The sequence below is a fragment of the Phoxinus phoxinus genome, assembly GCF_949152265.1.
Source record: "Phoxinus phoxinus genome assembly, chromosome: 20".
Classification (NCBI taxonomy): Eukaryota; Metazoa; Chordata; class Actinopteri; order Cypriniformes; family Leuciscidae; genus Phoxinus; species Phoxinus phoxinus.
Window position 1 is genome coordinate 9,387,389 of NC_136895.1, and position 144,179 is coordinate 9,531,567.

Sequence of the window (144,179 nt, forward strand, 5' to 3'; positions counted from 1 at the left end):
TCCTCTCACAATATCGCAACTTTTCGACAAATAAATGATCTGATCTGTTTTTACAATTTAATTCAGGGCGATTTAGCCTAGACTACATTTAATTACAGCGAGATTTTCACCCTTGTCCGTTCATCATTGGGAAGCGCTCACATAATAGCTAGTTTGAGTAGATAATCTGCACCTCTCGGTTTCATACGGATCACTTAAAGGGCACCTATTATGGAATTTTGAAATCTACCTTTCATGTAGTGTGTAACATAGATCTAAGTGAACAAAAACATCCTGCAAAGTTTGAAATATGAAAGTGCACCGTATATAAAGTTGTCTTTCAAAAGTAAGAGTCGACTCGGAGTCATTTTTATGAATCGTTAGAAGACCGAAGCTTTTTCTCTGACTAGATGACGTCAACTTGTCAAGTTATTTGAATACGATACGCCCACTTATTGCGCTCCAAGGCCAGGGAAAATATCATGGCGACGAGACGCTGTGTTCTGAAGTGCGACTCAAAAGCCAACTTTTTTCATCTGCCCAAGGAGGAGCATTTGAAGACTAAGTGGCTACAATTCATATATATAACTGTGGCAAAGCGGTGTTCGCTCAGGCAGTTCTAATTTACCTACTTTCGACTACGCCACCTGGGGAATTTCACCCCAGGAATCTAACGGTAACTCGAATGTTAAAGGCACGCACAGGTCCTAATCACGTTGAGTCAGAGACACAGATAAATTGCAAAAATAGATGTACGTTTATTTCATTCAGCATTAAAAGACATTTGTCATTAAAAAGGTGTTGACCAGCAATCACTTCAATTTACTAAATCCTAATGTTGGCTGTGGAGGGACCTGGACACATCCAGGGGGCAGTCTCAGGATATCACCTTTTTGGTAATTACTCTACTCAGTGCACGCACACCAGCACAGCACACTCAACGACTCATGTACAGATGGTACTCAACCAGAATGCCTATTACCGCCGCGACAGGCACCGCGGCAAAACTACCGCGGTAAAAATAATCCAGTCGCATTTCAAAGTCATTCCGAAATGACCGCCAGGTGGCGCAGAGGGACATTGTGCAAAACAGCAGCTATTGCCGTATTTTGAAATGTAAGCGGGGTTAATGTCAATTAACAGATGAAATAGGCTACTATAGAACATTGTTTAGGACAGAAAAATAGAATCATAATTTAAAAATAGAGACGAGAACAATATAGCCTTTATTTCATTTTGTAGCCTAGACGTCGGTGGGCGACATAAGCCTATTGCCTGTTGGGAGCAGCGTGATAAAATAATAATAATAACAAAAATAACGAACAAAAATAAATTAGGTGCAAAGAAGCTGATTATTTGTTTACTAGCTAGGCTACTCTATTGAGGAATAAGACGAATGATGAGCGCTTCTGTGGAACAGATTGGATAAACCGGGCTTTTCTAAATGAGTAGGCCTACATTCATGGCCGAGTGATAGAACTGACGTATCGGTCATTTGGATGACTCGGGTTCGAATCCCGAACAAACATAGACTATTGTACATTTTAGACTATTAATGCATGTCATAGCCTGTTATTAATGCAGACAATCAAACAAACAAAACATTTTTTTATACAGGATTGCCTTTTTTTTTTGGTTTCTATAAAGAGTTTGTAAAACATGGTTTTAAGCAAGGTGCGATTTGCCAGCGGGGACGGGGATTTCCTTCTGGTCTAAACATCCCTGCTTCTGCTGAATTATTTTAATCCCCCTCCCTCCACAGTAACCAATGCTATAAATTACTTCACCAATAGACCATTTAAAATATATAATGTAAAGATATGCAACAGGCACGTTTAAACGACTAACAATAAAATCAGAACCAGTTTCAGTTCATGGTTCCAGTGCCTTAATGCATGCACGGCTTTCAAAATGTCACAAAGCTTTTTGAGATTGTTTTGAATGAAATATTGAAGTTTATAATTAAGTATTTTGGCACACCACGCCGAGTGGCGCTATCCATTGTTCTAAAGTCGGGTTTTATTCTGGCATGTTGAATTAGTGTTCGGCAGACGCGGCTGCGCGTTCATTTGGATTTATTTTTCTCATAACAGACATCTATAATAACTTAGGCCCTTTAGGCTACTCCGTAGTTTTTTAGTCATACAGATCAGATTAGAGTAGCCTACATCGTTCAAAACTGTAAACTTTTATTCATATTCAAACTTTTATTCAAAAGTTTATCTGTCGTCTCTGGAACTGCGCGTCACAAAAATGAACCGAAAGCCACTTTCTTCCGCTCAGTCACGATAAGAAATCGGCTATGTCTAAAGCCTTTAAATGTCTAAATATTTAATAAATGTTATCTGATTAGGTAATCCGTATGAAACCGAGAGGTGCAGAAGATCTACTCAAACTAGCTGTGAGCGCTTCCCAATGATGAACGGACAAGGGTGAAAATCTCGCTATAATTAAATGTAGTCTCTAGGCTAAATCACCCTGAATTAAATTGTAAAAATAGATCAGATAATTTATTTGTCGAAATGTTGCGATATTGTTTCATTTAAGTTCATAATTATTATATAAATGTTATTTAGTTTAGCAGCAGCAAGCACTGTGGTAGGCTAAATATAGCCTATAAAAAAAATAATAATAGCTAATTCACAAATCGCGCACCCTGGTTGTAAGGATCCAAAGATCCCCGCGGAATTTAACATTGAGTTGAACATTGTATTCATGACAACAAATGAACATGCGTTTGTATTTAGGTTTGCTTGGAAAAAGCTGGCCCAAACCGAGGTAGTGTTTTATTTCTTCAATTATTGAAATAATTAAATGTTTATTAATAAACTTTTATGACAGAAACATTAGCCTACATAGCCTAAATAATTTAATAATTTCATTATCAACACTTTACTAGCCTAATGCTAATGTCTAGTGTGAATTCCGACTTCTCTTTGTTTTAAGTCGGTCTCAGACTCAGATCGCCTGGGTTGGGGGTTCAGGAGGTGTTAAATGTTCCGTCTTTCATATGCAGAGTGAGTCTGATGACCAGGCAAAGGCAAAATACTTTTAAAGATAAATCTCTCGATGTGTCCAAATGTAGGCCCTTAAATTATAAATATTGTAGTTTTATGTATTGTATTTAAAGAGGTTTCACACACACTTTCAGTTGAAGTGTTCAACCCATTTGTTTCAACTGGTTTTGTAGAATTTTAACACGTTTGAGTAGTGTGTTTGTCAACAATCTGGCATTATCTAAACATGAACTATCGACGAAACGCGTTCTTGCCAACTAAACGAATGCAAGTGAGCAGCAGATGCAGAGCGCTTTTATTCTCGATCCACCTCGTTTTATTGTACGGTGAATTCAACCAGGCATTCTGTTTGAAGCAAGACTTAATCATTTGTTACAGTTTTTTTTTTTTCGTGATTTGTATGGATGACACACAGCGACATCAGTAGCCTATTATCAGCTGTATAATGGAGTTTTACCCTGAAATCTTGTTTAATGTCGAGAGAGACCCGGCGCGCGCAGTGCAGGGAGACTAAATCAACTAAAATAAAAAAGTTCCAGCGCGAGAGAGAAGCAAAGAAAATCTTAATTTATGTTGCTTTGAACTATTTTCGTTTTGTAGACTAGCTTACTGTTTTAATTGTTTATTTAGTTGCAATTTATTTGGCAATACAGATTTAAAATGTCGCAAGAATAAGATTCTGTTTCTTACTTAATAAACTCTAACTCGATGCAACCCTGTTTTAAATAAATAAACTGCCCCCGACACTTTATTTAAACCTTGAAATGTCCAGGATCTGTTTTTAAAAATTTCTTCCTTTGCTATGGCGGGTATTAATTGTCAGTCATCTCAATTTCGTGGATGATTCACAAAACAATAATTTAGCAGATTAAAGATAGCTTCGTCATTTTCATTTTCTGACGCGATCGGCTGACAATCTTCCTTCATCAGTTTTGTCGTCTGTGCAGCGGCTCCACTGGAATCTAACAAATATATGTTGTAATGTGCCATTGATAATTAAACAAAACGCTTGACTTCAATAAACAGTTACCTATCTAAGCATCAAGAATGGTAAAACATTTAACGCTGTCAGCCAAAGCTAGTGAGATTCGATCTCGCATCGCTTGAAGCTCCGTGAAGCTCGTGCTGTTGCGTTGTCCACTGCGCTACCGTCGGTCCACTGATAAGACGTTGCTCTTGCAAAGCGTCATTGATGTAGCCTAATATTTTTCTATTGCAATGTTTTGTGTTGAAATGTTTTTATTATTTATTCAATGTATTAGGCCTACATTTAATTTCAGTCTTGTGATTATATGAATTCATTTAACTAAATGTTTAACTTGAATTGATCTGTTTTACCACATTTCAAACACTCTCAATGAGCCGCGGTGCGGCGGCAGATTACGCAATAGAGAGAATAAACTGACACTTTTCAAAGTCTGCGATTGTAGCGCCTCTTAGCGGTCAAAGGCAGCAAATACACCCCCGCAATTTTACCGCCGCGGGAACGGCGGCGGTAAAAGTCTCATTCTGGTTGAGTACCATCTGTAAGAGAAGACCACGACACACAGTGAGGACACCACCACCCAATTCGGCCACTCGTCTGCCCCCTGTGCGCCCAGGACCTGCCAACAAACAAAAGGAAAAAAATACATTAACCAGTGATATACAACCAAAATAACATGTAAGCAAAAATGATATATATAAACAAAAATTATATTGTTTACAATTTCAAGAGGGGACCAACTCCTTGGTCCCGATCTGGTCGTCACAAAAATAAGAAAACTCTATAAACAAAATCACAATTTCAGCAGCATATGTCAACCAAAAATAATATATAAATTTACCAACACAGCAATTGCGTAGGAAACAAATACAAATTCAGAAAACACTCGCTCCTTAACATAAATCAAAGTAATAAACAAAAAGACAAAATAAACTCAAAACATACCACGGTTACAAGTCACCGTCAGTGGAACTGGTTCATGGAAACGATTCACCTGATGCGGCTCACCAAAACAGTTCACCTACAATGAATCACTTAGAATGGGTTACTTGAAGGGTTTCTCACAAAACAGTTCGCTCGGATGATTCACTGGAAATGATTCACTCAGAATGGGTTACTTGAAAGGTTTCTCACAAAACAGTTCGCTCGGTGATTCACTGGAATGGATTACTTGAAGGGTTTCTCACAAAACAGTTCACTCGGATGATTCACTGGAAACGATTCACTTAGAATGGATTACTTGAAGGGTTTCTCACAAAACAGTTCGCTCGGATGATTCACTGGAAATGATTCACTCAGAATGGGTTACTTGAAGGGTTTCTCACAAAACAGTTCGCTCGGATGATTCACTGGAAACGATTCACTTAGAATGGATTACTTGAAGGGTTTCTCACAAAACAATTCACTCGGATGATTCACTGGAAACGTTTCACTAGAACCATTCACTTGGTGTGAAACCGCGCCAAACAGAACAAAAACAGAACAGCACATAAGCAGAACAGCACATAAGCAGAACAGCACATAAGCAGAACAGCACATAAGCAGAACAGCACATAAGCAGAACAGCAGCTGGTAAGGCACAGCGCAAACAGGCTCCACAATGAAGCACCAGGCAGATAACTCTCGTTCAGAATGGCGATATTGTCCTTGTCGCGTGCAACGGAGCACGCTGTCCCGGGATCAATATGAGAGGAATACGGCCGAATGCCTCCGACAACACCCACCAGCGCAGACGAATCTACACTGTCTCAAATGTCCACATACAACTCCCAACAGCACCCAGACCGGCCTACAGCACTGCCAGAGGCCAGCAACTTCGGTGAGCTTTTACGAACCGCAACACAGTTTGCCGTGCACTCGATTAACCCGCAGCAGGGCACATGGATGACGTCATGGCCCCGGACGATGACGCATGCCAAAACAGCAGGTAGGCTGTGCTCTTATTCACACTGGGTGCTGGGCCATTGGCCACACATTAAACAATTACGAGTGGGAGGGGCGATAGACCGTCCTGCTACATAACTATACCACAGAAGTATAGTCCGAGCCTTGTGCTTTGTTCGCGCCATTTTGAAGACGATTGCTTTTTAAATGCAATCAAACTTGGATTCGCGAGCCGGCTGATATTGAAGGAAGGTTCATTTAGTGTAATTGCATCAGCTTCCTCCTCCGTATCACAACCTGTAAGTGTTATTAATAATTGTTGCTTTTATGTTTTATGTAGCATGGTTAATTATTATTTTGTTTGTTGTGTAAGCACCGTTTAGCTTCTAGGTCTTCAATGGCAATTGTATTGAGATATGTGAAGTGTTTGTCGTTGTTTTCGGAGTTGTATTTAGTGGCAGTCTTTAAAGATAGGCTGCTGGATGTTCTATGAACTTTTCTTGCTTGTCTGTACACCTGCTGTTTACACCGGTCGGACCGCACCCTAACGTTCTGAAGCTGACTGACTGAGTACGTGGACCTTCTGCTGGGCGGGAGCCGCTGTTTCTCTTTTGTGAATTGCTGTATCGTACCTGCAATTGGGACGTGTCAAGGATTCTACTGGATTTGCGATATGCTGTTTTCATTCATAGTGATTACCCTGGTCTGCAAAATCGGATTCACCGAAATACAGGAATTTAAACTGTGGGACACCAATATGAAAAGGTACTCTTTCTCTGAACTTCTATCACTGGATCTTCAAGTGCCTCTTAGTGACTATACTCAAAATGCCCTGAGAGCATCTCAACTGTTGTGCCGGCCAAAATATGCTCATCGCGGCTCTCGCATGGGCTTATATAACCCGCCAGTGCCTGGTGGTATAAATATTCTGTGCACTTATTCCCGGAGATTTGAATATCGAAAGTCCCGTGGCATTTGTATGTCCAACCTATCTTTTCCACCGCCACGTATGTCTCCAGAGAATAAGTGCGGTACGAATGCAACTTCTAAAATTAGACTCGCGCAATTAAATGTGCGTTCTATAAATAAGAAAGCAGCATCGCTTTATGAAGTAATTCTGGATGGAAAACTTGACTTTCTTTGTCTCAGCGAGACATGGCATCAACCAAATGACTGTTACAACTTAAACCTGGCTTTGCCACCTGGATATACATATGTTGACAAACCTAGACTTACCGGTAAAGGTGGTGGTCTTGCAATTTTATACAAATCAGAACTGACTGTTGCTCTAATCACTACACCTGTAATGTCTTCATTTGAGTGCTTGGTTGTGAAAATTAATGGGAACTCTCCGATGCTTATCACCCTTATTTATCGTCCTCCTAAGGTAAATCCTGTCTTCTTTTCTGAACTCGCTGAATTACTGACTCTGCTGAGTTCAATTTGTTCATATATTTTAATAATAGGGGACATAAATATCCATGTTGATAACCCAGTCTGTTCTCAAACAGCCAATTTTATGCACATATTGGACTGTTTTAATTTTTATCAGCATGTTGACTTCCCCACTCACAAATCTGGCCACACACTGGACTTGATCTGCACAGCTGGTATAGATATTGACCAACTTCGAAATGACGAGTTACACTTCAGTGATCACAATTTATTAACTTGTGAATTAGCCTCCCTGCCTCTTTAAAAACTTCTAAAGAGCATGTTATAACATTCAGGAATATCAAGAACATTGACCCTCAGTTGCTATTTAGCTCTACTGCTGAGCTTCCTGTGACTGATTCTGTGGACAGTTACAACTCTGCCCTATCGTCTATTCTTGATATTGTAGCACCACTGAAACAACGAGTCGTATCTTTCACTAGATCATCCCCCTGGTTTACTGATGAATTGCGGGCACTTAAAACCCAGCAAAGAAAAATTGAGCGCTTGCATAAAAAAACTGGTCTCACTGTCCACAAATTAATGTTTGAGGAACAGCAAATGAAATATCATCTTGCTCTTAAATTCACCAGAGAGGAATATTACTCACACATGATTAATGAAGGTGCTGGCAATCCAAGATTGATGTTTAAAACAATTAACAAACTGCTTAAACCTCAAAATCAAAACATCTGTTCCTCTATTGAGATGTGTAACAAATTCCAAAAATATTTCACTGAGAAAGTTCAAGATATCTATAGTTCCATGGCCACTGATCACTCTCATTTACCAAATGAGCCCTGTCCTATGAATTTGTCTGCTACTTTCACTAATTTTGTCACTGTTACCACTGATGACATTTCAAAACTGGTCATGTCTATGAATTCATCTACTTGCTCTCTTGACCCTATACCTACTGTGCTTTTAAAAAAGTGCTTAACACTTTTATGCCCCTCTATCACTGGTATCATTAATCACTCTTTATCAACTGGTCAGGTTCCTTCGGCACTTAAACTAGCTTCCATCACACCAGTCCCGAAAAAGACTGGTTGTGATGTAGAGGATTTGTCTAACTACAGGCCTATTGCCCATCTACCTTTTTTAGCTAAGGTCTTGGAACGAGTTGTAGTTGGCCAGCTACAGCAATACCTGACCATCAACAATCTCCTTGAACCATTTCAGTCTGGATTTAGATCGGGCCATAGTACTGAGACTGCTCTCGTCCGGGTTACGAATGATCTTCTCATTGCTGCTGATATGGATGCCTGTAGTGTTCTGGTATTGTTAGACATCACTGCTGCATTTGACACCATTTCTCACGCTGTCCTACTTGAAAGACTGTCTGCATGGCTAGGAATATCTGGTACTGTGTTTGAATGGTTTACATCCTATCTCACAAATCGATTCCAGTTTGTGTCTCTGGGGGAAAACAAATCTTCTCCAACATTAGTTCAGCAGGGTGTCCCACAGGGGTCAGTGCTTGGTCCCATTCTGTTCAGCATCTATATGTTGCCTCTGGGTGACATAATTCGTAAGTTTGGGTTGGGGTTTCATTGTTATGCTGACGATACGCAGATCTACATCAGCATGCACCCCAATCCAAACCTTGCGGTCACAGCACTTAAAAATTGCTTGGATGAGATAAAAGCCTGGATGCATGACAATTTTCTTAAGCTCAACCAGGCAAAAACAGAACTTCTTTTTGTCGGTTCACCAACATCCTTACTGAAATTAAATATTTCAGAGCTGATTACTGCAAATGACTTTGTCACCCCGTCTCTTCAAGTACGCAATCTTGGTGTCATTTTCGACCCTGAACTTATGTTTGACACCCATATCAAAAAGGTCTCAAAAACTGCTTTTTTCCATCTTGGAAATATTGCTAGATTGCGGCCATTTCTATCGCAGCCAGATGCAGAAAGGCTCATTCACGCCTTTATTACGTCGAGGCTTGATTACTGCAATGCGCTCTATTTTGGCCTTCCAAATCGGTCCATAAAAAAACTACAATACATACAAAATTCAGCTGCCCGATTATTGACACACACAAACACCCGTCAGCATATTTCTCCGGTACTCTCTGATTTACATTGGCTGCCGATACAAGCACGTATTGAATTCAAAACATTAGTTTTAACATATAAAGCCATTCATGGGGCGGCCCCTGCCTATCTTTGCAGTTTGGTCACCGCTCATACTCCGGCTCGCTCTCTGCGCTCCTCCAGGTCATGCATCCTCCAGCAGCCTCGGCATAAATTAAAGTCTATGGGTGGTCGAGCATTCTCGGTCTCAGCACCACGTCTTTGGAACGCTCTACCACCTGAAATTAGAGACTCTCCAACATTAGAAGGTTTTAAGAAGTCTTTAAAGACACACCTTTTTAGAGCTGCTTACTGTAACTAATGTGACTATTTTACTGCATTCTATTGTTTTTACTATATTCTATTGTATTCAACTCTCTTGTATGTTGTTTGTAGCGCTTTGAGTTTCAAGAAAAGCACATTATAAATAAAATGTTTTTATTATTATTATTATTATATTTAAATATATATATACTACAGGGCCGTTGAATGCTTGTATCTGATAACCGTGAAGCTCTTGTAATTATTACTTTACCCAACCTCTCCATGTCGAGTGATGCAGTAAACATCAGACAGCGCACGTGAACCGATCATCTCTACTATAGTAAAAAAAACACGAACACTGTTGAAAGATACAGTAGGCTACACATGACCTGTTCGCACCACAAATTGTTCTCCGTCCTTAGCGACCGAGTCATTGAATGTGAAACAGCCGGCTGCTGTCGTCAGCGAGCAGCAATATTCAGACAACGAGGGCGCGCGCGCCACGCTGATACCTCCGTTTCAGTTTCTCGAACCCGCGCAGTGCGGCGCTCAGAACACGGAGACCATTCTGTTCCTAGCTATGCGTGCGAAAGCATGGGGAGCGATCCCGGGCGTGTCAGAATGGGTGCTGAACGTTGTAAAACAGGGCTATGCGCTGCAGTTCGCTCGCCGTCCCCCGCGCTTTCGAGCCCAGACCGTGACGAGCGGTCCTTTTCTTATCTGATTTGATTTGTGCTTCAGATCGCGGTGGTTGTAGGGGTCTCTTGCCAAAGGCTTCAGCCATCCTTCCACTCTCTTCCCTGAATTGAAATGAAGTAGTGGGCTGTACTTTCCACACGATAGACATCAGGTTCAAGTACGCCCACAAGCCGTGCGAGTTATTCGTGTATTGCAGGTTGGCTGGTGGTTATGTTGCCCGCATACCGCCTCCCATGGCCGAAACTGGTATTACGACACCTGTCGGGCCGTAGCTAGTAATGCTAATGCTAATTAAGGTTGATATCTCTGCAGCACTATAACTTGACATTTTTTTAATGACATCATCATTGCCCTTATTTCTTCTCATTCTTTTGATGCGTGTAGCTCATTTTTTTGGATATTTTTACCTCAATTTTTACACATGGCACCTTTAAAGGAAGAGTTTATGTAATGGTTAAAGTGTACATTTGATGAAATTGTTTTAATGTTATTTGCATACTGATTTAGTTTTTAAGATCTTAAAGGAAGTCTGTTGAAGTCTTAAAGGAAGAGTTTACATTTGATGAAATTGTTTTAATGTTATTTGGACTGAACAGCACACTTCTGTTTTATGCCTGACGACCTTTTGTGAAAAAAGTATATATTTTTTCAATAAATACTGTTAATAATTGCATCCTTTGCTTTCATCATTGCAATGTTTTCCCCTTGTCTTAATTTTACTTTATTAATTTGAGTTTAATAAACTTAAATCATTTACGGCAATCGGTTTCCTAAAACCATTTGAGTAGCTATAGTTGTTTAGAGTTGATTGGATTTATTAAATTAACTCAAACCAGTTAGTTTAAATTAATGGAATGAACTTAAAATCTTTAAGTTACCTCTCAAAATGATTGACTAAACCAACACTAAATTATGAGTGAATGTGACTCAATATATATAAGTTTACAATACTTATATGTATTTATTTTTAAACTTAAATGGTTTGCCGCAATCAGTTTCCTCAATCGGTTTGAGTTGAGTTAACTTATTGGGTTTTACAGTGTACCGGTAACTCCCAAAGAGTTTGCCACAGTTATGGATGCTATTCCATCTAGCATACTCATGCTTTTCAAAAATAATACTCTCTCTTTGGGTTCATTATCTTCTCCTGAACCTGTCAACACTCCTATTGGTGAGATATGCTTCACTGAAAAAAAGGAAGAAATTATAAAGTAAGAGTTCAATTCCTTGAGAACATTATTTCTGCCCCTCCTACAATCTCATATTGGAATGGACTTTTTGATAATTTAAATTGGAAAAATATATGGTCCATACAACAAAAGGTTTTTCCTCACAAACAAAGTAAAATAAATATATTTTATTTAATAATAATTAAATATAATTAATTCATAATATTTACCCAGTCTAAAATGTCTTTAATTTTTTTTTTTTTTTTGATTTTGACACTAATTGCTCTTTCTGAATGACAGTGAAACTCTTTTTCACTTGTTGTTTTGTCGAGTTACTCTGCAACTTTGGAAAGATGTTAGTTGGTTTATCTCAAGCAATATCTTGCAAAATTTCTCTATGAATCCCAAAACTTTTTTGGAAGCGGATTCAAATGTCTGCTTTATAATGAATCTAATTATTTTCCTATGTTTTAAATTCACAAATGTAAGTTTTCAAAATGTAAACCAATTCTTTTGGTATTCTTAGGAGATAAAACATTACTTGATTACAATCTCATCCCCTTATCCCCCAAAAGCACTCAGAACATGTACAATTTGCAAGACCTACAAACTTTTTATCTTAATAAATGTTTAGGTTTCTTTTAATTGATGCCCTCTTTCTTTCTTTTTTTGCCATTCTTGTTTATATCACTGTCTAACTGTTTTTTTGTTCTGTGCTATGATGTTGTTGAAGTGTTTTCTTTCACTATTCTTTATATTTTTGTTATTCTTAATAATTATTGCTGTGTTCTAATTCTGTTGTTTCACTCTGTAAACTGAACTGAATGTTCAAATTAAGCATAAAAATAAAATAAAAGATTCAAGGACGATGGTGAAGCAAGTGTGTGAGGGGACGACGCTGCTGAGATTATTCACCATTTGGAGAGTGTTTATACTAATATTGTGTGCGCCACTGCTGAAGTGTTTCTGTCTTAGGCCACATTTACACATAGCCGGGTATTAAGAGAAACGAATATTTCTCCCCCTCCGTTTTCAATAATAACATCGTGCACACAACCCGCATAAATACGCCGTCGAGCGCCTTTATAACTATGCTAAACCTATGGGCGGCAGTGTAGGGAGAAGGATAAAGCCATGCAAGCCAATCAGAATCCTCAGAACAAGAGAGAACCTAAAACCCCGTTTCTCCCAGTTGACACGACAACATATAACCGGCGTTTTCAGAAATCTCCACTTTGGCCGGAGTTTTTAGAAATGATCGTTTTCTGGGATAAAAACGGCGTTTCCGTGTAAATGACAGGCCAAAACGCAGAGAAATAGCTGCGTTTTCCCATCATGTAAACGGGGCCTTAATCTGCTATTTAATGTTTAAGATAATTGTGTTTGTGTGTTATATTTGATATTTATAATGTCTGACTGACGCGATGCTGGAGTTATGTGCTAATCACCTCGTTTATTGTCATTACTCTCCATGTATATTTACGTAGTGCATATTATTTATCTATATTGTGGATTATATCGTTTGATACTTTGAATCCTCTAAGTAGTTATATTCAATATAATCTGTTACACGTGTATTATTGCCACTCACGTTTCTGTACACGTGACACCACCTAGCGGCAGATCGAATGCATCTAAAGGCCTGTTCACACCAAGGACGATAACTATAAAGATAACGATAAAGATAAAGATATAATTCTAAAAATCGTTCTCCATATTAAAGAATGACAGAGTTCACACCACAACTATAACGATAAAGATATGAGGAACGATATCGTTGGGATCACTTTCAGAACGATTTTTTTTCCAGCTGTCCAACGATAAAACACTGACAGCCAATCAGAATCCATTCTAATTTAAAGGTCTCGCGCATTTAAAATGGCAGATGACATCACGTGCTTAGAATAAAAAGACCGTTATCGGTCGTTGGTGTGGACGCATATATAGTTTATCTTTATCTTTATAGTTATCATCCTTGGTGTGAACGGCCCTTAACTGTTAATAGTTATTGCATCGCTTATTGTATGTATGTTGTTGTTCCAGCAATAGTGAAGATCTAAAATTTCATCTTTTAATATAATTTCAGTATTAGATAGTGTGTATCTGTATTATTATTCTTTATTGGTATTCATGATCAGTTGTATTATCTTATGGAGTTTAAATGCATGTGTTTGAATGCATGAAGAGACTATAGATAGCATGATGTGAGGATCACATGTCAGACAGAGGGAAGCTATATTTTGCTGAGGGTGTGTAACAGTGTACAACAGTTTCCACTGATGCAAGCATATCACCAATGTAAACAACAAGGATAGTTCTTAATATGGAAGTGGAGTGTGACATGTTGAAGATGACATATAGGCTACGTTCCAATTTTAAGAAGCTCAAAGCAACATGTTTGTTACCTTAAATGGAAGCTGTAAGTCTGTCTGTGATGTATATAAGCTGAATTTCACTGTACCACTTCAGAGAAACACGGAAACGCATAGACCTGGCGTGAATACAACATCTTCTCAAAAGTTTCTCTCCTGACATATAAGAATAAAAGATTTTTCTTGGCAAGATAACTGGTGTCTCGTCCCGTGAATCAATACCGGGGAAAAGAGAAATAATTCTGAATCTACATTTTGGCGTCACGAACAGGATGCTGATCGGGCATTTGTCTCATCATTTCAGGTAAGACTTTATTTTATTCTAAATAATTATAAGTCTGCCTGGTGATTAGACATTGACTGAAACTGCTTAAAAGAACTGTGTGATTCAAAGTACCAGTTGTGTTGCCAATGAATATATATGTGTCAGAAAAAAGGAAAATAATTAAATAATTTGAATTTGATGTGACTCATTTGAGTTGCTCTGGTCAGTAAACCTCTGAAATATTGAATGAAGCTGGGGAAGTCTTTTTAATTTTTGAAAAGACTTTAGAAAATGGACCTTTGTTAGAAAAAGGCCATTTGTCAAATTTGTAGAATTAGCTGTAAGGCGATTTAGCAATTAGCTTGTTATGACTGGGAGGTGGTTGAATATGATGAGACTGTAAAAACCGAGGGCAGATTTTTCTCTACATATTTCAACACACCGAAGAATCGTTTCAGAAGGGGACGAGGATAGTGTGACAAGCGGTGATTTATAGCGGTTTAAAGTGGCGGGTCTGTGCTCCGGGTTAGCTCAGTGCAGTATATAGAGATACAAAGAAACCCTAAAACGTTTAAATACGCAGAGGATTGAACCCTTAGAAGAAGGGAATCAATGTAAAAGGAGCTAGAATCGCATGCATTCTAATTTTTGACAATGAAGCTGTTCAGTGTTTGAGGAGGTTGACTGATCTGAGAGCAACTTTTAAAAATAAAATAAAATTATATGTAGGAAAAACAAATCAATCAATTGATCTGAGACAAGCAAACAAAGAAAACATAAATTATTAGAGTTAACCTTTTTGTTTCTGTTTTTTGTTTCCTTTTTCCCTTTTTTGTTCTTGAGTAAAAGACGCCAGGTGGAAAGGGAGAAAAGCAGAGGGAGAAAAGCAGAGGGAGAGCAGCAGAGGGCCTCCCCTGGAATTCACACACACACACACACACACATACATACATACACACACACACACACACACACACCCACGCACACAAAAATAGCCCTGCTGTTTTGAGCATACAAGACACAGAGTGACACAGAGTGACAAATACTCTGCAATGGCAAGTGCCTATAATAGCAGAACAATATCTGCTTGGTACCTGGAAAGGAAAAATAAAAAGCAAGCTAAGTTTTTGAAGAAAGGATTGGACATTAACGCATCTATAGATGTGCAGTTAAGCTGGTTTGAGTCCCAGAAAGACTCCATCAAGTCAAAAGTGTTTCCAATCCTTGCCGCACATTGGATTTTAAAACAAGGTGGAATTTGTTGCGGTATTGATGGGTGCCCAACTCCACTTGTCGAAGCCATGAAACCTCAAATTGAAGCATATAACAAATTGAACAAAATTATGTCCATTAAATGTTCAGATGGAGAAAATACAACCAGTAATGATTCATTTGATCCAGATTGGACAAATATAATAACTGAAGCTGAAAAGAAATATTCTCAAGCACCAGTGAAATCTGCAACAACTGTAACGCCGCCCCCTTACAACCCAATTTATCCAGTTTTGCCTGAACAATATATAGATTCATCTAAACCTCTGATACAGCCTCAAGCTTCGAGATCAAATGGAGGTCCAGTTGACAAAATGTATATTGCATCTGCACAAGCCGCTCCAATAATAATGAGATCTAAATCAGTTCAGCCAAACAGAGACATGTTGCGAGGTACACCAGCTCGTAATTATGGATCGGACTGGGGTGAGGAGACGAGAGATGACGACATGATCACTGTTGACAAAATTGGACCTGAATTTTCTTCACCTGCTGTTAAAAGGGAAGGATCTGAACTGATGACAGAAGAGAGACCATTCACACCAGGAGAACGTCAAGCCATTCTCACAGCCCTGCCTCCTCTGAAGAGACAAGATCCAAACACAGAGTTTTGGCGAGAATTAGACTCATTAGTCGAAGCTCATCAAATGACATTAAAAGACATACACACCATTGTAAAGGCAAAAATCCCAAGAGACAGATGGGAACGCTTGCCAGCATCGATCACAACAGCCCAATGGATAGACTTGTGGGTTGATGGCCAGGGACGACCACTGGGTCTTTGGCAAGCATTAGATGAGTTCCGAAAAGAAATCCAAGAAATCTTGGGCAGCGGTAAAATTCCTTTCACATTAGTGACATTGATTAAGCAAAAGGATGATGAATCTCCAGATGAATATGCTCTACGTAAGTGGAATTCTTATGAGAGATGGGCTCTCTGTGCCAAGAAACAACCTGACAGAGATGATGTACAGTTCACTGACACACTTGTGGATGGACTTAGCGCAAAATACCAACAAGCCTTATCACTTGGAGTCAATCCAGGTGAGACATTTGATCAAATTATGCAATGGGCTGGCCGCTTAGAAATGGCTATGAGATCAAACAAAGAAGAAGGAAACAACCCATATCGAAGAGGAGTGGCAACAGCTCAATACAACATGGATACAAGGAAAAAGATGATTGTTTGCCTCCATTGTGGAAAGCCTGGACACGTCAGAAGAGATTGCTGGGCTAAAGGAGGTGGAGCAGAAGGTCAAGGTCAATCATTTAAACAGGCCAGTGTAAAAAACCATGATGAAACCTCTCAAGGGAAGACGTGGACTGAAGCACAAGTCCGTCAGCTCATTGAGGGGATTATGCGTCCGCAATAGGAATCAGCGGCCCCCTGTTTTGGTAAGAAAAGAGACAATCGCCTTTTCATCAATGCATTAATAGGGGGCCACCCATGTGACATTTTGGTTGACACAGGAGCAGCAATTTCAATAACAGATTTGAACTTACCTACAACAGATGAAACAATGGAAGTTGAAGGAGTTGGAGGAGGTATCACAAAATTTCACAAAAGTATTCAAGTTCCTCTGCAAATACATGAAGATGAAGTCTTATGGACATCTTTCTGGGTGGGGCCAAATTCACAAGGAAGCCTTATTGGCATGGACATTCTTCCATTGTTAAACATGATCATATTCACAGACAGTCGTCAGATCGCTACAACAGCTGGGATAATACCACACGAAGATCGCACATGTAACCTAAGGTCTGTTGGTACAGCAAAACCAATTATCAGAGACTGGGGAAAAGACGGTGTGTGGGGTCTTCTGTGCAGTGTATATCCGGATGTCTGGGCTAAACACAAATTGGATTGTGGCAAAGCCAACATTGATCCCATTGTTATTGAAGGACCGATACATGCCCCTCATAAACAATACCCCATCCGACCTGAAGCAAGACAAGCCGTGGAGGAGATAGTGGCAGACTTGGAAGCTGAAGGAATCATCAGACAAACTTCATCTACCACTAATAGTCCTGTCTGGCCTGTCAGGAAATCCGATAACTCATGGCGACTAACTATTGATTACACAAGACTTAACAGTGTAACACCAAAACCGCATCCTATTGTGGCCAATCCTGCCACCATTTTGAATGATATTCCAGGTAATGCTAAAATATTTACGGTACTAGATGTACTGTCGGCTTTCTGGTCTATACCTATTGACGAAAGATCTCAAGAGAAATTGGCCTTTACAGTGGGCGCAAAACAGTATGTTTGGAATAGACTCCCACAAGGTCTTAATCTTTCTCCTGTTGTATTTCATAGAGCTTTGAACCAGTTCCTAACGGAGCACAAAGCTGAAATTGAGAGTTCCGGAAGTGTTTGTCTCCAATATGTCGATGATTTATTAATTGCAAGCCCAGATGAAAACAGCCATGTATTTGCTCTGAATGTTGTCCTACAAGCCCTTAGGAAAGGGGGATTCAAAGTTAACCCCGACAAGGCACAGCTGGCAAAAACCAAGGTGATCTACTTGGGCCAGGAAATATCTATCGAGGGAAGGAGAATGACAACAGAGCGTGTAGAGGCATTACGTCAACTTCCAAAACCTCTAACAGTTACAGGAATGAGGAAGGTGATGGGACTTTTCAACTATTGTCGTCAGTATATACCTGATTTTGCTAGCATCACTAGCCCTCTCATCGATTTGTACAAGGGGGGAAAGCCTGGAGTGGAACAGATAAACTGGACACCGGAAGCTGAGGAAGCATTTACATCTATGAAAGAGAAACTGACTTCAGCCCCAGCCTTGGGACTTCCTGATGGACGGTTGCAGTTTCACTTGTGGACCAGGGTAGGAGATGAGACGTATTCAGCAGTACTGAGTCAAAAACCAGGTGATCGATACAGACCAGTTGGATACTTTTCCACAAAGATTCCTGTCACTATGATTGGGCAACCACGATGTATACAAGCCCTCGACGGTGCCACATGGGCAGTGGATGCTGTGGAAAATCTGATAGGAGCACAAACTATCATATTGCACACTCCACACAGTATAGTGACACTGTTGAACAACACAAACATCAAAACCATAACTGACGCAAGAAGAGCAAAATGGGAAGCAACCTTGTTGAACAAAGATTTAAGAGTGGAAATCATCAGGGACACGTCTCTTAACCCTGCAACAATGATGCTGGAACCACATGAGGGAATACCACATGAGTGTGAAAAACAGGTAGAAGAAGATAGTCTTGGTCCAGTTAATCCAATCCCTCTTGAAAACCCAGACAAAGAGTTATGGGTCGATGGATCCAGTTACTATGTCGATGGAAAACGACATACTGGATGGGCTGTAGTGAAAGTTGATGGAACTGTTGTAAAGAAAGGAGCTCTTTCTGGGAAATTGTCAGCACAAGTAGCTGAGCTTATAGCACTTACGGAAGCTTTTGAACTATCGGAAGGAGATCGAGTCAACATCTATACAGATAGTCGTTATGCTTTTGGCGTGGTCCATGACTACCTTGCCCTGTGGAAAAGACGTGGACTTATTACTAGCAGTGGGAGCGAAATACAACATGCTTCCATAATTCGTCGCTTAATTGCAGCATGCCACTTACCTAGAGAAGCAGCCGTGATCAAAGTAAAATCACACCAATCTGACAAGTCCAAAGAAAGTCAAGGGAACACGGTAGCAGATGCAGCAGCTAGAGAAGCAGCTCTGCTTCCTCTTACTCCTGTTACCTTGGTAAAGGAAAACACCAAAGATAATCCTGAGCTCCATCTTCTGTCATATCAACTGGAGACAGATGAAGAAAAAGAACAATGGATAAAGACAGGTGCAAAAGAGGATGATCAAGGTATCTGGAGAATTCCAACAGGACAAGTGGTGATGCCTATCGGAACAAGAAGAGAACTAATGCAGCTGTATCATGGAAAAGTACATGCTGGAGCAAAAGCAATGAAAGCTCAAATCAGTGAGACTTGGTGGTGGCCACGAATGATGAGAGACATTGATGATTACTGTAGGAGATGCTTGATCTGCCTGAAGGCAAATGTGGGAAAATCTGTAAAGGTGCGAATGTCACATGCACCCAGACCAACAGGTCCATGGACGCATCTCCAAATTGATTTCACAGGACCTTTATCACCCAGTGGAGGGTATCAATACATTCTTGTAATCATGGACAGATTTACCAGGTGGGTGGAAGCATTCCCGACAAAAACTTGCACTGCTGAAGCGACAGCACGAGTAATGGTGGAAGAAGTTTTTCCTCGCTGGGGTCTTCCATATGAACTTGATTCTGACAATGGAACTCATTTCACTGGGAAATTGATGAAGGAAGCAATGAAGTTGATGGGGATTAAACAGAAATTCCACATCCCCTACAGGCCGGAGAGTTCGGGGCTGGTCGAGAGAATGAACCGATCGTTGAAAACCGCTCTTACCAAAGCCATTCTGCAAACTGGCCAAGGGTGGCATAAGTTATTACCTGCTATTCTGTGGAACTTGAGAGCAACTCCAAACAGAGTTACAGGACTAACCCCTTTTGAACTAATGACCGGAAGAGCAATGGTTCTACCTCATGATGCTCCGCCACCTGCGGGAACAGGAGGGGACTCTACTTTGTTCCAAGAAAAGTTACGACGCTATCTCGCAATGCTGGATAAAGCTACTAAAGACAATAATAAGAAAGTGCGAGAAGCTCAACAGCAATGGGATGAAAAACACACCACTACTGATATTCCACACATTCCAGAGTTAGGCAGTTTTGTTATGATCAAACGAATTTTTAGGAAAGGTTTAGAGCCTCGATGGGAGGGACCATATGAGATACTCTTAACTACTGATACAAGTGTTTGCCTTAAAGGAAAGGGTGTAGGGACAGATAGATGGTATCATTGGTCACAAGTTAAACCTTGCCTAGTGAATGAACAAAATGATAATGATAGCTTATGGCCTGAAATTGAACAATGTTCATCCATTAGTTTTAAAGACTGGGAATAAAGAAGTGATGTTAATTATTTCTCTGCTTCCATTTCAGGAATCAATTCCATTGACATTGATTAGGGATGGTTGCAAGTTATTCTCGATACCCAACGACAATGGTATGCTTATTTTTAATTTTACTTGGCATTTATCAAGAAAGCCAAGCTTTATGGACTCCTCGAGTTCAAGGAATCACTCGGAATGCAACTCTGAAATCTGGTCAACATTTTACTCTACCCTTTATTTCCAGATGGGGATTATGGGATTGGGTGCCACATAATGATAAAGACCTTGCTAAATATCGTAAGGACATCTTTGGAGGATGTAACTTTTACCATCAATGTTACAAAAGCAGAGTAATTTGGCCGGTAAAAGACGGGGGGTATATTGGTAGTGCTCAAAGACGAGATATTTGTTCAAAAGAAAAATGCGAAGTTGTGGGGTTAGACCTCATAACGTCTACTAATGTGGAAATTAATTTCGTTTTGAATCGTACTCACATGCTTACAATATGGGACTCATTGGCCCAAGGGTGTATTTATCCCATAGTGGTACCATGTGAAGGGTTTCTGTGGGATACTTCCTCAAGAACAACAAGATTCAAGGGAAATTATGCACGAGTATGGCATTCAGAAGATGAGAATGAATATTGTGAGACTGAGCTAGAAACTGGGGAAATTGGAAGGTGTTTTTATCTGTCTGCGGAAAAGACAAACAAAGCTACAACATGCCCAAATACAACTATTGCACCAGCTCATGGTATTTTGTTGGCAAAAGAAACAAAAACCTTGATAAATGAAGCCCATATGGTGCGACAACGCATTAATTATAATTTGCAATCCCTTCTTACTGTTTTTGATCAGTCTTATTGTGGTAATTTTACACAAATAAGGAGTTGGTTGGAAAAAGAAATTAAGTATTATACCTCTAAAAATCCTCTGAGTAGTAAATATCGTAAACCTAGAAGTATATGGGGAGACATAGCGGGGGTATTTGGTTCTGTCAATTCAATTAGTAATACTGCTCAACTTAATCAACTAAGCGAGTATACTCAGTGGGTGGGAACAATGACTGGGAAAGGACTCACTGAGGCTCTTCAAGGTTCTCTGCATATTATAGCAGCGGGTCAGCATCTTAATAACGCAGCGAAGGAATTGGCAGATGCATTAACAAAATCATCTAATTTTGAGACACATCGTGCGGCGTGTTTATTTTTAGCCCAGAATCTAAAGGATCAGATGGTAGAGGATATTCAAGTTATTCGAATGGGACAAATTCCTGAGCGAATAACAGAATCTTTGCTAGTGGTTTTCGGTAATCAACTTAATTTAACGTCTGCTAAACATATTCCATTAGTTAAAATCGCTATTAATGAAAATTCGTTGTCAGGTTCTGGGATGTTACCTTTGATTATGATATGGCCTCAATATGGGAAACGTAATATTATGACAGTCAGGCAATTCCAATCAATGGGGGTTAGACAAGGAAATTCCGTAATTAGATTAGGTAGGAATGGATATTGGGCTGAAGGTGACACACCAATGATTTCTACCACAGATTGTTGTGTTGAGGAACATGAGTGGGTAATTTGCTCATGTTCTACAATGTTTAGTCTATCTCTTAATGGTTCTGCAGTTTGGGAAGTAGTTCCGTTAGATCAAGCCACAGGTGCATGGCAGGTGTCAGAAGCACAGTGGTGTATATTACATGATGGAATAAGTGAAAATATGATATACGGAGGGAAGTTGTGTCCAATTCCTCCTGATCCATTTTGCCTTGAGATTCTCTATCCTCTTCACTTGGGTGGAATTCATGTTCCACATGTGCAACTGTTGCAGTTGGAGCCACAATGGTGGAATAATGATTTAGTAGAAGAACGGAATTATGAACTCTTTGAAATGATTAGAATAGTTAAAAAGAGTGTAAAAGCAGCTCAAGAGGAGGGAATTCAAGCAATGGGTCATGTTATCGTAGCAAATGGAGTAGCTAAATTAATGTCTGAGAGGAAACTAACACGAATCCTAGGGAATTTATCATGGTCGGATTGGATAGTTTTGACTATGGTAGGAGTTCTTGTGTTCATGTTAGCAATACAATTCATGATATGTGTTACTGGAAGGAAAAGTACCAAACCTGTCAAATTGATTATTTCTAACCAAATGGATAGAACCAAGAATGGGACATACAGTGTAAAATAGGAGATTTTACATACTACATTACTTACAAAACACAACCTCACAAACAATGAACACCCGCTTACTGATTTTCAACCCCGAGGGATAGGATCCTTTAACATCAACGTTTATTTTAGTTTATTATTTTGGAGCCGGGAACTTGAAGTAGTTAAGTACTTACTTAACGAGTCAAGGCATCGGTGAAGACTTATTAATTTTTCTTTTCTTAGTTGTTTGGGGTCATTTTAAATGCGTACACATAGACGTTAAATGACACATAGTATGCGGGAACATAACCTGGGAAGGGGTCTTTGTTGTTTTTGTTGTGTTTGTTGTTGTTTTTTCTTTTCTGTTTCTATTCTTCTGTCCTTTCTATCTTTTTCTTGGTCTGCTATTTCTTCTCCTCACTATCACTTCTATAGGTTGGCCACCTGGGATTGATGGTGTGGAACTTACGGCCGTAGTTCCAGTGGAGGGAAATGAAGATCTAAAATTTCATCTTTTAATATAATTTCAGTATTAGATAGTGTGTATCTGTATTATTATTCTTTATTGGTATTCATGATCAGTTGTATTATCTTATGGAGTTTAAATGCATGTGTTTGAATGCATGAAGAGACTATAGATAGCATGATGTGAGGATCACATGTCAGACAGAGGGAAGCTATATTTTGCTGAGGGTGTGTAACAGTGTACAACAGTTTCCACTGATGCAAGCATATCACCAATGTAAACAACAAGGATAGTTCTTAATATGGAAGTGGAGTGTGACATGTTGAAGATGACATATAGGCTACGTTCCAATTTTAAGAAGCTCAAAGCAACATGTTTGTTACCTTAAATGGAAGCTGTAAGTCTGTCTGTGATGTATATAAGCTGAATTTCACTGTACCACTTCAGAGAAACACGGAAACGCATAGACCTGGCGTGAATACAACATCTTCTCAAAAGTTTCTCTCCTGACATATAAGAATAAAAGATTTTTCTTGGCAAGATAACTGGTGTCTCGTCCCGTGAATCAATACCGGGGAAAAGAGAAATAATTCTGAATCTACAAATAGAAATAGAATACAGTCCTTCTAAGTCTCCCCAACAGGTTATTTTCAGGTTTTATTTTATAACCGTTCAAACTAATTAAAACGTTGCAGATTATACCAATAGGCTGCAGAGAGTATTCTAATGCTGAAATGTGTAATTTTTTGATAAACTATATAATGCTCGGACACACTCAGTCTCTCTAGTGCAATGTTGCGCTCTCTCGGACACACTCGGGCCCAATTTTATTGTTCTAAGCGCATGGTCTAAAGCGCATGGATTAAGTACAGTTAGGTCGTGTCCGAATCCACTTTTGTTAGTTTAACGAGGGGAAAAATGGTCGACGTGCCCGGCGCATGGTCTAAAAGGGTTGTCCATATTCTCTTAATGAGTATTGTGTGTCTTCTGGGCGTAATGTGAAATAAACCAACCAGAGTCTCATCTCCCATTCCCTTTAAAAGCCAGTTGCACTCTGCACGCCATGGCGGATTCGCTATTTATATGACGGAATTTGCAAGCACAAAGACTGAACGCTTTCTCCAGAGCACAAACGGATCTGCTCGTGCATGAGGTTAAAGCGCAAGCAGACCATCTACGCAGTAGCAGTTTTAACATTAAGTGACATGGCATCTGACGCACAGAAGCCAATGGCACATGTCACTATGCATATTGGCACATCCGGTGGCACATCCGGTCTTCATTGGCATGTGCCAGTGGATAGTGGCATGTGTCACTGACATTATTGGCATGTGCCACTGACATCGCAACACACTGACACTGACATGACACCTGACCGACACCGAGTCGCGGAACATGTCACCGTGTTGCGACACCTCCAGTATAGTGACTGACAGATTAATCGAACATCTATACTGACGTAATTGTGGCACAAAATCCTAAATAAACAGCCTAATTTTGTGATATTTAAAATATCAATTAAACGAAAAAGTGCATTAATATTTTTTCAAACGTGTTATTCATGTCACGTCTGTATTTGATTGGTATGTGCCACTGAATGTTTTGTATAATACCAGTGCTACTTTATGTTGTTTATCTCGCAAAGTCACAAACTGGCCATTCTAGGAAAGACACAAAATAAATCTATTATGGGTCACTAAAAATAACGTATTAACAGTCGCGTCCGTTACTGTAAACCTTTATTTTTGCGTGATGCTGCACAGACGCACGCCAGTAGGTGTCCGTATAAGTGAGTGTAACTGGCCAGCGCAAGATTCTCATCTGTGGCTTTAATATTTCAAAAATAATTTTATCGGATTATGTATGTTGTAAGCTAAACATTAACTCAGCGATGTTATAAATCATATTTTTGACAGCATAAAGCAAATTGTTATGCAAGTGGCATATGACGCAAGGGAGGTATTGTATTAAAGCTAGTATGTTCCTAGACACCCAACTGACTTACTACAGGTGAAATTTTAACAATACCTCCCTTACTGTACGTACAGTACACAAATATTAATATGAAAATATTACTGTAATTCACCTAAAGTGTTTTTTCATGTTTCAAATGTTGTAGTAATTCCCTAGTGACCAGTGCTGACAGCTGCCAGATCCTGGTTTAACATTGAAATACATGTAAGTGAAGATAACATTGATGATGCCTCTTGGGAGTGTGCTGGTGATGTTACAAAACCGTTGCTACAAGAGGATGAAACTGATAGAACAAACATCAAAAAGACTCAATCTTGTGATGATGTTCAGGAAACTGTTGGGACTACTGTTAATGTAAGTGAAATTCCAGAAGAACACGCGTGAGAGTGGCATATGTAATACTCCAAGCCGATTGAGTGAAACAGCGACAGATCTTACAAAGGAAAGGACGGATACTGAACATGAGTCACTAACAGTTAAAGATGCTTTGGACTCCTTGGTTACAGCTACAGAAAATGTTAAAGAGGACATTCAACCACAGAGAAAGCCAAAGAAGGTTCAAAAGGTTCTATTCCGAAAACCTTCACTTGACAAAAAGAAATGGAGAGCAATAAAACCAACAATAGCTTCAGTGAGATTAAGGAAACCATGGACTCATGTGATATACAACGAATTCAACAAAGTGAAGCCTAACTGTGAACTTGCCTTCAAGTACCAAAATGCCAGACTGATGCATAGCAGGGAAATAAATTGTGTCTTTTTAAACATCCGTGCAGTTTGCACATTTCCAACGTGCAAATCTCAGTACATCTTTCTGATGAAGAGAAAACCCACAATCATGCAGAGAACAGTTTTCCACACTGTGTATCGCCATGGACAAATCTGCCATTTAAATAAACGCACTCGAAAGCACCAGGCATCCAATGTCTGTAGGGGAAAAATGCAAAAGTCGTCCATAAAGGAGTGAGCCGAGTGTACTAAGCTCAGGAGGACTCCTGTGGAAGAAATAATGGCTGGAAATTTAACAAGGTCTCTTAACAGAGACATCCTAAAAGTAATTTACTCTGAGGTAAAAAAGGCTGCATCACTACATGACAATGTCTTGTTATGCATTTAACACAGCGAATTATGAAGGAATGTGACACCAATTAACAACATTTGCCAGGTTACATTCAGAACTTCCAGGTGGGTCCTTTCAGCTGTCACATGAACACTGAGAAGGGAATTTCAATCCTAGTGACACAATTTTTTTGTTCGCAAGGTTACAAAATAGCCAGACTCTAGATCAGGGGTGGGGAACGTCGGTCCTGGAGAGCCACAGCCCTGCAGAGTTTAGCTCCAACCCTGAAAAAAACTCACCTGATTGTAGCCTTAATGATCCTAAAGACATTGATTAGCTGGTTCAGGTGTGTTTGATTAGAGCTGTGGCTCTCCAGGATCAACGTTCCCCACCCCTGCTCTAGATGAAGCAATTCAGATCGTTCAGGCTCTCTGCATTATCCTACATACAAGGACAAAGACTGCTTCAGTAGAAGACAGTGTAAAGGCTCTTCAAAGACTCATTCAGTGCTTCACCCTGGACAAAGACATGACTGAAAACAGAGTCCAGATGAATACTTCAGATGATAAGGATGAGCAGTCCAGAACAATTGTAGGAAGGTCTCGCTTCTCAACTTTGTTCAGAAGTGTTTTTGATAAGGCAACCACAGCAGTCGCTGAAGAGGCAGAGTCTTCAGAAGTAAACTTGTACTTCTGTCCAAGCATCATTCAAATGCTTTTTAAAACATACATTGCCATCTTTCCAATGTGGAGTGGAGTAATGTTGGGTGATCTCCAAAGACATGCAGCTGACAAACACATGATAGTAATGGAAGATGGAGGACAAAAATAAGACATCAAGACACGAGAAACGAATTGCCATGTAGAAGGATGGTTTGCCATTGTTAAGCAACACATAATAATGAAGGCACGAAGACTGCGACCAGGCAACTTTGTCCAAAAAAATGTATACTTCTCTGCAAGGAAGGTACATTGAACACATGATGCAGCATGGCCTTTCACAAAAACTCCTCAAAAAACCTCTGAATTTAAAAGACATCAAATTCTCTGAGGAATCATGGGCCAAAAAGGAGGAACGGACTGGTTCGAAACTGGGACTCTGTCCCTGAATCAATACCAGGTCCTAAAAAGAAGCAGTCAATGAAGTTCAAAAGTCACGGCACGACTGCAGTGAATCAAGCAAGTGAAAAGATATTCAAAGACTCAAGGACTGAGATGAAAGACATCTCCACAACGACTGTTCCAAACACTACTAAACAGGAACCTACTTCAAAGCTTGGAGAGGCTTCATCTGCTCCCAAAAAGACACAGACTAGGAAGCCAAAAAGGCATGTTGATACTAAAAATCACAGTGAAACCAATCCAAAACTTTCAGCATTGAGAAGGTAGACTTGTCCACACTGACCACCACATGGGCTGCTGGACTTGATACTTACACTGATAAAAGCAATGATATTTCAGCTACTTTGGTGACAACTCCAATAAATGTACAGGAAGTATGTCCAATTCAAAGTACAATATAATTTTTACATTACTTTGATATAGTACACTACAGTATTTTTAAGAATCACTGCTTGTTTTGCCTTTGTAGTTACAGGCAGAATAACTATGGGAAAATAAACGTTGTGAGGTGATTATTGCTATCCAAAAATCAGCAACATGACCTGGAGGATGTCTCTTAGACACAAGGAATTTATTACATTGAAGCCTCACAATCTTTTGATGGGAAAGGTTAGTACAACTTTTCTGTACTTCCATGATAAGTGATTTTAAACTAAATGGAATTTCAATACTGGACATAGAATTATTTTCCTTTTTAGTGTTTTCCAGACAATAGAGTACTATATTCATGCCACTATAGGAATACAGGAAATTTCTCGACAAAGCTTGAAGAAAGTACATTTCCATGATCCATACAGGTTGAATTACAATAGATGATATTGAAATAGAGTCACTGGTCTGACACAATACTAACACATCATAACAGCGTCTAGAAATATGTGTTAATAATAGTATTACACAGGACGAAGCTCAAATAGTTGCAACTTTTAATTCATACTTTGTAGAATCAGTATCAACACTGACACATAACCTATCCGTTAATTCACTAACTATGATGCCAGTAAATTACAATAAACCTGTATTTGAGATCCAGGAAATATCAGAAGATAAAGTGAGAATGATAATAAGTTCCCTAAAGAATTCCAAAGCTAAAGATGTGTACGGACTGGACACAATGTTCCTAAAAATGTTTAACGAGAGTTTATCTAGTCCATTAACACATATTATTAATAGATCTATCACTGAAGGAATTTATTCAAAAGCATGGAAGACTGCTATAATAACACCGATCCACAAAACAGGTGATACATCAAAGGTCTATAACTACAGGCCAATCAGCATAGTACCTATCGTGTCAAAGGTAATTGAAAAATATGTAGTAGAACAACTAACTAGTCATCTCAACAACAGCCCCTTCAGATTGCATCCTATGCAGTTTGGTTTTAGATCTAATCATTTAACGGAAACAGCAAATTGCTTTTTCCTGGAGAATGTGAAATCTAAATTAGATAAAGGAGGAGTTGTTGGGGCCATATTTTTAGACCTAAAGAAAGCTTTTGACACGGTGGATCATGGTGTCTTACTCAAAAAGCTCTCAAGGTTTAATGTCGCCCCAAATGTTATTAAATGGATGCAGTCTTATCTGGAAAACCGATATCAAAGGGTCAGGATAAATTATGAGGTGTCGTCGGCCATCGGTTGTGATATTGGTGTACCTCAGGGATCAATTTTAGGGCCCCTGTTGTTTGGTCTGTACATAAATGATCTTCCCACTGTATGCAATGAGTCTGAGATTCAGATGTATGCAGACGATACTGTCATATATGTGCATGCACTGACCAAGCAGCAAGCATCATCAAAGCTCACGGCAATGATGGACGATGTCATGCAATGGCTTAATAATTCCGGTCTTCATTTAAATATAAAAAAAAAACGCTTGTATGTTTTTTAACTCATTTGTGCTTTGGGGTCTATATGACCCCAATCGACTTTTCTTTCGTTAAAAAAAATGGTTCCCTTTATCTCAGTGGAATAAAATCTTGTGACTTTTTCTAAATTATTTATCCATACACACACAAAAAAACTGGGCTTGATTCGGTTGTTCTAAAGGTGTGTAAAAAAAAAAGTCACACTCATGACCTTTGGGGTCAATATGACCCCACATTGAAATGAATGGGAAAATCGAAAAAAAATCTTCTTTTTTTTTTCATTTGTCAAAAAAAATCTATAAATCCAGAATAAATATGAAAATTTTCATACCACAATGAAGTCCTGGTACTAGAGCACAAATGCAATGTGGAACGAACATGATCACTTGCACACACACATGCTCGCGCACACAAACACACACACAGGTGTGACTCCAATTGAAAGCATTTTTTTTAGAAATTGACGAATAAAATCAGTAATTCCAGCATAAATCTGAAAATTTCAACACAGAAATGAAGGCCTGGTACTAGAGCAAAAATGCAATGTAGAAAAGACATGCTTACTCAAACACACACACACATACACACACACACAAACAGGTATGACTGCCAAAGCAGCCAAATAAAATCAGCCACAAATGCAGAACAAAGATAAAAGGGGTGAGACCTAATTGCACACACAGACACAGACACACACACACACACACACACACACACACACACACACACACACACACACACACACGTGTGACTATCATAGAGAGCATCTGTATGGAATCTAAATGAAATCAGCCACAAATGTAGAGCACTGAGTGAATCAGTGAGACCTAATGCATGCATGCATGCACACACACACACACACACATACATGCAGAGAGAGCAAGGGAGAGATGAAAGACAACTGACTTGTTCAACTTTGAGAAAGTTTACTCTGAGATCTAAGAGCTGCAACTTTGTTTTGAAAATAAAGAAATTGTTTCCACACGGAAGGTATACAAAGAGGGTCTTTTGTGTCCTGCACACAGTTCATTCTGTGCTAATTTCTTCTAAATTCTTCTAAAAAATTCTTCTAAATTCTAAAGTTAATTATTTTTTTCACATTAATGTGTTCATTAAAATAAATAATATGCAACTTCAATCTGATTCTAAGTATTGTCTTTTAGGTGTTTCTTATGTGGCAATTTATGTGGTATTTTGTAAAAATAGACATTTCAAAACGCATCAAAAACCACAAAAATTCTACTATTTGAAATAATATTTATTTTTAATGTCTTGTAAAATGTTTATACAAATATAAATTCACAAAATGTATCACAAAAGTTATGATATGAGCAGTTGGCCACATCCAGTAAAATGAATGGATCTCTATTGCCCTCTATGGGCAAAACAATGTATTTCTTAAATTGTAATTCATTCATGTTTTTCTTTGACCAACAGATGGCAGAATTATACAGCTAACACCTAGAGCAATATCCAGAAACAACTTATATTTAATTTAGATGATCATTTAAGTATTTTTTTCATAAAAATGTCATATTTCACATGCAAGCTAATGGTATAGTTGAGGAATTGTGTGGTAAATAGGTACAAAAGTGCTTTGTATATCCAAAAACACAGCATTTCTGTATAGATGAGAAGTAAACAAAAAAAATAATATATTATATGTATTATTAAAAATGTTCATTTTTTTTACAATCAGTCGATAAATATTGGGGTCATATAGACCCCAAAATGCACTGAGTGTAACCAGGATTCAAAAGGCATATTAGGGTTAAGAAGAGGTCAACAGATAATTCCACACCCAATATTTATATTGCAGGGGAACAGTTGTTAACTGTATCTGTTTTTAAATATTTAGGTATAATAATTGACTCTAATATAACATTTAAAAAACAAATTAAAAAAGTTATAAATACAGTAAAATTTAATTTGTCAAATTTTCGTCATATTAGAAATTGTCTAACTACAAAGGCAGCCACAATATATTTTAATGCCATGATCATGCCACATCTGTTATACTGTTTGACTAGCTGGGCACAAGCGGCCAGTACAACACTTAAACCTGTGCAGCTACTTTATTATCAAGCTTGTAAGGTACTGGATAGAAAGCCAAATACCTATCACCACTGTTACTCCCTAAAAAAAAACATAATTTAATGACCTGGGACAATCTTATCATTTTTTCAGATGTTTGTCTTGTCTATAAAATTTTACATGGTTTGGCTCCGCCCCCACTTAATGCTTTTATAAAACAAAAAACAACTGTGGCTAGACACACCAGGTCTGTGGCAAGAGGTGATTGTGTCATACAAATGAGGAAAACTGCCTTTGGTCAGTCAGCTTTTTCATGGAATAGTTTACCTACGTCTATCAGAGACTGTGACTCATATCGGTCATTCAAAATTAACTTAAAATCATGGCTAAAAGACAATCAAGTGTGTGCCCATTCTTTATAGCTCCTCAAATCACCTGAAACGTGCCTTGTCCTGTCGTATGTTTTTTATTTATTTTTTGTACTTGTTTTAATGTAACTGTGTTTTTTGATGAAATGTGTTTTAATGTATGTTAAGTATTGTTGAATGTTTTTATGTATTTTACTTGACATCACACCTGCACAGGGACTACAGTTGAAAATTAGTCAAGTAGACTAAACTGGCACATTTACATTTTCATAAATGTTATTAATGTGCACTGTCCCTGTAAATTTAAACTTTTTAAATAAAAAAAAATAAAAACATGAAGGAATCATTATAATTTACTTTATGTCCACTTTAAAGTGATTATGGTTAGCGTTATGGTTTGTTAGGTTGAAGTATTTAAAGTATGATAAGAATACTCTGCACATTAGCCTGATAATCTGCAACTAAACACTTTGTATTATATTCAGTCTAGCAGTTTAAATTACTTTACAGAAAAACTTTGAAAATGATGATGGTGCAGTGGATTTGTAAATGTAAACGACAATCACTGGAAGTTTGTGGTAAGCAAAACATTTGATGAATTGAAAATATAATGCATTCCACAGTTTTACAGTAGTAATGTTAATCCAATGCAAACTGTAATCCTATATAAACAAGGGTGAATAATGAATTATTTAGGTTGGATTATGTGATTACATATACATTTGATTAGGAAAAAAAATAATCACATTATCTTTATCTTTTACCTTCTCTAATGGAACCAACCTGGGAAATTAATTTGTAGACTGGGTAAACATAAGATGGAAACCCAGCACCATTGCCCACACAGTGCAGGAGGTTGCAACGAATTGTGGGGTGTTTGTTATGCAGGTAATTTTAATTGTATTTTAATTGTAAGCAAACATAGTCATGACAACATGTAATTGTTTTCAAGCAGATAATATAAACATTTTTTTACAACCGTTACAAGGTATATTTAAAATTGTAAGAGAGGTGATCGAGAAATTTCCAGCAATCCCTGATCCATTCATCATTGTTCCCACTCCAATTAACATTGTTCAACTGAGAAGAGAAATGGCGAAGGAGATTCTTCATTCTTCAGGTAATATAGCAAGCATCAAGTAACTTGGTAACACTTTACAATAAGGTTCATTATTTAGAATGAGTTAATGTAACTAACATGAACTAACAACGAGCAACACATTTGTTACTATATTAGTTCATCTTTGTTACCGTTAGTTAATAAAAATCCAGCTGTTCATTGTTTGTTCATGTTAGTTCAAAGTGCATTAAAGGCACACTATGTAGAAATTGTACCTTAATATAACAGCTTCAAAGTAATTTCGGTGGTAAACCAACTCATAGTAGGGTGAATCATCCTGGTAGTAAAGCTTGGGGGGGATGCCGCTGGAAAAACCAGCAATGTTTGAGAGGAGCGCCCCCGACAAATCTCGCGAGAATCACGATTAGCTTGGTTGCCAACCGCCAATAAACACCAAAGAAGAAGAAGAAGACACTTGCACGTATTTCAGACGTGATACCTATGCGTGATACTAGACGATGGAAAAAGAAAAGAAAACTTGGTCGGAAGAGACTAGGAAAAGGAAAAGAGAATCTGACCGCATGAGGAACCGGAGAAGAGTCACTCGGTCAGGCTTTCACTCGTTGGCGCGAGTTAAAAAGCAGCACTGGATGCAACAGTGATGCTGACCTGGCGATCTCGTTGATGGACTAGTAAATAAATCTCTTATTTGTAAACTTGTTTGCATTCTATGTTGTATGTTGTTGCGTTTGCTTGTAGCATGTAACTTTTTTACGATGCTGTTCATTCATTAGACGACGCTGTTGACGTTGATTCCTGCGATTATCATGAGAACAGTTTTCAATATATCACATAATTATCAGGACATAAATAAGCCTAGAGGTTGTAAATAGTGTAAACGAGCACAATTTGCAAACTATTATATCTAATGACATCATACCGGCCAATGTTATGAAATAATGCGACGTACATTTAACTTTATTGATGTCATCTGGCATTTTGTAATGTTTACATTACAATCAAAAAACACAAATTAAATTATACAGTAGGCCTAGACGATAGGCTGTTTGCTTGTGATTTAGCTGCAATCATGTAAAAACGTTATTGGCCAGCAAACGCGGTAGGCTACTTTATTATTGGTATTTACGACAGTGCAAGTATTCCACAGCGACTCTAGGGGTCGCTGTTTGACAAAAACACAATTTCTACATAGTGTAACTTTAACTAATGTTAACAAATACAACCTTTGATTTTAATAATGTATTAGTATATGTTGAAATTAACATTAACTAAGATTAACAAATGCTCTAGAAGTATTGTTCATTCTTAGTTCATGTTAACTAAGGTATTTAACTAATGTTAACTAATGAACCTTATTGTAAAGTGTTACCAGTAACTAGGAATACTCTATAGGATTTAATGTACAGTATCAGTCTAAGAATAAGAAGTTTAAATAGTATGTTTAGCATAAGGATGATACATACTGAAGCTTATGTTTTATAAATAAATAAAGACATGCATAGATACATACTTAATAAATCAATATTTTGATGTAGAATCAAATGAGGATTACTGTTCACACTGTGGATGTAAGGAACTTAAGTCCAAAATCAAAATCCAATTGTTTGGGTAAGTAAGAATACCATAGCAATACAATAATTCATGTGTTTACTTTTTTAATGGTGCATTTATCTTTACTTTTGAAGATACAATGTGAACAGTGCCAAAGATGGTACCACGCACGCTGCCTTGGACTATCACCAGTCCTGGGAAAGATGCACAATGGTTGTGTTCACTGTGTACCTAGTTTAACAGTTGAATCACACACCATTTTTAAAAGTGTAGGCTACTTGTGTCTTAAGAATAGTTGTAGTTGGCTTAACCTTTTTTTAAATTAAAGAATATCTGCAGAAATTTCTCATTTATTCTCCTTGTTGCAATATAGATTACCACTGTATATCTCTATTTTAGGGACTTTATAACAAAAATTTAACTTGAATCTTTACTATAAGGGTGTTGCTTATTTATAACGTTGAAAGCATGATAAAGCTACCAGGAACAGCAGTTCTAATACCTACTTTTACCTAATACATTTATCAAAATTAATTGAGTTGAGTTGTCACTAGGAACGTACTACAACCTGTACGTACAGTAAGGGAGGTATTGTGAAAATTTCACCTGTAGTAAGTCAGTCAGGTTTCTAGGGAATTACTACAACCTTTGAAACATGAAAAAATATTTTAAATTAATTACTTTCATTTGATTCTAAAAATATTTCTGTACTGTACATACAGTGAGCCAGGTATTGGCAAAATCTCATATGTAGTAAGCCAGAGTCGTCACTTGGAACAACTACAACCTTTGAACACGAAAAACCATTAATTATTGGACTTGGGTTTGCACTGTGAGCTGAATTTGCAGACGGTCCCTAAAGCAGCTTATGTGAATATACAGCGAATATCGAACCTAAAACTAACTTTACCCCGCTTTCTGGATTCACTTCCTACCAGTTTATAGTTTCTGTATTTCCTGACAGAAGTGTTGTCGTGTATGTGTCTGTGTGTGTGTCTGTGTCTGTGTGTTTGTGTGTGGTATATAAATACAAACATCCTCAGGATATATTGACATTAAGTTTATACCAAGTAAGTAATTCCCATAGTATATATATGTATTCAAATTATTTATGATGATTTTATGTTCGCTGTGTCATGAGGAGCATATCTGTGGCTGCAAACAGGACCCTATTATTTCTGGTAAATCTTTAAAGATTACATTTGTTATGAGCATACATAAGACTAAGAGTAGGACTGACAGTAGCAATGTTCACAATTATCAATATAAGAAAACCACACAATATACTTAAATTAAACTAAATTATGAGACAAAATTGCATTATGAAAATGTGGACACTCCACACATGTTTGTTTTTCCTCTAAACATCTGAACAAACAGCCGGTCAGACATGCACATTTATGGCTTTGGTTTCATCTGTTCATCAATATATTGTCGGATGTTTTTCTTTAAGCTTAAGCCTTTGCAATGGCATTTTAGTCGAATGTAAATATGTCACCTGGAGCTGGTAGCAAAAAAATAAATAAATACAATTTGATATGGTTACATAAAAGTTACATGTTATTTAAACTAAGAATGATGATGATCTCAGATAAGCCCAGCTCTGACTTCCTCTTGTCTGTGTGGTCGAGGTTTGTGTTTCCGCTCTCAGTACGAGATGTTTGAATGATCGCAGTATAGCAGATATTATTCTTCTGATCAGATCATGAAGATCATACATGAAGATATATACATGAAGATATATAATCCAAGATGGCGGAATCCAAGATGGCGGCGCCAGTGTTTACACGTTTGTCTGCGTAGTTTCCTTGTGTTTGTATCAGTGTTTTTGTTCTCTTTTGTTTTTTTGTTAAAACGGGGTTACCTGATTTGGAATAACTTTCATCGCGTGTCTCAGAACTGTGTTTACAAACTTTATCGTAAAGAGTAAACAATAATATAGCCCACTTCTCCAACGAAAACAAGCTGGTCTGGCTGCAACAACAATATGAGGCTACCAGTTTACCTGTTGCTCGCAGTGCTCGCTTGTGTGCTGAGCTCACGGACTGTAAATACTCTGGGATCATCTGGCGATGGATTGTTTGCTTCTTCCCGGATTGTTCTCCCAAATTCTGTGACTATGCTGTTTCCCAGGTAACAATTTATGGTTCCCAGAACGTTCTGGGAACGTTCGTTTTTGGTTGCGGGAACGTTCGTTTTTGGTTGCGGAACGTTCCCTTAAGGTTAGGTTTTGGTTCCCATGGAAAGTTTTCTTAACGTTCCGGGAACGTTCGTTTTTGGTTACATTGCAACCTTTAGGGAACGTTCCTAGAACGTTCCCCTAACATTGCAACCTTTAGGTAACGTTCCTAGAACGTTCCCCTAAGGTTATTTTTTACATTCCACTAACCTTTAAAAATCTAACAATGGTACCAATTTTATTATTACTTTAAACTGTCTGTGCATAAGCAGGAATTAATTATTATACAAGCAGAAATTAATTTATATGTTAGCAGGAATGAATGAACAGGCAAACTTGATGGGATTTAAAACTTTAATATAGACAATATAAAATTACAAAATACCAAAAATATAAAAGGCCTAAAAAAAATACAAGAATAGAATCAGTTTTACAACTATACAAATAAAACAGAAATTTAAGTACAAAGAGTGTGATGAAGAGTGCAAATGTAGTGTGCAAGATGCATATTGGAATGATAATGTAATGTGCATTTGTTGTTGTGCATATGTTGTTGTGTGTATGTATATATGTTGTGTATAAATGCAGCTTTGAGTCCAAGACAAATTTCACATTGAAAAGGGACAATAAAGTAAATGGCCAAAGTGGCAAAAATACAATTGTTTAATAAAAAATAAATAAAAAAAGAGCTCCATTGTCTTGACCGATCAGCCCTTCTCAGTCCTTCTCAGCTGGCCTAAAAAATAAACAAAAGTTTGATATGTCATACTGAGAATGAACACGTTGACAAACGCAAGACAAATTGCCTTACTAACAACCCTGTTTTTTTTATTATGACAAATATTGATAGTTTTCCCATTCCTTTGATAATTATGAACATCACATAGAAGTATTCTAATTTACCGTCTGTGTGGGGCAAACTTCAGCACTTGCCCAATCAAGTCCTCCGTCTCTGCTGCAGTCACCGCCGGGAAGTTTTTCTGGAAGGCCGCTAGAGTAAAGTCAAAATGAAGTAAAGTTACAAGTCAAATTAAAACCTCCAAGCTAAGCATAATACTGATGTGAACAATAAAATAACACCTGCCTGTTATAACCCTGCAGATTGTCAGGTCCTGGAAGGCCTTCTTTGCCTTTCTGCCCCGCAGACTAAACTGTTTGATGGACGTCAATAGTTGCCACTCGCCGTAGCATGCGACGGATGGCAGTACCTCTGGTCGAACCTCCAAGAGTTGTCAGGAAAAGTTGCTGTAAAACATAGAAATACAAATTATACATGTAGAACAAAGTGGAGAGCTTGTACAATCTCATTTTGTAAGAGCCGTCAGTTCAGTTATAATGATATAAGTTATGCAATTATATAGTGTTAATCTTAGGGCAGGACTATGGCAACTTAATTACCATTTTTTCCCCTCCTCTCCTGTCAAACTCCTCCAGCTCTGTGACTGTCGAGCAGGGCGACAGCAACATATCATCGACAGGAGCAGAGGGATGTGACTGGGACTGGGAGCTCCTTAAGAGCATGAGCACCTCATCCAGCCTCTGCTCCATCTTTTCCATTCGCTGTGCCATACGGGTAATGGATGTCCACATGGCTATGGAAAAATTAATTATGTTAGTTTTAGTTGTTATACATTACTTGAATATGTGAACAACTTAAGGAACACGCTGACTTTTTGGGACTTTAGCTTATTCACTGTATCCCCCAGAGTTAGATAAGTCTATATTCTCAGAAGGCGAAGCACTGCTACTTCTGGGGCGTGATTTGCTTGTAGCCCCTGAGAAGCCCCGTGGTGAGGAGCAGAGAGTTCGCTCAGAGTTGGAGTAAATCACTCCGCAGAAGTAGCAGTGCTTCGGCCTTCTGAGAATATAGTTCAGAGTATGTATATGATTAGAAGATGGCTGTCTCACATGTGACCTTGTTATTTGTACACGCTGTGACTATACAAATCACAACATGTAAATAGGAAAATGTTGCCATTATTTGTCACTTATAGGGAGCAGTATGCTAGCTGGAACTATTTACATCCAGTATTTGTGCTAAGCTAGGCTAGTGGTGGGTGCGTCAGACAGAGTTACGGCACGCACAGAGATGAAGAGGGTATGTATGGACTTATCTAACTCTGGGGGATACTGTGAATAAGCTAAAGTCCCAAAAAGTCGGTGTGTTCCTTTAAGTGAGTCTTCTTACCTCTCATTTCCGTCTCCATGGCTGAGCCACCTCCCTCTGTGTGATGTCTCACCTCCCTCTGTGTGATGAGTTCTGCTGTTTACAACAACAAAAAAGTCAAGTTACTCTCAAGTTCCTTGTCATGAAATAGTATTTAATTGGAAATGGAAAATGCAAAGCCACTGTACCCTCAGCTTACGTCATAATAGACCCATCCAATTCTGGGCTACCGGCTGGTTTTCTGTGTGGTGTTGACTCATCTAAAAAGAAAGTAGATATGAATATTGGTCACTTCATTTATGGTAGGTTTCTTGCAAATGGAGGAGGAAGAAAAAAAAACTTACATGCAGGTGGTGGAGGCAGCTGCGGACCTGGAAACAGGCAGGAAGAGACAAACACATCAGAATAGTCACATGATATGCACTAGGTTGAATGTCAGTAGTTCCATGGTAGGAAATATGACTCAGGTTTCTTAAATGTTAACTTACGGACAGGGCTTCCAGACACACACTCCGTTCTCACACTCTCTCATTTGTGGAACAGATTCATCTGAAATAAAAGACCAAAAAATTTGTACAGATTGCTAAAAGAAAATGTTAATTTTGTAAATAATGTCTGTACTTAAGGTTTTACCATCACTTGAAGAATCCGTCATGAACCTCCTTGGGCGTTTACACTGCCTTTTGTGGACACTCGCATCGTCTTCCGTCTCAATGCTGGAAGTGTCCATCAGTCGCCGACATTTTTTCATGGCTTTGTCATAGGAATCTACATTAAGAGAACAAAGTTTTTGTGAGACAGTAGCCGAACAAAGCAGTATTTCCATACAGAGAAAACGTATTTATTTATATATAGTATAGCACCAATAAGTCACCTGTACACAGCCAGATTTTCTAGACGGCTTAAAGTTAAACCCCAAACCCTTGCATTACAACCATGAAACTGTAACGTATTTCACTTACTTTTTGAGAATGTGAAGCTCAATGGTTGCTGTTGTTGGTCGTTGTTGGTTGTTTTTCCAAGACTTCCTGATAGTGAACGGTCTACTGAGTTCTACGTAGACTTATCCATTTCCTCCAGCCAATCAGGAACGTTCGTGTTGCGTCACATGCCTTGACGTCAGCAAACCTGGCCAATCAGCATTTTAGAGGGTAATTTTAAACTAAAATGGAGTGTTGCTATCCCCGACCACGAATATGTTATTTCTTTCTTAAACATTAGATATGGAGTTTGTTTTTTTAATGCACTGTTTAAACGTAAAAGTATAATGCTACAGTGTGTGACATTACACATCCGTATGTGCTCGAGTAAGCAGACAGATACTGCATCATGGTTCGAGCATTACATCCACTATACAGATTATTTTATAATATATACACACAAATTGTGCTACGTTTAGTTGTACAAACATGGTTCAGGCAAACATACGTAAAAACATACACGTACCACAATGATGCTCTAGTCTACATGCATAGAAACACAGAAATGCGAACGGACGGATCCACACATTTCCCAAAATGCGCTTTCTGATGGCGTCGTACGTCGTTGTTTGGTGTGAGAAAAGGTGGAAAAAAGGAGAAAATGATATTACTCAAGATTAGCATGTAGTGAAATGGCTTTTTTAATTTCACTGTAGGATTATGTAGACTATAGCTGTTATTGTCTGACCAGTTTCTAAAACTGATAGAGGAGCGATCAGACACACAATGCTATAACGTTAGCACATTTAACACGGCATTGGAATGTTTGAAAATTACTGGATAGAGACGCATTGACGCCATTGCCACCTAATCAGAGGCCTTGCTTTGCATACATGCAAATAAGTGAGTGTAAAATGCCAACGGTACAGGAATAAATTAAACATGTTCTGAATGTATTCTAACAGTGATAGCAGAAAAGTATTCTAAAAATATTTTACCGAACTATTATTATTCTACGTGAAAATCACAAACAGTGGGTGCAACGTGTGTATTTCTAAAGAGACGAAAAAACGAACTAGCACTATAACGTTAAGGGCTCCATACCTGTGCTCAAACAATTTATCTTGAGCGTCCATTTACACGAAACCACTGAAAGAAGACGGATTCCCATGCAAGTTGTGTATCCAGAAGGACTTTGGTGTAAATCGCAGAACACGGAAGTCAGGACACAGGACATGATTTCAATCGGTCACCTGAAAACAGAGGCACTTGCCCCTACTGGCGTGGGGGTGTAACGGTTGAATTTGTACACTGAAAAAAAAAAACCTACTTTGTTGGAAGTGAATTTTCTTATTTGTGAAAATCGTTCGATTGATAGATTCTTGTTTTAAGTATTTTCAACTAATACAGTTAAAAAAACGAAATCAGGCACAAAAGTATTGTTTGCTAAATTGATCAGTCTAAAATTAAATATATTCTTTTGATAATCTGTTTATTTTACTTGGATTTCATAAGACCAATCATTTTTGAGTGAATTAAATCAACTGACTGCAAACCTTTTATATGCTACGTCAAAAACTTAAATGGAGCTTGTTTAAATAAACATTACCAAAAACAACCAAAAACAACCAAACGGGAACGTTGTGTGGAGGTACAGTGCAACCACAGGAGAACGTTTTAGTTAGTTGGTTCCCTTAACGTTTAGGGAACGTTATAACCCTGAGGGAACGTTCCCTAAACGTTCGTTTTTGGTTTGGTTCAAACTAACCTTTAGAGAACCATAAACTAACGTTCCCTAACGTTCCCTAAACGTTCTGTGTTAGTGGGGTTGATGCCAATGACTTTACATCAGTCCTTATGGCTTCATCGGTCTGCACCCTGCATGGGTATGGACTTTTCAATTGGGCAGAAGTACGGCGGTTCCAGTTTAACTCCTGCAGGCGCAATCATCGAGTCGGCAACAGCCGCCCGGCAAGAGCAGTTTGGATTATTCTACTCCTGTTCCTTTCAGGTAATGTCCATCCAAACCCAGGCCCAAAACTGATTGAGCTTCTGAGCCCTGACGATTTAAAAGATAGCAGTGGCTTGCGTTTTATTCATGTCAACGTGCGCAGCCTGATTAATAAAATCGATGCTATTCGTCTGTGGGCTAAACTGACAGAAAGTGACATAATCGTCTTGTCAGAAACATGGCTCAAACCATCAATCACGAGCAATATGATTCACATCGAAGGGTATAATCTCTTTAGGACGGATCGTATGGGTAAAGGAGGGGGAGTAGCTATCTATGTTAAGGCATCGTTGGAATGTTGTTCCATTGAATCAATAACAAAGCCAAAATTCTTCGAACTATGTGCCATTAAATTAAATCTCCCCAATGGCGCTTTTCTGACTGTGGTAGGATGTTACCGCCCACCTTCGGCTGCAGCTGGAGCAACTTCTTTACTGTCTGACTTTTTGCATAAACTGTCCAATGAGTATATTCTCCTAGGAGATCTGAACTGGGACTGGCTATCACCTTCATCAACGTTAAGAGACATATGTGATGCTTTACATTTGACGCAACTAGTACAGTCACCTACACGTCTAAATCAGAAAAGAATGGACAAATCGACATTAATTGACGTAATTCTGTCTAATGCTCCACATAAGTATTCGGCTACTGGAGTGTTCTGTAATGATATCAGTGATCACTGTATGGTTGTGTGTGTTAGAAACTGCAAATTGACTAAAACTAAGCCACGGTACATTTTTAAACGAAATTATAAATGTTTTAATGAGCAAGCTTTTCTTCATGAAATCTATCAGAGTGATTTAAACATAGTTTGTGATATGGATGATGTTGAGCTGGCCTGGAATTATTTTAAAAAGACCTTTTTAGCCATAGTTGAAAAACATGCTCCTATTAGAAGATACAGAGTGAGGGGTAGAGACAATCCTTGGTTTAATGACTCTATTGCAACAGCTATTAGAGAACGGAACAAAGCATGGATTAAAGCAAAAGTAAATAATAATGATAAATGCTGGGTAAATTATAGGGTATTAAGAAACAAATGCACCAGACTAATAAAAAGTACAAAAAGTGAATATTATCTGAATTTATTAAATGAAAACCTCAATGACCCCAAACATTTTTGGAAAGTAATTAAATCTTCTTCGGGAGACGTACCCCCTCCAACTATCCCAGAAGTTATGATAGCCAGTCAGGGTGAAGTAAGGGGTAAACAAAATATAGTAGATATATTCAACAAGCATTTTATTAATGCAGGAATAGATACTCAGTCAACACTCCCAACCAACCCCACAGATAGTGTAATTTCTATCAGAGACTTGTCTAATGTAAATGTAAATGTGAATAATTTTAACTTTACTTCAATATCTGTCTCTGAAGTGCAAAAGGCTCTGTTGGACCTGGACTGTAAAAAGTCTGCTGGGCCAGACCAGATTGAGCCATTTTTTCTTAAAACTGCTGCAAATTTGATTGCTAAACCCATCTCTTCCATTTTTAATCTTAGTTTATACAGTGGTTCTATTCCCAAATCATGGAAATCTGCATTTGTCCTCCCACTATTAAAAAGTGGAGACCCATCGGCCTTAGATAATTATCGGCCAATTTCCAGATTATCTGTTTTGTCTAAACTATTCGAGTCTCTTATAAATGAGCAACTAAAACATTTTTTAGCTGATAACTGTATTTTAAGTTCCACTCAGTCTGGGTTCCGGAAAGGACACAGTACAATTACGGCTGTAACCTCTGTTACAAATGATATTGTTAATGCTTTAGATGTCAAAAAGTCTTGTGCTGCTATATTCATTGACTTATCTAAAGCATTTGACACTGTTGACCATAATCTTCTTCTGCAAAGATTGCAAACCATAGGCTTTAGTAGCACTGTGTTAAACTGGTTTTCTGATTACCTGAGTGGTAGAACACAGTGTGTGACATTAGATAAATGTACCTCATCATTGCTAGAAGTAAAAATGGGTGTCCCCCAAGGATCAGTTTTGGGTCCTATTTTATTTTCTATTTATATAAATAATTTAGGTGTAGATCTGAATCAAACAAAGGCTCATTTTTACGCAGATGACACTATTTTGTACACCTCTGCTACATCATTGAAGGAAGCAATTTATCATTTACAGTCTGCCTTTAGTCAGGTACAAAAATCTCTGATAGGATTAAAGTTGGTATTAAATGCTAAAAAAACTAAATGAATGGTCTTTACACGTTCACATTCTCCTGTGGATTTCACTATTTTAACACAAAGTGGTACTCCAATAGAGAGAGTGACTTCTTATAAATACCTAGGTATTTGGATTGATGATAAATTGTCTTTTGGGGTCCATATTGAGAACCTTTTAAAAAAACTCAGACCTAAGTTAGGTTTTTATTTTAGATTAAAGAGGTGTTTTCCTTATTCAGCAAGGAAAAGGTTAGTGGAGAGTTCATTCTTAACAGTTTTGGATTATGGTGATTTAATTTATATGCACTCTACCTCAGTTGTTTTAAAAAAATTAGATGTATTATATCATTCTGCCTTACGTTTCATTACCGATGCAACAGCTAGAACTCACCACTGCACTCTGTATGAAACTGTAAAATGGCCCTCCCTTTCTCTCAGAAGAAAATTCCATCTATTGATTTTTATTGCCAAAGCATTAATGGGGAAATTACCCATTTACATTTCAAATTTACTTACTTACCAAAACAGTGTTTACAGAACAAGGTCGTCAAAAAAATTATTATTAATTATTCCATCAACAAAAACAGAATTTGGTAAAAAAGCTTTTTCATCATATGCACCAAATCTCTGGAATGAACTCCAAAACACCTTAAATTTAGAATCACTTCCATCTATTCATATTTTTAGAAACCTTTTAAAGTCAACTTTGACTGAACGATGTAATTGTTTTTAAACTAGGTACCCTTTGTAAATTATATGTTTGTATTTACTTAAGTTAAACAAAATGTTTTGTTTGTATATGTATAGTCTATATATAGATATTTGTTGTGTAGTATGACATGTTTTGTCCTGTTTCTTTTTTTATTTTGCAACTTTTTTTGGCCGCCTATCTTGGCCAGGACTCCCTGGGAGAAGAGTTATTGTAACTCAATGGGACTTTTTCCTGGTTAAATAAAGGTTAAATAAAAAATAAATAAAAAAATACAGCTGCAGATCTGTGAGTTTCTCATGTCACATTTGATTGAGTCAGTTTTCTTTTGATTTTATATCTTAATAAATGTGTTTTTCTTTCTGTCATAGATCTGTTCATGTTGTATCAAGCCACAGAGAGTCTAACAAACACACCAGTAACTTTAGGATCTGATGTGATTATAACCTGTGATCTTGATATAAAGGAGATTTACTGGTTCAAACAGAAATTACCAGATCCTCCAGTGTTGATCTTACGCACTTACAGCAACACAGCAGAACGAGGTAAATATGAAAATAACATCTTTGAACACAAATACTCAGTGAAAACTAACAGTCGTCTGTCCATCAAAAATATCACCATTGATGAATTAGGAGTTTATTATTGTGTGAAAACTAGTGAACCACTAAAATTCAGCAACGGCACCAAAATCTACATCAGCGGTAAGTTATTTTATCATTTCATGTCTTTATAAACCACATGATGGATTCCATATTTAATATACTGTATGAATATCTAATAATAGTTGTATTGTTCTGTTAAAGACTGAAACTGAATAAAGATTGAACTACAAACCTTTGACAGATTTTGTCCATAAGAATATCACAGACTCCGTCCACAGGAATCAGACAGATGACGCTCCACAACACCAGATATGGAGAAATATGACCATCATCATATTCATCCTGCTGACTGTGCTTCTGACCATTGCATTAATAGGTTTGTACTTGTTTTACTGCAAAAAGTGTCAGTGAACTACAAGAAGACAAACTCTAGATCTACAAAATGTAGCTGGTTCACACAGAATGTGTTTTTCTATTCCACTACGCTACTTTGCATTGTTTTTTAACAAACGCTTACTTTTTCAGAGTCTCGTGCAAGATTTGGCATTCTAAAAATGCCTTAAAAAGTAAAAAAAAAAAAAAAAAAAAAAAAAAAAAACTTCCCTGAATCTCACATTTTTCACAATAAAACACATTCTCTGTGAATCAGCTCTTGGACTGTTACAATGTGTGAATGCAGTGATGTTTCATATTCAGTGTTGTTTCAGGGATGGTGAAGATCTTCATTGATGCAACTGGAAAATCTGCTGCTCAAAACTCAAATAATCCACAGGTAAAATCTTCAATATTAATATATGTTATATTTTTGTGTCCTCTATTACTGGTGATTCTTACAGTGCAACTTCAAGCTGCATGCACAAGATTCATTAAATCTGAAATGTTTATGACCAGCTGACTGTACATTATGTCTTGAATACTGTATATGTCCATTGATATATAATATGGTCCTCTTCCAGTGTGCTGAAGTTGATTTCTCCGTGTGCTCAAGTAACACCAGGAGTCAGGAGCAGAGCACTACTGTCTACAGCCAATGCATGATGTGATACACATTATTAATATAAAGTGTACCTAAATAAAATGTATTGTTATTATGTTTTATATGTGTGATTTTTAATTCCCATTTATAATTTACATATATACTTTCCGTTTGCTGCTTTGTTTGTAAATATGCAGTGTGTATGATAGTAACATGTTTTGCTGATACTGTTTTAAGTGGCAACCCTAATACTGCTTATATTAGGTTAAGGACCAACGTAATAGCACTGCTTATATGTTGGCATGTAATGTAATTGCGATTTGCAAAATAGTTTCATCAGAACGTATTTCATGTGATACAGGGTTATTAAGTGGAGATCTTGCTTATATATAGTAATATAATAGTTTTCTTCTCTCTCTATTTTAAGTGCGCTGACATGCTCAGTAAAAGTTGTAAACCACAAATGAGCTTTCTTGGGGCTGAAGCAGCTTTTTTTATCTCTGCAACAATTCTTACAGAGATTTGACAAAGCTTTAAGTCAGGAAAACAAACGTCAATAAATCTAAAAATGTTTTTGGCATGCATATTAATTGTTTTTAATATTTTTGCACATATTTAAAAACATGTAACTTTTGCACAGTTTTCTTTTTTTGTGGTTAACACAAGCATGGTTTCGTGCAAATGAAGTGTTCCACTGGTTTGGTCACTTGATAAACAACACGATCACACACACTCGCATGCTTTAAACTTTAACCAAGTGAACGTCATAAAACATCATGATAACACTTTACAATGATGTTCCATTTGTTAACACAAGTTAACTTCACTAGTTAACATGAACTAACAACGAACAAATACTTCTAGAGCATTTATTAATATTAGTTAACTGGGCTTTTCTCAGTGTCTTGGGTCATTTTGCTGCCAGTGAATTAGAGCTAAAAAAAAAGAAAAAAAAAAAAAGAAAGAAAGACAAGAGATTATATATAGGTCAATGGTTGAGTTTTGAACAAATAGACCGACAAATAAAATAAAATAAAAACGAGTGTGGCCAGAGCAAACCTGCCTTTAACTTCCTCTTAACTGTGTTTTAAACCAGCCTGTGCGTTTGAAAGCTCTGAGGTAAAGTTTAATCTACAGTCATGTGAAAGAAACAAGTGTTTTAACATCATGAAGATTGTCCATCTTCACTATTCTGCCCTCGTGAAAGAGTTCCCCTTCTCCAACTCGGCAGACAGATAACTCCTTCCACAAGAAAGTTGAACTGAAGCATGGATTTATTAGCACCACCACTTCAAATACAAGTGGAACAGAGTAAAGTACAGAAAAAGGGAACTTACGCCGCGCCTACGCTGGACAAGCTGCGTCGGCATTGCACACGATGGCGGTGTTACAGATCTTCCAGGCCAACCTTCTCCGTGAGCTCGACGAGGAAGGCCCGGAAGCGATCTGCGTGCCGGATTTACGAAGCGCCACGGACCTCGCTCTCCGCGCCACTAAAATCCGGTGCACATGCCATCAGGCGTGAGACACTTTCTGCCCAAGCCCTACAGCTCTGCGACAGGTCGCCCTAAACAGCCGCCTGCCCGCACTCAGCAAAGGTCTGCGTCCGCCGACGCGCCTCAGCAGCGTCAGGCCCGAGACCCGAGACCGCGCTCTCGCTCAGCTGAACGCCGCCCTCCGCCGCGTGGGCCTCGGCCAAAGATTGCGATTCCCCCCTAGGAAGTCCCGCTGCGGCTGGATTTCCACCCAAACTTTTCACTCGCACAGTTCAAACACACGCGACCGTGCCAGTGTATTCTGCAGTCAACAAACCTGCATCACGGCCCGTTTGCCTGCACACAAACGCCGTTTCTATGACGACACATATAAATCTGATAAAGAGTGTATTTTCTGGTGTCCCGGCCTCGGCCGATGGTGTTATGTGTGAAAACTGTAATGCCCACAACTCAGTGCCCATTCGTACACACAAGCACAGCCCTACACAATACAGGGCTTGCACACATAAAATCGACTCATGTCGATTGTGCATCACATGTAGTGAACGTGCCCGCTATTCAGTGCCCACAAACACTACACACTGTATGTCCCACGGTTTCTGTAAAAACGAAACCAATGCACGGTCAGTCAGTTCTGATAGACAGTACTCTCAGTGCTATAAATGTGCCCGCTGTCACGCACCCACATTTATTCCCAGACATGCCGAGCCCTACGGGGCTAGCCCTGCGCGCTCTCTCTCAGCTGAGAGAGTTGAGCGCGCTCGGGCTGCCCGCTCGATTAAGCGCGCCCCCCGCCTCAAACGCTGCAAACACAGCGTCCATGTTACAGCACACGGTTGCTCTCGCGTCGCCGCCATTTCGTGACCAGGGCCCAGATTTCATTCTACCCCTAGTTACTCATGCGAATGCATGGGAAAAACTTCCCGGGGTTTCAGAGTGGGTGCTGAACATTATAAAAAGAGGCTATTCGCTACAGTTCTCGCGACGCCCCCACCGTTACACGGCGCGGGTTGAAACTACGGTGAAAACAGAAGTAGCACATCTACTTCGAGCCGAAAAAGCGAAACTGTTAAGCAAAGGGGCCATAGAGCCTTTATCTCAGGCTCAGAGCGAAGGGGGTTTATACAGCAGATATTTCCTGGTGCCAAAAAAAGATGGGGGTTTCAGACCCATTTTAGATCTGTGCTTGTGAAGCGCAAGTTCAGAATGCTCACGACCAGAAAAATCCTCACGCAGATTTGCCGAGGGGACTGGTTTATGTCAATAGATCTGATAGACGCGTATTTCCAAGTACAAATTGCGTCACGTCACAGGCGGTACTTAAGATTCACCTTCGAGGGCCAGGCATATCAGTACACAGTCCTCCCGTTCGGCATGTCTCTAGCACCTCGTACATTTACAGTGTGCATGGACGCGGTGCTGGCACCCCTGAGACTCCAAGGCGTACGAATTCTGAATTCGCCTTTGGCTAAGCCACGCCCTAGAATGTAGATTGACCAATCACAGCGCAGCCAAGAACAAGCTCCCACAGAGGCTCCGACACTTTTTCACGGCGCTCCATTGACTTCAACGCAGGCGGCTCATATTTTTGGTCTCGGCAGGCTATTACCGTCGTAGTTTTATAAAAAATATGGTTAAACGTTGTGCCTGGGGCATTTGTAACACAGATACGCGTTTCCCAGAGAGGTTAGAGGGGGGTGTCCGTTTTTTCCCCTTCCCAAAACCGAAGTTAAATACTGACAAGTGTCGTCTTTGGATTACACTGTGTGGACGTCCTCAGTCAGCGAAACCCCTCAAGATCAATAACACACTTTGCTCTAAGATACATTTAGCTTTTAACCTTACTGTGAAGTTATACTAGTTAGACAGTTTTATGCTGGTTTAGGTCATGATTTCGGTTCTCTACCCTAATTGTTGATACGCTAGCACACGCTGCTAATAAATACAACTTTATACTCGCGTAGTCCGTTTGCTTTGTAAATAATAACGATTATAGAAGTGAATAGAGACCTACCCAGCTTTGCATGACAGTGTTTCTCCTGATATTGTGAGTCCCAGCCTCCGTCTCCATTAGGATATGCTGTGGTTCATTGTTTGACTGTGACCGTTATGCTTTTGCCTCTATTTGGATGCCTTGTTGTTGCTTGCGTTTCACCGTTTGTCTTGAATAAAGCCTTCAAACGCACACTGCAGACACTTTTGCCTACTTCTATCGGACACTTTATTTGCTGCTTTATAAAAGTTTGATACAATTTCAGCAGGAAGAGCGTCACAGCATAAGCCATGTTGATACCAAACCAGAGCCCAGATTAAGTTGTCGGAGGTAGCAACAGTAACTAAGGGGGGCGGGGCTTAGCCAAAGGTCAATTACTTGGACTATTGGCTGATTCTAGCCCAATCACGATCGGAGCTTGTACAGCACAGGACCACATTACTCGAACACCTCAAAGTTTTAGTCAACTGGGCGAAAAGTTCACTGTCTCCCAGTCAGAAAATATATTTTCTGGGCACAGAACTGGACTCGGTGTCCATGACAGCACAGCTGTCACCACAGCGCAGACTGGGTATTCTGCACATGATAAAAACTTTCCGCGGTGGCTCCATAGTTCCGCTCAGGAAGTTTTAGAGGATGATGGGTCTCATGGCTTCAGCATCATCAGTATTACAGCTGGGCCTGCTTCGCATGCGCCCGCTGCAGTTCTGGCTAGAAGCGCAAGTGCTGCGCCGAGCATGGGTTTCCGGTCTTTGTCGCCTCAAGGTCGATCAGGAATGCTTGTCAGCTCTGAAACCATGGAGTGCGACAGACTGGTACCAGTCAGGTGTAATCCTGGGGACTTCCTCGAGCGTGAAGGTGGTATCTACGGACGCATCCACCTCAGGCTGGGGAGCGTTGCTCGAGGGCAGACCGTTCTTCGGCCAGTGGTCAGAATGGGAAAAGCTCCCACACATAAGCTGCCTGGAGATGTTGGCAGTGGACTACGCGTTGAGGCGCTTTTGTCCCAGGATAAAAGGACATCACGTCCTGGTCCGTTTGGACAACATGTCAGTGGTGGCCTACATAAATCGCCAGGGCGGTGTCAGATCCCGATACCTTTACAGGTTAACGGAACGCCTCCTGGTTTGGGCCCAGCACAATCTGCGCTCGCTGAGAGCTGCACACGTGCCAGGGCACCTGAATATCGGCCCAGACAGACTCTCACGGAACAATGTTCCTACAGGAGAGTGGTCTCTACACCCACAGACAGTACAACTGCTGTGGAAGACATTCGGCAGAGCGAAAATAGACCTGTTTGCATCTCAGGAAAACGCTCACTGTCCAACATTTTTCTCCAAGAGCAAGGACGCGCTGGCCCACGTCTGGCCCCGCTGCCCGCTCTATGCTTTCCCCCCGTCTCGCTTCTACCTCAGGTGTTGGAGCGAATCAGGGAAAGCGGATGCTCAGTGCTACTTGTGGCTCCGTTCTGGACAAACCAAGCTTGGTTTCCAGTACTGATGCAGCTGACAGGCACTGCTCCATGGCAGATACCAGTGAGAAGGGACCTCCTCTCTCAGGCCAGGGGCTCGATTTTGCATCCTCGCCCGGAGCTCTGGTCCCTACATGTGTGGACCATCAACGGGTACCCCCTAACCTCCCAAAGGAAGTATTAGACACGATCGAGCAGGCTAGAGCCCCATCTACTAGGCGGCTCTATTCCTCTAAATGGTCTGTGTTCTCTGGCTGGTGCTCAGCCCAGGGTGTATCACCCCTGCAGTGCGGGGAAACGGAGGTTCTCTCCTTCCTACAGGAGCTGCTGGATAAGGGTAGGACCCCATCCACGCTCAAAGTTTACGTGGCGGCTATAGCAGCGTTTGTCAATCCAACGCTTGGCCGATCACTTGGTAGGAACGACCTGGTTGTTCGTTTCCTTAAAGGAGCTAGGAGATTGAATCCTCCCAGACCTCCTTCAGTCCCCGTCTGGGACCTTTCTATGGTATTGGATGCCATGAAGGGTGTCCCGTTTGAGCCTGTGCACTCAGTTGACATGAAGCACTTGTCTTTCAAGACAGTGTTTCTTCTGGCTCTCGCTTCAGTGAAGTGTGTGGGGGATTTACAAGCGCTCTCGGTGAGAGCGTCGTGTATGGAGTTCGGGCCTAATGACTCTAAAGTCGTACTAAAGCCGAAACACGGGTGTGTGCCTAAGTCCCTCAACACACCGTTCAGGGCTCAGGTTATCTCCCTGTCGGCTCTGGCGGCCTCCGAGGAAAAGGACGACGCTAGCTTCCTTTGTCCGGTCAGGGCGTTAAGAGCGTACGTGTCCTGCTCCGCTGCTTTTAGACAGATGTAGCAGCTCTTTGTTTCGTTTAGCGGACGTTCCAAGGGACTAGCTGCGTCAAAACAGAGCCTGTCCAGATGGGTAGTGGATGCCATAGCGCTAGCCTACGCATCAAATGGACTGCCGTGCCCTTTGGGCATCAGAGCACATTCTACGATGGGCATGGCCTCCTCGTGGGCTTGGTCTAGTGGAATCTCATTGCAAGATATCTGTATGGCGGCAGGCTGGGCCTCCCCGTCTTCATTTATAAGGTTCTATAACCTAGAGGTTCCCGCCTTGCAGGCCAGGCTGCTCTCGGTCTAAACAGACACATATGGCGTTTCTGCCCCGTTTTTGTTACGGCAAGCTGTTTTAAGCATCACTCAATGGCAGTTATGTCTTATGAGCAATGTATTGATCCACCATATATATTTATATACATATATATGCTGAAAATGCCCCTCGGGGCACTACTTATAAAGGAATGATGCTATTCTAGCCCCTCTTTCCTAGAACTCTGTGTGAGTTTTTTCTGGTGATCATACACTATGTGTGCCCCGGGCGTGCGCGCCCTTGGGTCTCTGGTGTCGGGTCTCAGCATGCACAGCGTTTTACACGGGGTTCCCGTAGCGTCTTCGACGCAGTACGAGATAACTCTCGTAAGAGAACATACTCTGTTACTAATGTAACCTCGGTTCTCTCTAGAAGAGGAACGTGTACTGCGTCTCTGTGCCGTGCCTGCATCATGCTCTGGGTCGGGTCGCTTCGGCGATGAAAATCAGCGAATGACAGCCGTGCTCGGGCATTTATAGGCCTAGGCCACGCCCATTCTGGCGGGACGTGACGCAGACGTGACTGACGTGACTCATTGGGTCAAGTGTCATGAGAGGCCTTGCATAGGCTGCTGCTTTTGTTGCAGAGCAGCCAATAGGCGCGCAAGCTGTTCCGCCTAAGGCTGTATGCTGTTGCAAAGCGTTTTACATTATTACAAAATTAAGGATTAATTTTTGGCTTCAATATTTCGAGAAAGAATCTTTCCCGTAGCTTCTTCGACGCTGTACTCGTTCCTCTTCAAGAGAGAACCAACCCAGATAGCATGTATAATCGGCCCGAGCTCGGCTGCCCCGCGGCGCCTGCGGCTCAGACTCGGCATCGGCGTGTGTTAACCGGGCCGATTGTGGCCCGCAGCTCACTCTGGCACATGCATTTTTGTTACGGCTGTACAGCACTGGGCCGATTCATGCTCGCCGCATCTGGCTGTAGAGATCTGGGCCACTTCTGGAAATGACTCGGCTTACGTTCAATCAATGGATTTAATGAAGCAATAATTAACATAAAAATGATTTTAAAATTGACATAAATTCCTGAACGCATCTGATAATATCTACTCGTCGAATGTCGTGAACTTGTCCAAAACAAAATATCTGCGGTAAAACTTTATATTAAACTATAGCTACTAATAATAGTGTCGTTTTGCACAGCATTCTTTAATATTTAAAACCATGCAAAACTATTTTTTTTGTAATGAAGCATGCAGATCATTATTTACCCATGTTATTTACATACCAATTTTGTATTTAATTTTTATTTACATGTACTATTTTAAACGTATGCGCGATCAGGTGACATCATCATCCCTCGCACAGCAGTGGGAGGGGTCTCATTGTAGCCTAGTGGTGATCACAAGTTTTTGCAGTTTGGACAACAAAAAAAAAAACAATGGATACAAAATTGGCAAGACATACGAAATTGGGATCATCTAAGAAAAAAATGGGTAAATTGGGCTTTTATTTTCTATTATTTTATGTAACGTTAGCAGACGCTCTGAAAGGGAAGTTAACACCACGCGTGAGACTACATAACCCACATAACGTTACAGCTGCTAGCGCAACTTACTGGCATAGAAATCCTCCTACCACCTAAATCGCCTAAGTGATAGCAGATGTGCTCATTAATACCATACAAACAGTACAGTTCTTTTAAAATTGTTCCAATCCAATGGCCATTTGCAGATAATGTTGTCATTCATTGGGTTTTAAACGCGGTTTCAAAGTAACTGGGTAATAATCTAGCCAATAGCATTTAGCTAAGCTCGAACAATGCACGGCAAATTTCAAATCTTGCATAATGAATGATGTATTTCCGTAGCCTATACTGATTGGACGACGGTCATTGAATGGACGATAAAGGTGTAACGTTACACACGCCATAGACTGGTACACCGGTAAGAGATTCAGTTGCACAAAAGTTTGACAACATTTCAACGTTGGAGTTCGATCACAAAGGTAAGGTTTTATTTTAATACTTGATATGCTGTTGGACTCGGACTCTTGTTATTTTAAAACATTCACAATGTCAAATTGTAACAGTGATTAGTGGGCTATAACTTTAATTTAGATCCAGTTATTTTAAGAAACTGAACTAATTACATATGAATTCAAAATTGACCATTTACTTCATTAGCGTAAAATGTCCAAAATTGAAGAGACACTTAAATGTCATGCTTCCTTTTCAAAACAAGTTTGCCTGTCTACCTTTACTGCATTTAAATTGACATCAACAGCAATTCAAATGTATGGATTTAGGATTTTATTGTAGTGTAGATTTATTTAAACATAATACACCTAAATCCCACATTCAGGAAGTGTTTTGTGGGGTGTAACATAACAGTATTTATGAAAATAAAATGGTTGAAATTGTAAATGTGAAAAATGCAACAAATTGCTCTTTTCTTTTTTTTAAGATTTCTTTTTTGAAAATGTTCCATATTGTGGAATTCACCGAATCATCTGAAGTAGAAGTTGTGCCATCTTCATGGGTGCAGAATGGTACCTGTGCTTGGCCGACTTACAAATCTGTGTCTAAGATCCAGAAGGCTGTAACACAGCAAGAATCTCCAAATCATACTTGGTCTGCCTTCAGGGTGCGAATTATTCACACAACAGGTAGTATAATATATTATGAAAACACTATTTAATTTCATTTTTGGGGATGTTAACAATGTAATATTTTATAGACCCCTATCAGGAAGCTCGGCTCAAACTTCCACAGGCAACTCTGATGTCTGACTTGCAGACAGATGATGATGATGATGATCGTCCAGCATACACAAAAAGAAAGAACAGGTTTGTTTGTATTTTTTACCACAGTTGTTTTTCATATTACTGGTGTAGGGCAGTTCCAACGTTATGGACGTGACATTTGCGATCAAAAATTTAAAGGGATACCCCACTTTAAAATGAAAATTCTGTCGTCATATATTCACCCTCATGTTGTTTCAAACCTGTATAAATTTCTTTCTTCTTGTGAACAGAAAGGAAGATATTTAGAAGAATGTCACTAACCAGACAGTTTCTGGTACCATTGACTTCCATAGTAGGAAAAAAGATATACTATGGGAGTCAATGGTACCAGAAACTGTCTGGTTACTGACATTCTTCTAAATATCTTCCTTTCTGTTCACAAGAAGAAAGAAATTTATACAGGTTTGAAACAACATGAGGGTGAGTATATGACGACAGAATTTTCACTTTAAAGTGGGGTATCCCTTTAAATATAAATTCTCAGTAAATGCATTTAATACCAGCCACTCCGTGAATTATACAGACCTAACTGGACAACTTAAAAAGAGTATGGTTTTTTTCAATGGTAAAGATGACCTTTGCATGGATTTGCCCTGTGGTTAACCCCAAAATTAAAAGTCTGCAACAACTTCATGAGGGAATAGATTATAGAACTTTCATTTTGGGTGAACTATGTCTTGTGTATGTAAATTATACATCTATTGCATTCATCTATTATAATCTGCATGTTTTGTTATGGCACTATTTTAATTTTTTCCCACATTTATCTGTTCAGGGGGAATAAAAGAAACCACTCAGGTGAGAGTGATGAAGATCATTTCTTTGCCAGCAAGAGACTGGAAAAAACAGCCAGAATTCAGGATCATTCAGAAGTTGTTGCAGCGCCACAAATACCGTCACCACCACTGACTATGGTAGATGCCCTGAGAACTCCATCCAGACAGGCATATGGCATTACAAGTCCCAACACCTCTAGGAATAATTTAAGTCCATGTACCAGTGCAGTTGGAGATGGAGACAGCACATGTTGCAGTTCTTCATGTGTTTGTAAGTATACACAACTTACTCTTTACTTTTTAGTTGAATTAGGCCTTTAAAAATATTAACTAAACAATTTTAACAAAACTAAAAAGATTTCTGGTAAACTTAAACCCACTGTCAAGTTGTTTTATTTTAATTGTTTTTCTTTGGATGGTTGTCCAGTGGGTAAATATTATATAAATGTAAATATTTACTGACTCTTTATCCTACCAAACCCTATATGAAAAAAGCAAGCTTCAAGTTCATTTATGCTCTATTATTTTTGTATTTTGCAGCCCTGCTGACTGAAGTTTTTAAAGCACAAGAGGTCATCAAGCATCAGCTTGTCATGGTTCTTAAAAATCAGCAAAAACAGAACAGTGCTCAGTCGCAGAGTGATGAATGTCCAGACATCAGTTCATTCAACCTTCCTTTGTCAGATTTATCTGATCTGGAAAGGCTTGAAAATCAAATAAAGGATCAGCCAGAACAAATCAAGAAGTTGGTAAGTTCAAGCACTTGCATTTTTCACTCAATTTGTCTTGTGTATTATATATTTTTTTGTATACTCAGTTATTTGTGTTTGTTTTAAATAGGTAACCTATTTTGGAATTATTGGTGGGTTTTCCACTAAAGAAGCTGTGTGGCGTATCCTCGGAAAGCTTTTGTTGAACTCCTTGGCTAAAAAAATTAACTGGAGTGGTGCAAACCAAAAACTGGCATTTCGTGGATTGGCCCTCAGGACTGTTGTAGTCAGTAAGTTATACTCCAGCACATTGAGGCTGCTATACTGTCTGTCGTGTCAGACAACTTTCACATGAATATGTATTTTATTTTTATAAGGATTTAAGTAACATTTTCTGATCTGTAGTTAGAGGGGGAAAAGTCCATCTTATTTAGGTTGCACTTGTTTGGTAACAATCATGTTATTTATTTTTATCAACACTGTTGCACGACAAAGTATAACTATCTATTTTTGACTTGTTTTCTATATACAGATGCAGTAAGGACAAATGCCCATACCAAGATGTCCACTGATAAAGGTGGAAAAATATATAACAAGATGGCTACAACTTGCTCCTGACAGGGATGGAGGAAGGAAAGAGCTAAAGCTAACAACTGAGCAGGCTTCAAGAAGGCTTTTAAGAGGTTTCCTCAAACTTGTGTGCTTTACACAGGCACTTTTTTTTATATTAAAGTTTATTTAAAATCTGGTGTTTTTAGGATATTTCTTAACTTGTGCAATGTTGTTACTTATGTTCAAATTTATTTAAGTCTTTTAATTTTCTTTTTCTTTTTAATTTTGCTTTTTTTTTTTTCTTTTTTTTTTTTTGATGCAAGTATATTTCTTTATACTAGTGTAATTCCCTAAATGACTTGTGTGTTTTTAAGTTGTTTCTTGAGACATGACAGATATTTTCTGGCCTTGGTTTATATCATTTGCAACAATTATGGGATAAATATTAAAATGTTTTAATTTTGTTTGCATTTTATTCAAAAGTTAGTAGGCTATACATATGGATTGACTTTAGCATTTTCTTTCATTTCAACACAAAAGTAATTACATGGGTTATTCAAGAAACATCAACAGCCTAAAGGTAGTCATAATAACATGGCACGATTGATTCGCGCCAGCTCCGGCGTGCAGTGCGCATTAGTGAAGGCCCGATTCCGGTTTTATTGCGGCAGGGTCGGCAAGTTAACGGCTGCCGCATCTGGGCCGATTGATTCGGACCGGAATCGGCCAGTGAGTAAACAGGCATCCGGCACGAGTGCGGCAGACGGAAGCGGGCCGACGGGTAAGTCTCCGGCAGGTGAGAATCTAACCGGATCTGGCCCGAGTGTATTTTGCTATCTGGGAAGGTTACGTTACTCTCTATGGGTGTTTTCACATAGTTCATTTTAAAAGAACCAAACCCAGTTCACTTAAAGTGAACCAGCCGGAAATTGACCTCAGTCCTTTTGGTGTTCACAATATAGTGGAATTAAAATAGCCCCACATTATCACATACCCTTCACCATACCTAGAGATTGGCATGGTTTTATTTCAGTTTGCCTAATAGCTGGTTTGATTGGCATTGAGAGATGATCTTATGGAAAGTACCACATGCCGATCTCTAGGTATGGTGAAGGGTGTATGATGATTTGGGGATATTTTAATTCCAAAGGCCAAGGGAACTTTATCAGGATGCATAGTTTCCTGGGTCCATGAAATAACTGGCCTTTAAAAAAAAAATCTGCATGCAGTTAGGGAAAGTTAGGCTTTTTTTACCATGTGTTCCTATAGGTGTCTAGTAACATCTCCCAATTTATCCACGGCCAAATCCTCGGGGAAACGCCTGGAGAGGCAATCAAAGTTGGGGTGCCCAGAGGGCCTGGGTAAAAATAATATATATAAAAAAAATAATAAAATATTTTAACCAATATTAGCTGTTGAGATGTCTAACTATGGGTTTTTAGGGGTGCTGAATCTATCCCAATCATTAGTTTTGAGTAAAAATTACTCCAAGTCCATACAAAATCCATACAAAATATTGAACAATTTATTTATTGAACAATTACAAAACAAAACTTCCTAAATCAGTTTAAAATTTACCAAACCTCATCCAACTCCCCTGCATGTCCCTCACTCCAGTTATCATATGGCTGGTTGATGTTCTGGCAAGAGTTACCATGACGGTTCCCACAAACAGAAATACACTTAACTCCTTGCCGCACCTGTGAGTGTCACAGTCCTCTGCGCAGTACCAGCTGACAAACTTCAGAAGGTAGTCCGGTGCAATGGGATCTGTTGTGGGGACTGTTGCATAACCTTGTTCTCCTTATTTCCATCCACACTCAAAGACATCCAGTGATGGAATTTGTCAAGTCAAATTTATTTATATAGCGCTTTTTACAATACAGATTGTATCAAAGCAGCTTCAGAGTGATAATATGAAAATAATACAACAAAGTTTGTTTCTAGAAGAAAATTCCCGTCATCATCCACCTTACCACTAACTATATCTTCTAATTACTTGTTGATTTAAACACTAAGAATGATGATGTTCTCAGAGAAGCCCAGCTCTGACTTCCTCTTGTCTGTGTGGTCGAGGTTTGTGTTTCCGCTCTCAGTACGAGATGTTTGAATGATCGCAGTATAGCAGATATTATTCTTCTGGATCAGATCATGAAGATCATACAGCTGCAGATCTGTGAGTTTCTCATGTCACATTTGATTGAGTCAGTTTTCTTTTGATTTTATATCTTAATAAATGTGTTTTTCTGTCTCTCATAGATCTGTTCATGTTGTATCAAGCCACCGAGAGTCTAACAAACACACCAGTAACTTTAGGATCTGATGTGATTATAACCTGTGATCTTGATATAGAGGAGATTTACTGGTTCAAAATGAAATTACCAGATCCTCCAGTGTTGATCTTACGCACTTACAGCAACACATTTGAAGGAGGTGAATATGAAAACAACATCTTTATACACAAATACTCAGTGAAAACGAACAGTTGTCTGTTCATCAAAAATATCACCATTGATGAATTAGGAGTTTATTATTGTGTAAAAACTAAACCACTAAAATTCAGCAATGGCACCAAAATCTACATAAGCGGTAAGTTATTTTTTCATTTAATGTCTTAAAGGTGCATTAAGCAACTTTTCATGTTAAAAATACCCGTTTTCTAACCCACACATGCTTAAACAATTGCCTGATGGGCTGAATGAGCCCTTCTCTGATCACTGAGATTGTCTGTAAAGAATGAGCCCTTCTCTGATCACTGAGATTTTCCTGTAAAGTAAAATAAATTAGAGGGATTCGGGCCGGAATTTTAGACTGGGCGTGACGTCATGCGCGTTCACGACACGCTCACATACACTCTAAAAAATGCTGGGTTGTTTCAACCCAATTTTGGGTAAAATATGGACAAACCCAGCCGTTGGGTTAAATATTTACATTACATTTTTAACCCAACGTTTGGGTTTGTCCATATTTTACCCAAAATTGGGTTGAAACAACCCAGCATTTTTTAGAGTGTAGCTACTGTATGTCTGGCAGGTTTGTGTATTCGCCGGCATTCTCCGTAGAAGATGGATTGTAAGAGACTGCTTGTAGTTGCTTTCAAACACCAACGCAAACTCCACGTAAGATAAAATAAAGAAAACTTTTGTCTAGTGCAACCAAAAGGGCCAAATTGGACTCAGACAGGCGTCGGAATAAGACGAGAGTAAACATAGGGAAGGCTTTCAACAAATGGAGAGATCTCCGGTCTGCTCTAGGGCTCAAACGGGATTTATAACTTTATTACCTCTGAAGACATTATGATTGTAAACAAAAGATTTGCGGCTGATGCTCCTTTGGTTATGAACAGCTCGTGTTCATGCAAGTGTGCGTGTGGTCCATGAGCGTGCACATCTCTGGCTGCAGTTTCGCTTGCCGCCAGAGGTGGCATAGTTCTGCAAAAACTCAGAATCTTGCGCTATGCACCTTTAATGATGGATTCCATATTGAATATACTGTTTAAAGAACATATAATAGTTTTATTGTTCTGTTAATGACTGAAATTGAAAGATTGAACTACAAACCTTTTACAGATTTTGTCCATAAGAATATCACAGACTCCGTCCACAGGAATCAGACAGATGACGCTCCACAACACCAGATATGGAGAAATATGACCATCATATTCATCCTGCTGAATGTGCTTCTGACCATTGCATTAATAGGTTTGTTCTTGTTTTTCTACAGTAAAAGTGTCAGTGAACTACAAGAAGACAAACTCTAGATCTACACAAATGTAGCCGGTTCACAGAACGTGTTTTTCTATTCCGCTGCGCTACTTAAAAAAAAAATGTATTATGTAAACACACTAAACGTGTTTAACCGTTCCACTGTCCGTCTTCTTTTTTTCTCAGTGTCTCGTGCGAGACATGGCGTTCTAAAAATGCCAAAAATTGACCTTTAAAAAACGCATTTATTCTAGACACTTTTTTCATTCCCCTGAATCTCACATGTTTCACAGTAAAACACATTCTCTGTGAATCCGCTCTTGGACTGTTACAATGTGTGAATTCAGTGATGTTTCATATTCAGTGTTGTTTCAGGGATGGTGAAGAGCTTCATTGATGCAACTGGAAAATCTGCTGCTCAAAACTCAAATAATCCACAGGTAAAATCTTCAATATTAATATGTTATATTTTTGTGTCCTCTATTACTGGTGATTCTTACAGTGCAACTTCAAGCTGCATGCACAAGATTAATTAAATCTGAAATGTTTATGACCAGCTGACTGTACATTATGTCTTGAATACTGTATATGTCCATTGATATATAATATGGTCCTCTTCCAGTGTGCTGAAGTTGATTTCTCCATGTGCTCCAGTAACACCAGGAGTCAGAACAGCACTACTGTCTACAGCCAATGCATGATGTGATACACATTATTAATAAGTGTACCTAAATAAAATGTATTGTTATTATGTTTTATATGTGTGATTTTTAATTTCCATTTATAATTTACATGTATACATCGCTATGCATAAGTTTAGACACCCATGCTAAAGTTGACTAAAAAGAGGAATAAAAAATCATCTTTTGGAAATTGAACTTAATGCCTTAATTAAAAAAAAATAGGAAAAATCCAACCTTTAAGGACACCAATGTTCTTTGTGAATGAATAATGTATCGTAAATAAATAAATGTTCTCCCTTAAAATACAGGGTGCATAAGTCAGGACACCCCAATGTTAAATTCCCATAGAGGCAGGCAGATTTTTTTTTCAAAGGCCAGTTATTTCATGGATCCAGGATACTATGCATCCTGATAAAGTTCCCTTGGCCTTTGGAATTAAAATAGCTGCACATCATCACACACCCTTCACCGTACCTAGAGATTGGCATGGAGTACTTTTCATAAGATCATTTCGCAATGCAAATCAAACCAGCTATTAGGCTAACTGAAATAAAACCATGCCAATCTCTAGGTACGGTGAAGGGTGTGTGATGATGTCTATTTTAATTCCAAAGGCCAAGGGAACTTTATCAGGATGCATAGTGTCCTGGATCCATGAAGTAACTGGCCTTTAAAAATAAAAATCTGCCTGCCTCTATGGGAATTTAACATAGGGGTGTCCAAACTTATGCACCCTGTATTTTAAGGAAGAACATTTATTTACGATACATTATTCATTCACAAAGAAAATTGGTGTCCTCAAAGGTTGGATTTTTCTTTCTTTTTTTTTTTTTAATTAAGGCATTAAGTTCAATTTCCAAAAGATGCTTTTTTATTCCTCTTTTTAGTCAACTTTAGCATGGGTGTCTAAACTTATGCATAGCGCTGTACTTTCCGTTTGCTGCTTTGTATGTAAATATGCAGTGTGTATGATAGTAACATGTTTTGCGGATTCTGTTTTAAATGGAGATCTTGCTTACATAGTAATATAATCGTTTTCTTCTCTCTCTATTATAAGTGCGCTGACATGTTTAGCAAAAGTTGTAAACCTCATGGCAAATGAGCTTTCTTGGGGCTGAAGCAGCTTTTTTATCTCTGCAACAATTTTTGTTATTCTTGATTTTAAATTACACATGATGTTTTACAGAGATTTGACAAAGCTTGAAGTCAAGAAAACAAACATTAATAAATCTAAAGATTTTTTTGGGGGCATGCATATTATTATTTTTTAATTTTTTTGCACATATTTAAAAACATGTAACTTTTGCACAGTTTACTTCACTAGTTAACATGAACTAACAATGGAAAAATACTTCTAGAGCATTTATTAATATTAGTTAACTGGGCTTTTCTCAGTGTCTTGGGCTGGCGGTGAATTAGAGCTAATTTTTTATTTTATTTTAAAGACAAGAGATTTTATATAGGTCAATTGTTGAATTTTGAACAAATAGACCAAAAAAATAAAAACAACGAGTGTGGGCAGAGCAAACCTGCCTTTAACTTCCTCTTAACTGTGTTTAAAACCACCCTGTGTGTTTGAAAGCTCTGGGGTAAAGTTTAATCTCTACAGTCATGTGAAAGAAACAAGTGTTTTAACATCATGAAGATTGTCCATCTTCACTATTCTGCCCTCGTGAAAGTTCCCCTTCTTCAACTCGGCAGACAGATAACTCCTTCCACAAGAAAGTTGAACTGAAGCATGGCTTTATTAGCACCACCACTTCAAATACAAGTGGTACAGAGTAAAGACAGAAAAAGGGAAGAACACGATTCTAAAGAGACTGTATATTAATAATTGTAACAAAATTTGCTAGTTGACCGATTACATGGAAACAAGCTTCTTGTAAATCTAATACTTACAGACTAAGCTTCTATAAATGATTGCAAAGATGATGAATAGATTGAAGATAGCTGCTTTAACCGTGTGAGTATCGACTGAGTAAAACAAGATTGCTTCTATTAAAGGTCAGAGGTTACATGTAGTTCATTTTAAAAGAACCAAACCCAGTTTACTTAAAGTGAACCAGAAAGGGAACCAGCTGGAAATTGACCTCAGTCATTTTGGTGTTCACAATATAGTGGACTCAAAAGAGAACCCGGTTAATTTTTTTTTTGTCCTTTTCAGCATTGAAGTGATCTCAGACCTTTTCTTGTTCACACCACAACCTCAAAAGAACTCTGACAAGCACAAGTGCTTGCACCCAAAATTTCATCCTGCTCATCTTAGAAGAACAGGGATGCTTAAGGTCACCCACTTCGACGCATTTTGTCACAGGTGCTCATGTTCTTGTTATAGTTTGAATACCAGATATTTTGATATTTGAATGCCAATCTCTAGGTGCGGTGAAGGGTGTGTGATGATGTGCGGCCATTTTAATTCCAAAGGCCAAGGGAACTTTATCAGGATGCATAGTATCCTGGATCCATGAAATGACTGGCCTTTAAAAATATAATCTGCCTGCCTCAATGGGAATTTAACATTGGGGTATCCTGACTTATGCAGCCTGTATTTTAAGGAAGAACATTTATTCATTTATGATGCATTATTCATTCACAAAGAAACTTGTTGTCCTTAAAGGTTGGATTTTTCCTAATTTTTTTTAAATTAAGGCATTAAGATCAATTTCCAAAAGATGATTTTTTTATTCCTCTTTTTAGTCAACTTTGGCATGGGTGTGTTCACTTATTCTAGGCGCTGTATACTCCCCGTTCTGTTCGTCCTTTGTCAGTTATTGAATGTGGTCACGCTATATGTGTTACTCACCAATAAACTTTAATGTTATTTGGATCCTGCATCATTCATCGTCCTTCCACAGCAAGTTCATGACAGAATAACTGACCCCTCTAAACGAGTATTTAATTACAAGAAGATGGACTCACCCGCACTGCACCTCCTTCTTCGCCCAGAGAACTTACGGTGGCTGGGGTATCTAGCCATGATGCTCCAGAACGGTGAACTCTCTCTCACCACTCAAGAGTCCGATGCATCCACGGAGAAGATTGAAGCGCCGGAGCTTGGGCAGGCGGATCAGTCCATTAGCCAGGAGCGGACATAGACCTAATAGATCTGTGGTCGGCAGATCCTATTCCCACCCAAGTCCCCACCCTCGTATCATCAGTCTCTTCACCGGTTCCGTCCGGAGACCTTCTTCTACCCTCTTCCTACTCCAACCTCCTGACTCCATCTCCATCGCTGGTTTCGGCCAGTCCCTTGGATCCATCTGCACCACTAGTGTTATCAAGCTCCTCGGCTCTGCCACCGCCGCTAGCTCCGTGCGGCTCACTTGCCTTGCCTCGGGCCTCTCCAACACCAGTGCTGCGTAAAGGAGAGTCCCTAGCTACGCATCGGGCCTCCGAGCCCATGTCTCCACCTCAGCCCATCAACCAGTCACCTGCACCTTGCCTCACAACTCCCCCGTCACCGCCACGGCCCGGCTGCCCAGAGACTTCGCTGGGTTCCATCGGGACTCCAGGTCGGCCTTCAGCGGTCGATGCCCAGCTGCTGACATGGACTTCCGGGGTTTCATGATACCTACACCCTGCACCCCTACGTCATCATCGGACTCCTCCCTTCCTCTGGCTTCCCCGTCGCCCTCTCTCACCGCATCGTCGCCCCGGTCAGCCGGATCCCCGTCACTGCCTCAGTCCCGTGAGTCAGCGGCTGGACTACAGGCTTCCAGCACTTCAGAGTCGCCACGGTCCGTCAGCCTTGCTACTACGCCGGTTCCTTCACTCACCACGGTTCCGCCTCCGTTGTCTGGACCCTGGATTCTGTCTAACCCGTCACTCAGGTCTCCACCCTGGCTCCTCCCACCTTCAGCTCCACCATGGTCCACCGAATCCTCAATGTCATCACCATCCATCACGTGCTCCACGCCCTCCACCTAAGCCTCTGCCTCATCTCCACACCCTCTTCTCTGTCGTCATCACGGCGCGAGGACGCACCTACCCGAAGGGGGGCGTAATGTCACCATGATGCCATGTATTGTCTGCACCTATTCTTGTTAGTCCCTGATGCGTTTACCTTCCTCCACCTGTGCCTGTTTAGCTCTCTCCTCACTCTGTGTTTATACTCCCTGTTCTGTTCATCCTTTGTCAGTTATTGAATGTGGTCACGCTATATGTGTTACTCACCAATAAACTTTAATGTTATTTGGATCCTGCATCATTCGTCTTCCTTCCACGGCAAGTTCGTGACATACACAACATAATATACAAATTGAATAAACAGTGCTTTATTGTTTTTCAGTCACAGTAGGTGTAGGCCTATTGAATGAACAAATTAAAAAATAAAACACCACATAGACTTCACTGTATAAATTATGAAGTTTTATACAGTTTTTCTGTGAAGAGTTATTTTCTCCTTTGTTGTTTTATTAACGTTAAGGACTAGCAGCGGCCTGTTTATAATATTAGATTGCTGTCGCTTTAAGAGCTCAAGCAGCACGGATTTTCTCCCAACTGTCTACCTCGTGTGTATTTGACAGCTTTAGCCCAATAAGACGTGAAAGATAATTTAGTTCAGTACTAGCGCGCTGCAGACTTTTAGACCCACGCTGCGGGTGTACGCGCTCAGAACAGCAGGGAAATGAAATGTTTAACTGGCAAGCTTTTAAATGCACACAAAATTATAAACATTCAGACTGCAAATAACTGCAGCGTCGTGTGCTTAACTCTACCGCTGCGTTAAAATGTGATGCGAATGTATGTCGACCTGAACAGTTCTCCCACAGGCGCCAGAACTGCAAAATATGGAATGAACTATAGGCACGATAGTTCTACATGTTCACTTTTGGGACCTTTTGGGGGGGTCTGAGATCACTTGGTTTGTTCACATATACAAGGAACCGCTCTGAGAGCGTTTGGAGGGCTCAAACGAACTTGGTGTGAAAACACCCTATGAAAACACCCCTTAAACATAATTAAGTGTGTCTATTCAGTCTCAGGAGACAGCAGTAAGACAACATCTGATATAGGTTGCAGAAACACCTTAGATGATCCCTCTTTGACCACCCTGACCTCAACTTTCCTTCCTGACCTGAACTTTTCTTCAACACCATTCCCATGGGCCAGTCATTCAGAAGTGTCAATTCTGAGCAGTATCAACCCAGCTGTTTGACTCATCCTGATGGAAGTCATTTTCCATAATCTTCAAGGTTCAGGATGGAGGATCTCTCTGGCTCATCATGACAGTTGAAACAGTCCTTCACATGCATATTGTTTGGACATGGATTCATGTAGCTAGGGCACACATTAAAATATGAGTTTTGAAAACATCATCTGATGAAGGCTTTTGAGCTCCGTTAAGGCCTACATCTCCAACTATCACCCACCCAAGGTTCAACCTCTTTGCAAAAGGAGCATGTTGTGGTCCGTTGCATTGCTCCAGCACCTTGTGTGCCTGAATGAGGTCTCTCCTGAGAAGAAGCAGAATTTTGGCCTTGGGATCTAGACATGGAATCTTGGAGGCTACTGATCTTAAGTGGTTGTGGTATTGTGCTGCCTCTGGAGTGGACATCTCTGCTCTGTTGTTTGGGATGAGGTGGCATTCAATAAGTGATGGAAGAGCAAGGCCTGTCTTTTCATCAAAGGACTCCACCATAAAACCTTCAGCTCTACACCCTTCAGCCTCTGTGACTCCTGCACATGTCCTAAGTGTGTAAGGTGCTGTATTGTCTGCAACATTAAACATCTCAAAAAAGGCTGATCTTGTATCATTACTCTGATCATCCTTTATTGCATAAACCCTTTGTTTCTCCTGAGGTTTACCTTTTAGGTTTACCCAGTGTTCGAACTATACCGTGTCTTTTGGGGGAGGCCACTTTTTGAGGCCACACCTAACCCTAACCCTAACCTAACCTAACCTAACCCTAACCCTAACCCTAAGTCATTTGCGTCTTACGAGGATGAGAAGTTTGGATCATTTTACTGACTCTCTTGTTTGATCTCGTTCATCAAAATGACAGATCAATTGCGCGCAGATCAATGGCCTCCAACGTTTATATTTTTTTCTACGAATCTTTGAGTTAACACATGTACTAAACATGAGTGGAATTTGCACCGCAGCGCTACCACACCTTGATGCTCATGACAAGAATAGCATGTATAGTATTGAAGTGAATTAGGTTTAAAAAGCCATCATGTATGAATTATATTTTTGGTATTTTACACATAATAATCCACGATGATCACATTACACAAAACTGAAATTGCACGTCAAAATAACACATTGTCAATATTTTTTGAGACACCCTACAATTTCACAAATCACTTTTTCAGGGGAGCCCATGTCTTATTAAGGGGAGCCGACCTTCCCCTAGCTCCCCCATAGTTTGCACCCTGCATTTACCAGGCTGATCTTTGAGCTGGACTTTCCACTGTTGTGATTTCCAATCGAATAAGGAACTGGTGAAAAGGGAGCTGGAGTCAGCCTCCTGGAGACCGGTTATTTCCGCGATCTCGACACCTCGGTGTGGGAAAGAATGGCAGGCCCCGACGCGGAGGACATGCTCGTGAGGGCAGAAAACTTTCGTCCAGTTTGGATTTGGGACGAGCGTCCTGCTTGTCTGCTCTCCAGTCAATGTTTAGATCGGCAACAGCACGAGACACAACCTCCACCAGTTCCTCATAAGCAGGAGAGTGAGATGGTGAGTCATCGCCCTCTGCTTCAATGCTTTCTACATCCAACTCCTCAGAGCTGGATATATGAAGCACCGGTGTGGAAGGAACCGCAATGCATGCTTCCTGACACTGGGAAAAAGCAATAGATCTATCAGGTGAGGGCTGAGATAAGGCAGGGCCCATCTCAAACCCCTCTGATAGAATCCATTTGCGATCCTCAAGATCTAGATCGCCACAGTGCATCGGCAGCAGTGGGACCCGAACCGTGAGGAACATGAGCCAAAGCAATAAAAAAATCTAAAGAAATATAAAAGTGAAAATGCAGATATTTTTCATTAACAAATAAGGTGTTCATAAGCTTTTTAACTTGATCACTTCACAATATACTGAGCTACTGAAACCCGAAATACAAAATACATGAATACAGGAGCAGGGCTCATCTTACCAACCCAACCAATAAAAACTTAAACTATTCCTGTACAAACTTTTGGCAATGACCGTTTAGGTTCAATTACTTGATTTACATGGATTGTAGATACAGCATGCAAATATGCAAAGTGCAAAGATACTTTTGGGCCATAATGAAAAACCTGAAGATGGGAGCAGTGCTTATCTTAACACCATGACCTATAAAAAGACTTCCAACATTCATGCAGGACAACAGTTTTCTTATAGGTGCTGTCATTCTAGTGCAAGTCTCCTCAGGTATGGGTTTGCTTTCTTAAGTGTCTATTTTATTTTGAAATGTTGTAACATTGGTTATACATATATACATAACATATAATTATTTAGTTAAAATGAATTCATTAAATTATTTGGCAGTTGCTAATTATCTTAGGTAATGTTTAAAACTTTTTGAAATCTGTTTAAACCCTTTTAAAACTTTTACACTGTTGCTTCTGGCCATGGTGTATAACACTGTATTTTGTCTCTGCTCATACCACAGATAGATAATAAACTGGTTACACTTTATTTTAATAGTCCACATTCTACTAACTACAATTAACGTTGCAATTACATGTCAACTAACTCTCATTAGAGTATTGGTAGATTGGTAGATTGTTAGATTGTTAGCTTGGGGTTAGTAGAATAAGCTGACATACAAAGTACTTGAAAAGTTACTTATAATTACTTATATTTATTTTGATGGTCCCCAAGGGACTATCAAAATAAATTGTTTTCTGATATTAAGCAGAAAGTCTACTAATACTCCAACGAGTGGTAGTTGAAATTTAATTGCAAAGTTACTTTTCACTAACTTTTTAAAGCATAGAGAATTTTACTCTTTGGGTGAAATTAATTGAAATTTTAATTGAAAAGAAGTTCCCTTTCGAGGGAACTCTCGCTGCGTGGATGACGACACTTTGGTAATTGACATAAAACTATGATTTGACTATCCATAAATATATTTGAGATAGTTACAATTGTATTTCCACGAGTCATAATTATAATTTGACTAGTCAGAATCACTGATCTATATAAACAACTGGATTGCCGCCATATTGGTATTCCCTAGTATTCCCTCACATTCTATTGAAATAATAGGAAATCATCTGATTTTAATGAGAAAACATTATCTAACGAGTCAGCGTTTTTATCTGAAGTCTCCCTGTACATTCTTACAATGCAAACTTCCTAAACATTTAAATGGTTATTTGTTTCAAATCAGGAATTTCCCCTGCTTGTTAAAAGATATGTTCATCTTCATTACAGTAGCAAATATCAGATCAGCTGACAGACGAGACACCTCGGCATTTACATTACAAATGATACAATGATTTATTAATGCAGATTTATGCTTTGTAAAACATTTGAGCTGACCTCTGGCTTTGCAATGGTTTCCAAGATCTCCAAGAGTCTGTGTGGATGTTGCTAAAAAAACAAACAAACAAAAAAAACATCAGGAAATAATATACACGGTTCAAAACGTATTCAGGGAAAAGATGCGGACTGCGTATGGATTTAAAGACATGAAGCTTTATTTCCAAGCATGTTGTCGCTCCAAGCTAGATGATGCATGATAAACCTTTTTAATATAGTAGGCTATAGTGCAATTTAGTACGAGGGGATGGTATGTATTGTAATATTTAATGTATATTCAAATCAAATTCTGCAAATAATCCCAGATATATGTTCTTGCTTAACATTTCCTGCATAAATGCCTGCATAAAGAAATCTATTTTCTCTGAGTTCAGTTACCTGTGTGCAGTAGACAAACCCATCTTAATGGTTTCTATCACTTATCCTGCCCGAAAAGACCATAAACATTACAGATAACTTTAAAAGTATCAATTAATGTACATGCATATATCCTAAAAACTATTTATGTGCAACTGAAACGCTGCAATTCGTGTGATTTTAGATCAATGTTTTGGCTGCAAGTCAATGATTCCCTCTGTCAGTAGGGAATAGTAAGATGGCCGCTCAAACACTTGCGGTGTTCCTGCTGGCAGTTCAGAATGCTATGAGCAATCCAGTCATTAGTATAGATCAGTGGTCAGAATGATAGTTAGAGATATATGCAATTATAGTTGCAATAGTAAGAAATTTGATTTGAGATATCTCTAAATACATTTTGACTAGTCAAAACTCCATTAAAGATATCTGTAATGACGTTATTGATATCTTCAATTGACGCGTCATAGCCTATACGCAAAGGTAATTAAAGATTTTTAATTTAGTTTCGACTGTGATGTCTGAATTTACTTGTATCTTACTTTTATATATCTTGAAAAGACATGAGTGAAGAACAATGGAATTATATACCAAAAACGTGAAAAATAGTATACAAATAAACGTGTTATGGGCAAGAATAATGCTTCAAAACCAAGACAGACCCAGTCAAAAAAAGTGAAGGCTGATTTAAAAAAGTTTAACTGGCATTTTGATGACATTGATTGGTGCATTAAGTTGTGAATGGATTGTCCCTTCTGTGTTGATGCAGGTTTACTCGTGTCATATAGCCTAACCCACAAGGTGGGAGTATTGTATTGTATTATGGCTAGAGATCCGTGATGGAGATATTTCGCTGTGTTCAGTGATGTCAGTGCATTGAAAAGTTATATATTTTTTCTCTGCAACTTTTGACAACAAATTGTTCACCATTGTATTGTCCCCACGTCGAAACAATGTTACATGGTGGAATGCAAAGAACAAGTCTACAGATGATTTCAAAAGAAAACAGACTGGGAAATATTACTTGTATCCTGTCAAGGGATTATTTTGTCTTACCAAACACCCATGTGTCTCTCTTATAGGTCTGTGAGGATGTTCTATTGGTGTACTCTAGTGCTGTTGACTCTGGTCCCAGTGGTTGCAGGTCACAATGCTGGACTTAAAGTCAAACTAACTCAGAGGGGACTTGATTATGGTAAGTGTGAGCAAAATATAACTGTGCCCTGTGATATTTCACTGTAAAAAAAAAAAAAAAAAAATGTCTCTGTTCTTTCTTTTGAGGCAGACTGATCTCATGCAATGGCGTATGTATGACACGCCAATTCGTATTCCATTCGGCGTGCTATCAAGTCGCATAATCGCTTTTTGGCGTGTTTTTCAATCACATCTGTGGATATGGTTCGTTTCGGCGTAGACTTACACACGGAATCACATGCGGGGATAATGGTTAGTTTCGGCGTAGACATACACACGGAATCACATGCGGGGATAATGGTTAGTTTCGGCGTAGACATACACACGGAATCACATTCGGGCATAATGGTTAGTTTCGGCGTAGATATGCACGCGGAATCACATCCGGGGATGATGGTTTGTTTCGCTCAGAACATTTGACAGATGTTTTGCCGAATTTTGACTCCCTGCCAAATCATTACCCCACTCGTTGAGATCAGTACCTGATTCCCTAATCCTAACCGCACTTCTAATCCTAACCCCTCACCCACAACTAATCCTAAACCTACCCATACTAGGGCGTAGACATACACGCGGTGTAGACATATACGTAGACATACATGCAGATAGCTCAAAATGCGTACAGATAAGACTTGGCAGTGTTTACGCAAAGTCATGATGTCATTTTGTTTGAGGAGATATTCTGGGGACTATGACATTTTTGTGAAAATAATAAAAAATGCTGCTACTGGCTGGCTAGAGATTCACCGATTGATCGGCTGGTGACCGGAATCGGACGATTTTCATGTGATCGGCCACGACCGTGGACCGGCCGGTCAGTCTGACATATGCCGATTTTATGCTGGTCAAATGCACTCAGGCGCCGCATGATTAACATTGCGCAACATCAGCATCACAAGTGCACACGGAATGCACATGTAGGAAACCTTGTGAATTACGGCCGTTTCACACCGCAAGCGTGAGCAATGCGCATTTTTTTCCGGCGTGCATGTTATTCAATGAGTGCATTCACATCGGGAGCAATTAAATTAAAGTGCTCAATTAAAGTGAAAGCACACTTTTGATGGACAAAATAAATATGATTTCACACAAAAAGTGCCCAAAGTGCACAGAATTTGCATGTCTAGTGTGTTTTAACAATAACTGGAGTAGACCATGTCAGAAAAGAAAATGAAGAATATTTATAGGAAATGTACCCATTTCAACTTGTTTTTATTATTCACTTTGGGTAAAAGTATGTGTATTATTAAAAAATATATAGAAAAATTTATATTTGTGTGTGCTGTAAAGATGAAATCGGAATAAGCTAAAATCGGTATCGGCAGGTCAAACTCAGTTAAAAAACGGAAATCGGAATCGGCCCAGAAAACTGTAATTGGTGCATCTCTAGTTAATATAATACCAAAATACAAATAACTCAAAAAACTGTAAACATAACACTAAACTGGACTGAGAACACCAACATCACAGCCTTAGAAGGACAAGACCTGACAACCAGGAAACACTAGGGTTTATATACACAGAGGGTAACAGACTATCAAGACACGCCTGGACATAATCAGGGAAGTAATAAACAAGAAAACTACAAAAGGACAACAAAATAGATCACAGGAATACCTGAAGCATGGCAAGGAGAATCAGTGTCTCATTCCGCTTCTCAGGGAACCATGGTTACACTAAGGAGTCCCTATTTCTGAGGCACCCACCAGCGGCTGTCATGACTAATTCCCTACGGCCAAAGCACGAGCAGCATACATTACCAGAGAAGACATGGCTTGCGCCCTTCCTCCCTCCCATAAAGGTCTGAGTTAAAAAGGACTCACCCCGCAGGCAGAGCTTGATGACTTGGCATTCCTGTGCCAAGGAACACCTCTAAGGGAATGCCATAACTGAAGGGAGTTCTAAGAGCATCCTAAAAGCATTACAGAGGGAAACCACTCTCGACTTTTGCATAACAGACTATAAGAAGTGGGAACGCAAGAAGCGGCACAGCCCATCTTCCTATAACCAATTTACACATACAAAGCACTGTGAGTGTCACAGCTGAAGAAATTGGATGCGAGTCGCGGAATAGCCCACCGTCTTCATATACATCTCACAGCTTTAAGCACAATAAAAAGGGAACTCTGCTCTGTCCTATTGCGCAACAGATTATAAGAAGTGGGAATGCGAGAAGCAATACTGCCCAGGAAGCTAGGAAGCACGGTTCATTACGTCCAACATCTCCCCATTTGCTCGTCAGAACTAGACCGCCAGTGTAACATGCTCTCCGCTTGATTGGAAGAAGACGGAGACCGGGCTTCCAGATTCAGCTCGAAAACAGCAGAACTGGCGACCAAGGGTTGGGAAAGGGAAAGACCAATCTCAAGCTTGTCAGCCAGATCCAACTGCGAACCTGACGAGTAACACTTACAGATGCTTACAGTAAACTTTCAAATATCTAACTGCCAATTTAAGACTATCTATTATAGGAAACAGTTATTTTAGTATTTTAATACTATTATAGTTTTTCATTAATATTTTAAATTAGTATTTATTTTTTATATTTTATACATTATATTTTAAAATTGTGTATACATTTTAGTTAAAATTGTAGTAATTTTGTTGTATTTTGTGCCTTTTGTGTCTACAAACATTTCAGTTTTAGTTATTTTAGTACTAAACTTCACTGTTAACCCGTGCTGTAAAAAAAGGACAAATTCTGACAATATCATACCATTTTCCATTAAAACAGTAATATACCGTAGAAAATAAAAATAGATTACAGGAAAATACTGTGAAGGGTTATTTCGCCCATTTAAGACATTAAGTTGTATGCAATCCTTACCAGCACTATAGTACATACACACTGACCCACTCTGTGTTCCCCTCCCTGGTCAGAGTTCTGGCCGCTGGAAGTTTTTCAAGAAAGTAGTCCTGGTTAGTTTCCGGGGCCACAAAACGGTGCGTTTTTATGTGAAAAAATTATTCGCGTTTCAAAGCTTGATTAATTTACATTACAAAAAACACGCCAGACAAAATTCATACCTCAGTTTTAATCGGCACTATTTTCTTTCCATTTCTATCAATCCGCGCTGCTGTAAACGTCAAGTGCGCACGTTCAGATCAGCTGTTGATAGCTCGACTCGCTGACAACATGTCTGACTACGAAACTTCTGATGATGAAACCAATTTTAGCACTGTCAGACAGAACAGATGATGATGAAAGTAATTTTAGCATAACGCCAAAGAGATATGAACTCAATTGGGTGTGTGTTCAATCAAATAGTTTTCTCAGCAAATTGTACCTATATCCCTATATACTGTTTTTATATTAGACTTCTTTTCACGTGATTTCCACTGGAGTCTAAACATCAGCTTGTTTACCGTACAGTTTAGACATGGGATCATAAAGTTAGTAAATAGAGCTTACCCGTACAGCAAAACTCTTTAAAATTAGTTTTTTTCTTTTTCCTCCTTGGTTGGGAATGTAATTGACCGTTCGCAAAAGCCACGCCCCTTAGTTATTGTTACTACGCCCGTCAAACAATTGAGAACCATAGCCATGGCTGGGTTGAGATCCATACATTAAGTGATTGGTTTAGGAGTAGGCTAATGCAGCAGACATATCCTCCAGGGCACGACAGAAAGTATAGACAATAGCGCACGGGTGCACATGCAGTTTTGCAACAGTTTTGTAAAATTATATATCAATCGTTTTTATTTGATCAGATTCATATATCACTTTACAAAACTGTTTTGCGCATGTGCTCCCGCGCGCACTATTTCAGTCACAACACTGCAATCAGAGGACGCGCTGAAACCATCAACTCTCTGTTCTCTTCATTCATAACTCGTAGCCGACTGAGAAGGATATATTTGTGTAAATAGTTGTGCAACTGCGCGAACTTTGTTTTGAAGTTTAATGTTTGAGTTCCAGAGGAATTTGTGACTGTGTTCCTGTTCAACCACATCAAAGTTTCGTAATTAGTAAGTCCGTGCTTTTTCTCTTTTTTTTCTCTTGTTTGCTAACTGATGAGGGGCCGCAGTGCCGTAGTGAAACGGTGTTTGTACATGTAGCCTATTTTTTAATAATAGTTGCAAGCAATCATAAAATACAGCAAGTTTTAAGCCCGTGCAGACCTCACTGCCATAGGCGCATCGTTGCACTATCTTCAAAGAGTCTTCTATACTCTTTGCTATCTTGCTGAAATCGGAATGTTTGACGGAGGTCCTTCTCCTTAGTTACAGTTGCTGAGCTAGGATTGGACGAGAACCGTTCGAGGGCGGGGTTTTGCGAACGGTCAATTGTCTTCGCTGAAGTGAGCACTGCACACACGAAAATCCTTGATTCTGGATATTTTAGCTCCCGCAGAGTAGCCGATGGCAACCAGCCAAAGCTGTCTCATAGCAACAGCTGATCGGAACGTGCGCACTGTTGACGTCGACAGCAGCGCGGATTGATAGAAATGGAAAGAAAATAGTGCCGATTAAAACTGAGGTATGAATTTTGTCTGGCGTGTTTTTTGTGATGTAAATTAATTGAGCTTTGAAACGCAAATAATTTTTTCACGTAAAAACACACCGTTTTGTGGCCCCGGAAACTAACCAGGACTACTTTCTTGAAAAACTTCCAGCGGCCAGAACTCTGACCAGGGAGGGGAACACAGAGTGGGTCAGTGTTTATGTACTATAGTGCTGGTAAGGATTGCATACAACTTCATGTCTTAAATGGGCGAACTAACCCTTTAACAGTCGACACTCAGAGGCTGTTTTCCCAATCACACCATATTCCCTCATTCACTATTCTCTACATTAGTTCACTAATATAGTCCAATTGAATGAAAAGAAGTGAGTGAATTGAGACACTGATGAACACCTGATAAACAGAATCACTGAAGGACAGAGAAACAAGAACAGAAAAAAAGAGAAACACAAGAACTACAACTGACTTCCAGCCACACTGAGTGTGAAAACAGTTTACAAACCAGTTTAACATGATTTATTTCATACATGTACAAAAGTTATTGTTGAGAGTTAACAAAGATTTAGTTCATAATAAAGGTCACCATGTTGGAGATCAGTATTTGCTTTGTGTCTGTTGCAGTGGTCTCTTGACTTTTAACTATTAGTAGCTTGCTGGCTGCTTTAACTGTGAATTTTTAAAACACATTTGTTATGCTAGAAAAAGTCAAGAGGAAAGTTGATCAGGAGTGTATGGATTTTGTGATGATCCTGGACATGTCTGATTCTCTGATCTCTTCCTGTGTATAAGCTTTGAATTCATGGGTGTTTAATATGTATTAATCATATCTGTTGATCTACAACAGAAAATCCATCAATGTTTCTGTAAATGTTTCTTAATCTGAAGGACATTAAAATCAAATAGTGCATTAAAACATTTCAAACTTCTCCTTGACTTAGACAGACAGACAGACAGACATCAACAACCATCATATGAATCTCCAACAATGGTGACGATCAAAAGTTTCATGTCGCAATGCTTGTTGGGTTCCAGGATAGTAGAAAACTCCCAGCATGCACTGCAGTATGAATACAAAATATTTGCCACCATTGTTGTTGAAAGACATGTGCTGATTTTTGATATCTCTGTGCTTCAACAAGACAGTGTAGCTCGGTTTCTTTGGTTGTGCATGATGTATTAAAAAAAAAAGTCATTGGAACCAATTACTGTATTTTCACAGGGGTTTTAATGTATCACTTTGAATACGGAATTAAACTCTGAATAAGATTAGTGAATGAACAGTCTATAATGATGATTTTTTTCATCATAATACAACAAAATGCATTCACAAACCATGTGTGTGTATGTTGCAATAACACAGTTCAAGCAATAGAAAAACTATTGCTAGTAAAAGTCGAGGGTCAGCATCCCAACTAAAGCCAACTCTGATCTCTATAATGGTAACATTTTCAATTAAACATCTCAATAACAACTTCTGTAGATGTATGACAGAAATAAAGTCGTACTGGTTAATAATAAGTGGTATAATGTGTAATGGCTGGTAGTCAGTTGTAGTTCTTGTGTTTCTCTTTCCTTCAGTGATTCTGCTTGTTAACAGCAGGTGTTAATCACTAATGCTCAACAATCACTTACATATTCACTTAATGATCTCACTGCAACACTGCGTCAATGTTACTTTTACTCTGTGGCGTTGAAAGAGTTAACACTGTAAGATAAAAAGACACACCCACAAAATGTATTTTAACAGTAATAAACTGTAAGTTATAAAACAAGTATAAACTGGCAACACTGTTTCCAGTAGTTTACTGTAAAATGTAGTTTTTTTGGTCACCATTGTGCTGAGGAGTAGAGCCTGTGCTTCAGTCCAGGAGAAGATCTGCAAACATTGATGATTTGCTGCATGTTGCTTTATTTAACAGACAGTGACTGTGTAGTAGAAATCTCTTTATTTACAAAAGTTTTTTAACAGTCTTAAATGAACGAAGTTCACATTAATAATTTGCTCACATTATTAGCGCATTATAAATATATATTTGAGTTATTACATTTAAACGACAGTTGGTCATTGTAAAGCAGTCTGTTGCAAATGAAATTAGTTAACTCGAGTTTTAATTTAGAACATGGTATTTTTACAGTAATATACTGTAGATTACAGTAAAGAACTGTACAATTAACAGTAAATTACTGGCAACAGTGTTGCCAGTATTCTACTGTAAAAAAAAAACCTGGTAAGGTCTAAAAGTGTAAATAAAATGAAAAATGTTGCCTTGGCAACTATAGGTGAAATAATGTTTTCATAATTTTTTGTTTTGTTTTACTGGTTGAAAGTGTACATCCTGGTTGCAATCATTAATTAAAGTTGTCTAAAAAATATTATTATTATTATTTAATTAGGACCATATGATGTTCTTTCCAATCATTGCATTCGGTTCCTAATTATAGTTTTTGCATGGTTTTATTTGGTTTTGGTGGATTGTGTTACTGTTCTGAATTATTCAGCTTACATGATTTATTACTTTATACCTTTACGAATTAGCTCAACGCTAACAGCAACTACGGTGTAAATTTTTTTTTTTTTTTTTTTTTTTTTAAGTTACGAGAAAGCTGTGATGTTTTGCCTGCTCTGGCTGTGTGTGTTCAAGTGATTTGGAGGAGGTGTGGCTATAGAAAGAGAGCTTCACATGGTGGGTGGGAATTGTTCCCCTTTTATGCTTTTAAAGCTATAGCTTTCTATTGCTATCCTCTACGAACCTTCCTCTTAGGTCCCTGACCTAACCCTATAGAAAATGAGTGAGCTGAACTGAAGAGAAGAAGCACCAAAATGGATCTGGGAATGTGAAGTATCTGGAGAGATTCTGTATGGAGGAATGATCTCTGATCTCCTGTCAGGTGTTCTCCAAACTCATCAGGCATTGTAGGAGAAGACTCGGAGCTGTTATCTTGGCAAAAGGAGGTTGCAAAAAAGGCAATAATTAATAAAAGGATGACAATAATTATGGCCAACATGTTTTGGAGAAAAACATTTATTTCATAATGTGATTTTACCCCCACTTTCAATTCATTTACTTCAATAAAAGTTTGGAGTTTTGCAAATTTTTTGAATGAAAGATCAAAAGGATTAACAAGGCAGATTTATTTGTACAGTTTGATTACCAGGGGTGCCAATAATTCTGACCACAACTTTAGATCCCTGATGGTTTGTATCTTTCATGTCATAAAAAAAGAAAGGGACAGATCCATTTTTTAAGTATATACAGTACAAAAGTTTGTTTGTTTTGACAGTTGTAGGTAAGGCTATTGAGATCTTCAAACACGTGGATATTCCAGAAATAATTCCCAGCTTAGAAGTTACAGGGTGAGACCAGTGTTTCTACAATGTTCTCTGGCTAAATAAAATGTACATTTTATATTACTTCATAACATTTTATATAAATTTATATTTCATATTAAAATGTGTATATTTTCTTGACAGGCTGCATATTCGTGCGGATGAACTTAATTCAGTGCAGTCGTTTGTTCCTACAACTGGAGTCACTTTAACAATTAATGGTGCCAAGATTCATGCATCTGGAAACAAGGTATCAGGGTTAGTATAATGTTTATATCACAAATTTTCATCAATGAAATCATTAGAAAAAAGAATAGAAGTAACAAACTGGTAAAATTCTTCACACAATTCGTCACACTTCACACAATTCTATTTTCGAATAAAAACACACAACAAACAGACAAAAGGTATACAAATTACTTTTGGAGGACACAAACCTAATGGGGAAAAAACATTTGTTTGCTTAATTTAACAGATGGAAAAAATAAAATGGTAAATGTGGCATGTCTCCCTCATGTTATTTATATTATTTTCAGGGTACCAGCACTTCCAATTTAATACGTTTTAATACCCCCTTCCCCTCCCTTTTTGTTTATTTATTATAACTGCATGTAATTTTGGTTACGTCCAGGATACATCAACTACAAAAAACCTGGTGGTTCAGAGGCTCTATGCAACTTATTTTCATGGCACTGATCTTTACATGAAAAAGTGGCTTTAAAGGTGCAGTGTGTAGATTTTAGCGGCATCTAGTTGTTTGGTTGCGAATTACAACCAACGGATCAGCCTACCGCTCACCCCTCCCCCTCCCTTTCAAAGAAGCTACGGTGGCCAAAACAGGACAAACATGTCATTGTCTGAGACAGCAGAGAGTAGCCAGTCAAGCAACGAGGTTTCATTACAAAGATAAAATAAGAATGTATATTTACTTAATTATTCAATAAAACTATATGTTATTGTGAATATTATTGTTATATGTTCAAATTCTGAAAGTAAGCAATATTGGTCACTTGATAAGTACACGGTCATGTTATATGCAATTACAATCCAATGACATATTTTACAACATTGACAAGGGGAAAACGTTACTTCTCGTGGTGATTATGCCCATTTTGTAGCTAAAGTACGGTGGCCGAGAGAGCTCAATGCGCTGCAACTGAAGAAAACACATGCAAATAGAAAAAACACCCGCAAATTATGAAAACATCTTCATCAGTTTCACAACACACGTGTGCTCCAAATACTCACAACACAACCAAATACAGAAATGCGCTGCAAAAGTTCACAACACAAACACTTCCTGAGCAGGACTATGGAGCCGCTGCGGAAGGATTCTATCATGTGCAGAATACGCAGTCTGCACTGTGATGACAGCTGTGCTGTCATAGACAGCGAGTCCAGTTCTGTGCCCGGAAAATATATTTTCTGACTGGGAAACAGTGAACTTTTCGCCCAGTTGATTTTGAGACCTAAAAACTCGAGGTGATCGAGTAATATGGTCCTGTGCTGTACAAGCTCTGATTGCGATTGGGCTAGAATCAGCCAATCGTCCAAGTAATTCAGAATTCGTACGCCTCGGAGTCTCAGGGGTGCCAGCGCCGCGTCCATGCACACTGTAAACGTACGAGGTGCTAGAGACAGGCCGAACAGAAGGACTGTATACTGATACGCCTGGCCCTCGAAGGCGAATCTCAAGAATCGCCTGTGACGTGACGCAATTTGTATTTGAAAATACGCGTCTTTCAGATCTATTGCAATGAACCAGTCCCCTCGGCAAATCTGCGCGAGGATTTTTCTGTCAACTGAGTGCACAGGCTCGAACGGTGCACCCTTCATGGCATCCAATACGGTAGAAAGGTCCCAGACGGGGGCTGAATGAGATCTGGGAGGATTCAATCTCCTAGCTCCTCTAAGGAAACGAACAACCAGGTCGTTCCTACCAAGTGTTCGGCCGTGCGTTGGATTGACGAACGCTGGTATAGCCGCCACGTAAACTTTGAGCGTGGACGGGGTTCTTCCCTTATCCAGCAGCTCCTGTAGCAAGGAGAGAATCTCCGTTTCCCCGCACTGCAGGGGTGATACACCCCAGGCTGAACACCAACCAGAGAACACAGACCATTTAGAGGAATAGAGCCGTCTAGTGGACGGGGTTCTAGCCTGCTCGATCGTGTCTAATACTCCTTTTGGGAGGTTAGCGGGTACCCGTTGATGGCCCACACATGTAGGGACCAAAGCTCTGGGCGAGGATGCAAAATCGAGCCCCTGGCCTGAGAGAGGAGGTCCCTCCTCACTGGTATCAGCCATGGAGCAGTGCTCGTAAGCTGCATCAGTACTGGAAACCATGCCTAGTTTGTCCAGAACGGAGCCACGAGTAGCACTGACCATCCACTTTCCCTGATTCGCTCCAATACCTGAGGTAGAAGCGAGACAGGAGGAAAAGCATAGAGCGGGCAGCGGGGCCAGACATGGGCCAGCGCGTTCTTGCTCTTTGAGAAGAATTTCAGACGATGAGCGTTTTCCTGAGAAGCAAACAGGTCTATTTTTGCTCTACCGAACGTCCTCCACAGCAGTTGTACTGTCTGTGGTTGTAGAGACCACTCTCCCGTAGGAACATTGTTCCGTGAGAGTCTGTCTGGGCCGATATTCAGGTTCCCCGGCACGTGTACTGCTCTCAGTGAGCGCAGGTTATGCTGGGCCCAAACCAGGAGGCGTTCCGTTAACCTATAAAGGTTTTGGGATTTGACACCGCCCTGGCAATTTATGTAGGCCACCACTGACATGTTGTCCAAAAGGACCAGGACGTGATGCCCTTTTATCCGGGGACAAAAGCGCATCAGCGCGAAGTCCACTGCCAACATTTCCAGGCAGTTTATGTGTGGGAGCCTTTCCCGTTCTGACCACTGGCCAAAGAACGGTCTGCCCTCGAGCAACGCTCCCCAGCCTGAGGTGGATGCGTCCGTGGACACCACCTTCACGCTCGAGGAAGTCCCCAGGCTTACACCTGACTGGTACCAGTCTGTCGCACTCCATGGCATCAGGGCTGACACGCATTCCTGATTGACCTTGAGGCGATAAAGACCGGAGACCCATGCTCGGCGCGGCACTCGCGCTTTCAGCCAGAACTGCAGCGGGCGCATGCGCCGCAGACCCAGCTGTAGTACTGATGATGCTGAGGCCATGAGACCCAGCATCCTCTGAAACTTCCTGAGCGGGACTATGGAGCCGCTGCGGAAGGATTCTATCATGTGCAGAATACGCAGTCTGCACTGTGATGACAGCTGTGCTGTCATAGACAGCGAGTCCAGTTCTGTGCCCGGAAAAGATATTTTCTGACTGGGAAACAGTGAAATTTTTGCCCAGTTGACTCTGAGACCTAAAAACTCGAGGTGATCGAGTAATATGGTCCTGTGCTGTACAAGCTCTGATTGCGATTGGGCTAGAATCAGCCAATCGTCCAAGTAATTCAGAATTCGTACGCCTCGGAGTCTCAGGGGTGCCAGCGCCGCGTCCATGCACACTGTAAACGTACCAGGTGCTAGGGACAGACCGAACAGAAGGACTGTATACTGATACGCCTGGCCCTCGAAGGCGAATCTCAAGAATCGCCTGTGACGTGACGCAATTTGTATTTGAAAATACGCGTCTTTCAGATCTATTGCAATGAACCAGTCCCCTCGGCAAATCTGCGCGAGGATTTTTCTGTCAACTGAGTGCACAGGCTCGAACGGTGCACCCTTCATGGCAACCAATACGGTAGAAAGGTCCCAGACGGGGACTGAATGAGGTCTGGGAGGATTCAATCTCCTAGCTCCTCTAAGGAAACGAACAACCAAGTCGTTCCTACCAAGTGATCGGCCGTGCATTGTGCTAGTAGAAGTTGTGCTACTTCTGTTTTTACCGTAGTTTCGACTCTCGCCGTGTAACGGCAGGGGTGTCGTGAGAACTGTAGCGAATAGCCTCTTTTTATAATGTTCAGCACCCACTCTGAAACCCCGGGAAGTTTTTCCTATGCATTCGCATGAGTAACTAGGGGTAGAATGAAGTCTGGGCCCTGGTCGCGAAATGGCGGTGACACGCGAGCAACCTTGTGCAGTAATATGGACGCTGTGTTTGCAGCGTTTGAGGCGGGGGGCGCGCTTAATCGAGCGGGCAGCAGACATGACGAGCCGCGCGGGGCGAGCCCCGTAAGGCTCGTCATGTCTGGGGATAAATGTGGGTGCGTGATAGCGGGCACATTTATAGTACTGACTATTAGAACTGACTGACCGTGCATTGGTTTTGTTTTTACAGAAACCGTGGGACATGCAGTGTGTAGTGATTGTGGGCACTGAATAGCGGACACACTCACTACATTTGATGCACAATCGACATGAGTCGATTTTATGTGTGCAGACCCTGTATTGTGTAGGGCTGTGCTTGTGTGTATGAATGGGCACTGGGTTGTGGGCATTACAGTGTTGTGGCAAAAATTCATCAAACAAACATCACTGCGTAAGAGACACTCAAAGTCAAATCATAAAAAGAGAAGTATTTATTCTTGCAAGAATAGGAGCAGTCTAATACACAGTTGTTACCCTGTGCAGAAGAGTGACACACCCTCGGACAGACTCAACTAGCTTTTATCTTAGTTTCAAGGCCTTCTTCCCCCCAGAGCCTTCCTCCCAGTAGTTTAACATCCAGTAGTTTTCCATAGACGAGGAAGCCATAACACTAGTTGGCCCACTAAGCCCCCCTGCACCAAATGGCCTTCTGACATCTAGGTCAGAGGTCCTTGTTCGTCTGTTCTCTGGAGTGTCTACCCCTTCTGTGTCCCCAGGTACATAAACAGAATCTTCTCTCACTACAAGTGAGAGACACACATGTGACATTCTTTGAATCATCTATATTTTACTAAAGATCAATGAATATCATAAAATTGCCACCACAACAGTTACACACATTACACCATCGGCCGTGGCCGGGACACCAGAAATTACACTCTTTTTCAGATTTATCTGGGTCACCGTGAAAATGGCGTTTGTATACAGGCAAACGGGCCGTGACGCTGGTTTGTTGACTGATGAACTGGCACTGGCACAGTCGCGTGTGTTGGGACTGTGCGAGCGAAAATCTTTGGTGGAAATCTGGCTGCAGCGGGACTTGAACACCGTCTTTTTCCTAGGTGGGCTAGAAGGGCGTATAGGCCTCAGGCTTGATTACGATCTTTGGCAGAGGCCCGCGCGGCGGGGGGCGGCGTCCAGCTGAGCGAGAGCGCTGTCTCGGGTCTCGGGCCTGTCGCTGCTGGCGAACGCACCGTTATCTTTCAGATAATTCAGAATCAGGGAGCAGACATCCTGTCGAGGCAGGGGCTGAGGCCCGGGGAATGGAGACTTCACCCAGAGGTGGTGAAGTTGATATGGCAGAGGTTTGGACCAATGGAAGTGGATCTGTTTGCGTCTCGAGAGACGTCCCACTGTCCACTTTGGTTCTCCCTCACTCATCCAGCCCCACTGGGGTTGGATGCCATGGTACAGGCCTGGCCGAGGCTTCGCCTGTACGCTTTTCCCCCGATCGCTCTGCTCCCGGGAGTCCTGGAGAGGGTCCGTCAGGAGGGCATCAGTCTTCTTCTGGTCGCCCCGTTGTGGCCGGCCCGAGTATGGTTTTCAGACATAATTTCACTCCTGATGGCAGATTCCTCTGAGGAGGGATCTGTTGTCTCAGACGGAGGGCACAATATTCCACCCTCGGCCGGAGCTGTGGCGATTGTGGGTCTGGCCCCTGAGGGGGCTCAGTACCTAGATGCTGGTCTATCAGCCGGGGTGGTTGAAACCATACTTAGCTCTAGGGCTCCGTCTACTAGGAGACTATATGGCCTCAAGTGGAATGTATTTTCCACTTGGTGTAGAGAACATGAGTTAGATCCAGTTAACTGCCCGGTGGCTTCAGTTCTGGAGTTTCTCCAAGATCGTTTCTCCGCGGGTCTCTCCCCGTCCACACTTAAAGGAGAACTTCGGTCAATTTTAACATTGAGCTCAATTTTTAGTAAATTTGGAGTGCTGTCAATACAGAGAACAACGACAAAAATCGGTGTTGCCTACACTGTGTTATCCTATTTTTAAAATTTGCACCCTATTGACTTGAATGGGGCAAGTTTTAAACCTGCTTTTATCCTCTTAACATCCTTGATGTGTCATACAAGTGCCCAGCCATGTTGAGTGATTCCTTCAGAGTGAACACGAGTGAATCTGACTGCATTAGATGTGAAAGATATGAATAAAAATGATGTTAATTCAGCCAGCGCAAATACCTGTATTTATTTCCTGTTTTCGGTGGAAGTCCAAAGTAGTCGATTGTCGAGTTCACGCGCGTTATCATAGTAACTAAACCTATGCGCGTGAACTCGACAATCGACTACTTTGGACTTCGACCGAAAACAGGAACTAAATACAGGTATTTGCGCTGGCTGATATAACATCATTTTTATTCATATCTTTCACATCTACTGCAGTCAGATTCACTCGTGTTCACTCTGAAGGAATCCAGCAACATGACTGGGCACTTGTATGACACATCAAGGATGATAAGACTAAGAACTGGTTAAGTTTAAAACTTGCCCCATTCAAGTCAATAGGGTGTAAATTTTAAAAAGAGGATAACACAGTGTAGGCAACACCGATTTTTGTCGTTGTTCTCTGTCTTGACAGCACTCCAAATGTACTAAAAAATGAGCTCAATGTTAAAATTGACCGGAGTTCTCCTTTAAGGTGTACGTGGCTGCCATTGCGGCTTTCCATGCACCACTGAGTGATGAGACCGACAATCAGGTCCAGGGTTCCATCCTGGCACCTGGCAGTGGTTCTCGAAGGGCTATCCCTGGCTCCCTTCGAACCCCTTCAGTCGGCTTCGCCCAATGACCTTACATTCAAGATGGCCTTTCTTTTTTAGCTATTACTTCTCTTAAGAGGGTGGGAGATCTTCAAGCCCTGGCAGTAACGCCAGCCTGCTTGGAGTTTGCCCAAGGCGGAGTTAAGGCCATCATACACCCGAGACCTGGCTACGTGCCTAAAGTGCCTTTTAACGTGGCACGGTTAGTGGTCCTGCAAGCTTTTCATCCTCCACCTCATGTGTTGGCAGAAGAGGAGAGGCTTCACTTGCTCTGCCCGGTTAGAGCCTTGAGTGTTTACCTTGAGAGGTCCTCTTCTTGGAGGAGGTCGGACCAACTGTTAGTGTGTTTTGGGTCACCTAAGAACGGGCTCCCGGCATCCAAACAAACTGTGAGCAATTGGATTGTTCAGGCTATTACTTCGGCCAACAAGGTGCGCAATTTGCCTTCACCTTTGGCCGTAAGGGCTCATTCTACTAGAGGCATTGCGTCCTCTAGGGTCCTCCTCTCGGGAGTGCCCCTCCAGGAGATCTGTGAGGCAGCCGGTTGGGCTACCCCGCACACTTTTATCAGGTTCTATAGTCTGCGCCTCCCTAGTACGCCTGGCGCACATGTGCTCTCGTCCTAGCTAAGTGCCTGAGATCAGTTTCACTCTAGGGCAGGCCTTTTTTCGGTGCGTGGCCTAGTGGGTATTCGTTCCCCAAAGAGTCGTTTTCAACGACGCAGTGTGAGTTCCCTACGAAAGGGAACGTCTTGGGTTACGACTGTAACCCTTGTTCCCTGATGAGGGAATGAGACACTGCGTCATCTTGTCACGCCCCTTAATGCCTGGGAGCGGCTTGCTTCATCGCAAGGCTAATGTGTGTGTGTGCCGGCGACACTTTAATGCATCCGGTTATGCCGTCACATGATTCGTCACGACGCACCATAGAACTGAAGTATGTCATTCATACTTCAGAGACACACGCTATGGGAGTGTCCCCAAAGAGTCGTTTTCAACGACGCAGTGTCTCGTTCCCTCCTCAGGGAACAAGGGTTACAGTCGTAACCCGAAACGTTTTAGTTTCTTTGGCGACGAAGATTGATTGAAGTGTGGTCCTCCATTTGTTCAAATTTCTCTACTAACGTTACCACTACTTTTTCTTTTTGCATATTCAACCTAGTGACGGTCATACAAACGCAACTTGATCATACAAAATGAGTCAATTACAGGCCGATCTAGAATCTGCCTTTTCTGTCAAAGATACTAGAAAAAGTAGTATCCTCACAACTATGTTCCTTTCTAGAAAGAAATGATATCTGCAAGAATTTTTTCTCTCTATTGGTGTTACTCGATCTTAGTGCTGCATTTGACATTATTGACCACAACATTAAATAGACTTGAACATTATGTTGGCATTAGTGTAAAAATTGCACTAGCATGGTTTAAATCATACTTATCTGACCGTTATCAGTTTGTAGCAGTAAATGAAGTGATGTCTTATCGATCACAAGTTCTTTACACATGCTACTTTTGGGAGATATCATTAGGAAACATGGAATTAGCTTTCACTGTTATGCCGACGATACTCAGCTGTATTCTTCAAAACCTAACCAAACCTACCAATTAACAAAATTAATGGAATGCATAGCTGATATAAAAAATTGGATGACTAGTAATTTCCTACTACTAAATTCTGAAAAAACAGATTCTAATTATTGGACAAAGAACTTCCACACGTAATAACATAGAATACTGTCTAACACTTGGTGGCTGCTCTGTTAAGGAACCTGGGTGTGCTCTTTGATACCAATCTTTCATTTGAAAGTCACGTGTCTAGTATCTGTAAAACCTACAGACCTAATCTAAATTACTCAAAATATGCTTTCATTAACAAATGCGGAACAATTAGTTAATGCGTTCATGACCTCAAGGCTAGATTATTGTAATGCTGGTTGCCCTGCATGCTTAATAAACAAACTACAGCTAGTTCAAAACGCAGCAGCTCGAGTTCTTACCAGAACCAGGAAGTATGACCATATTAGCCCCGTTCTGTCAACACTGCATTGGCTCCCTATTAAACATTGTATAAATGTTAAAATATTGCTGATTACTTACAAAGCAATAAATGGTTTAGCTCCGCAGTACTTGAGCGAGCTCTTAACGCATTATAGTCCTTCACGTCTACTGCGATCTCAAAATTCCGGCCAGTTAATAATACCTAGAATATCAAAATCGACTGCTGACGGTAGATCCTTTTCCTATTTAGCACCAAAACTTTGGAACAGTCTTCCTACCATTGTCCAGGAAGCAAACAAACTCTGTCAGTTCAAAGCTAGATTAAAGACACATCTCTTTGACCAAGCATTCACATAATACATTATAGACTTCTATGTTCAATGTTAGGCTGCATAGATTAGGTCAGCCGGAACTGGGAACACCTTCCATAAATCCTGATGTACTCTGTCATGATCCTGGCTCATTCTCTTCCTTCTCTGTCTCCCTCTTTTGGTCACACACACACACACACACACACACACACACACACACACACACACACACACACACACACACACACACACTCTCTCGTCATCTCATCACCCTCAGATATTTTCACTCTCTACATTCTCCACGCTGATTTACTCCCACCTGTTCCCTCTTTTCCTCTAATTGTTTCTGCTTTTTATAGCTCTCTCCTTCCCTGTCTCATTGTCAGATTATTCTATGCTACATGCATATCGCATTTCTCTAAACCTCTCATGTCTTGTCCTGTTCATGCCCTTGCTGGAGCGTTATCTACGGCAGAATATAGTTTGTTTATGCTATTACATGCTCTCTGAATTCTATCCAGCTTACCTAACTCCGAGAACCTGTACAGCACCTGCATCCAGCTACTGGCTTCCTCTTTCTTCACGTGAGACCCGAAGCTCGCTGCCCACTCACTGTTCTCTGGCCACATCCTGTGCTGCGCTGTCCTAAGAGGGGATTGGAGTTCTCGTTAAAGAACCTGCTGGCTATTTCTGTTTTCAACTGACTACTCCGAACTTTTCTATTTGTTTAATTACCTGTGGACAGCTTCTAATTTATATTAAAGACTGTTTTGCCGCATCTCGCGTTTGGGTCCTCTCTCACATCATCACATACTCGTTACATCATAAGATGAATGGCATCTACGCTCATTTTATGGCGCTTTTCCACTGCACAGTACCAGCTCGCCTTGGCTCGCCTCGACTCGCCTCTGTTTGGTTTTCCACTGTGTAAAAGTTGTACCAGTACCTGCTTCCAGGTACTTTTTTTCGTATCACCTCCGGCGAGGTTCTAAGCGAGCCGATGCGAGCTGAGGCGATACTAAAACGTGACGTGACACACGGGAGACTGCTGATTGGTCAGCGAGAATCGTCACTATTCACTGCGCCATCATTGCACGCGCCAGACCGAGTATCCTGAATAACCCCGGCATTTTTAAATAGTTTTGCCAGAGATTGCGTGATATACCCATTACTAATATTATGTAAAACAGCATACACTCGATTTCCTCCATTGTCCTGTGTGTGTGGGTAGCGGGTGTGTGTCGCGTCGCTATGACGATCACCAGGTACTTCTAGGCTTGTTTGAGATGAGCAAAATCTGCGCAGAACCGATCACCGGTGATCAACGCGAGATGCATGCCGGTTATAATTGTGTCCGACTGCCTTCCGCCTGGCTCTGATGTCATGCTGACGTATGTCAAAAATCTCTCGCGAGCGCAAGGCACACCTGTCGGATTCTGCAGTTGCGCGTAGTTGCTCTCCACCGACTGCGCTGATCAAAAGCATGATGGGAAACGACTTGCTGACGACACAGCTTAATACTCATTGGTTTAAACAACCTTGACGTATTGTTCTCTTTTAAAATGTTTGAATTTAAAACTCTGATTTCGTGTTTTTATGTGTACAAATTATGTGTGAGTATTCCCAAACTCTCTGACAGTGCGATCTCTATGGATTATGTGATTATGTAATTTTTAGAAAAAATATAGGCCTATATAGGCTATATAACATGTCTGTATTAAAGGGGAAAAAAAGATTGATAAACACGTATTTGGAATGGGATTAAACAAGTGCTTTGGGTGTCTTGTTCATTATATTTATTTTCATATAAAAGCAACAGAACTTAAATTACATCCAGTTTATTAGCAACACTGTGCACGAGCGTGAATCCCGTGAATCCCGCGATATGCATCTTTGATCTCACAGGTGTCAGATCCACTGCGAGAAGAGAAAACTGTCTGGCTTGCCTGCGCTTTTTCCACTCCTCCCCTCACTGCAGCCGCCTACTCTCGCATACATTTCAGGCGAGGCAAGGCGCATCTCAAACAAGCCTATTGTGGAAGTACTATGCAATGGAAAACGGAGCGAAACGCGAGCCGAGCCGAGACGAGCTGAGACGAGCTGAGTCGAGTCGAGCTGGTACTGGTAATGGAAAAGCGCCATTAGTGTCTTTGTTTATCCCGAGGTTTTCCTGCAGCCTGCCGTATCCAGGCCGTATCAAGATCTGACGAAGGACCTTCGCCTGGACCCGATGACAACACAGTGCTGAAGTGTCAACTAGTCTCTACCCTGTGAAGAATCCCTTTACCACTCTACAGATAAAGCGTTGTCGGGATAATTTCGGTTTCACGTATCTACCCCGAAGTGATCAAATTTTGTATAAAAATTTTAAGGCCAGACAAGTAGTTTGTTAAGGCTTGGTTTGTAGGGAATTACAAACTTGTGCACATATATTCAAATGTGCATAACTATAGAATTCATTCGTAATGCGCACGTGAGCGCCATCAGCGTTTCTCACAGGTTCGCGTTTAAAGTCTGTGTAGAGAGAACGGTGTCATCTTAGTGGTCTCTAATTTAATAACTAATGATCGTTGAGACGGAAGTGAATCAATCAAAACTAACTTTAGCTGGAAAATATCTTTATTCAAGAACCGCTATAAAGCCAAAACAATCTGTTACCTTAAATGATCCGTTTATCTCTGTAAAGCCGCTTTGAAACAATCTACATTGTTAAAAGCGATATATAAATGAAGATGACTTGACTTGCAAGTTGCCTCTAAAAATACCAAAAACAACAGAGTAACGAGTGCGTTCTGTAGTGAAATTTGTCCGTTTGGGGCTACTGTAGAAACATGACGGCACAAAATGGTGACTTAACCATTAAGACCACATGTTAAGGGACCCGCGGTATATGTAGATAGAAATGGCTCATTCTAAGGAAATAAAAACACAACGGTTCATTTTGTAAGGTCTTTATACACCACTCAAAACATAGTTTTATTATAATCCATTTCTGACAATATACATCCTCATAAATTTTACACTTTTCACCTTTAATGGGAATATGTATTTTCAAAGTATCTGGAGCAAATTCAAAGCCTGTTCAAAGCAGCCTCGGCAAGTCTGTGGAAAGACATGTATTTCACTAGAACGGCCATGGCAGTCATTTTGACCGTTTTGCATTTTATATCTGCAATAACTTTGTTGAAAAAAAAAAAAAATCCTGCTGGTACCTGACTTTTCCTAAAAGTGTCTGTATTTTCTTTTAAAATGTTTTTCATATAAATTACACATAAGAAAAAAAAAACTAATTTCGGCCATAGACGGTCATATTAACCGCACTGAATTTTGCGGTATTCTTTTGTTACATTTCCCGTGGTTGACCTTTATCTCTCTCACTGTCAACAGAAAGGTCAGTAGCGGTCCTGAGTGTTTGAATATATGCTCATTTCTACAAACAAAAAGTATATTAGATTAAATTTGTTAATCAGAAATAGGCTAATAATACCTGACTACGTTATCTATTTACGTAGATATTCTAAAATATATCCTAATACAATAAATTAATTCATCTCTCAATTAGGTATTTATCATTAAAAATATAGAGTTTGGAATCTAGCGGTCAAAATGACCGCTTGTGGCAGTTCTAGTAGTTATGGAATTCTGGCACTTCTAGTGATATAGAGGATAATACACAGTGAGTTAAATGAGGCTTCTGAAGAGGAAATAATGCCCTGAACTCTATTCCACAGAGAAAACAGTGGTCCGTTTAAGGGGGATGTGAGTAAACTGGACATTACTGCCACTGTTGCAGTCAAAGTTGATGAAGCTGGCAACCTAGCACTCAGTATAGAAAAATGTAAAGCAAACCTTGTAGGTATCAGACACAACGACAGGTAATTTTGTTCATCTCACCACATCACAAACAGCAGCTGGCCAATAACTAGCTAAATCAGGATTAGTATGTTCAATAATAAATTATACAAATAACCATTGGGTTGTATGTTCTGTAAATATTATATAACATTTAAAAAGAGACCAATTTATTTTGATGTATGTTCCCAGAGGCTATGAATTTTAAACAAAGTAGCTTACATCTAATGAGAACTAACACTTTAACATATTGTATTTACAGATGGATGGTTAAATTATTTTCCTTTGTAAATCCAGTTCTGCACCATTTTTACGATTTGGTAAGACACTCACTGAACATTCACTGTTCACAACATAAACCAAGAGTCTCTTTCCATGTCAATATTAACTATCTGCTGTTTCAGGCCTGCTCCATGTTGAAAACCAGACTTGCTGATTTGAACCCCCAGCTGGCAACGTTAAATGGTACTATGAATAAACATGATTAGCCTGACTGTGATGATTACGGAAATCATTTCATGACAGCATTCATGACATCCCAAAAAAAAAAAAAATTCTGTTGTGACCCTTTAGCCAAAGTACGTGCAGATTATGGGATTGACTTCTCGATGGGGCCTACTGTAATCTCTAGTGACAGCATTGAGTTAAGTTTAAAGGTGATATTTAGTTATTGTTCAGTCTAAAGTGTAATACAGAAATCTGTAATACAGAAAACACATCATATATTGAGTGACATTACTCTGAAACATTACAAATTATTTGTGGAAAATGTAAATTTTTATATCTGAATTTGGATGTTTATCACAATTTTAGGACATATTCATCCACATTGGACAACCAACAGAAAATCACAATCCCCCCACAGATTTCACATTGCCTTCCCAGGATGCAAAAATGTTCTACATTGGAATATCTGCTTTCACCATCAACTCAATAATCGCTGACTTCCACAAATCTGGTGTCTTGAGCTTCAAAATCACTGAAGACATGGTGAGCTTCAAATGTCATAAGCTGTCGGTTCTTCAGATTTTATGAAAAAGTGGTTGGGCTGTTTTGCATGCATATAAATCAAGGTTTAGATTACAAATGTAAAGGAGTACATATTTATGTTTGTATTGAGCCCCCATGGGTAACAAAGTTGGTAACAAATAACAAACACAATCAGTAACAGCTTTTTTTTTTATAGGAGGTCCCATCTCTGATTCTCAGTACCAAGACATTTGGAGCATTCATTCCTGAAGTATGAAAATTTTACCTTTCTATTAAAATAATTCCACAAAAAAAACCTAAATATAAACTCAACAAAGAAGATGACTAAAATATGTGTATAAAAAAGAAACGACAAAGAATCAAAGGCACTAACCTATTATCATTATTTCAGATTTCTAAAAAATACCCTAATCAGAAGATGATGCTGGAGATACAGACAGTGAAAGAGCCTGTCATTAAATTTGAAGCCAACAATTTGATTCTTGAGGTCCTCGGTACAGTGACAGCTTACGTTTTTCAGCCTGACAAAAAACTCTCTTCACTTTTTGTCCTTAATCTGGTGAGTCAAAAGATTAAATATGTACATATGACATATATCAGTTTTTTTTCTTTTCTTTTCTTTTCTTTTCTTCTTATATGTGTATATATATATATATATATATATATATATATATATATATATATATATATTCAGATTACATGTAAAGCACATGTACACTAATGTGTGAATCGGATTGGAATGTTTATAGCTAATAGACGGTCAGAAATGGGATTGAATTAATTTCGCCTGACATTTGCTTTAGGTTAGGACTACTGTATGTTTCTGGACAGGAATGTTACAGGACCAACAAAAAACATTGATGCAGGAACATATCTTGCTTGGCAAAATCACGGTGACCAGTCCTGGGGACTCACTGGGTCAAAATAGACAACATTTTGTATGTCTTGTTTATTTAACACACCTGAATCAGATCAAGAGAAAAGAGCTCCATGACCTGTACTGAGTGTGTCAGATAAGAGAAACATACACAATGTGGACAGTACCCAGGACTGGAGTTGAGAACCACTGCTGTAAACATACCTACTGTCTGTCATTAAGGAAGCATCACACAATATTAAGAACTGAGGGTGTGCAAACTTTTGATCAGGCTAAGGTGTGTAAATTCAGTTATTGTCTTGGAAGGGCTCTTCCTATTGACTGTTATTGTCTGTAATATATTTAAATAGCTATGGTAATATCTCCTTTCATCCAACAGAAGTGCAGTGTCATTGCTGAAGTATATGGGACTGATCTTAATCTGGCATTAAAATTAACCCTTAAAAAGTGAGTATTTGAGTAGTGTGATATATAGTGTGCTATTAGAGTAGTGTGTATGTATCCATGAATGTGATCTCAAATTACATTATGTTACAAACTGTATATTCTATTAAACAGAATGGAAGCCAGCATAAAAGAAACCAACATAAACCCTTTTGAGGTACAACGCAAAGAGAAGTAATTATTAAAATCATGCTTTTGAAAATAATCAAGTCTCATCAGAACAATAATTATAATCAACAGGTCACAAAACTCAACTCTCTCTTGGACAACATAAAAGATCCTGTGTTTCATTTTATTAATGGTAAGTATTAATGGTAGTTTTTTCTCTCTCGCTGTAATGAAGGATTATTTTGTTTTATAACGTGGGAATGTTATTTACTCATGAACTTTTCAAACCTTTTCAGCTTACTTACCGAAAGTATATCCTGGTTATATACTTCCATTCTCCTTAGGGGAAATACACCTTGTAAATACACAAGTTGAGTGTATTTCTTGTGCAAATACACAAGTAAGCTAACTTTTCTTTTGTTGTGATGTTTTATATAACTTAAATATAGCATCTTGTGATGTATGATACATCTGGGATCATTTAGAGAGACCCTGTAACCTAATGTGTTTTCTTGAACAGGGTTACTTGTTGATTGGAACCGATGTTCAATTCCAAGAAAACGCCTCACCTCAACACAGCTGAGGACAAATATGTTTGTAAAGGCGATTTATGGTGAAATAAAATGCATTTGTCTCTTGAAGAATCATGTTTTGAAATTTGCATATATGCAATAAATATGTTGCATTCATCCCCAGATAACAGCATTAATTATTTCCTACACTGTAAAAAATGTCTAGTAGTTGCTGTATTTCATTCAACAGTAAAATTACTGTAAGACTAACTACAGTAGTGTGTAGCATACTGTAAAATAAAATACAGCATTTTACTGTATTTTTTACCATGCTGAAGTACAGTATTGTACCGTTGATTTTCAAAAATACTGTATAGTATTATACAGTTATGAAATGTTATTTTTATTTATTTTATAGTGCTACTGTATAACCTGTAGAATATTTAGAAAACCTGTAGAAATGTTATTTCAATTGTTGATGGGAAATGGAAAAAAGAACAATTGAAGCTTTAACTGCACAAAAAAAGTTTATTGTGTATTTTAAACAATACATTAGTAGTAGAAATAATGGCATATAATAGAACAATAAAAATCTGATTTAAAACAAGACTAATGAACAATTTATAATAATAATTAAAGCAGCTCTAGGTAACTTTTCAACCTTAATAATATATTTCCAAGTCTCTTGTGATGGTACATCGACTTACAATAGGTTGAATGACACATCTGCCATAGCCTGACGGGGTCTGTAGCGTTTTTAATCGTACTTTTAAACTTCGGGTTTCGGGTAGTAACCGAGAACTACAAAATTTGACTGCTTTACGGCATATACGTCACTTCCACCATCACCCCCACTTCCTTAAAATCGGACGTGCGAGCCAAACTAGCGTTTGTTTGCCAAATGTTATAGTCATGGCCGAAGCAGCACAGAAAAGCAAGAAAGCAAAGGTTTTGTCGGAGGAAAGCAAAAAGAGGAAACGAGAAAGTGATCGCATTAAAGGCAGAACGAGGATCAACATTGGGCCAGCGTTTTCTCACTGGCGTGAGCTGAAGGAGGAGGAGGGGTGCCCGATGCCACCCGTCCCGGTTCTCCAGGGATTGTTCTCTTTTTTGAGCGACAGTCTCGGAAAATTTATATTCTTTCCCGGGACACGAATTGTCCCTTTTTTTGTGAAAATGTACTTCTAAAGTAGAATTTCCTGGTTTCAAATTAAACCGTTTCCGTCTACCGCTACTGTGTTTTCTTCATAGTTGTGTACAGTACATCCAATCCTGTGTCCGTAAACGGGTAAAAACCATGGTAAAAACGGGTAAAACACATAGACAGTATATAAACTGGACACAGCGACCCCATAGGTTTCAACGGAGAGCAGTGAAGTCAATTAGAAGCACTTACTTCCTGATCGCAAGGCGAACTGCGCAGGCTCAAACTGAGCTTGACGACGTAGATGTGACGTGAGCAACCTGTAGGTCTTATAGTAGCTGTGCCGAGAGAAATCTGAATCATTCCCGTCCGAATCTCGCAGAGACGGAGAGCGTGGGTATTTGCTGTCCATGAGCTAGCAACGGGAGCAACTTTATCACTCTCTATGGGCTTCTCTCTTGACTTTATGCCTCCACGTCCTCCCGATTGCTTGCGAGCTTCTCTGCCTGTCCATACGGTAATTTTTCGACTTGTGCGACAGAGTCGCGCGGGTATGACGCAATCGTTAGCCTGTTTTTACAAAAACTGCTTCTACGGGGCCATAACGTAAGATACAAGGTAATGGAGCCTTTTATACATTTTCGTGTTTCTTTAGAAATAAACAATGGACAAACGGTGTCTTTAAACGCCTCAGATGTAAAGTTATTCGCTGTCAAAGTGACGCCAAAATGAATGGAGGTCAAATGGAATGCTAACAGCAGGTGGGGGTACCCTAGCCAATGGCGGCGCCCAGGTCGGCTTCAATATCTTTCGGAACACTGCCCCCCTGGTAAAACAGTGGATTGGCCAATGCCAGGCGTTTACTTTTATTTGATTGGAAGCTCAACTTATCGCCTAGCAACTGCCTGTGCTGTCGGTCGCGCGCGCGCATCAACACACATCCAAGATGATACAGTGTGAGTTTAGTTGCTAGCTATCTTTTTAAAAACTGTCTATTTACATCTATTGTGTGAAATGGGGGGAGAGACGGGCGAGGAGGATAACACAACAAAATCGGATGAGCCACCAGTGTCAAAGAAAATACTATTTACAACCTACAACTCAGACCCCCAAAAATAATAATAATCTGAGTGTCCCGGTTTTTCACAAATCAAAGGTGGCAACCCTATGCTCGACCGATGCGGACTTTCAAATATCAAATGAAAGCCTATGTCTAAACGGCGTGTACAAGTTTGGTAGGGGCTACATTCTTGCAAGTAAATATATAAGATGTACAAAATCATATTTTAGGATACCTAACATGTCTGTGATATTTGTTTAGGCCTATTTGTCTTGCCTCAAGCTATAATGCAAATCGATTTGTAAAATTTGCAGATTCATCTATGGTAGCTTGACATTATAATATTGACGATATGGTTATTATATCTACCACTCAAACATTGCATTGAAGTATCATATATGTTACAAGTACGACATCCGCCGTCTATAATTAATGAGGGAATAAACCCGCTCAAGTTGTTCAATTAAATGAAAGTATAGGCACTGGTGAGGTACACAGTCTTTTTATTTCTTTAAAAGAAATATACACATATAAACGTTAGACTAGCTAAAACAAATATCACACACAATAACCTTACACAATGTATGACCACAAAAACAAAACAAAATAAGGGCCACAGTAAGAAAAGGGGAATATTGATTTGGTGTAAACAAGTCTGGGGCTGGAAGTAACAGTCTCCGCTAGTTAAGTGCAACCAAGGAAATATTATAACACGTGCCAAATGTAATACCCAAACCTCAAATCACTCACAAGATAGTGCTATCACTGCATCACACTAACTCCGAATAAGGGAGATATGGTCACATCCAGTACCAGGCCCCCTAAATGGCCCAAACAAAAATACAACCAAACAAAAATAACGAATACACTATACAATGCAACTAACAAACAGCAACTATATGAAAACAAAAACAAAAACAAAGAAATTAAGTCCAAGCAAACACACACTTGTAAATAATTTTAAATACTGGGAAAAACAGCGGTCATATATGCGCCATCAGCTGCCAGATGAATCTCCACAAGGTGTCCTATTTTATATCAAACACATCATATCACCAGTCATGAACGCGATACCAGCTGGCTACCAGGAATTGTCAGCAACATGAACAAAAGAAGCTGGACGATATAACGCGTACAGCTCTAAGTGAGCGCGCGCGCTGCCACGTTTGTTACCGGGGATTGTTGGCAACATGAACAGGTAAGCGATACCCTCAGCGTGCAGCAGCTCTTCCCACTCGCAACAATGCCACGCCAAACGATCATGTGCGTGTCTCCCACAGCATTGCGTCACCCACCCTTTAACTCGCTTAGGCGGAAATTACGCTGCACACTTTCCGCCGTGACGTCAGTCACCATAAAAAAATATATAAACACCATCAACCCACTACACACACCCCTACTTTAAAAGGTCGCCGTCCCGGCGAATACCTCGTAATACTCCTACAGCCATGGTCTAAATACTGTTAAATGTGAATTCACTACCGCATCACCAGGACCCAGCACCTGAGATACGGGCTGAGGTAATCGAAATGGATTTGTGTGACATCCAGCAGTGGGACGTGTAGTACGCCTAACTGAGGAAGGGATTACATCCTCTCTACCTAATCCATTGCCACTCAAAGCAGACGGACCACCACCCCCCACGTTTTCAGGTGAAGCCAAACTTACACCTGGTATAGCAACATTCCGGTCCCCAGCCCCACTACCCCAATCTACCTGACCTTCAGAACCAGAATAAGGATGCAACGGTATTCCTGTTTCCATCGGCCCCTTACTTATTTGACCTACAGCACTTGGGTGGGAAACAGTGACTTCCACAACCAATCCGTCACCTTCATCAAATTCAATCTCTTCCTCCACTCCTTCACCACTCTCTACTCCTACCACTGGAACCATGATGATGTGTGAGGTCGGGACCGGCTTTAACTCAGATCTATGAAAGCACTTAGAAGGACCTGTGCCATCTCGACGTCGCACTTTGTAAACATTTCCAAGGCCATCCTTACATTCTACTACTTCAAACATGCTAGGAGACCATGCATCTTGGATCTTATTGCGCCCCAAAGGGTGACTCCTGTGATAAACCAACGTGCCTGGAGCAAGTATAGATGCATCATTTGGTGGCACTGTTCCTTGGTATGGGGCCTTCTCCTCCAGATACCTCCGTGCCCTATCATAAACCAAAGACAAATGCTCTTTATGTTGGACAATCCAGTCACTCACATGACCTCCTACCAACTCTTCCTCTGCTGCACCCAAGAGGAAATCAATCGGCAACTGAGGCTTCTGGCCAAACATAAGTTCGTAAGGGGAATGCTGTGTGGACTGATGAACAGTGGTGTTATAAGCAAACAACAATTGCGGAAGGAAGTGTGGCCACTTCCCTTTCTTATCTGGAGGCAAAGTCCTCAACAAATCATGCAACGTTCGATTGAAACGTTCGCACTGCCCATTCCCCTGAGGGTGATATGGGGTAGTACGACTCTTTTGGATCCCATAAATGTCACAAAGATGTTTTAACAACTCACTCTCAAAGCTACGGCCTTGATCTGAATGTATACGCTTAGGTACGCCATACACACAAAACCACTTTTCCACCAGTATTTTGGCCACGGTCCTTGCTCGCTGATCTGAGGTTGCAAAGGCTTGAGTAAACTTGGAAAACACATCGGTCACCACCAGAACATTCTCTTGCCCGTTGCTAGCTCGTTCCATGAGGGTGAAATCAATTGCAAGGATTTCTAAAGGGCGGGATGCAGTTAGACTCCCCATAAAGGTGCGAAATTTAGGCTGTGTGGCTTTAGCCAATACACACCGCTCGCATGTACTACACCACTGTTTAACATCCTTCCACATTCCTGGCCAATAGCATCTTTCCCTTAGCAAGGTCATGGTTCGCTCGACACCCTGATGGCCATGATTATTGTGCACATTGTTAAGAACCTCCGTCCGTAAGGAAATAGGGAGTAATAACTGCAAGACGGTCTCTCCTGCCGGTGGAAGCTGTACTTGGCGATATAACACTCCTTTATCCTCCCTAATCCGAGGCCACTGCCTAACCAACTCCCTTTGACCTACATGGCTCTGGTCTACTTCTCCCTTTGAGGGCGGTGTTCCCCTCCTCCAGAGTCTCAAGAAACTTCCAATCACCGGATCGGAGGCCTGCAGTGCAATGAGATCACATTTCTCTCGCACCGGTACAGCATTTATAGCTGAGGCCTCAACGACATAGGGGCTTGACTTAAAAGCCGGCTGGTGTAAAATAACCTCAACTGGAACCATGGTCCCTGCATTACTCATCATCTGACTACTCATAGTAGGGGAGGGAAGACGTGACAGTGCATCCGCGTTACGATTAGCCGTCCCTGGTCGATACCGAAGGTCAAAATCAAAAAGGGCCAGCTGCGAAGCCCAGCGCTGTTCTACAGCTGCCAATTTTGCAGTTTGCAAATAACTCAAGGGGTTATTATCGGTATACACAATAAACTTGTTACCCATTAGGTATTCTCTGAACTTCTCCGTTATTGACCATTTTAAGGCCAAAAGCTCCAATTTCATAGAGCTATAATTTGACATGTTCATTTCAGGGGGCCGCAAACCTCTACTGGCAAATGCGATAGGCCTAGTCTGTCCCCCCTGGTCCTGAGACAAAACTGCTCCAAGACCACGGTGACTCGCATCAATTTCCAAAATGAAAGGTTTAGAAAAGTCTGCGTACCCCAAGACCAGAGTATGCACCAACTTTCCCTTAAGGGTCACAAAAGCTTGCTCACACTTATCACTCCAATGTTGTTCAAAGGAGCCTGTAGTTCTACGAACCGCCCTCTTACCACCTTGCAGTGCTCCCACCAACTTATGCAAGGGGGCAGCAACCGAAGCAAAGCCTTCAACAAATCGGCGATAATATGAAGCAAAGCCCAAAAAGGAACGCAATTCTGTCACACTACTAGGTCTTCGCCACTGGGCAACAACACTAACATTTTCGGGGTCAGTAGCTACTCCCTCTGCCGAAATAATGTGCCCTAAATATTTCACCTCAGTCTGGAACAGATGGCACTTTTGTAGCTTCAATTTCAAGTGATATTGCTGGAGACGTCTCAGCACCATTTCTAACCTCTCCAAATGCTGCTGAAAAGAAGTTGAAAAGACCACTATATCGTCCAGATATAAAAGCAAAGCATGAAATCGTTCGTCACCAAATATCCTTTCCATGAGGCGCTGGAAAGTACTAGGCGCATTGCACAACCCAAAGGGCATCCTAGTAAACTCGAAGAGCCCAAAGGGAGTGCAAAACGCAGTCTTCTCCTGATCTTGCCTGGCTACCGGAACCTGGTTGTATCCACTAGCTAAATCTAGGGTACTAAACAACTTAGCCCCAGCCAAAGCATCCAAGGACTCCTCAATCCGTGGGAGAGGGAAGGCGTCCTTACGAGTTCTTAAATTCAGTTGTCTATAGTCTACACACAACCTAATTGAACCATCCTTCTTTTGTACAACAACAATTGGAGACGCATATGGACTGCAACTCTGCTTTACTACTCCTTGATCTATCAGCTCCTGGATATGCTGCTTTACCTGATCATACTGGGAAGGAGGTAACCTACGATAACGTTGTCGCACTGGAGTCTCATCTAGCAAAGGTATTGTATGCTCGACCAAGGTAGCGCAGCCCAAATCACCTTCCCCACGACTAAAGATGTCACTATACCTTTCCAGAAGAGTGCGGGCCTCCAATACCTCCGGAGAAGACAGATTAGGGCAAACTAACTCAGAAAAATCCACAGAAGGGAGTTCTTCCACTGTCACAGCTTGAACTACAGCTACCTGTTCTCCAGTGGAGCTCTGGGAATTGAACTCTACTTGCGTTGTAGACTGTACTGAAACTAAATGAAAGTCTCCAAGAACTACCTTAGGCTGAATCCACCGATCCTGGGTCCCAACGTTTACGACAGGTACCTCCAGCCTCCCCTGAGCTACTGACAGAAAAGCAGAAGATATAATCAAATCACAAGGTAAGTGACAATTCTCCAAAGGCAAAGGCTCCAACAAACCTGAAGAAAAGGTAGATCCTAATCCAGTATGACAAATAGCAGAAACAAACTTTAAAGTACCAGCTGGAACCAAAACAGCAGGTCCGGGACGAACCCGAACACGGCCAACCAACCCTGTGTCCAGGACACGGTCGAGCTGTCTGCATTCCGCCATTGCCTTCTTCCACTCTTTCCCTACGGCTCGTACTCCTAGGTGTTGAAACAAAGAATCTCCATGCTGTATAAACAACTCCTGATAACACTGGTTGATCACATTCATTCCCAGCAAGCCGGCAATCTGGCCATGCTGCCCCTGTACTCCCTCTGGATTCTTCACCACTAGAATTCCCATCCCAGGAAGTAATCTGCCCAATACTTGTACATCCACCTCCAAGTAACCCAAATAAGGAATAGCGAGACCATTAGCGGCCTTTAACTTTAGCCAGTTGCAAGATTGCAACTCAGTTCCCAAAGCCGGCTGAAGATGTTCAAAAAAAAATTGTTCAGTAATCGTGGTCACCATAGAACCGGTGTCTAACAAGCAGGCTACAGATAACCCCCCAATTATCATTTCTACTGTAGGACAGTTCCCTATAAGTTTAGTACCATCATTTCCTCTAAAGCCCGAAAACTCCCCTTCCAATGCCTGGGCACTAGAACCGGAGGGTTCTACTTTTCCGAGTGATCAACAGTGACTCTAGATGCAACATTGGACTGACTTGAACTTCGTGGGCCATCCCCTCCAGCAACATGCTGAGATGACTTCAGATCTACCTTGCAAAACCTAGCAATATGACCTGCTTTATTGCAACGAATACATATGGGTTTACCATCTGGTTGGTAGGGGAAATTAGTACCACGTGGACGCACATCATACCTCTTAGAGAACACCGGTGGTTCAAGGTGTCTCATAATAGTGTCTAATTGTGCTTGTTGCTTACGCAAACACTCCTTTAATTCTGTTAACTCATCTACTGGCTGTACTGCGGCTACATTTGTTTGAATCTCTGCAGCCCTACCCTGAGCACTATAGGAATAAGCACGGGGCCTTTGACTAGCCATGCGTTCTCCTTCTTCTACCCATTGGATAGCTTCAGTACGAATATCCAAAAAGGAGGCAGAAGGTTCCATACGTACCCTTCTTTTTAACTCTCGTCTCAACATGCCATCCCTAACATGCTCGATAAACTGGTCCCTAAGAACAGAATCAGGATTAGCAAAACATTGTGGGTCCCTTCGCTTAACTGACTCAATAAGGGACATAAGGGCATGAGAATATTCCCTCAACGATTCTCCCTCCATCTGTTTTCTTTGAAAGAACTGAGTCTGCAGACCTATGTAAGATTTAGAGCAACCATAGGTCTCCCGAAGGATGGAAAAGATCTTTTCTGCAGTATTTCTTTCTGCAGGGGTCCTAAACTTCATCTCCGCCTTTGCCTCACCTTCCAGTAAATCAAAAACAAAAAAAACTTGTTCATTGTCTGACATATGACGTAAAGTCAAAGAGCTACGCACCTCCTCTATCCAGTCCTCAACTCCCAAAGAATCCTGAGCAGCCTTCCCTGAGAAACGAGGACACTTTCTTTCCCTTGGGACATAAACATATCGCTCAGTTACCACTGGAAGAGATGGTATAGACAAAGGAGTCGGTAAAGAATTAGACACAGAGGGAGGGCCTTCCAACAAATCATTAGCAGGGACAGCTGCCGCTCTCTGAGTGGTTTCCTCTCTAAGCCTGGCATTTTCTGATTGCAATTGTTGTACCAATTCAGTTAATGCCTGCACTTGCGCTGCTATTTCCTCTGCCATACTGTAATAAAGCAAAAAAAAGAAAAGAAAGAAAAAAAAGGAGAGAGAGAAAAAAATATATATATATCAAAAAATAATATTTTGCATATATGTATACCACTCAAAAATATGGACAATCTGCTGTTCCACGTCGATGCTCGGAGGCCCTTTGATGATGATCCAGGTCTTCAACCACTGTTTTTCCCAGTACACAACACCATATAACAAAAAAAAAAAAAAAAAAAAAAACGTGCAACATACACCCAGAGCCTTAATACTAAGACCCTGCCTGACTACGCCACATGTTACAAGTACGACATCCGCCGTCTATAATTAATGAGGGAATAAACCCGCTCAAGTTGTTCAATTAAATGAAAGTATAGGCACTGGTGAGGTACACAGTCTTTTTATTTCTTTAAAAGAAATATACACATATAAACGTTAGACTAGCTAAAACAAATATCACACACAATAACCTTACACAATGTATGACCACAAAAACAAAACAAAATAAGGGCCACAGTAAGAAAAGGGGAATATTGATTTGGTGTAAACAAGTCTGGGGCTGGAAGTAACAGTCTCCGCTAGTTAAGTGCAACCAAGGAAATATTATAACACGTGCCAAATGTAATACCCAAACCTCAAATCACTCACAAGATAGTGCTATCACTGCATCACACTAACTCCGAATAAGGGAGATATGGTCACATCCAGTACCAGGCCCCCTAAATGGCCCAAACAAAAATACAACCAAACAAAAATAACGAATACACTATACAATGCAACTAACAAACAGCAACTATATGAAAACAAAAACAAAAACAAAGAAATTAAGTCCAAGCAAACACACACTTGTAAATAATTTTAAATACTGTGAAAAACAGCGGTCATATATGCGCCATCAGCTGCCAGATGAATCTCCACAAGGTGTCCTATTTTATATCAAACACATCATATCACCAGTCATGAACGCGATACCAGCTGGCTACCAGGAATTGTCAGCAACATGAACAAAAGAAGCTGGACGATATAACGCGTACAGCTCTAAGTGAGCGCGCGCGCTGCCACGTTTGTTACCGGGGATTGTTGGCAACATGAACAGGTAAGCGATACCCTCAGCGTGCAGCAGCTCTTCCCACTCGCAACAATGCCACGCCAAACGATCATGTGCGTGTCTCCCACAGCATTGCGTCACCCACCCTTTAACTCGCTTAGGCGGAAATTACGCTGCACACTTTCCGCCGTGACGTCAGTCACCATAAAAAAATATATAAACACCATCAACCCACTACATATAGATTCAGTAAAACGGTAATAGACTACAGTAGGCTACTATAATGACGCTGGCTTGTAAACGTGAGCATCACGATCATTTGTCGTTTGAAAAAAAAAATAAAACCCATGAAATTATATTCATATCATGACATGCTGAAATATATGCCACTGTACCTGGATGAAGACATTTCACACGCGACGCAAGCAGAACACCTGCATGTGAACTCACAGTGTTCTGGGCTATCATGGTTGTCAACAAATGCACGTGCATGTATGACAGAGTTTACGACAGGGTAACACTTTAGAATAATGGTCCGTCATTAATGAGTAACTATGCAGGAAGTAATGCAGGACTAAAGAGTAGTTCTACATTAACACTTCAGCTACTACCCAGCAAACATTTGGACGTTCAATGACCGTTGAAAAGACGTCCGTCCGAGACGTCCCGTCATGGTTGAAAAATAGTTCCAAAATGAAAGTTGAACCGACGTCTTTGACGTCGTCTGGCCGTGAATTCCACGTCTTTTCTGGCCGTGAATTCCACGTCTTTTCTGGCCGTGAATTCCACGTCTTTTCTGCGCGTCCCTGGACGTCAGTCTTCTTCTGGATGTTTATAAGGTGTGTTTCTGCATAAGTCTAGGCATATACAATAATACACCCATTGTGTTAAATCGTGACCAGCGATCTACCGGTAGACGTTTACACATCTAAACTTGACAAAGGTTCTAAAAAGGTCCAAAATTGGTCCAGTCAGACCTGAACGTCAATAAAACGTTTTAATCACGTGTACATCACAAACAAGAACACATTATTTGTGGACATAAGCAAAAAAAAGATGCATATGTTCTGATTTAGCACAACATTTTATTGTTCTTGAAAAGCCAACATTTCTCTTTATTTTTTTCAATGTTTAACATTTGTTAACAAAACTAAAATACCAATTACAAAATACTGAGTTATTATGTAAAGGCCTTTATCTTACTTGATTTTTATTCAGATGTGTTGTATGTTCACAGTTTAGACAGCAAATAAAGATTTTATTCAAATGTTACATTGTGAATGTATTTTCTTAGACTGAAATATATGCAGGGCAAAATATATTTAAAAAATATATATATATTTTTTTTTAAATGGCCAAAAAATGTATTTGTAGAAAATATATTTATGTAAATATATTCTAAAATATATTTTTTGGCCATTTTCAAATATATTTAAAAATATAAAAGAAATGGCCAAAATTGTATTTGAAGAAAATATATTTATGTAAATATATTCTGAAATATATTTTAGCAAATATATTTTTTGGCCATTTTTTTATTATTTTGAACTATATTTGAAAATATTTTTTCTACGGTATAGTTCACCCAAAAATGAAAAACTGCTAAACCCAAAAAAATATATTTTGAAGAATGTTTGTAACCAGGCAAATAGAGCAACCATTGACTACCATTATTGGAGAAAAAAATATTATGGTAATTAATGGGAAGTGACATCTGCTTGGTTACAAACATTCTTCCAAACATATTTGTGTTTAGCATAACATAGAAAGGTATAAAGGTTTGCACCATGAGGTTGAGTAATGAAATTGACGACAATTTTCATTTTTGGGTGAACTATCCCTTAAACACATTGTTTGGCTCATTTCTTGTATCCACCACCAGCAGCTCTTCCTGGAGTGTGTTTCAGGAGTTCTGCCATCGCTGCATCCATTTCGGAGTCTGTGGCATTTGGGCTCCACCTCTTCACAGCATCTAAGGGAGGAGAATATATGTAGTTTTTAAATAAATAAAATAATAAATTTTTGGTAAATGACATGCACTCATTTTCAAAATATTTGTATGGTCTACAGCTAAATAAAAAAAACATGGAACAAGATTAATGAATCATGAATAAAACATTAGAAAAAGGTAATCAACATGCATTACATTTTATTTCATTGTATAAAACATGTTCTGCTTTAAATTGGTGTTAGATCAGTTGGGGGCCGGGGGGAACAGCATTGGTCCCCTGTCTCTTCAATACCACTGTGGTGCCCTTGAGAAAGACCTTTAATAGGTGTGTAACTGTGAGAAAGTGAACAGGACATTTCTGATAAAGACAGGTGGGCTGTGATGTCCCCGGAATAGATAAAGGGTACCAATAAAAATTGTATTGGTATTCAGAGGACATGTTTAGCAATTCTAAAATTACAAAATATTTTTAAAGCAGTACATACATGTTCAAATCCAGCTAAACATTTAATTCTCTTTCAGATAATTTACTTGTATAATGTAGATAATGTAGCCTTTTGAAATAAACTCTCAAAAGGCTACATTAAGTTACAGTAATAACTTGGACTGTATCATTAAACATACTTTATACTATGGTATACCGTTAAGTTCAAAGTAACTTTTAGCCTACTAGCTAATTTAAGCCAAACTCAGTAAATTTCCGTTGACAATGTGGGCATCATTTATTTGGGTTCATTCATGTCAAACAAGTAAACCTCAAGCACGTAAATCTAATACAAAATGTACTTACCCAACAGTAGATTTTAGATAGTATCGATACAACTCCCTCCTAAATTCCTCCTCTCCTCGTGGTTGTTCAATGTTCCGGTCGGAGTCTATGGGGAGAACTTTACCATCTCGCGAGATAATCTATCCTATCGCGGGATTTTGTAATATCGCTTTTGTTACTACAAAAGCGGCAGCACAGTTTTGGCAATTACATCCAACTCAGACATAAATGGTGATCGGATATATTTCTGTTTTACATGTATGCATACATTCCATAAAAAATAACAACGAATACATCAGGTACAACAGGTTGAAATAATGACTAAAATGCAGTAGCCTAGCTTTGCAATCACTTAATCACACTGGGCAATTTGTGATTATAATTTATTTAAACAAGATACAGTAAATATATTTACTTTGTATACAAATAAAAATAATTCCTATTTTTTTTTTTCCTGTCTTGCTTGACTAGACGTGTTAAAGACGTCAGTGGACGGCTATTCACAGCGTGTAAAGGACGTCAGTGGACGTCTTCACAACCTCTTAAAAACTACTTGGGCAATTAAATTAATTATTGCAGTATTAACCATGCAAGGATTAAGCACAGCTTTTTGCATATTTCACAAGGATTTCATAGAGGGTCATGATGGACTATAAATGCACGTGTAAAAGACGTCACCAGGTGACGTCCTCTCACAACCAATACACAACACGGTATATATTGAACTACACGTAGCTAAAAGTCAAAATAACAATTATACATGCAACCCCAGAGAACTGTAGACATGTACAAATGTATTTGAAGGCATTTTTAGGAAATGTTCTGTGATGCATATTTTTACCGATTATGCCGTCCTACCGCGACTATTTTTGGCCAGGGACACGACGTTGCCGTCGGACCAATGTTTGCTGGGTACTATTAACTAATATAGAAACAAGCTTAACTAATCAGTAAGTAATATCAAATTTAAGAGATAGTTCCTTATAATTGCTTAATGAGATAAGCCTCACTATTAACTATTAACTAACTGACAAATTATAAAGAACATTATTGTGTGTCTGAGACGTAATCAGTCATCATTTTTACTCTGAATGTAGTCATAAAATGCATCACTAATTAATCAAGTGTTACCTCAGCCTGTTCTCACCCAAATGCGTCTCTATAGCACGCAGTGTGTTTATCGTGCAATTTATACGCGAAAATGAGTTTTTACGTGGATATGATACGCAGTTTTGCGCGTGCATATGATACGCACTTAATTTCGTGATATACACACGCACCCCACACCACTAATCCTACCCAAGCGTATAATACACACGCACCCTACCCCACCCTAAACCCAACCATGTGCTATCCATGCGTATACTATGCACGTAAAAACTCATTTTCGCGTATATATTACACGATAAACACACTGCGTGCTATATAGACGCATTTGGTGAGATCGGGTTGGTTACCTAGCCACTATGCAGGAACTACTAGTGATCTGGACCATTATTTTTAAGTGAAAAACATATTTTTTCACTTTAAAATAATGGTCCAGATCACTAGTAGTTCCTGCATAATGACTAGGTAACACTTGAGTAATTAGTGATGCATTTTATGACCTTTTATATATATAAAAAAAAAAAGACAATTGCTAACAGACAAGTTAATGTTGTGATTAGTAATTAATTAGTAATTCTTTATAATTTGTCATAATTACCTATTAGTTCTTAATGATGCAAATGTCATTAAGCAATTATTGATTACCTAATAAGGAACTATCTTAGTCCTAAATTTGATATTGCTTACTGATTAGTTAAGCTTGTTTCTATATTAGTTAATAGTAGTAGCTGAAGTGTTAATGTAGAACTACTCATTAGTCCTGCATTACTTCCTACATAGTTACTCATTAATGACGGACCATTATTCTAAAGTGTTACAGTAGTAGAGGACAATACTGTTTCCCAACTCTAGGGGGACCCCGAGAGCAAAAGTTACCTGGTGTTACTTTAAAATCTGTGAATAATTCATGTATCAAATAAATTATCCTGAATAAAATATACGGTGGCCCAGTAGTGCACAACACAATGAAATTTAAAAAGCAAACATAAATCCACAACACAACGAAATTAAGCCACAACATAACAAAATGAATCCACAACACAACGGAAAATGTACAACACAACGAAATAAAGCCACAACACAACGGAAATGCTCCCGGCCACTAGAGGGCTCTCAGAGCGCGATAAAGTTAGTGCATGCCACTGTTCTATAGAGTCAGCAGTCTAAATATATCGATACCACGATTAGTTTTAACAGTATAGCGAACAATTGTATATCGACATTTATTAATTCAAAATCACCTAAGTGCATTATAGCTGCATATTTATACTCTAGAATGCTACCACAGCGCATGATGCCTAAGGGAACATCCGCCAATTCCTTCAAGTTGTTAAAATGTATAATTTGTATTACCGGTTGTTACGTGGATCTATATATATTGAACTACAGAGTGTATTAATAATTTTGTTATTTGAGTTTGTAGGTGGAGTTAGGGGGTTTTCCCTGATTTGCGGAATGAGTGACGTCATGGGAATTCCTGCACTTAAGCCGGCCTGGTGTTGAGGGCACGGTCTCTCTCTCCGCTTCTCTTGCTCCTCATTCTTCGCCTCCGTTCCTGATTGTTGTCAGCTGGGGTGGTTCGCCTGATGGCCAGAACGCTCATCATCTCGTGTCGCGTCTTCATGCTGAAGACTTCGATGATTGTGATCTGAGTTTACTTTATTATTTGAAGCCAGGTAGAGGTTATTTTCTTAGTTCACTTTTTGTTATTTATTTAGATTACAGCGTAGAGAAGCAGTAGCCCGGAAGATTCACCTGTTTGTTGTTTCTGTCGGGAGTTACATAAGATCACTCCTGCTACGATAGGCTTAGTTAAGGGTTTGTTTATTTCTGTTGCCCTACCTGTGCTGTTTATTTGTTTATTGCTTATTATGTGGTGCTCTCACCTTTGTCTGTTATGGACTGGATTAAAATGTATGGCGTGATTAACGTCAGAAAACAACTCAATCGTCTGTGATTACTAAGTATGTTTGGTCCTTGTCTTATATGTGATTTAAACGAGCCAAGTTAGATAAAGGGCCGTAACACCAGTAATTAAAATTACTTTTAACATTCAAAAACAGACATGCTCAAAATCCAAAGCTTGATTGTATTGGTACTGGTAGTAGACTGACTTACTACATCTGACTTTTTTCCAATACCTCCCTTTATTTATTTACAGTAAACTATTTTTTTTTAGGAAATTTCTGTAATATAATGAGTTACGTTTTTTTCTTTTATCATGTTTCAAAGGTTGTAGTTTCTATTAACCAGACTGACTTACAACAGGTGAAATTGTGCCAATAGCTCCCTGTATGCACAGTAAACAATTTGTTTTTTATAAAAACATTAGGCCTAACTGTAATTCACCTAAAGGTTTTTTTTCATGTCCCAAAGCTTGTGGTAGATTGACCAGACTGACTTAGGTGAAATTGAGCCGATAGCTTCTGTAATTCTGCAGTTCACCAAATGGTTTTTATTTATTTTTATCTATCAAATTATAATAAATTATAAATTTTAACTACTTGATGGAGTTGCCAGACGTTCCCTTAGGGATCATGTGCTTTGGTAGCGTGTCAAAGCATTCTCGAGTATAAATACGCAGCTAATTCATGGTGATTTTGAAGTATATTTTATGTCGATATACAATGGTTACATACTGTTAAAACTAATCGTGGTATTGATATATTAAGACTGTTGACTATATAGAACAATGGCAAGGAAAACTAACTTTATCGCGCTCTGAGAGCCCTCTAATGGACGGGAGCATTTCCGTTGTGTTGCGGCTTTATTTTGTTGTGTTGTACATTTTCCGTTATGTTGTGGATTCATTTAGTTGTGTAGTGGATTCATTTAGTTGTGTAGTGGATTCATTTCATTGTGTTGTGAACTGGGCCACCGTACTGAACAGGTAAAATACAAACTTGCAAAACAGTAGAACATAGAAAGTAAGACAGGTGAGGAGGGTAGTGATGGTGTCAAGTGGAAGAAGAGCGACAGCACTTCTGATAATCCTGCAAGAAATGATAAGCACAAATCAATCATTGAGGCAAAACATACAACAATTTATCTCAGGAAAGATATTCAATGGATATATAAACTTAGCTAGAAAAATAACTCTAGAGGTGAATTTCGCTATATATATATATATTATTCTAAATAAATATATTATATTTTTACTTTACCTGTAGTCTTTATTATTTAATGTATGTTTGAGTACATTTAAAACTTAAAAGAAATAAATATTTGACATTGATTGTGGTAACTATCAATACTGACTGATATTCAACTTTTTATCAAGATATTTTTTTCCACAACTGCAAATTAAATAACCGCATTTTAATCTTTCATGTTTTAATTCAAACTTATTTAATGAAATGTTACAATTATAATAAAAATATCTAAATTATGAATTATACAAAGCATGTTTGTTAAATGAAAACTGTGAAGGGAAATGTTTCTGCAAATTTTTCAATTTGACAAACTTTTGGTTTAAGCCAGTTCCACCATTTTTGCATTTTTCTAAATACAGATTCAGACACAAATGTGAGATTTCTGGAGATATTGGCTCTAATATTACTCTTCCCTTAATGATTATGTCAATCTTATTCGGCAAAGTCCCTGATTATGGATAAGGCATGGTCTTCCTCCGAACATCTTCCCACTCTTTCTGCTCACCTGGAACTGTGATGTGCCTTTAGAATTTTAAGGATTTACCCTGACAAGAAACCTGTATACAAAAAAAAATAAAACATATTTTTCAACTAAAAGAAGAGTGATCACATATGTAGCAGAGACCAACTCTAAACCATCACTTATGCAAAGCCCTTGGTGTTACTAATAGCCTATACATAATTTTGTAACAAAAGTGTAAGAATATAACAACAACTCTTGCGGGGCATTTTTGCCTCCATGTCTTTCATTATAGTCATTCTAGCTGTATTATAATCGGCTTCATCACGCAGTTTAAGCTTGTGGACTCTCAAGGCGTATTTTGTTCAAAAAGTAACAGTTTGCATATAGTTAAAACAACAATTACGATATCGTAGCAGACAATAAATGTCACACTTAGCTTTGTTTTCGGACAAAAATGCACACTTATAAGCGCTTCCCGCGGTCCATCAGGTATTAAACGCAGATTAAACTGAAGTTAAAATGAGCGCGCAGTCCTGGCAGATCGCCAGGTCAGGTCCTCGCAGACGTGTAAAAGCACGTGAATCAAAAAGAGGAATCAAAATTTAAATTTGATAAATATTATCTGAATCCTAACCTTGGGTAACGTTATCAGATTTCAGGACACATTGATCGATTTTCAATTCCCAACCCTATAAATAATGAATGTGCAGTGCCTCCACAGACAACGTAACAACTTAATTCTAACCTTAAGAGGCTACATTATGCAATCTAGGTTTATAAAATCACATTTACTAATCAAGTAACGTTCACACATGGCCAGTTATTTTCATAAACGGACATTTCACCCTCTCCGTTTTCAGAAAAGTGTTCGTTTACACGAACCCGTGTATATGCCGTCAAGAGCATGCCAAACCTATAGGTGGCAGTGTAACGAGAAGCTCAAGCCCACGTTAGCCAATCAGAATCCCGAAAATATAGGTCGCACTTTTGACGCAGTGCAAGTTCTGTCGCATACTGTGACGTCGGCTGCCTAAAACTCAGTTTTTCTCAGTTTACATGCAAACGTGCAAACGGATTTTTTTCAAAAACTCCACTCTGGCCGGAGTTTTTAGAAAGAATCGTTTTCAGAGGAGAATTCTCCGTTTGCGTGTAAACGAGGGGCACAACGAAGGGAAATGTCTCTGTTTTTCAAAATAACCATGTACGTGTAAACGGGGCCTTAGGCTATACAGCTAATGTAATATAGTGAGTTTAAGCTGTTTGTTTATTTCTTCGATTCTATATATAATAGTAAAATGTTCTTTTTTTCTATTACTTTAAATACTGCTGAATCTCTTATTTGTGCTTTATGTTTAAAAAGGAGTGTGTGTTATGCACATTAATTCATTTAACTATTTTCGCTTGGCATACCAGCGTGATGACGTCATCGCACGCATCGCATAGTAACCCGTGACTGAGTTAGTGATGCTTCATTCGTAGTAAATGCAGAGACGAGAAGTCATCACAAATGCGTTCTTCTCTTCATTGTCTTCTTACTTACAGGTAATGGCAAAGTATGATGAGAAACACACTCCAGATTTAAGCATAAACACTGTTAATAATATTAATGAGTTGTGTGCGTGTTTAACGCAGTTGTTTTGCTATATGAATAGTACGTCATGAGTTTGTCATGTTGAGCACATGGTTAGCATAAGTTCTCCGCGATTAGCGCGAAAGTCCACCGCATAACTGGTTAAAGTATAAATACTATTTGGATCTATAAGGGATAATATTGTTTAGCGTTATCATTATTTCTGATTTACTTACGTGGTCGTCTGTCGGCGGTGATGTTTGCAAACTGTGTAATGCGTTACCTGTAGTTGATTGAATCTCACATGTCTCGTCATTCAGTGTAATACATTAGCCTGGCTAACGCCAGACCCAATTCTCGTTGAGACTTGGGTCTGGGAACCACATGTTCATTTTCTCGTATTTGAGGCGTGGTTTACGAATGCGCCGGCGCCGTTTATTGGGTGCTAAGAATGTCTATCAAATGCGCATAGCCAATCGTTTCCATTATACCAGATGACGTATGTAGAGAAATGGTTTAACGCCAAACGCTGCTCTTTTTTCTAAATAAAATTGCGATCTAAACTACTTAGAACAATATCTAAGGCTGCATCAAAAGGTAGCTTCGCGTCTGCTGCCATGTTGACTACATAGATATAAACAAACTGCTTAGTTGTGTCGCAAAGATGTCGTCATCGTCTTGCTGCTCCCTCCCCGTTCTGTGATTGGTTCCCTAAACGAGGCGAAAATCAGGTCCATGGTTTCCAGACTGCCTTTCAGCGAGAATAAAATCGCGCTGAGCAAAGGCAGTATGGGGAAACCCAGGCTAGTAATACATCAGACCACTAACTTGTATGTGTTCTAAACTGAGAATAGAGAGTGGATTCTTAATGTATTTTACATTATCATTCTCATGTTATCATTTAGATAAAGGGTAAATGCTAGTTAAAGTGTTTTATGTATAAAAATGATCCATTAGGATACTTTGACAATTGTAAACTCTGAAAATGTAAAAGAGGTAATGTTTATAATCAGGCATTAATATGAAAAAGTCATATGTGGGTTGACCATGTAATGTCCTGAATAGTTGACAGACTTGTAATATGAATGTTTGATTCGTAGTAAATGCAGAGACGAGAAGTCATCACAAATGCGTTCTTCTCTTCATTGTCTTCTTACTTACATGAGTACTACACTAACATCAAAGTTCTTAAACTAACTGACATTTTGGTTTGCATAAAAAAAATAAAGATTCATCACTAACCAGATATTTATGGCAAAAACTTTGCAGGCAGACAGCGACGCGAGGCAAAGGCTCTCAAAGTTGCTCAGAGAACTGAAGTTCTTAATAAAATGGCAGTTTGTGGTTGTTTCGTATTAATGTATTTAAATTTACAGAAGGCTAACATGTTCCAAACATACCTGTCAAGTATCCCGTTTTGGCCGGGAAAGTCCCGTATTTTACCCTTCTTTCCCGCCGTCCTCCCGTATTAGTATTTTCCCGTAAATCTCCCGTATTTTAACCTGCGTTATAAAAAAAAAAAAATAACACCGGAGTAAAAAAAACAAAACAAAAAAAAAACATTTCCAATCTGAGCTCTAGCCTCGCGATAACTGCCATCTGCAGTAGCCTACACATAAGCCTACAGTACTGTAGGTGGCAGTTGTCGCGAGGTTTGTGTGTGGGGTCAGATGATGAGTGACACAACGCGGGAAAAAAACAAAACCGAGACGGATAATGGACGTAACAACAGTGACGGAAGGCACTCCTGCCAAAAAACCAAAACCCTTGTGTAAATACCGCGATCAATGGGACAGTGAATTTAATTTTCTGAAGAGGAGCAGGGTGGGGGACAGTCACGCGTTTTGTAAGTTTTGTAACTGCGACTTTAGCATCTCACACGGTGGAAGGAATGATGTCTGTCAGCATGAGAAATCCGCCAAGCACAAGCGCATGCTAGAGGCACAAAAACATGCCCAGGCGATGTCAGCATTCGTGACGAGAAATGCCACCGAGGCAGACCAGGTCACACGTGCAGAGGTAAAAATGGCAATGCTGTGTGCCAAAAACAACATTCCTTTCACCTTCCACGACGACTTCAACAAGTGTGTAGCTGACATGTTCCCGGACTCTGCTATAGCACGAAAATACTCAACGGGAAAAACTAAGGCTACTCAAATCATCAAAGGTAAGTTAGCTAGCCATATAGCAACCTATCTTTCTTACTGGGCTACTATGTGTTTGCTAAAACGGTATAAAAAATGTATTAAATAATGGGTTTGAAATGTGTTTGAATGTTCTTACATGAGCATTATAACCCATGGCATGCATGTTGTAGGTTAACTTACTAGCTAACTACTGGACATTCAACAGGTGCCATAGCAGCAGAACTAGAGGACGAGTTGGCCAAAACATGCCGATCTCAGCCCTTTTCACTGATGTGCGACGAATCGAACAACCGAAAAACAGACAAAGAATTTGTCATCCTGACTAGACTCTACGATGAGGCCACTCTGCAGGTCGCTACAAGATTCCTGGAGATGCCTATATGCAATATAGGAAATGCAGAAAATCTGTATGAAAAGCTTAGTGAAGCATTAAGGTAAGGGGAACTGCACTGTGTTGTTGATATGTTTAGTAGATTGCATTTAATTACAACCTTACATTTAGTCTGAGACGTTTTGTGGCATTATTTCCTGTTTCCAATAGAAAAAGAGGCATCCCATGGGATAACCTGATTGCCTTTAACTCTGATAATGCGAGTGTTATGAAAGGCCGCCATAACTCGGTCATCAGTAGACTTAAGACCAGCCAGCCTCACGTCCAGGACCTTGGCTGCATCTGCCACCTGGTACAGCTGGCCACTGGCTGTGGCATCAGAGCAGCCCAGGTACCAGTGGAAGACATCCTGGTGGGGATATACACTCACTTTGATAAAAGGTAAATGCATACATATAGGCCTGCTATTTCTCTCGCCTAATGTTGTGTGTGTTACAATGTAACAACATTGCATGTGGCTAACTCATGAACAAGGTAGCCTAGTAGGCCTGCAGTTCATATTCTTTACACACACTCACAATTCCAACCATTAACAGAGTAATTTTCTATCTCTCAGTGCAAAAAGATGTGAAGTCTACAAAGAGTTTGTAGACTTCACTGATTCAGACCACCTGAAGCTCCTCAGGTACTGCAGCACCAGATGGCTGAGTCTGTTAACCTGCATCCAGAGGGTGCTGAACCAGTGGGATGCACTACAGGTAGGATGGTAACTCCACTCAGCAGATATCTACACAGTTTACTATGCTATATTTCCATTTTAACCATGTATTGCCACCCTGTATCTCTATGTACTGTAGGCCTACTTTAACAGTCATGAAGAGGTGGAGAGGAGTGTGAAAGTGCGTGATCTGGCAAGCCATCTGCGTGATCCAATCGTGAAGACCTACTTCCTGTTCCTGAGTGCTGCCCTAAAGCCTTTGTCTGAATTTAACATTGCCTTCCAGGTGGGTGTCAATGATATTGAATGATTGAGTGAATAATAGTATATAATTAAATGTTTGTTCTTATTGTAGCAATCTTATTTCACTGTTATTTTGTTGTGACCATTGATAATATCTGCAGTCAGAGGGAGTACAAATTCACAAACTTGAGGAGGAGATGAGCAGGCTGATAAAGAGGATCCTGGGCTACCTCATACCAGCTAGGGCAATCGTGGGTGTACCTCTCAGGGAGGTGGAGTATGGAGATGGACATCAGTTGGCTGATGAAGATCTCTTTATCGGAGCAGACACAAAGACATTCATGAGAAGCGCTGAGCTCCCTGTGTCAGCCGAGAAGAAAATCTTCCAGTGAGTATATTACCCAGTAGTTATATTATGATATTATCTTTTGACAGTATAGGCTGTAGTGTGCCTAAAAATATTACCACTAATGAATTTTTTTCACTCTTATGCTGTTGTAGAACTGTGAGAAACTTCTATGAGGCAGTTCTTAAGAAGATGTTCTCCTCCTTTCCCCTTGACCATCCACTCCTGAGGGACCTGAAAGTGCTGGACCCTGCAGCTCGTCTTAACATAACTCCAGGGACAGGTAGACAATAGAAACAGTTTCCAATAGGTTTTATGCCCAGCTCCACTACTTACCCTAGCAACCACCCTAGCGATGGTCAGACACACCTGGATTAATCAGTTTGTCCAATAATGTAAGACAAGAAATAAAGGAGCTGGCTTAAAGGTGGGGTATGTAAGTCGCAAAACTGCAAGCAGATTTTGAAAATACACAACTCAAATGGTCATACCTTCTTTCCTCCTACACTGGCCCTGACGCCACCCATTCGAAGAACATGGATGGGGAGGGGGGTATGATACGACTGTTTGATTGACACACTTACTGTCCAATGATTCTAGGTGGTCTTGGAAATGATTGGCATGAGTATTTCATGTCCTGCCCGTTCCACAGATGATTAAATTAATACATTTTCATTTCAGTGCTTCTAACTCAGTGGCTGTAAGGGGGTTAGGAATAGGATTTCAAGTGATTTAAAAAAATTGTCAAAAAAGAGAATTACATACCCCACCTTTAAGTTCAGGAAGTAGTGCAGCTGTGCATAAAGCCTATTGATGATAGGCAAGGCAAGGCAATTTTATAAAGGGCTTTACATTGCATCATAACAACATCCTCTGGGGACAGTTCCCCATTGATAACCAAACAAATAATTGGCTCAGTATACTTGATACTTGTTTAGATCTGCAATGTTTAGTCAAACACTTGTTTTACTTTACAGTGGAAAGGCTAGGGGCCCTGTTCCCTCAGTTGAGGCTGAAAGAGGATAAGATGAGAGAGGAATTCACAGACTATCAGGTGACAGATAGTAAGGAACTCCCCCAAGAAGACAGAATCGACAGATTCTGGGGCATGATAGGAAAGGACATGAGGTTCAGTGAGCTGCCGAAACTTATGAAGGCTTTACTGTGCATTCCCCATAGCAATGCAAGTTCAGAAAGAGTATTTAGCATGGTACGAAAGATTGTTACAGAGAATAGGATGACATTAGACAACAGAACTGTTTGCGCTCTACTCTCATGTAAAATGAACCACTTTGGCCCAGCCCACAAATACACTCCTTCCAAAACAGTCTTAAAGAATGCAAAGTCTGCAACAAATGTGTACAATAACTCACTAAAAGAGTAAAGAAAAGTTATGTGAAATGAAAAGAAAAACTGTAAAGGAAAAGCAATATGAAATAAAAAGAATGTGGAATGAAAATAAAATGTAAAGACAAGCAATGTTAAATGAACTGAAAATATGCAAATAAGCCTTTAAATAAATGCACTTCATATATACCCTTTTGTGTTTTCATTTGGGCTATAACACCTGTCTTAAAATGTAAGGGATACTGGAGCTTGGTTGGGGTGGTGGGACTACTTGTGGTGGGCGCCGAAAAATTTCCCTTATTTTCAAATCCAAAACTTGACGGGTATGGTTCCAAACTACATTGAAACCTTAGTATCATGTAGGCTACACACAGAAGTGTTGAGAATAAATTAAATACCTTGAATATGCTGTCAGCTATTCAACTAGCATTGAAGTTATAAGCTAGAATCCATGTATGCATGAAAATATTAAGATTTATTACTCACCACATGACGAAGTTCCAGGTCGGCAGAGAAGACACGATGCAGCTGACATTACAGAACACTATTTTAAAAAATGCGCTCTCATGCACCCCCCACAGGCACGTGCAGAGGGGGGGGCTTTGGGTGCTCGAGCCCCTGCCCTTTTTCAAAATTAATCAAAAGTGCCCTTCTCAAACAAATATCATTGATAATATTGTGGTCAATAAAACAAAATACATTTGCTTATAATTTACATGACAATGTGTACAAGACTAAAGTAGCCTAAATTCACGTTTATTTTTACGTTTCTGTCAGTCTGAGGTGTCGTTGCTATAACGCGTTGCTATGGGTTGCGTCAAGTTGTGCGTGTCGTGCTCGGTCTTGACTGACGTCTCCATTTACGAGGCTCTAAAACTCCAGAGTAGTGTGTGGGCGGCAGGCATAACCGTAGAAAAAGTTATGCGTTTTAAAATAAAAATGTACTAGTCAGTGTACACACAGTCTGCTTGGGAACCAATGCTCTCGAGCGTCTTTCATATGAGTATGGCTCGACGAAAAAAAAAAAAAAAAAAAAAAAAAAAGCTTTTTTATTATTATTAGCCTATTATTATTATTATTTATAATAAAAGGTTGCGTGTCGATTCAATTAAAAATCCACATAACACATATTTTAAAATATTACTTAATTCGCTGAAGCCTGTTTGTCATGCATAAACACCGACCAATCGTCATCTGGCACAAGAAGTTCAAATATCATCGGACGGTCATTTATAAATAAATTATTTGAAAATTACATGGACAGACGAATTTACATTGAAGTGATCTGAATCTCCGTCGTTGACCTAATGGATGTTAATTGACTACAAACCAGCACCAATAGCATTAATGGTAAGTATAGTATTCAAGTCACTTGTATTTAGTCTATATTGATACACCGTTTACATTATGAAACTATCATAGTTTGTTAAATGAAGCCCAGGCCTACTGCAGGCCTATTATGTGAAGTGTAGGCTGCCTGACAACAACACGCGAAATGGTGACTTTATTATTTTAACATTTTTGCACACACACATTACTATTTTTTTTTAAAAAGAAGTCCCTTATGCGCTTTAAGGCGAGACACGGCAGGCAAAAACATCGTTTTTTTTTTCACTGGTCAATTTTGAGATTTTAGGCTATTTGTCTTCAATAACATGTCTTCTTTCAGACTTGTGGTGAAAAAAAGTCCAAAATACACATTTAGGTCTTTATTTCACTACACTTTGTCTATTTGCGTCTGTAGATTTCTCCGAAATTCAACAAAAGTTGGCGTTCTAAATCAACGCGCTGCTCCGCGATCTCTGTGTTCTTCCTTTAATCACGCACATGTCTGGAAAGCTCTCTCTCTGCTGTACAATGCTGTCGGGTCCAAATATGGTCATTTCCTTTTAATCAGCAACCAATCGTGAAAGTAAAATGGGCATTTAACCCTAAAAGCGAAATCTCATTGGCTGATGTCAATTTCTGACAACGTGATTGGTCCAGATGCATCACGTGATGCGCTCTGACACTTAGATGTGTGTTTTTGACTGTTTTTCTGCTTAGTTAAAGGCCATAAATGCTGTGTTTATAAGTTTTGATGTGATTTAGGTGGTTTGTATTGTTGTTGCTAATTATTTGATAAGATATTGAGTCAGTAAATAGTTGTTTCTACTAAAAAAGTATGATTTTTTACATTACAAATCTTTAAATGCCTTTTTCTCAAAATGGGTTTTTTGTCATACTCTAGTAGAAACATCTCAGCCTATGTAGCACCTATGTACACCAAATTTTCCAGTTATACACTTAGCAGTATTCTGAAGATATGTTCAGAGGGATTTGTTAATAAATCATTCCTGGCCTGATTTATGGGACATTTTAATCCCAAAAATATGGCGAAAATCGATTTTTTAAGGCTATGGACAGTATATTTTGATTTTCTAGGTAATGAAAGCATATATCCTGAAATCCCTCTGAACATCTTTTTTCATCTTGTGTGTAAACAAAATGAAAAAATAATTTTTCACCTGGCTTTATCATATGTTCAGATCTATCTACCGAAAATATATGCAAAAGTGTGCATATTTAATGAGATAATACCTAATTTGCATAATTAAACATACAAATTTCAAAAACTTGTAATACATTTTTTTTATGAACTTGTGTAAGTAATCAACTGAGGAAGTGTCATGGTGATATCTATTATTTTTAAATTGTACCCTATTCACCTGTAGTGTCTCGCCTTAAGCCTGCATTTATTTGATTAAAAATACAGAAAAAAAACTACAATTTAAAATAATGGTTTTCTATTTTAATATACTTTAAAAATATAATTTATTTCTGTGATGCAAAGCACACACACACACACACACACACAAAAAAAATACATATATATATATATAGCTATATATATATGCCCCTTTTTATATTTGAGCCCCTGCCCCTGAGGAACTCTCTGCACGTCCCTGACCCCCCACATTGAAATTACGAGTGTTATGGTCACCCAGTGCTTTATGTAAGAATAACGTTAGTTTGCTAGAAATTTTACCTGAAAAATGTTGTGTGGTGTTTTTCGCGGTCAGTTTGCACTGCTGTATTTAGATTTACAGTAAATGATAATTTCCCAGAATGCATTGCACATCTACAGTAACTAACTGTCAATTGTGTGCACAGTACAGAACTGTTGAAAATACTAAATAATACTGTGAAAACAAAACAATCTACAGTAACATACTGTACTAAGGTTATACAGCAATAAACTGTTGATAAAAACAGTATAATACTGTGAAAACAACATAAATCGTTTACAGTGTATGTAATATAAATTAATTCCTGCATGCAAACAGTGGACTTTAGCAATGGTTAGGGAATCTGTTGGTCAGCATGATGATGTCCGTCTCAGAAGGTGCTCGGATGTCGGATGTTTTGTGGTGCACAGGGAGGAGTGTAGAAGAAGCAGACATTTTTTTATGAGTAGTTTTTTTTTTTTACTCCACAACCTTTCTCAAACTTCTCAACACACGAGGCTTTTACTCCATTTACGTTATTCCGGATAGATTTGAAAACTGAGTTTTCATTCCAAAACGCTCTCCGTCCACACTAGCGTTTTCAAGCATTTTCCAAAAGTTTCTCATCCACACTAAAACATCGTAAAACGCTACAATCACCTTACAGCGCATGCGTAAACCCTCATATAATCTCACTGAGATGATACAGACCGAACAAGACATAATCAAGTTATCATGAAATTCTTCTGGCAGGATAATTTTGTTTACCAAAATATCTCACCATTCACTGATGCATCCAGGTCGCCCTCAGTCACCATTATATGTTTGGTCTAAAATGCGACTGCAGGACAGCAAATGCGAGTGAATTTTCTGTCATTTTTGCAAGACTTTGATATGAAGAGTGTGCGAAGTAACATATTTTAGCAAATGTGTGAAAGTAAATAGCACATAAAATGCACAATACCGGTATAAACATGAATATCTAATGGTACAATATGCATCACATGATTAAATTTACATCATCGTTTTTAAATACCTCCTTTTTCTAAAACACGAAAAAAAAACTTTGTTTCCGTTGCTAAATAGTGTGGCTGGAAGGCCAAAACGAAGAGAAAAAGATGCGTTTTTAAACAAAAACTTATTAGTGTGGACAAATTTATTTAAACATAAATGAAACAATCAAGACATCGCTACCAGGTTAAGTACAACATAATGAATATATAGGCTCATATAAGGGAGGGATTGGCTTAAAGAGTTTGGTTTGATCCCAGCAGGGGTGTCTATTGAAACACAGAGTCCAGGAGTACAGTTCCACTTGACCAGTTTATTTATCCATTTACAAAAATGTGATGGCCTAATGGTTAGAGAGTCAGACTGGCAACCCAAAGGTGTGGGTTTGATACTCAATACTGGCAGGAAATGACTGAGGTACCCTTGAGCAAGGCACCAACCCCCCAATCGCTCCCCAGGCGCTGCAAAAAAAAAATGGCTGCCCACTGCTCTGGGTGTGTGTCCATGGTTTGCAGTGTGTATGTCTATGCATTTTATACTCACTACTCCTAATGTGTGTGTGCACAAACTTGGATGGGTAAAATGCAGAGGACAAATTCCAAGTGTGGGTTACCATACGACTAATAAATGTACTGTATCACCCCAAACAGATGGCCTCAAAAAATCTATTAACTTATTGTCAGTTTGGAAGACGGTGAACCGAAGAATACCAGAAGCTGGTCACTTTTACGCCACTAGGCAGTCTGGTGGACATAAAACTCAAGAGCTCTTTTTGGGCAAAGCAAGTTTAGCTTCTATTGGTCTAACGACACAATAGGAAGAGGGTGAAAGGAGAAGAAGAAGACCACTGAACGTGCAAAGTTGGCTGGAAATAATCGCTTTTGACTATACCATTCTAGGCAGGAGAAGGCAACTGACTGGGCTTTCAGATTTCCTACGCTTTAGAGGGAAGTAATTACCATTTTAATAATGATGAACGTTTCCACAACAGAGTCCATGGGCTTGAAAGGTGCCAGGGACAACCACTTTAAAATCATGGCCAGATTCCAGGTGGGAACTTACATGAACTGCAGGCCTCAACCTCAAAGTGACACAAACAAGTTACTAAGTGGTTGCCAAAGAGTCATGGCCTAACGTAGTGTGGAAGGGAGTGATGGCTACCAAATAGTGGGGGGATTGACGGTCGTGAAGTAACTCCAGCACTGAAGCCACTGGGCAGTAAACTGGGTCCAACTGCCGTTCTCTGCACCATAAAATGAAGACTCTCCACTTTAAGGTGTAAAGTTTCCTTTGGAGGGAGCTTTCGAGTTTAGGATGGTCTTAACAACCTCGGCTGAGAGATCATAGTTTACGAGTCCCTTCAGGGGCCAAACCCACAGTTTCCACATCTCCTGCTGGGGTGGTAGATTGTGCCCCCAGTGTTTGACAGAAGGTCCCTCTAAACCACAGGAGGATCTGGTGTGCCAGTCTGCAAAAGAGGGCGAGACATCAGACCCCTGAATGGTTTGATTCTGAAATCCACTGCCGCTTCAATGTATATCTCTTGAGTGATTTACAATCAAGTTATTAATCAATATTTATTATCTACAATACTTATTAGTATTAAAACACAATGAGAAATGTTTATGTTTTTGACATGCATAAATTAGTTATTGTAAGCCTTACAATGTAAACACACAATGCTCTATATGTAAAATTAGCAACCCTGCAGCTCGTTCACAAGATTTCAGTTCAATTCTACCAGCTTTCCAACAATTAAAATGTTAAAACTGAATTAAAAGTGGTTAAATTGATCAACCACAAAGCTAAAAGTTACTCATGTGTTTTTTATTTATAAATATGTATATGAAGAAAAAATAATTGGCAAAAGTGAGGATTATTATTATTCATATGGGGATAATTAGACATACACACTGCTGTGATTGTTCTGTAATTTCATAATTGCTTGCTCAGTTGTTAAATAATTTAGCAATAAGTAGCCTATTTATTAAATCCTAAAGTTGTGTTGTTATTTTTTTTCATATTATCAGAAAACATTATCAATCTTTTCCCCAAAAAACAATGGATTTAGTTGACAAAACATGTCTTGTAAATGTAACATACCTTTAAATGTAAAAAAAAAAAAAAAAAATGACCACATGATGCACTGTGAATTAGGAACACAGTGGTGATATGGAACTATTAAATTGGTCAAGTTGTGAAATGAGCAAACCTGCAGTAAGTTAGCCATTAAATGTTTTTAGTTATATTCTACAAGCTTTCCATTACAATGTAAATGTTTACAGCAGATAAAATAATACATTTGCACATTTACTGTAAATATAAAATATAAAAGTAAATCATGAGTGTAGTTTAATTTTTAATAAAAAAAGAGCAACTGATTCTGTGTTGAAGTTTATTCACAAACAAGTCATGCCATATATCTATAACATATTAGCAAAAACATTTTTATTTAAACACACGCATGAACACACTTTACACAGGGTCTTGGGATCCAAGACAAACTAAAGTTTGGTCTACTCATGCAATCCCAGTGATACCAGCCTTTGTAAATGACACATGCAATCTATAAAATATAATAAAATGACATTTACAACAAACCTGTATTATTAAAATTGTAAATACACTGTCATGTTCAAAACAAAGTAAAAAATAAAAGTGGTGTATAGGGATATTTATTGACATCTTTGGAAAAGAATCAAGGTCATATTAGTTATAGACATTATAGGGTTATCACATGCATAATTCATCTTGGCCTATTAAGATAAATATTCAAATACATCTAAAGTACATTAACATGTTTCCATGCATGTGTACAATTTTGGAAACATATCTAACATAGGCATGTGACTAGAAATTCAAGTCTACGCAGATTAGAAGTTTACTGCTGCCTTTACTACATGCGTTTACAATTAGGCCACATTTACACATAGCCGGGTATTTAGAGAAACGAATATCCCCCGCCCCCCCCCCCTCCGTTTTCAATAATAACATTGTGCACACAACCCGCATAAATACGCCGTCGAGCGCCAGCATAACTATGCCAAACCTATGGGCGGCAGTGTAGGGAGAAGGATAAAGCCATGCAAGCCAACAGAATCCTCAGAATCGACAAGAGAGAACCTAAAACCCCGTTTCTCCCAGATGACACGACAACATATAACTGGAGTTTTCAGAAATCTCCACTTTGGCCGGAGTTTTTAGAAATAATCGTTTTCTGGGATAAAAACGGTGTTTTCGTGTAAATGACAGGCCAAAACGCAGAGAAATATCTGCGTTTTCCCATCGTGTAAACGGGACCTTAATATTATTATGCTACCATACATTTCGGCAAACCTAAAAAACGATATGCTTTATAGAATCTCATGTTTTAAAACAGAAACATAACAAACATAAGGTACTTAACTCATTTAGCGTATCCTAACGACACGTCTGGCAAATCAGCCCTGTAATATCAAACATAGCTTACACACGACATAACACAATATACACATACACTATTGTGCATAATAACAGTTAGAATATAAGCTTAACTTTGTTTAAAGCTGAAACACAGGCTTACCTCTATGTAAGCCGAGGAGCGTGCACTAATATTTTCAGTGGCGCTTTAACAGAAAACGCATTTATTCATGTAAGCTCCGCCCAGTGTCACAGAAAATCTCAGACACCGAATATGTTAGAACACCGGATGGCTCCCCGGCCTTAGTCAGGCGGTGGGTGTATGCCATACCTGTCAACATTTGGGTACATTTGGGTAGAAACAAAAAAAATTATGTGATTACTCACGATAAAAAAATCTTGTTTTTTCATATATTTTATAATGTCATAATTTCACATTTAATCTCCAAATTAATGTAGAAACAACAAAGACAGTATATTTAAAATATTTGTCTAAAAGGTAGGAAATATACAGAAATTTTATACAGTTATCAAACAGTTTGCACTGCATAAATGTTAAATTATACATAGATGAATCATTATTAAAGTTACAAATGTTCTTTTGTCAAGAGCAGTGAGTGTTTTTCTCTGTTCCCTTTGTTCTGTGATTAACTTTACTGACAGAAAGATTTTTTTGGCTACTGTGTCTTTAAGAGCAGTCGCTGCGGACAGAGAGAGACGCACGCGGATCTCACACGCGCATCATTCTCTCACAACTCTTCTTTATGTTCATTTAAAACTATTTAACTAATTTAAGAGTGCTCAGTCTGCTCTTATGAGGATACTTGACAAAACGGACATTTTTGCAGAATTGTGTGTTAGTTCGGTCAACTTCAAGCCGAAAGAGAACTCGATTTTGGCGCTCAATTTGTCTTTGCGTGAATGGTTTAAAAGCATTTGCAAGAATACAAGCGCATCATATAATGTAACGCCAGCCAAAGGATCACAGAAAAAACGGATGCTGCGTTAATTACGTGAAATATTTACCACGGAGTCTTCTCCTCCCATTTCTACCAGTGATCGCTTTATTCAACTTCCCGCGTCGATCTGCGCACGTGAACAGCGCTACAGAGTTGTAGGTTGCCAGGTTGAGCTCACAAATGGGTTGAAATGTGTATGATGTGTTGATTGCGCGAGTAGGATGGGTTTCATACAAGATCTGGCAACTGGGCAACCTTGGAATAATATATTGATGTGATTATTCATATAACAACGTTTGGGAACACAAATTACGGGAGTTTCACGGGAGAAAGGACAAAACGGGAGGGGGGCGGGAGATGGGTGTGAAATACGGGAGAGTCCCGGTGAAAACGGGAGTGTTGACAGGTATGGTGTATGCGGTGAGAGGGGCGTGGTTCAGCGAGGTCTGCAGCGGGAAAGAGAGAGAGGAGACGTATGAGGTGTGATTTGTGCACTCTTTGTCAATCGCTTATGGCGCGCACTCCGTGCCGTGGGTCACCCGTTCAGTAAGACGCTCAAGAGTACAAGACGTTCGGGATAGACGTTTGATCAGTCGGTCCGTCGTTCGGATGTTTGATTTTGGCTTGGAGTGCACGCCACAAGTAAGTGCACAAGTCACACATCATAGAGACGCGTGGTTTAAGTGGTTCAAGTGCAAATTGACAAACACCCATGTCTTGTTGCATGTCTTGTTATCACTATCAGACTCTCTCACATCACCACTCAGCGATCCCTCTCACCAGAGTTTTAACCACGCTCACCTGTCACTAATCACACTCATCATCTGTACCACATATAAGCACACAGTTCCCTCAGAGTCTGGGCTTGAACTAGGAAAGACTCTCAAAGTGATTTATCTATGATTCCTGTTCGGCAACAAGATTATCTACCTTGTGTTCTCTCCTAGTGTTTCCTTGTGAAGTTTCATGTGGATTAATACCAGCACTACATAAGGGCTCCTGTGTCAAGTTGCAGAGGTGTGTACTCCGTCTACCTGATGTCCATCCACCAACCTGACAATCTGTAAGACAAAGACTGGGTTTATCATCTTTCTGCTTATCTTCATCATCAGTAACCTGCTTCTCACCAGTTCACCGTGTCTGCTGTGTCCAAAATATAGTGTTTCGCTGAATTAGAGGGGTAAAGTTAGTTTTAGGTTCGATATTCGCCAGACATTCGTTTTTTTTCATGCCACTGCTCTATAGAGTCGGCAGTCTTACAGATTTATCAATACCAATATTACTTTTAAAGCAACACCAAGTAGTTTTTCAACCTTCATAATAGATTTCCAAGACCCTTGTGATGGTACATCGACTTACAATAGGTTGAATGACACGTCTGCCATAGTCTGACGGGGTCTGTATCGTTTTTACTGGCACTACGGAACTTCGGGGTTTGGGTCGTAACCCGAGCACAAAAAGAACAACAATATTCGACTGCTTTACGGCATAGGGGAGCGCGGGGCACAACCTAATGCGGGGCTAAATGTAACACGGACCTTTTACGTAGTTACTCAGGGTCACGTGGGTTGTGTTTACGCTCTTTTTCTCTCGCTGCCAGAAGACGGTCTCCCGTGGATTTGTGAAAAGTTTTGGTAATATTTTGTAAAGATACGGGACAAAGAGTGTTTTGACACCATCTAAGAATTTTTTTTCATCATACGTATTTTTCTGTTTCTGAGTTGTGTGTGTACGTCACCAAATCTAACTTTATATTGCCTTAATCACTGTCTTGTTGGCTAAAACATGGCACCATTTTGAAACATGTCAGCAACTCCTAGCAACTGTTAGCTAGGTTTAAAATATTTTTTTACACAGCGGGGTTAGTTGTAGCACAGTGTTACAACTAAGCCGCCAAGTGTTCACAATATTGAAATAAAAACAGGGAGCCTAATTCTTTCAGTTTTTTTTTTACAGAATGAGACATTCAAAGCGGAAAACAGATAGAGGAGTGAGTAGGGACCTTCTGTGTATTGCTGCCAGATGAATTTGAAGCAAAGTCAAAGTATGATTTTTTTTTTTTACTTTGTAGGCTATGGGATTTGTTTACTATATTGATCACTTGTTTATTTATTAAAAATATTGCCTGTTTTCATGTAATAAACACTTTAAAATGTGATTTTAAGCTTGTTTTTATTATTATTACTGTTACTATTAATAATAATAATAATTTTGCATGCAAAACTGTGCAGCCCTTTCCTATATCTCTATCCATGATATTGATCCATAATAGAATGATGATTGGATGAGGGATGGATGTATGGATATCTATCTATACAGATGTACAAACAATATCAAACTATACAGATAAAATAGTACTGAATTATGTGTGTTACACACAAGTGTTACAACTAACCCCTCTGTCTGTTACAACTAACCCCGCATATGGGGTAAGTTGTAACATTTGCACTTCTGTCACTTTCAGTGCAACTGTACGAAAATGGAAGGTCCTAGAAAAAAACTTTAAGTGTTCATTTGTAGCAGAGATATGCTGATAGCTGATAGCCCTGCGGCACTCCATAATTTACTGACGTTATCTTTGATTTTTCCCCATTTAAATGGACAAAATGGTAACGGTCTGATAGGTACGATCTAAACCAGCTTAATGCCTGTCCCTGAACACCAGTGTCATTTTGAAGTCGATCTAAGAGTATTTTATGATCTATAGTGTCGAACGCAGCACTAAGATCGAGTAAAACTAGTATTGAGATACAGCCTTGGTCAGAAGCTAAAAGTAAATCATTTGTAATTTTAACGAGTGCAGTTTCTGTGCTATGATGTGGCCTGAATCCAGACTGAAATTTTTCATAGATATCGTTTTCTTGCAAGAAAGAGCACAATTGAGCGGACACAACTTTTTCTAGTATTTTAGACATAAATGGAAGATTTGAAATGGGTCTGTAATTTGCTAGGTTATTTGGATCTAATTGTGGTTTCTTAATAAGAGGTTTTATAACTGCCAGCTTGAATATTTTTGGAACATGTCCTAAAGATAGAGACGAGTTAATAATTATAATAGATCTGAGAGAAAATCTGCAAACTCTTTTAGGAAATCAGCGTAAGGCCCTGGCGGTCTATATACAGTAGCCAAGGCTAGAGATAATAGGGATTTCTTTCTTACATCTGGGAGCGTAACATTTAGCACAAGTACTTCAAACGAATTAAACCTGTGACCTGTTTTCTGAGTAACATTAAGAATATCTCTATAGATTGTTGCAACACCGCCGCCACGACCAATCAGACGGGGCTCATGCTTATAACCGTATCCTGGTGGAGTGGACTCATTAAGACCGAAATAATCATTTGGTTTAAGCCAGGTTTCAGTAAGGCAGAGTACATCGAAGCTATTATCAGTGACCATTTCATTTTCAATAACCGCCTTAGGTGTAAGCGATCTAATGTTTAGAAGACCTAGCTTAAGAAATTGTTTTTGTTCACTAATATTGAGATTTTCTGGTTTAATCACAATTAGATTTTTCTTAGATCCTACAGTAGATTTATTGTTTGGCCTCACTAAACGAGGAATAGACACAGTTTCTATGAAGTGTTCTACACTGGTACTTATATCAATTAATTTGGGACAGCAAAGAATGTGATTTGGACTTTGACTTACTAGTCATATGGTGTGTAACGTCTTGGAGATGTTGTCCGACAGAACAGCCGCTCCGATTCTGCTGGGGTGCAGGCCATCAGCACGGTAAAGCCTAGGTCGCTCCCAAAACAGATTCCAATTATTTACAAAGAGCAGTCTCTGTTCATTACACCATGACATCAACCATTCATTTAGTGCAAACAATCTACTGAACCTTTCTTGTCCTTGTCGGTACGTGGGAAGCGGTCTAGACACGACGATCTTTGCTTCAGGCGATGTTCTGCGTACCGTCTCGATCAGGCTCCTGTAGTCCCTCTTCAGAACCTCCGTCTGCCGCAGCCTGATGTCGTTCACCCCCGCGTGCAGCACGACAGCTCCGACGCGCTCGTCACCGTTCAGGATCTCGGGGACCTGCGCAGCGACATCGAGAACACGAGCACCAGGAAAGCAGTGAGTGCGCACCATACCTTTACCTGAGGTAGCGCGGACATGCCGGACCATGGAACTGCCGATGATCACAGCGTCGTCGCGTTCCGTCTCGCGAAGAGGGGAGAAGCGGTTCCGGGTGGAGATCTCGAAGACCGGGAGGGGCGGAGAGGTCCTTGCTCTGGTCCTGGCTCGTGTCTTCCGCTGTGGCATCATCCAGGGTCCATGGTGCTGTGTCGGTGTCGGGGTAAACGAAACCAGGGGTGCTCGGGTCCTGTGCAGAGAAATACACGGAGTAGAGGAGGCCGGAGTCGAAAAGTTACTAACCACTGACTAGTGAGCATCGGCGCGCGATGCTTCAAGCGCTGATCGTCGGTCTCGCAGCTCGGCCTGCCTCCCCAGCAGATCACGGATCTGCTTCTCCACGGACTCCAGCTCCAACCGCACCGAATGCAGCCGAATGTCCTCACCTGCACTCAGAGGTAGACACACATCCGATGTATTCGCCATTATGACAGATGAACAATAAATTAGCAGTGATGCTACCAATATCACTACTAATTTAGGACTGAAATCATGGATGGAACCCGTATCCTTCCAGTGATTCGAGTGTAAATAAGACGGTCGATAGGCGAGACCGCGCGTGCAATGCTAGCGGGCTGACGTTAGAGATAGTAACGGAAGTTCGGAAAGTTGGATATAACCAGCGATATCAAAGCAATCCGATTGTTTTTTATAGAGAGTAGTATCGGAGATATGTTCACACGCTGGAAAAATAGAAAATGCTTGTTTATAAATGAGTGTAACGAAGAAGAAAAAAATCAAGGATTTATGAATCAATTCGACGGAGCTCCAAACACAAACAAAGCGATTCGAAACACAACACAAACTCCAACACAAACAAAGCGATTCGAAATCAAACTCCAAACACAAACCAAGCGATTCGAAGCACAACACAAACTCCAACACAAACAAAGCGGTTCGAAACACAAACTCCAAACACAAACAAAGCGATTCGAAACACAAACACAAACTCCAAACACAACAAAGCGGTTCGAAACACAGACACAAACTCCAAACACAAACAAAGCGATTCGAAACACAAACACAAACTCCAAACACAACAAAGCGGTTCGAAACACAGACACAAACTCCAAACACAAACAAAGCGATTCGAAGCACGAACACAAACTCCAACACAAACAAAGCGATTTCAGTGATTCGAGTGTAAATAAGACGGTCGATAGGCGAGACCGCGCGTGCAATGCTAGCGGGCTAACGTTAGAGATAGTAACGGAAGTCCGGAAAGTTGGATATAACTAGCGATATCAAAGCAATCCGATTGTTTTTTATAGAGAGTAGTATCGGAGATATGTTCACACGCTGGAAAAATAGAAAATGCTCGTTTATAAATGAGTGTAAAGAAGAAAATCAATGATTTATGAATCAATTCGACGGAGCTTCAAACACAAACAAAGCGCTCACTCGCGACGCATGCGCAGTGTGAGCGTGTGCACTTATTGTGTAAAAAAAAGATTAATCTAGCCTAATTACTTTTTAAATAATTGAGCCAAAACCAAAATGCGTTAGGTTGTGCCCCGCTCTCCCCTACCTCACTTCCCCCACCACCCCCCACTTCCTCAAATTCGGACGTGAGAGCCCAAATAGTTTTTATTTGCCAGCTGGTATAGCGTCTGAATATTGTTGTCACGGCCGAAGCAGCAACTAAACCGAAGGAGGCAAAGGTTTTGTTGAAGGAGACTAGGTAGAGAAAAAGGGAGAGTGATAAAATCAAAGGCCGGACGAGGATAAATATTGGTCCAGCGTTCGCTCGCTGGCGTGAGCTAAAAGAGGGGGAGGGGTGCCCGACTGATACTGACTTGGCCGTCATGCTGTCGGACAAGTAATAGCTATATGATTAGACAGACAAAATCATCTTTTAGGAAAACTGAGTCATGTTTATTTCTTTATTTTTCTGGTGAAAGTGTCTTGCCTCAGGCTATAATGCAAATCGTTTTTTCAAATTTGCAGATTCATCTATGGTTGCTTGATATTATAATATTGACGATATATGGCCATTACCTACCACACAAACATTGAAATTAATTAGCATATCCATTATGTAAAACAGTAGCCAATAGGCTACTATAATGACGCTGGCTTGTAAACGTGAGCTACGCGATCTTTTGGTGTTTGAAAAAAATAAAACCCATGAAATTATATTCATATGACATGCTGACATATATGCCACTGTACCTGGGATGAATACATTTCACACGCAACGTAGGCAGTCTGCCCAAGACGTGAGAACTCCTTCTGCAGAGTTCGGGGTATCGGCTTGTCAACAAATGCAAGTATATCCCCTGGTGTAACCATGACAGATTTTGCGACAGTAGTAGAAGACAATACTGTTTCCCAACTGTAGGGGGATCCCGAGAGCAAAAGCTACTTGGTGTTGCTTTAACAGTAGTCAATCAATTTATGTCGACATGAAATATTTGTTAAAAAATAACCTTACGCGCATTATAGCTGAGAGTGCTTTAACAGGCTGTCACAGCTCATAATGCTTGAGGGAACGTCTGCCAATTACACCAACTGCGTTAAAACATATAATTTTTACAAGGTTACAAAATTACTTTTAACATTTAAAAACAGACATGTTCAAATTCCAAAGCTTGCAGTAGGTTACTATTAACATCGACTTACCAGTGACATTTTGCCAATTCCTTCCTTACTGTATGTACAGTACACAATTATTTTCAGAAAAAAAAGTTACTGTAATTCACCAAAAGCTTTTTTCTAAGTTTAAAGCTTGTAGTTTGTTTATAGGGAACATACTGACTTACTACAGGTGATATTTTGCCAATATCTCCCTTATTGTACATACAGTACATGCATATTTTTATAAAAAAATACTGTAATTCAAGTGTTTTCCATGTTCCAAAGGTTGTTGTGTTTACTAGTGACCAGACTACTAGTGTTTTTATGAAAAAAATACTGTAGGTCACCTAAAGTTTTTTTTTTTTCATGTTTCAAAGGTTGTAGTACGTTCCTATAGACCCAACTGACTTACTACAGGCAAAATTTTAACAATGTATCCCTTACTGTACATACAGTACACAAATATTGACACGGAAATATTACTGTAATTCACCTAAAGTGTTTTTTCATGTTTCAAATGTTGTAGTAATTCCCTAGTGACCAGACTGACTTACTACAGGTGACATTTTCACAATACCTCCCTTACTGTACGTACAGTACACAAATATTAATATGAAAATATTACTGTAATTCACCTAAAGTGTTTTTTTTTTTCATGTTTCAAATGTTGTAGTAATTCCCTAGTGACCAGTGCTGACAGCCGCCAGATCCTGGTTTAACATTGAAATACATGGGAGACCAGACTTCCGTGTCTTGGGAGTGTGCTGGTGATGTTACAAAACTGTTGCTACAAGTGGATGAAACTGATAGAACAAACATCAACAAGACTGCTCAATCTAGTGATGATGTTCAGGAAACTGTTGGGACTACTGTCAATGTAAGTGAAATTCCAGAAGAAACACTCAGCATAGAGAGTGGCATACGTAATACTCCAATACAATTGAGTGAAACAGCGACAGATCTTACAAAGGAAAGGACGGATATCGAACATGAGTCACTAACAGGTAAACATGGTTTGGACTCCTTGGTTACAGCTACAGAAAATGTTAAAGAGGACATTCAACCACAGAGAAAGCCAAAGAAGGTTCGAAAGGTTTGTTCTGTTCCGAAAACCTTTAAGATTTCACTTGGCAAAAAGAAATGGAGAGCAATAAAACCAACAATAGCTTCAGTGAGATTAAGGAAACCATGGACTCGTGTGAAATATGAGAAATTCAACAAAGTGAACCCTAACTGTGTACTTACCTTCAAGTAACAAAATGCCAGACTGATGCATAGCAGGAAAATAATTAGTTTTTTTAAACATCGTGCAGTTTTCACATTTCCAACGTGCAACGCTCAGTACATATTTATGATGAAGAGAAAACGTACTCGGTTACTAACGTAACCTCGGTTCGAGAGGGAACGAGTACTGCGTCGAAAGACGCTACGGGAAAGGTTTCTTTTCCGAGATTGAAGCCTAAAAATGAATCCTTAATTTTGTAAAATTTGTAAAACGCTTTTCTGTAGCATACAACCTTAGGCGGCGCAATTCGCGCGCCCATTGGCTGCTCCGCCAGAAAAGCACAGCCTATGCGAGGCCAGTGACGCTTGACCAAGCGTCACCTCCCTGCGTCACCTCCCGCCGAAACGGGCGTGGTCTAGGCCTATAAATACGAGCATAGCTGTCTTCCACTCTGATTTTCGCCACTGAAGCGACGCAGCGTGGGCACGTACGGCCTGAGACGCAGTACTCGTTCCCTCTTCAAGAGAGAACCGAGGTTACGTTAGTAACCGAGTACGTTCTCTTACGTAGAGTTCTCTCGTACTGCGTCGAAAGACGCTACGGGAACCCCTGTAACACGCCGTGCGTGCTCTTGGACCGACACAGACACCCGAGGGCGCGCGCGCCCTGGCATACAAGCGCCTACACCAAGAATGTATAGGGAGAGCGGCTAGAATTAGCATCATCCCTTTAAAATAGTGCCCCTGAGGGCATAATAACATATATATGTAAATAAATAGATATATATGAGGGGTCATAGCATGCTCATGGGACACATTGTCAGTGAGTGATGCTTAAAACATTGGAGTGACCTGGGCCGCAGCACGAGGTAGGAACACCATAAATAGTCTTCTAGACCGAGAGCAGTTTAGCCTGCAACGCAGGAACCTCTAGGTTATAGAACCTTATAAATGTAGACGGGGAGGCCCAGCCTGCCGCCATACAGATATCTTGTAACGAGATCCCGCTATACCAAGCCCACGAAGAGGCCATGCCTCTCGTAGAATGTGCTCTGATGCCCAGAGGGCATTCCAAACCTCTAGATGCGTAGGCCAGCGCAATGGCGTCCACTACCCATCGAGACAGACTCTGTTTCGTCGCGGCTCGCCCTTTAGAGCGTCCACTGAACGAAACAAAGAGCTGCTCCGTCTGTCGAAAAACAGCGGAGCGGGACACATAAGCTCTTAATGCCCTGACCGGGCAAAGGGAGCTATTTCCGTCCTCAGAGGCCGGCAGAGCCGACAGGGAGATGACCTGAGCCCTGAACGGTGTGCTGAGGGACTTAGGTACGTACCCATGCTTCGGTTTCAACACGACTATAGAGTCGTTAGGCCCGAACTCCATACAAGACGCTCTTACTGAGAGTGCTTGCAAATCCCCCACACGCTTCACTGAAGCAAGAGCCAAAAGAAACACGGTCTTGAAAGACAGGTGCTTCATGTCAACTGAGTGAATAGGCTCGAAAGGGGCCCCTTTCATAGCGTTCAACACCGTAGAAAGGTCCCAAACGGGGACTGAAGGAGGCCTTGGAGGATTTAACGGACCACCAGGTCGTTTCTGCCCAGTGAACGGCCAAGCGTTGGATTAACGAACGCTGATATGGCTGCCACATAGACTTTGAGCGTGGATGGGGTTCTACCCTTATCCAATAGCTCCTGCAGGAAGAAGAGAATCTCTGTTTCTCCGCACTGAAGGGGTGACAGACCTTGGTCTGAACACCAACCAGAAAACACAGACCATTTGGAAGCGTAGAGCCGTCCAGTAGACGGAGCCCTAGCCTGCTCGATCGTGTCTAACACTCCCCTTGGGAGGTTAACGGGTACCCGTTTATGGCCCACACATGTAGGGACCAGAGATCCAGGCGAGGATGCAAAATCGAGCCCTTGGCCTGCGAGAGGAGGTCCCTCCTCACTGGAATCGGCCACGGGGCAGTGCTCTTCAGCCGCATCAAAACTGGGAACCAAGGTTGATTCGTCCAGTATGGAGCAACAAGTAGCACTGCGCATCCGCTTTCCCTGATTCGCTCCAGCACCTGAGGCAGGAGTGAGACAGGAGGAAAAGCATAGAGCGGACGGCGGGGCCAGACACTGGCCAGCGCGTTCACGCTCTTTGAAAAGAATTCCGGGCAGTGAGCGTTTTCCTGGTTTGCGAATAGGTCTATTTCCGCTCTGCCGAACGTTCTCCACAACAAGCGCACCGTCTGTGTGTGTAGCGACCACTCTCCTGTCGGAACGTTGTTCCGTGAGAGTCTGTCTGGGCCTACGTTCAGGTGACCTGGCACATGCATTGCTCTCAGCGAGCGCAGGTTGTGTTGGGCCCATACCAGGATGCGTTCCGTCAGCCTGAAGAGGTTTCGGGATCTCACGCCACCCTGGCGGTTTATATAGGCTACTACCGACATGTTGTCCGAACGGACCAGGACGTGGTGCCCTTTTATCCGAGGACGAAAGCGCCTCAGCGCAAAGTCCACCGCCATCATTTCCAGTCAGTTTATGTGCGGTAGTCTGACTCATTCTGCCCACTGGCCAAAGAACGGTCTGCCCTCGAGCAGTGCTCCCCAGCCTGAGGTGGACGCGTCCGTGGACACCACCTTCAGGCTCGAGGAAGTCCCCAGGCTTACACCTGACCGGTACCAGTCTTACGCTCTCCATGGTGTCAGGGCTGAAATGTATTCCTGATTGACCTTGAGGCGACAACGACCGTGAACCCATGCTCGGCGCGGTACGCGCGCTCTCAGCCAGAACTGCAGTGGGCGCATGCGCAGTAGGCCCAACTGTAGTACTGCCGAGGCTGAGGCCATGCGGCCTAGCATTTTTTGAAATCTCTTGAGCGGCACTATGTGACCGCTGCGGAAGGATTTCGCCACTTGCAGGGTGTTTCGCCTGCGCTGTGATGACAGCCGTGCTGTCATAGACAGTGAGTTCAGATCCAGTCCTAAAAAGGAGATCCTTTGACTGGGAAACAGTGAACTTTTCTCCCAATTGACTCTCAGACCTAAGCACTCGAGGTGATTGAGTATTAGGGTCTTGTGGCGAGTGAGTTCTGAAGGTGATTGAGCTAGAATCAGCCAATCGTCCAAATAATTCAGAATTCAAACGCCTCGGAGTCTCAGGGGTGCCAGCGCCGCGTCCATGCACGCTGTAAATGTACAAGGTGCTAGGGACAGGCCGGATGGCAGGACTGTGTACTGATATGCCCGGCCCTCGAAGGCGAATCTCAAAAATCGCCTGTGACGTGACGCAATTTGTATGTGAAAATACGCGTCTTTCAGATCTATTGCCATAAACCAGTCTCCTCGGCGAATCTGCGCGAGGATTTTTCTGGTCGTGAGCATTCTGAACTTTCGCTTTGTCAGCGCTTTGTTCAGATGCCTCAGATCTAAAATGGGTCTGAGACCCCCGTCTTTCTTCGGTACCAGGAAATATCTGCTGTACAGACCCCCTTCGCTCTGAGCTTGAGATAAAGGCTCTATGGCCCCTTTGCTCAATAGCTTCGCTATTTCGGCTCGAAGTAGATGTGCTACTTCTGCTTTTACCGTGGTTTCGACTCTTGCAGTGTAACGGGGAGGGCGTCGATAAAACTGTAGCGAATAGCCTCTTTTTATAGTTTTTAGCACCCATTCTGAGACCCCGGGAAGTCTTTCCCATGCATCTGCACGCGTGACTAGGGGTTGAATGTAATCTGGGCCCTGGTCGCGAAATGGCCGCGACACGAGAGCAACTGTGTGCTGTAACATGGACGCCGTGGCGTCTGAGGCGGGGGGCACGTTTGACACAGCGGGCGAGAGAGAGAGCGCGCGGGGCGAGACCCATAGGGCTCGTTATGTTTGTGAATAAATGTGGGCGCGTGGTAGCGGGCACATCTATAACACCGGGAATACTGTGTTTGTGAATTGGCTGACCGTTCGGTTTGGTTTCGAAACGTGCAGTGTGTAGTGGTTGTGGGCACTGGATAGTGGGCACGCTCACTACATGTGATGCACAATCGACATGAATCGATTTCTTTCGTGCAGACCCTGTGTTGTACGGGGCTGTGCTTGCACGGGTTGAAAAACCGGGCTCTGGTCGCGAAATGGCGGCGACACGAGAGCAGCCGTGTGCTGTAACATGGGCGCCATTGCAGCGTATGATGCGGGGGCGCTCTTAATCGAGCGGGCAGCCCGTGCGCGCTCAGCTCTCTCGCGCGGTGCATGCCCCGTACGGCTCGGCATGTTTGAGAATAAATGTGGGCGCGTGAACGCGGGTACATTTATAGCACTGGGAGTACTGTCTGTTAGAACTGACTGACCGTGCATCGGTTTCGTTTCATAGAAACCGTGTGACATGTAGCTTGTAGTGATTGTGGGCACTTGAAAGCGGGCACGCTCACTACATATGATGCACAATCGACATGAGTCGATTTTATGTGTGCAAGCCCTGTATTGTGTGGGGCTGTGCTTGTGTGTACGAATGGGCACTGGGTCGTGGGCATACAGTTACACACATTACACCATCGGCCGTGGCCGGGACACCGTGTAGCACTGAGAGTACTGTCTATCAGAACTGACTGACCGTGCATTCGTTTCGTTTTTACAGAAACCACGGGACATGCAGTTTGTAGTGATTGTGGGCACTGAAAAGCGGGCACGTTCACTAACTTACATGTGATGCACAATCGACATGAGTCGATTTTATGTGTGCAAGCCCTGTATTGTGTAGGGCTGTGCTTGTGTGTACGAATGGGCACTGGGTCGTGGGCATTACGGATACACACATTACACCATCGGCAGTGGCCGGGACACCAGAAAATACATTTTCTTAGATTTACCTGGGACGTCGTGAAAACGGCGTTTGTGTGCAGGCAAACGGGAATTGATGCCGGTTTGGTGACTGCAAAATACACTGGCACTGTCGCGTATGTTGGGACTGTGCGAGCGAGATATTTTAGTGAAATCCGGCCGCGGCGGGATTTTAACATTGTAGCTTTCCTCGAAGCAGAAGTGCGCATCCTGGCTGAAAACGGGGCTTTCCGGGACTTCGCGATTTCTTCGTGAATTCAGGAAAAAAAAGGCGCGGGTCGTGAGGACGGTAACGTACGTTCCTCTGCAAAAAAGCAGCCATCCAGCCGGTAAGCGCATCGATGCTGGTCTTTCTTCGTCGACGCTCACGAGCTGCGGGGGAGGGGAGATCCTCGGAGCTCGCCCATCCCTCGCTACCCGAAGCGAGGAGAGAACAGCAGTCGTCCTCCACAGACGCGGCGGCACACAGCGGTCCTTGTCCATCGGTCAGAGAGTCCAGCGAAGCGGGCGGAGAAGCTGGCGGCAGCAGCGGCGAGCACCTCGTGGTGGAGGGAGGTTCCGGGCTCCGCTGAGCACGGCGCTTTTCACGGCGCGGCACTGCAGCGGGCGGAAAGATGCAGCTTCAGTAAATGAACGCCAGGTGAGTCCGCAGAGTCACCGTAGGCATCAAATCACAGTGATGGCAGCCGCCATCGATGAGAGCTGAAGCTGCGTGATTCTCACCCAGGCAGGAAACACAAGCACGTGGTCCCCGTCGCTGAGCGGGGCTCTACACGAGCCACAGGAGGTGCGAGGCATCTTGAAAAAGACCCTCGGCTCTTTTAGTGGTAGGAAAAAATGTGTGACGCGACGGCGAACACACACACAAAAACACACACACATAATGTAAAGGATATTCCAAGCCGGAGAAGCGCAGCATGGAACGGCGGCTGAAGGCGGCGATGACCAGCGGCTTCAGGTAAGAGGCGCGTCCTGCTGAGGTGCTTGTATCTGACGGCTGTGGCGGCTCAAATCCAGTCCTACGATGCGTGTAGCTTCGTGAAGAATAAGAAAATCAGAGTGGAAGACAGCTATGCTCGTATTTATAGGCCTAGACCACGCCCGTTTCGGCGGGAGGTGACGCAGAGGGACCTCATTGGTCAAGCGTCACTGGCCTTGCATAGGCTGTGCTTTTCTGGCGGAGCAGCCAATGGGCGCGCGAATTGCGTCGCCTAAGGTTGGATGCTACAGAAAAGCGTTTTACAAATTTTACAAAATTAAGGATTCATTTTTAGGCTTCAATCTCGGAAAATAAATCTTTCCCGTAGAGTCTTTCGACGCAGTACGAGAGAACTCTACGTAAGAGAACCCACAATCATGCAGAGAACAGTTTTCATGACTGTTTATTGCCGTGGACAAATCTAAAAGAAAAAGAAAAGAACACAGGTACATTTATAGCACTGGGAGTACTGTCTGTTAGAACTGACTGACCGTGCATCGGTTTCGTTTCATAGAAACCGTGTGGCATGTAGCTTGTAGTGATTGTGGGCACTTGAAAGCGGGCACGCTCACTACATATGATGCACAATCGACATGAGTCGATTTTATGTGTGCAAGCCCTGTATTGTGTGGGGCTGTGCTTGTGTGTACGAATGGGCACTGGGTCGTGGGCATACAGTTACACACATTACACCATCGGCCGTGGCCGGGACACCGTGTAGCACTGAGAGTACTGTCTATCAGAACTGACTGACCGTGCATTCGTTTCGTTTTTACAGAAACCACGGGACATGCAGTGTGTAGTGATTGTGGGCACTGAAAAGCGGGCACGTTCACTAACTTACATGTGATGCACAATCGACATGAGTCGATTTTATGTGTGCAAGCCCTGTATTGTGTAGGGCTGTGCTTGTGTGTACGAATGGGCACTGGGTCGTGGGCATTACGGATACACACATTACACCATCGGCCGTGGCCGGGACACCAGAAAATACATTTTCAGATTTACCTGGGACGTCGTGAAAACGGCGTTTGTGTGCAGGCAAACGGGAATTGATGCCGGTTTGGTGACTGCAAAATACACTGGCACGGTCGCGTATGTTGGGACTGTGCGAGCGAGATATTTTAGTGAAATCCGGCCGCGGCGGGATTTTAACACTGTAGCTTTCCTCGAAGCAGAAGTGCGCATCCTGGCTGAAAACGGGGCTTTCCGGGACTTCGCGATTTCTTCGTGAATTCAGGAAAAAAAAGGCGCGGGTCGTGAGGACGGTAACGTACGTTCCTCTGCAGAAAAGCAGCCATCCAGCCGGTAAGCGCATCGATGCTGGTCTTTCTTCGTCGACGCTCACGAGCTGCGGGGGAGGGGAGATCCTCGGAGCTCGCCCATCCCTCGCTACCCGAAGCGAGGAGAGAACAGCAGTCGTCCTCCACAGACGCGGCGGCACACAGCGGTCCTTGTCCATCGATCAGAGAGTCCAGCGAAGCGGGCGGAGAAGCTGGCGGCAGCAGCGGCGGCGAGCACCTCGTGGTGGAGGGAGGTTCCGGGCTCCGCTGAGCACGGCGCTTTTCACGGCGCGGCACTGCAGCGGGCGGAAAGATGCAGCTTCAGTAAATGAACGCCAGGCGAGTCCGCAGAGTCACCGTAGGCATCAAATCACAGTGATGGCAGCCGCCATCGATGAGAGCTGAAGCTGCGTGATTCTCACCCAGGCAGGAAACACAAGCACGTGGTCCCCGTCGCTGAGCGGGGCTCTACACGAGCCACAGGAGGTGCGAGGCATCTTGAAAAAGACGCTCGGCTCTTTTAGTGGTGGGAAAAAATGTGTGACGCGACGGCGAACACACACACAAAAACACACACACATAATGTAAAGGATATTCCAAGCCGGGGAAGCGCAGCATGGAACGGCGGCTGAAGGCGGCGATGACCAGCGGCTTCAGGTAAGAGGCGCGTCCTGCTGAGGTGCTTGTATCTGACGGCTGTGGCGGCTCAAATCCAGTCCTACGATGCGTGTAGCTTCGTGAAGAATAAGAAAATCAGAGTGGAAGACAGCTATGCTCGTATTTATAGGCCTAGACCACGCCCGTTTCGGCGGGAGGTGACGCAGAGGGACCTCATTGGTCAAGCGTCACTGGCCTCGCATAGGCTGTGCTTTTCTGGCGGAGCAGCCAATGGGCGCGCGAATTGCGTCGCCTAAGGTTGGATGCTACAGAAAAGCGTTTTACAAATTTTACAAAATTAAGGATTCATTTTTAGGCTTCAATCTCGGAAAATAAATCTTTCCCGTAGAGTCTTTCGACGCAGTACGAGAGAACTCTACGTAAGAGAACCCACAATCATGCAGAGAACAGTTTTCATGACTGTTTATTGCCGTGGACAAATCTAAAAGAAAAAGAAAAGAACACACTCGAAAGCGCCAGGCATCCAATGTCTGTAGGGGGAAAATTGCAAAAGTCATCCATAAAGGAGTGAGCCGAGTGTACTACAGTAAGCTCAGGAGGACTCCTGTGGAAGAAATAATGTCTGGATATTTAACAAGGTCTCTTAACAGAGACATCCTAAAAGTAATTTACTCTGATGTAAAAAAAGGCTGCATCACTACATGACAATGTCTTGTTATGCATTTAACACAGCGAATTATGAAGGAATGTGACACCAATTAACGACATTTGCCAGGTTACATTCAGAACTTCCAGGTGGGTCCTTTCAGCTGTCACATGAACACTGATAAGGGAATTTCAATCCTAGTGACACACGAGGAAACCAGTAACCCTCTATTTGGATGCCACTGGTAACTGTGGTGTCTAAAATACCAGAACAGAAAAAGAGAGTTCTTTACTATGCCCTCATTTTGGCAGGTCAAGGCCATGGCACACCACCTTTGCCCAATGCATTGCTGAAATGCTGTCCAATGACCACACTGTGCGAATCTATCTATTTATTTCTGGCTAATGCAGTTTGT

The 144,179-nt window shown here is 40.4% G+C and overlaps 4 protein-coding genes and 3 long non-coding RNA genes across 9 annotated transcripts; 4 read left to right on the top strand and 3 right to left on the bottom strand.

Moving 5' to 3' along the window:
- Positions 1 to 36,510: 36,510 nt before the first annotated feature.
- Positions 36,511 to 37,690, bottom strand: LOC306988615. Its single transcript, XR_013795459.1, has 3 exons — positions 37,668 to 37,690; positions 37,173 to 37,514; positions 36,511 to 37,005 (listed from the first exon to the last, which is right to left on the bottom strand). It is a non-coding gene; the product is annotated as an uncharacterized lncRNA (long non-coding RNA).
- Positions 37,690 to 38,663, bottom strand: LOC306988614. 2 transcript variants are annotated; one of them, XR_013795457.1, is made up of 3 exons: positions 38,625 to 38,663; positions 38,458 to 38,532; positions 37,690 to 37,861 (listed from the first exon to the last, which is right to left on the bottom strand). It is a non-coding gene; the product is annotated as an uncharacterized lncRNA (long non-coding RNA). The 2 variants fall into 2 exon arrangements; XR_013795458.1 differs by having other exon boundaries at positions 38,636 to 38,661.
- A 1-nt stretch (position 38,664) lies between these two features.
- Positions 38,665 to 41,031, bottom strand: LOC306988616. Of its 2 annotated transcripts, none has more exons than XR_013795460.1 (7): positions 40,461 to 41,031; positions 39,883 to 39,962; positions 39,399 to 39,548; positions 39,070 to 39,204; positions 38,925 to 38,985; positions 38,781 to 38,807; positions 38,665 to 38,696 (listed from the first exon to the last, which is right to left on the bottom strand). It is a non-coding gene; the product is annotated as an uncharacterized lncRNA (long non-coding RNA). The 2 variants fall into 2 exon arrangements; XR_013795461.1 differs by having other exon boundaries at positions 39,399 to 39,564.
- A 3,545-nt stretch (positions 41,032 to 44,576) lies between these two features.
- Positions 44,577 to 45,931, top strand: LOC306988273 (uncharacterized protein). The gene is made up of 4 exons (XM_079593084.1): positions 44,577 to 44,953; positions 45,096 to 45,230; positions 45,562 to 45,626; positions 45,811 to 45,931. Exons 1-4 carry the CDS (start codon positions 44,629 to 44,631, stop codon positions 45,895 to 45,897), a joined length of 612 nt encoding a protein of 203 aa, XP_079449210.1. The 5' UTR covers positions 44,577 to 44,628; the 3' UTR covers positions 45,898 to 45,931.
- A 9,574-nt stretch (positions 45,932 to 55,505) lies between these two features.
- LOC306988876 (uncharacterized protein) lies at positions 55,506 to 56,820 on the top strand. The gene is made up of 4 exons (XM_079594051.1): positions 55,506 to 55,748; positions 56,018 to 56,226; positions 56,318 to 56,477; positions 56,720 to 56,820. Exons 1-4 carry the CDS (start codon positions 55,613 to 55,615, stop codon positions 56,803 to 56,805), a joined length of 591 nt encoding a protein of 196 aa, XP_079450177.1. The 5' UTR covers positions 55,506 to 55,612; the 3' UTR covers positions 56,806 to 56,820.
- An 11,628-nt stretch (positions 56,821 to 68,448) lies between these two features.
- On the top strand, positions 68,449 to 95,085 carry LOC306988618 (bactericidal permeability-increasing protein-like). Its single transcript, XM_079593705.1, has 16 exons — positions 68,449 to 68,491; positions 71,044 to 71,156; positions 78,903 to 78,975; positions 79,093 to 79,206; positions 91,852 to 91,995; positions 92,235 to 92,292; positions 92,377 to 92,437; positions 92,546 to 92,628; positions 92,786 to 92,962; positions 93,159 to 93,212; positions 93,354 to 93,521; positions 94,219 to 94,286; positions 94,398 to 94,440; positions 94,524 to 94,584; positions 94,688 to 94,791; positions 94,912 to 95,085. The coding sequence occupies exons 2-16, from the start codon at positions 71,054 to 71,056 to the stop codon at positions 94,972 to 94,974; spliced, it is 1,374 nt and encodes a 457-aa protein (XP_079449831.1). The 5' UTR covers positions 68,449 to 68,491; positions 71,044 to 71,053; the 3' UTR covers positions 94,975 to 95,085.
- A 20,609-nt stretch (positions 95,086 to 115,694) lies between these two features.
- LOC306988707 (uncharacterized protein) lies at positions 115,695 to 119,261 on the top strand. The gene is made up of 8 exons (XM_079593849.1): positions 115,695 to 116,158; positions 116,344 to 116,572; positions 116,680 to 116,910; positions 117,086 to 117,227; positions 117,327 to 117,473; positions 117,592 to 117,818; positions 117,932 to 118,059; positions 118,754 to 119,261. The coding sequence occupies exons 1-8, from the start codon at positions 115,708 to 115,710 to the stop codon at positions 119,158 to 119,160; spliced, it is 1,962 nt and encodes a 653-aa protein (XP_079449975.1). The 5' UTR covers positions 115,695 to 115,707; the 3' UTR covers positions 119,161 to 119,261.
- Positions 119,262 to 144,179: the final 24,918 nt, after the last annotated feature.

Coding starts and splice junctions, on each gene's coding strand:
- LOC306988876 (XM_079594051.1), top strand. CDS start 55,613: ATGGTAGATGCCCTGAGAACTCCATCCAGACAGGCATATGGCATTACA. Junction 56,227..56,317: donor CAGAACAAATCAAGAAGTTG/GTAAGTTCAAGC, acceptor TGTTTTAAATAG/GTAACCTATTTTGGAATTAT. Junction 56,478..56,719: donor CCTCAGGACTGTTGTAGTCA/GTAAGTTATACT, acceptor TTCTATATACAG/ATGCAGTAAGGACAAATGCC.
- LOC306988707 (XM_079593849.1), top strand. CDS start 115,708: ATGGACGTAACAACAGTGACGGAAGGCACTCCTGCCAAAAAACCAAAA. Junction 116,159..116,343: donor GGCTACTCAAATCATCAAAG/GTAAGTTAGCTA, acceptor GACATTCAACAG/GTGCCATAGCAGCAGAACTA. Junction 118,060..118,753: donor TAACATAACTCCAGGGACAG/GTAGACAATAGA, acceptor TTTACTTTACAG/TGGAAAGGCTAGGGGCCCTG.
- LOC306988618 (XM_079593705.1), top strand. CDS start 71,054: ATGTTCTATTGGTGTACTCTAGTGCTGTTGACTCTGGTCCCAGTGGTT. Junction 92,629..92,785: donor GCATTGAGTTAAGTTTAAAG/GTGATATTTAGT, acceptor TCACAATTTTAG/GACATATTCATCCACATTGG. Junction 94,792..94,911: donor TTTCTTGTGCAAATACACAA/GTAAGCTAACTT, acceptor TTTCTTGAACAG/GGTTACTTGTTGATTGGAAC.
- LOC306988273 (XM_079593084.1), top strand. CDS start 44,629: ATGTTGTATCAAGCCACAGAGAGTCTAACAAACACACCAGTAACTTTA. Junction 44,954..45,095: donor CACCAAAATCTACATCAGCG/GTAAGTTATTTT, acceptor AACCTTTGACAG/ATTTTGTCCATAAGAATATC. Junction 45,627..45,810: donor AAAACTCAAATAATCCACAG/GTAAAATCTTCA, acceptor GTCCTCTTCCAG/TGTGCTGAAGTTGATTTCTC.